The sequence below is a fragment of the Lithobates pipiens genome, unplaced genomic scaffold (genome assembly GCF_037356315.1).
Source record: "Lithobates pipiens isolate NorthernLeopardFrog02 unplaced genomic scaffold, aLitPip1_a1.2 Scaffold_23, whole genome shotgun sequence".
Taxonomy (NCBI): Eukaryota; Metazoa; Chordata; class Amphibia; order Anura; family Ranidae; genus Lithobates; species Lithobates pipiens.
In genome coordinates, this window is record NW_027507785.1 from 56,549,697 (window position 1) to 56,671,592 (window position 121,896).

The 121,896-nt window shown below is 45.2% G+C and overlaps 3 protein-coding genes across 4 annotated transcripts; 1 reads left to right on the forward strand and 2 right to left on the reverse strand.

The window, feature by feature from the left end:
* The first annotated feature begins 5,760 nt into the window (after window positions 1–5,760).
* Window positions 5,761–44,606, forward strand: DALRD3 (DALR anticodon binding domain containing 3). Its single transcript, XM_077451677.1, has 13 exons — window positions 5,761–6,026; window positions 9,161–9,468; window positions 9,894–10,186; window positions 15,342–15,400; window positions 16,973–17,089; window positions 23,868–23,938; window positions 25,424–25,482; window positions 27,570–27,652; window positions 31,532–31,655; window positions 31,807–31,865; window positions 34,530–34,643; window positions 37,134–37,202; window positions 39,217–44,606. The coding sequence occupies exons 1-13, from the start codon at window positions 5,844–5,846 to the stop codon at window positions 39,334–39,336; spliced, it is 1,659 nt and encodes a 552-aa protein (XP_077307803.1). The 5' UTR covers window positions 5,761–5,843; the 3' UTR covers window positions 39,337–44,606.
* A 5,434-nt stretch (window positions 44,607–50,040) lies between these two features.
* On the reverse strand, window positions 50,041–76,076 carry LOC143927546 (uncharacterized). Its single transcript, XM_077451678.1, has 3 exons — window positions 74,176–76,076; window positions 55,790–55,892; window positions 50,041–50,723 (listed from the first exon to the last, which is right to left on the reverse strand). Exons 1-3 carry the CDS (start codon window positions 74,398–74,400, stop codon window positions 50,209–50,211), a joined length of 843 nt encoding a protein of 280 aa, XP_077307804.1. The 5' UTR covers window positions 74,401–76,076; the 3' UTR covers window positions 50,041–50,208.
* Window positions 76,077–79,755: 3,679 nt separating this feature from the next.
* On the reverse strand, window positions 79,756–120,143 carry WDR6 (WD repeat domain 6). Of its 2 annotated transcripts, none has more exons than XM_077451680.1 (7): window positions 120,095–120,143; window positions 113,528–113,645; window positions 95,118–97,575; window positions 92,994–93,086; window positions 89,318–89,434; window positions 88,482–88,597; window positions 79,756–80,295 (listed from the first exon to the last, which is right to left on the reverse strand). In XM_077451680.1, the coding sequence occupies exons 2-7, from the start codon at window positions 113,592–113,594 to the stop codon at window positions 79,847–79,849; spliced, it is 3,300 nt and encodes a 1,099-aa protein (XP_077307806.1). In that variant the 5' UTR covers window positions 113,595–113,645; window positions 120,095–120,143; the 3' UTR covers window positions 79,756–79,846. The 2 variants fall into 2 exon arrangements, with proteins under 2 accessions (XP_077307806.1, XP_077307805.1); XM_077451679.1 differs by having other exon boundaries at window positions 119,983–120,099.
* Window positions 120,144–121,896: the final 1,753 nt, after the last annotated feature.

A 121,896-nucleotide genomic window follows, 5' to 3' on the forward strand; every position in this document is an offset into this window, starting at 1 on the left:
AGCTGTACACGGAGCCTTCACAATTAATAGTACATTCTGTCACACGCTCCTCCCACATGCTCCCGATGCTCGTGGGGGTGGATTTCTCAAATGGGCGGATCTTTGCGGTGCGGGTTTACACAACTGAAGGGTGGTTTTAGCAATGTTGATGGGCGGGTAAAGTATTGAAATTGCTTGCGTTATGTAACATTGAAGTACCCGCCCTTATCAGCTCTGGCCATCATTGTAAAACTCCTTCAGTTGCGCAATCAGCTCTGCCCATTCTGTAGGCACACCGCGTACTTGTACGAGCATCGGGAGCGCGCGGGAGGAGCGTGTGACAGAATGTACTATTAATTGCGAAGGCGCCGCGTAGAGCTCATGAACAGCTGTTGATTTTCGGAGACTTTTGGCGTCTCCTTTGTCCTCCGTACTGCGCAAGCGCAGTATAGGGCGGACACTATCCGATGGGGGACATTTCTCGACAGGACACTGGACGGTGGCCAACGGAAGTAGAAAATGTCCTGATGTCAGTGGGAGTAAACCATTCCACATCTTTAGTTGCTGTCAGTGGGAACAATAGTGCCCCATCATTGGTGTCAGTGGGAGGAATAATGCCCCATCATTGGTGTCAGTTGGAGGAATAGCGCCCTATCATTGGTGTCAGTGGGAGGAATAGCGCCCCATCATTGGTGTCAGTGGGAGGAATAGCGCCCCATCATTGGTGTCAGTGGGAGGAATAGCGCCCCATCATTGGTGTCAGTGGGAGGAATAGCGCCCCATCATTGGTGTCAGTGGGAGGAATAGTGCCCCATCATTGGTGTCAGTGGGAGGAATAGTGCCCCATCATTGGTGTCAGTGGGAGGAATAGTGCCCCATCATTGGTGTCAGTGGGAGGAATAGTGCCCCATCATTGGTGTCAGTGGGAGGAATAGTGCCCCATCATTGGTGTCAGTGGGAGGAATAGTGCCCCATCACTGGTGTCAGTGGAAGGAATAGCGCCCCATCACTGGTGTCAGTGGAAGGAATAGCGCCCCATCACTGGTGTCAGTGGAAGGAATAGCGCCCCATCACTGGTGTCAGTGGAAGGAATAGCGCCCCATCACTGGTGTCAGTGGAAGGAATAGCGCCCCATCACTGGTGTCAGTGGAAGGAATAGCGCCCCATCACTGGTGTCAGTGGAAGGAATAGCGCCCCATCACTGGTGTCAGTGGAAGGAATAGCGCCCCATCACTGGTGTCAGTGGAAGGAATAGCGCCCCATCATTGGTGTCAGTGGGAGGAATAGTGCCCCATCAATGGTGTCAGTGGGAGGAATAGTACCCCATCATTGGTGTCAGTGGAAGGAATAGTGCCCCATCACTGGTGTCAGTGGAAGGAATAGCGCCCCATCACTGGTGTCAGTGGAAGGAATAGCGCCCCATCACTGGTGTCAGTGGAAGGAATAGCGCCCCATCATTGGTGTCAGTGGAAGGAATAGTGCCCCATCACTGGTGTCAGTGGAAGGAATAGCGCCCCATCACTGGTGTCAGTGGGAGGAATAGTACCCCATCATTGGTGTCAGTGGAAGGAATAGCGCCCCATCACTGGTGTCAGTGGAAGGAATAGTACCCCATCATTGGTGTCAGTGAAAGGAATAGTGCCCCATCATTGGTGTCAGTGGAAGGAATATTGCCCCATTGATGATGTCAACGGGAAAAATATATCTTTTTTTTTTTTTATTACTATTGTTTTTTACATTTTTTCATTTGAGCAGAAAAATGCACAAATTGTGTCACTATTCCTCCATTCATTTCTTTGGGAATAAAAACACGTAAAAAAAACACTAAAATCTGCCCGATTTGAGCTACAAAAAAAAAGCTTGAATCAAGCTTTTCTCTCCTCCAGCGTCTTGGAGCTTCCAGCCTCGAGTGCTTAATGATTTTTATGCTATTTTACATAAAGTTTCTCGTATCACAAAAAAAAATTAAATTTATTTAAAAAAATGGCATTAACCAAATTATCTTCATACCAATCCAACAAACTAACAGCAAATGAGAATCCCACTGACCTGATGAATGGAGATTCCAGATGTTTTTTCATCTCCAGCTGAATAAAGGTCTTTAATTAACAATTTTGCCGACTGAGTGCCTGCTAATTACTGCTGGATAATTATAAGTGCCAAGCACTGAATAGATCCTTAGCATATGGCCACTGATATATAAAGGAGACTTGTACTGACCCCATCAGGTTCATTTCTATTCGCTAGAAAATAGCTTTTAACTCCTAAAAGCCTGTCTCTCCTGGGAGCAGTTGTGGCGCGTCGCGGCCCTATTCACTTGAAACGTGAGGAGGAATTTTGAGGAATTTTTGCCACTCGGAGCATTGTGACCCTTCTACGGCTGCCTATGCAGAACCTAAAGGGTTAATCCTCTGTATTGCGTAAAAAGGCTGTTTGATCCTGTCTTCTCTGATCCTCCCCTTCTTCCACTGTTCCCAATCCATCTCCTGATAGTACAGAGCCTTTGGAGTCACCCTGCACATGCTCGGTTTGGTGTGTATTGCTAGGAGAGTTTTGTTTTTTTCTTGGGAGGGTGCTTGTGATCAGCACAGGGCCAATCAGCACTGCCCAGACAGAGGGTCAGGGAGCCTCATAGGACAGTCGGAGCAGAATGAAAACTCCTCCTACAAGCTTTAACCACTTCCGGACCAGCCGCCGCAGTTTTACTGCAGCAGGTTGGCTCAGCTGGGCAAATCGACGTTACCTTACTTCGCTTTTTTCCAATGCGAGTGCCCGGCAGGCGTGATGACCGCGGGGCTCCCACGATCGCTTGTGACAGAGCGAGAACCAGGATCTGTGTGTGTAAACACACAAATCCCACTTCTTTCAGGGGAGTAGAGACAGATTTGTGTCCATACTAATCTCTCTCTCCTCCTAGACAGTCACCTCCCCCCTACAGTTAGAACACACCCAGGGAACACACTTTACACCTTGATCACCCCCTAGTGTTAACCCCTTCCCTACCTGTGACATTTATAAAGTAATCAGGGCATTTTTATAGCATGTATAATTGTCAGTCGTCCCAAAAATGTATCAAAAGTGTCCAATTTGTCCGCCGCAATATCGCAGTCCTGATAAAAAAAATAAAAAAAAATCGCAGGTCCACCGCCATTACTAGTAAAAAAAAAAAAAATAATAATACTAATAATAAAAATGCCATAAATCTATCCCCTATTTTGTAGTATAACTTTTGTGCAAACCAATCAATATACGGTTATTGCGATTTTTTTTTTAAACAAATATGTAGAAGAATACATATCGGCCTAAACTGAGGAAAAAAAAGTTTTTTTTTATATATTTTTGGAGGATATTTATTATAGCAAAAAGTAAAAATTATTGCGCTATTTTTTTGTTTATAGTGCAAAAAATTAAAACCGCAGAGGTGATCAAATACCACCAAAAGAAAGGAATTGTTTTAATAATACATATCGGCCTAAACTGAGGAAAAAAATATTTTTTTTGAAAAACAAACATGGGATATTTTATTATAGCAAAAAATTAAAAGATATTATGTTTTTTTCAAAATTGTCGCTCTTTTTTTGTTTACCACACAAAAAATAAAATCCGCAGAGGTGATCAAATTCCACCAAAATGAAGCTCTAATTGTAGGACAAAAAAAAGGACATCAATTTTGTTTTGGGTACAACGTCGCACGACTGCGCAATTGTTAGTTAAAGCGTCGCATCGCCGAAACGCAAAAAATGGCCTGGTCATTGAGCAGCCAAATCTTCCAGGGCTGAAGTGGTTAACCAGACACTGATAGAAGGCATAAGATCAGGGCTTTTTTTCCTCAGAGAATAGGTGCAGGAACTCCTCCTTTTTGAGTCACCCCTTTTCTCCACCTCTACCCACCTCCGAGCACCCTCTACCTACCTCCCATTACTACCCTTTTAGAGAATACAGAACCAAGTATAATTTTGTGGTGATAAGTAATTTGTATGGAATTTGTTAATGATAACAAGAAAATCAGTAAAACTAAGCCCCTATATCCAGCAACAATAAAGCCCCCTCTAGCAACAATAGATCCCCCCGTTAACAATGGACCACCCGAAACAAAATCCCCCGGCAGCAACAACAGATCTCCTCAAAGCCAGCATCAATAGACTCTCCAGCCGTAAGGATGAGCTCAGGCGTGTTCGCATGGTCCACGTGCTGAGCCCGCCAGGAAGTCGGCGCAGCGCTGCGCTAATCACAGGCAGTGAGACATTGCCCCGATGCGCGGCTGCAGAGATCGGCCAATGTCTCACTGCCTGTGATTAGCGCAGCGCTGTGCCGACTTCCTGGCGGGCTCAGCACGTGGACCGTACGAACACCCCTGAGTGCATCCCTATCCAGCAGCCAGCAACAATAGTCCCCTCCCTCAACAATAGATCCTCTCCCATCCATAACTGACCCCTCAGCAAAATAAGAACCACCCCCAGCAACAACAGGTCCCTTACCAGTAAGAATAGACCCCCCTGAAACAATAGATCCCCTCCAGGTAGAATAGATCCCCCAGTATCAATAGACCCTGCAGCACACCCCAGCACCCCTTACCACTACATACAGTCAGTACTGGAGGTGCCGGAACTGCGTTCCCCCACGTTCCCGCTGAAAAAAAGTCCTGCATAAGACTGCTATATACTGCTGATGGGAAAATGTATTTAGCAGTTTATATTTACTAAAGTGATTGCATTTCCATGTTCTGTGTACTGTGGGAGACCAGACATAATGAATGCAGGCTCCTGGGTTTAGTCTGGGTTCACACTTATGCAATGCGAATGGGTGCGATTCTCATGCAGATTTTTGCTGGAGTTCAGTGAATTTTGCATTGTGATTTGTGGTATTTGTGATATTGTAATGCGAATTGAATGCGTTTTTGGATGGCAGTAGTTGCACACAGCAGTAGTTGCACACAGCTGAACACAAGATGCGATTTCATGTCGGTTTCCATTGATGTCTATGGAGAGGAGAAATCGCACTGGAACGCAGTAAACGCCCACAGGACCAATCGCAACGCATAGATGTGAACGACCTTCAACAAAAACAAAACCAGTAAAAGACTGCTCGTTGTCTCTAGACGGGATGTATGAAATCTGGCAGTGGGGTGATTTGGTAGATTGTTTGTTACCAGCTGCAATGCCATGGCTACACATACCTCATGAAGCCTGACTGGAAAACTACCAGGACGTTCCTAAGAGACATCTAGCTGTTACTGTTCATCCTTTATCATTACAGCTCTCAAACACTGAGCTCAGAGCTACTGCATCCTGGGAGAGAAAGAGCATGTGAGGAATTTTCCAGTCAGGATTAATGAGGTACATCGTTTTCTAATAGGGGACGCTAAATCTGGTGACACCCTGGGATTCCCTCGCTTTGGAGAGGTTTCCTCTCACTTCCTGTTTTGGTTATAGGACAGGAGGTGAAGGGAAATTTACCCAAGGGGACAAATTGCAATCCTCCCTTATACTCTATCCAAAATTTAAAAAAAAATACGTTTGAATTGAGTTCCACTTTAGGAGTGGAGGATGGTTCCACATAGTCTGAAATGGATGCTGTGATTGTTTACTGGCCTGCCCTCTGGTTTCACTACTTTGCAAGTTTCTAACCACAGACATGCAGTTAAATAGCAGTGAAGACACAATGGGAGTGACAACCTCGTGTCAGCTCCATGTTTCTCCAATCACAGGTTCACTTTGAAATGTGCCAGCTCTTCCCACAACAAATATGGCTGCCTCTGGACTGTCACTACCTGACGAGCTCGTTGCCGCAATGCGTCCGCGCCTTGTTTCCTCCGGCAGGAAAATGTAAACACATTGCGAAGGTTCCGCCTGTGAACTACTGCTATGGAGACCGGGGACGGGGGGCCGCCGTGGGTGTCGGAGACTTTGCGGGTGCTTGCTGCTGCCCTGCGGGAGTGCGGGGCGCCCTCTGCCGCCTGGTTCAAGGAAAGCAGCCAGAAGAACCTGAGGAGCCGGGACTTCCTGGTGCCCCGCGGAGCGCTGAGGAATTCCTTCCCCGAGGGAGAGGTGCACATGGCATGGGAGGGGGGCAGGGAAACCTGACAACTTACTGCTATCTATGGCAATACAAGTCCCAACCTAACACTAGTGTTATCTATTGCACTACAAGTCCCAGCATGCACTGCCACCCCAGTGTTATCTATGGAACTACAAGTCCCAGAAATCACTGCCACCTAGTGTTGGCTATGGCACTACAAGTCCCAGCTTGCACTGCCACCCTAGTGACATCTATGGCACTACAAGTCACAGCAAGCACTGCCACCCTAGTGGTATCTATGGCACTACAAGTCCCAGCATGCACTGCCACCCTAGTGTTGGCTATGGCACTACAAATCCCGACAAGCACTGCCACCCTAGTGTTATCTATGGCACTACAAGTCACAGCATGCACTGCCACCCTAGTGTTATCTATGACACTACAAGTCCCAGCATGCACTGCCACCCTAGTGTTATCTATGGAACTACAAGTCCCAGAAATCACTGCCACCTAGTGTTGGCTATGGCATTACAAGTCCCAGCATGCACTGCCACCCTAGTGACATCTATGGCACTACAAGTCACAGCAAGCACTGCCACCCTTGTGGTATCTATGGCACTACAAATCCCAGCAAGCACTGCCACCCTAGTGTTGGCTATGGCACTACAAGTCTCAGCATGCACTGCCACCCTAGTGTTGGCTATGGCACTACAAATCCCGACAAGCACTGCCAACCTAGTGTTATCTATGGCACTACAAGTCTCAGCATGCACTGCCACCCTAGTGTTATCTATATCACTACAAGTCACAGCATGCACTGCCACCCTAGTGTTATCTATGGCACTACAAGCACTGCCACCCTAGTGTGATCCCAGAAAGCACTGCCACCCTATGGCACTACAAGCCTCAGCATGCACTGCCATCCTAGTGATATCTATAACACTACAAGTCCCAGCAAGCACTGCCACCCTAGTGTTATCTATGGCACTACAAGTCACAGCATGTACTGCCACCCTAGTGTTATCTATGGCACTACAAGTCCCACCAACCACTGCCATCCTAGCAACATATATGGCACTGCAAGTCCCACCAACCACTACCACCCTAATGTTATGGCACTTCAAGTCCCAGAAGGCACTGCCTTTCTAGAAACATATATGGCACTACAAGGCCCAGAATGCACTGCCACCCTAGTTTTAGCAATGCATTATAGGGGCCAACATTCATTGTTACCTGACAGTACAATATGTCCCAGCATGCACTGCCTTCCTAGATACATATATAGCACTACAAGTCCCAGCATGCACTGCCACCCTATGTCATGTATTGTATTACAAACACCCAGCATTTATTGCTACCTGATAGTACCACATGTCCCAGCATGCATTGTCACTGATGGCACTACAAGGACCCAGAATCCTTTGCCACCTTAGTGACATCTATGGCACTGCAAAGGCCCAGAATGCACTGCCACTCTAGTGTTATCTGTGGTACTACACATCCCAACATGCACTGCCTACCTAGTGTCATCTATGGCACTTCAAGTCTCGGCATACGTTGCTACACCAGCGACATCGATTGCACTAAAAGTGTTTTTTTTTAGGGCACTACAAGTTCCAGCATTCACTGCCTAGCTAGTGTCTTCTATGGTACTATAAATCCCAGCATGCATGCCCACCCTAGTGTCAAATATAGCACTGCAAGTCCCAGCATGCACTGCCACCCTAGCAACATCTTTTGGCACTAAAAGTTTTTTATGGCACTACAAGTTTCAGCATGCACTGCCATCCTAATAATATCTATCTAACCTTAATGACTTGGAGAGGATCTGCAGAGGATCTGGGACAAAATCCCTCCTGAGATGTGTGCAAACCTGGTGGCCGACTATAGGAAACATCTGACTTCTGTGATTGCCAACAAGGGTTTTGTCACCGAGTACCAAGTCATGTTTTGCGAAGAGATCAAATACTTAGTTCACTCATTAAAATGCGAATAAATTTATAACGGTTTTGAAAGGCGTTTTCCTGGATATTTTTGTTGTTTGCAAACGTACAAAATCAGCAGGGGATCACATGCTTTTTTTCCCTCACTGTAACCATGTCCTGAAATTAAAATTTTAAAGCGGTTCTTCAACCTAAAGGGGAAGTTCCGCTAATCTGATCCCTCCCCCCCTCCGGTGCCACAATTGGCACCTTTCAGGGGGGAGGGGGGTGCAGTTACCTGGATAATCCAGGTATCTGCACCCACTTCCGGGCAGACCCCCGCAGACGCCCCCCCCCCCCCCCCCCGTTGTGTTCTGGGAAACACACAGTTCCCAGGACACAGCGGGGACCAGAAGAGACGCGCAGCGCGACTCGCGCATGCGCAGTAGGGAACCGGGCAGTGAAGCCGCAATGCTTCACTTCCCGATTCCCTGACAGAGGATGGCGGCGGAGGCAGCAGAGAGATGAGCGATCGCTCGTCATCTGCCGCCGACATCGCTGGACCCTGGGACAGGTAAGTGTGATTTTATTAAAAGTCAGCAGCTGCAATATTAGTAGCTGCTGGCTTTTAATATTTTTTTTTTTTTAGGTGCAGAACCGCTTTAAATAGAAAAGAATATAACAATCTTCCAAAATTCGAATAGAATACATTTGAAACTAATAGAAAAGAATAAAAGGATAGAATAGAAAAATTTAATAGAATAGAAAAAACAATAGAATAGAATATAACCATCTTCCAAAATTCGAAATTTGAATAGAAAAGAAAAGAATAGAAATACCAATAGATCGGAAAGAAAATAATTTCCGTCTGAATTTAGAATTTCTAATGGAATAAATTTGAATAGAATAGAAAATAATAGAATAGAAAATAAAAGAATAGAAAAAAAAAAAAAAACAATAGAATGGAAGAGAGAGAGAATATAACCATCTTCCAAAATTAAACATTTTGAATAGAATAAATTAGAATTGGCATTCCATTAGAATTTTCTGAATTTGGTCGGATTGAGTTCAATACGACTGAATTTGGAAAATTCTAAATAAATTCTAATAAACCAAAAGAATTCTGAAAACAAAATGAACTAAGTTAACTAAGCGAATTTATGTAAATAACGTATTGAAACAAAACAAATTTTCGTTCTGCGAATGTCTATACTGGAATCTAAAGCGGTTTTGTTTTGCAGGTTCCGGAAGAGCTGATCCAGAAGCTGACGACTATAAAAGTCCCGGGAACTCTCCCTATAAAAAGATGTCTGCAGACAGAAACCGGCCTTGTCATCCAGCTGGACAGACCTGAAACATTCCATCGAATCCTGAGAGACTTCACACCGTATCTGAAGCCTGTGCCGCCATCCTCGCATGGTGTACAGACCGCATTCATCCTGAACTGCGTCCCCCTGCATGCCTCCTCCAGTCTGGACGCCTTCAAGCTCAGTCACCTTAGAGCGGTATTAGTAGCGGATCACCTGGCGGAGGTGCTCAGATTAAAAGGGTTAGTAGAATTATAAAGGACAGGGTTCGGTTAGAGCAATGGTCCCCAACCTTTTTTTGGCACCAAGAACCGGCTTCACAGCATCCAATTTTGCCCAGGGAACGGGGGGGGGGGGGGTTTGGCTGGTGGACGGGTCGGGGGATGGGAAATTCAAGGAGTCTGTCCTCAGCCTCCCCCCCTTTACAGCACAGTCCCCCCTTTATACCAGTGTCCTAAGTTCCCCTTCACATTACAGCCCCCCTTTTACTTTACAGTGCAGTCCCCGTTATATCTTATCTATATATCTTAGCCTTTATAATCACTTAAAGGGAAAACTGGAATTCAGCATTAAGCATATTTTTCTTTGAGTGTTATATAAAGTAGTCCAGTTTCTGAAGATGGTGCAGTAGATGTAGAGCTCTCCTTTTATGTTTATTTTTTTCTAGGGAACAAGTCCATCTTATTCCTCCAATCAGGAACCAGGAAGTTGGCGACTTTTTAAAGCAGCTGGGGATCACTTGGCCTTCGGATGTTAAGTCTCCGGACGTAGATCAGACCATTTCTAGGTACAAGCATTGCTTAAAGGAAGAACTTGGCAGCAGCAGTGTCGGTGTGGACTCTCACCCGCCAGCAGATGAGTCTTCCTTGTCCGTCCTCTTCGGAGTACATCTGAAATCCTGCGCACAGGGGCATGGTCTCTGCCTGGAGGGATATGACCCAAATATCGACCATTTCCTGGGTACGTCAGAGTTGTTACGTTTCATTCACAGTTTTTGGCTATATAGTTGCAGTTTCACTGCGTATATTTTGCTTTCCTTTGTCGCCCCCACCTCTTTCTCTGGAAAAGCTGTTTGCCTGGCTGTCATTCTGAGCCTTTTGATGATACTTTATATGCAGTACATGGATTCTTGCTTTTAGTTGACTTCTCTATCCAGGCCAGTGGCCGAAAAAGCCATAAAGGCGCATTGTCAGCACTGGGGAGGACTGGAAACTTTTGGCCTGGGGGGGGGGGGGGGGACAACCAACTGGCCCTTTCATGGTAGGAACAGTTTAATCCAGGGGTCTCCAAACTTTCTAAACAAAGGGCCAGTTTATGGCCCTTCAAACTTTAGGGGGCTGCACTGTGACAATTGGGAAATGCCCTGGGCTTGGTGGTCAGTGGAAGTAAAGAAATGACAAAGCGCTTGATGTCAGTAAGAGGAGGAAAAGTGCGCCATCATTGGTGTCGGGGGGCGGGGGGGGATAGTTCTGCCCCTTCATTGGTGTCAGTGGAGGGGGGGTAGTGCCCCTTCATTGGTGTTAGTGGGAGGGATAGTGCCCCATCATTGGTATCAGTGGGGGGATAGTGCTCTTTCATTGGTATCGGTGTGAGGCATAGTGCCCCTTCATTGGTATCAGTGGGAGGGATAGTGCCTCATCATTGGTATCAGTGGGAGGGATAATGCCCCATCATTGGTATGGGTATGTGTGGGAGGGATAGTGCCCCATTCATTGGTATCAGTGGGAGTGATAGTGCCCCATCATTGGTATGGGTATGTGTGGGAGAGATAGAGCCCCATTCATTGGTGTCAGTGGGAGGGATAGAGCCCCATCATTGGTGTCAGTGGGAGGGATATGCCCCCTTCATTGGTATCAGTGGGAGGAATAGTGCCCCTTTCATTGGTATCAGTGGGAGGAATAGTGCCCCATAATTGGTATCAATGAGAGGGATAGTGCCCCATAATTGGTATCAGTGGGAGGGATAGTGCCCCATCATTGGTATCAGTGGGAGGGATAGTGCCCCATCATAGTTATCAGTGGGAGGGATAGTGCCCCATCTTTTGTGTTAGTGAAGGGATAGTGCCCCTTCATTGATATCAGTGGGGGGAATAGTGCCCTTTCATTGATATCAGTGGGAGGAATAGTGCCCCTTCATTGGTATCAGTGGGAGGAATAATGCCCCATCTTTGGTGTCAGTGGGAGGGATAGTACCCCATCATTGGTGTCAGTGGAAGCAATAGTGCCCCATTGTTTGGTGTCAATAGAAGGAATAGTGCCCTAACTTTAATACAGATAGCAATGTATACAATAAGGATTAGCCTTATAGTGCCCCATATTTGGTATCAGTGGGAGGAATAGGGCCAATTTTTTGCTTTCAGGGATGTAGCACTTTGAATGACAATTGTGTGGTCATGCAGCACTGTAACCATACGAAATTTATATAATTTTTTGAGGTGGCTAAAGGTTTCTTTTGGTGGTATTTAATCACCACTGGGTTTTTTGCTAAACAAATGAAAAAAGACAGAAAGGATTGCCGGTTATTGCCTTTCCTTTCATCACACAGTGACAGAGCTGAGGAAAGGAAATGCTGATAACCGGCATTTGTTTACATGTGATGAGCTGTCATTGGACATAGCTGATCACATGGTAAAAAGCCTCTGTGATTGGCCCTTCGCCTCGATCACAGAGCACGCTGGAGTCGCACCCCAGGGGGCACACGAAGGACGTCAAGTGATGTCAGTGACTGATCCCGTCCCACTTTCTGCTGAGTGCTTCCGTCAGTAATATCTCTTCCTCCGGTCTGACCATCAGAGAGATCAGATATTATAGCTGCATTGTATACAAGGCTAGCCGACAATAGCTTGTATGAACCTTGAATGATTTATTGGACCAGGATACAGGCTTTTTATACACTTTTTAACACAGGGGGTTAGATAATGAGGAAGGGCTGACTCATGGCCCCCCCCCCAGCACCTACTTAGCTGACAATGATATAATTAACATGATAATTAAGGCAGCCCAGGTGAACAGACTGCCTGGTAACAAGGGTGAAGCTTATTAAACAGACAAAAAGTAGATATTGATAATACAGTACTAATACATGTGCCAACTGATTTCATCTCTACATGTTTCGCCTTGGTAATTGGCTTCTTCAGGAGATTTAATTGATATCAGGCACAGTGAGCACTAGTGGGCCGGATCTGGCACTAGTGCTCACTGTACCTGATATCATTTAAATCTCCTGAAGAAGCCAATTACCAAGGCGAAACATGTAGAGATGAAATCAGTCGGCACATGTATTTATTACTGTAATATCAATAGTTAATTTTTGTATGTTTGTTTTTATTGCTTTTAATAAACTTCTACTTTTTTTTATAAATGATCTTGTTCTCAGTAGCAGACTGTCCGGCTCCAGAGGCCAATGTGGCCAGCTCTTTCAATAAACATGTATAGTTCAGAATGAAAAAAAAAATAAGAATAGTCTTTTGGGCTAAGCCAAGAAAACAGTCTCTCAAAAATGTAACAAAAAGAGGAATATAACAAATAACAGGGTGAATGTGGGCAGAAAAGGTCCCGATCGTGCCATATTCCTATTACAAGGGATGTTTACATTCCTTGTAATAGGAATAAAAGTCATCAATTTTTTTTTTATTAATTTTTATTAATTTTTTGTGTCAAACTAAAAAAATAAAAATAAAATGAACAATAAAAAAAAAAATGTAAAGCGCCTCTGTCCCCCGTGAGCTCGCACACAGATGCGAACGCATACGTAAGTCCCGCCCACATATGAAAACGGTGTTCAAACCACACATGTGAAGTATCGCCGCGAACGTTAGAGCGAGAGCAATAATTCTAGCTCTAGACCTCCTCTGTAACCCAAAACATGTAACCAGTAAAAAAATTTAAAGCGTCGCCTATGGGGATTTTTAAATACCAAAGTTTGGCGCCATTCCACGAGCGCGTGCAATTTTGAAGTGTGACATGTTGGGTATCTATTTACTCGGCGTATCCTCTTTCACATTTTGCAAAAAAATTGGGCTAACTTTACAGTTTTTTTTTTGTTTTTTTTTAAGCATGAAACTGTTTTTTTTTCTGAAAAAAAACATGTTAGAAAAATTATGCAATGACCGCCATTGTATTCTCTAGGGTCTTTGCTAAAAAAAACATATATAATGTTTGGGGGTTCTATGTCATTTTCTAGCAAAAAAATTAGGAATTTTACATGTAGGAGAGAAATGTCAGAATTGGCCTGGGCGCGAAGTGGTTAAAGCAATAAAAACAAACATACAAAAAGTAGATATTGATATTACAGTACTAATACATGTGCTGACTGATTTCATCTCTTAATTTTTGCCTTGGTAATTGGCTTCTTCAGGAGATTTAATTGATATCAGCCACGTCCAGCCCACTAGTGCTCACTGTGCCTTATATCAAATCTCCTGAAGAAGCCCAGGTGAACAGACTGCCCGGTAACAAGGGTGAAGCTTATTAAACAGACAAAAAGTAGATATTGATATTACAGTACTAAATACATGTGCTGACTGATTTCATCTCTACATATTTCACCTTGGCAATTGGCTTCTTCAGGAGATTTAGTTGATATCAGGCACAGTGAGCACTAGTGGGCCGGATGTGGCACTAGTGCTCACTGTACCTATATCAATTAAATCTCCTGAAGAAGCCAATTACCAAGGCGAAACATGTAGAGATGATATCAGTCGGCACATGTATTTAGTACTGTAATATCAATAGTTAATTTTTGTATGTTTGTTTTTATTGCTTTAATAAACTTCTACTTTTTTTATAAATGATCTTGTTCTCAGTAGCAGACTGTCCAGCTCCAGAGGCCAATGTGGCCAGCTCTTTCAATAAACATGTATAGTTCAGAATGAAAAAAATAAGAATAGACTTTTGGGCTAAGCCAAGAAAACAGTCTCTCAAAAATGTAACAAAAAGAGGAATATAACAAATAACAGGGTGAATGTGGGCAGAAAAGCTCCCTGCAGCCAGTGTCTGCGACAGATGATGCCCTCCCAGAACTGGACGACCGCGCTGTAGCTGTCTATCGGCTATAGCGCATTCGGCAAGTGGTTAACTAGGAGAGAAGGTAAACTAAGTACTAAATAGATGTGCTGACTGATTTCATCTCTACATGTTTCACCTTGGTAATTGGCTTCTTCAGGAGGTTTAATTGATATCAGCCATGTCCAGCCCACTAGTGCTCACTGTGCCTTATATCAAATCTCCTGAAGAAGCCAATTACCAAGGTGAAACATGTAGAGATGAAATCAGTCAGCACATGTATTTAGTACTGTAATATCAATATCTACTTTTTGTCTGTTTAATAAGCTTCACCCTTGTTACCGGGCAGTCTGTTCACATGGGCTGCCTTAATTATCATGTTAATTATATCATTGTCAGCACATGTATTAGTACTGTATTATCAATATCTACTTTTTGTATGTTTTGTTTTTATTGCTTTTAATACATTTCTACTTTTTATAAATGATCTTGTTCTAATTTAGCACCTTAAACATCCCAGATACATCTTCAAATTTCTTGTTAACTAGGAAGTTCATCTGGGGAGCAAATGGTTCAAGAGAAACAAGATACAAGGTTGTCTAAGGAATTGGGCAGGGAGCTGTCCAGCATCTCAGGTGGCTTTGCAAGAAAAGATACTGCCAGACACAGCACAGGTTGCAGGTTCAGATCCGGGTCCTGACAGTTTTGACAATTGGTGTGAGAGGAGAATAACACCTTCCATCAATAAGAGGAATAGCGCCCCAAGGGCCTGATAAAGGCAAGCAAAGGGCCACGTCCAGCCCATGGGCTGCTGATTGGAGACCGCTGATCTAAGCTAATTAAAGTTCTCTACAAGAAGTGTGTGATGGTGCTGCAGTGATGGAGGGGCATAGTGACGGGTTCACTTTTAAGTGGAAATCCATTGAAAATGTGGTGGTATAGAAGTTGCTCACGGTTGGATGTCCAGGATTACAGGTGTAGAAGTCAAACCAAGCAAAACGTCGGCGGCAGACACATTACCAAACGACAGACAGCCTAAGTTGTGCTTGCTTGCTGCTTGATTCTGTTTGTCTTTTCTTACTGAATCTCATCTATGTGTTTTTGTCATTTAGTCCGCGAGGAAGACCTGAACCACGTGGCACGGCTGGAGAATTCTGTCAAGGTGTCTGTGGTGAGTACCTCCGAAGTTAGCTTCTTGTTATGAGAGCAGCCCACATTGCAGCCTGCTAAATGTCTGCTTCCTCTTCCCACGATCACACTTTCGCTTCAGAGATCGTTCTTTATTGGGGTCTAAATGGTGGAAGAAGGGCAGCACGGTGGTTTGGGCTAGCTCTTCTGCCTTGCAGTACGGGGGCCCTCAGTTTGACTCCCAAACCAGAACACTATCTATGTTGAGTTTGCATGTTCTCTCTATGCTTGTGTGGGTTTCCTCTGGGTACTTTGGTTTCCTCCCACATTCTAAACACATGCTGATAGGTTAATTGGCTCCTATCTGCATGGCCCCAGTATGTGTGTGTACATGTGAGATAGGGACTTTAGATTGTAGGTTACATGAGGCCAGGGACTGATGTGAATGTACCATATCTAATGTTCTGTGTAACAGGCCACATTCATGCCTGTGACTGTGCCCGACCAAGTTTTCATGCAAAAACCCCGGCTGGGCTTCCCAGCAATTAGCTGCGGGATACTGCCGGATGAAAGACAGGCTGCATCCAGGACTGCTCACTCGCAGGTGATCCCTGCATAACTGTTACATGTGAGCAGCCGTGATTAGCAGCAGCTTCCGATTGCTTTAAGCCGCAGGGGTCTCCAAACTTTCTAAGCAAAGGGCCGGTTTACTGTCCTTCAGACTTTAAGGGGGCCGGACTGTGGCCATTTGGAGTAGAAAACGTCCCAGCATCAGTGGGGAAAAATAATGCCCCATTATTGATGTCAGTGGGAGGATCTGTACCCCATCATTGGTGTTATTAGGCTCCTTTGTTGGCGCCATTGGGAGAACTTGTGCCCCATCATTGGGGGGAATTAAGCCCCGTTATTGGTATCGGTGGATTAAATAGTGCCCCAAGGGCCAGATAAAAGCAGGCAAAGGGCCGCAGTTTAGAGACCACTGCTTTAAGGCTTGGTTCACACCTATGCATTTTTTTTTATTATTAGGTTTTAGACAAACAAACAGAAAAACACAAACAACAACAAAATACAAAAAAAACAATAGTGCCAGACAGTCTGGTTGTACAGAGAGTATACAACTTTAGGCAGTATACTCAAACATAGGAAATTACACAGACATCAGTGCAAAACATTCAACATAGGCATAATGGTATAAAGTGCAAATATGCTACTGTGTCAGGGCAAGAGCATGTGACCAATTATTAGAAATCTTTGGGGCCCGACACATCAATGGACAACTGAGGGTGGTATAATCAGCTCTGGGATAGGGTCACCTATGGATTTTTTTGTGCTGTTTTGCATTTTGCACTACAGAACGTGTTCCTTAGGAAACCACGTTGAATGAACTGCAGTGCAAATCTGCAAAATGCAAAAAGCACTAAAAATGGCATAGGTGTGAACCGGGCCTTAATGGGGCCGCCTTCTGCAGCTAACCACCAGGAACCTCCGCTGGGGATCGTGCATGTAAGCGCTGTCGGGCACATTCACAAGTGTGAATTTCTTCTTCAATATATACATACCTGTAATAATAAATAATATATGTTCCATACTTATGATGTGTATATTTATTTACCAGAAGGGGGCGGTACCCTGTGCTGTTCTTCACATTGTGAGCCGCGAGGAGGAGTTCCACCAGCAGAAGCTGGACCTTCTCTGGAGGTTGCTGGAGCCTGGAGCAGCAGCTGTCACTCAGGTAATGAACACAGTCACCCAATACACCGACCTATTGAAAGAAGGCAGCACATGGAGTGGTGAAGATATGCCAGGAATCCTTCACGTATTAATAAAGTGTATCTCTAGGCAGAACTTTTTTTTTTTTTTTAGTTTTAGCCAACGCATCAAAAAGTGAGAGGAGCGTATAGTATTGTTTTATGCTAAAAAAATCGATAACCATTCATTGGAAAGCCCAAGCCTCGCCCACCACAGCCTTTTGGCTCACTACCATTAATCATGCTATACCGTTATACAAGTTGACATATAAAGCCAGAGGATGCCCAAAAAAATTCCTAAAGGTTTGGGGCTCTTGGGTCAGCTCTGACAGTACCATCCCAACTGATCTTTAAGGCCCTATTCACACTGGGGCGCTAAAAATAGTGCTTGTATAGCGCCTGAAAAAATCTGGCCCCTTTCACTCCAGTGTGAAGCCGCTAGCAGGACGGTGAAAAAAGTCCTGCTAGCTGCATCTTTGGAGTGGTGAAGGAGCGGTGTATTCACTGCTCCTAAACCACTCCTACCCATTGAGCGGCGCTTTGCGAGCAGTTTTAACCCTTTTTCGGCCGCTAGCGGGGGTTAAAACCACCCCGCTAGCGGCCGCATTCCGCTGTTAAAGCGCCGTTAAAAATAGTCAACCCGCCGACGCCGCTCCCGCCCCAATGTGAAAGGGGCCTAAAAGAACGAATGAAGCCTCTAACCACTAAATTGTCTCAATTGAGCAACATAGGGATATGATCTTAGGGTCGCTATGTATCCACTAAATGTATACCAGTTTACCATGTTTTGTAATGGATTGAGTGATGTTCGCTCCATATGCATGTATGTTTGTTTGTATGTTGTGTACTGAAAATAGATAAAGCATTTACCCTTTAAAAAAAACAAAAAGTGAGAGAAAATCCTTCTAAATGAAAGGGGTTGTAAACCTTTGTGTTTTGTTACCTTAATGCATCAACATCTGTCAGTGACCGCCCCTAGCCCCCCCCGTTTTACTTACCTGAACCCTTGAACTTGACCCACGGGGATGCGCTGTCCTCTGTCCGGGGTTCTTGGCTCTTGACTTGATAGATTGATAGCAGCGCAGCCATTGGCTCCCTCTGCTGTCAATCAAATCCAATGACACGAGCGCCGAGGGGACGGGCCGAGTCCTGCATTCGGCCTCTATGGACGCCGATTGCTGGACTCGGAAGCGTGCCCGCAAGGTAACCCCCCGTGACGCCACAACTGGGCACCCACAGTGACAATGCCGGTGTCACAGAGATGAGGAGGAGAGGAGCGGGGCTTCGTATGTCCACATTGCTGGACCATGGGACAGGTGAGTGTCTGATTATTAAAAGTCAGCAGCTACACTTTTTGTAGCTGCTAACTTTTATATGGGTGGAACTCCGCTTTAACCACTTCACCCCCGGAATGATTTACCCCCTTCGCCCCTCTTCCTTCCGGGGGGCCACGGACTCCGGCTCTGTGACTGGCTGGAGCCGAGTGACGTCACTCCCACGCATGTGCGCGGGAGCCGCCAGTCATGACACATGCTGGGGAGGAAACGGCACGGAGGGTGCTGTGTACATGAAATATTTCCTAATCGGTGCACGTTTAGGAGATATTTCCAGTACATATAGGTAAGCCTTATTATATGTAAAAATAGATCAAGGATGTTTACAACCACTTTAACCACTTCCCGACCAGCGCACGACGATGTACGTCGACAGAATGGCACGGGCAGGCATATTGGCGTACATGTACGTCCAATATTCGTTGCCGCCATGCCATCCCGCGGTCGGGACCCCCGTGAGTCCGGTCGCGGGACCCGCGGACTCGATCGCCGCGGGCATCCCCGCGATCGTCTCACGGAGCGGCCGAATGGAGGAAATGCTGTATAAACAACATTTTTCCATTCTGCCTAGCAACTAGTGACGCTGATCTCTGCTCCATGTGATTGGAGCAGAGATCAGTGTACACTAAATGAAAGCCCAACCCCCCCACAGTTAGTAACACACCCCTAGGAACACTTAACCCCTACACTGCCACCCACTGGTTAACCCTTTCACTGCCAGTGTCATTTACACAGGAATCACTGCATTTATATAGCAGTGATTACTGTATAAATGACAATGGTCCCAAAAATGTGTCAAAAATGTCCGATGGGTCCCCCACAATGTCGCAGTCACAATAAAAATCGCAGATCGCCGCCATTACTAGTAAAAAAAAAAATAATAAAAAATTATTAATAAAAATGCTATAAAACTATCCCTATTTTGTAAACGCTATAACTTTTGCGCAAACCAATCAATAATCGCTTATTGCGATTTTTTTTACCAAAAATATGTAGAAGAATACGTATCGGCCTAAACTGAGGGAAAAAAATGTTTTTTTATATATTTTTGGGGGATATTTATTATTACAAAAAGTAAAAAAGAATGCGTTTTTTTCAAAATTATCGCTCTATTTTTGTTTATAGCGCAAAAAATAAAAACCGCAGGGGTGATCAAATACCACCAAAAGAAAGCTCTATTTGTGGGAAAAAAAGGACGTTAATTTTGTTTGGGAGCCACGTCGCACGACCGCGCAATTGTCAGTTAAAGCGACGCAGTGCCGAATCGCAAAAAGTGGTCTGGTCTTTGACCAGCAAATTGGTCCGGTCTGAAAGTGGTTAATGTGTAATTCCAGTCAAAACCTAACTAATTTAAAATGTACTCCCACCCCCATTCTAAGCCTATTCTATGTAGTCTGTAAAAGGAAAGATCTGTATACTTGTCTATTTTGAAGTCGCTCAGGTCCAGTCACATGATCCCCCGTCCAGTGGTGTCTTCAGCATGGAGGACATAGCAGCGGCAACGGCTGCAAAGCCTGGGTAGTGACATCACCCAAAGGCTTACTATGGGGCACCCATTGTCAGCCGTTACTTTTCTATACTGAAGCTAGCGTTGGAACTCCATCATGTGACCAGATCGGAACGACTTACGAATAGGTAGGTATAGGCATCTTAACTTTTTTTTATAAGGTAGAAAGAATAGGCTAAGAATGGGGGTGGGGTAGATTTTAGCTCAGTTAGTTTAGGTTTTGACTGGAATTATACTTTAATACTGGGCTTCTGTAATCCTCTGGTACAGCAACACTCACAGTAGGAAAAATTAAGCTAACAGTCTGAGACAATCAGAACTGTATTTCTTTTGGATATAATTCAGTCCTGTGAACAAGCCTGCAGAGGAGGTGTGCACAGAGATGACCTCCTACTCCTTCATTGTCCAATCACAGGCTGAGGTGGGTCATGGATTGAGCTGTATTGGTTATTTGCAGCATAGTCTACAGTGAGGTCCAGGTACTGTCTCCAAGGAGCACCTAGATCACAAGACTGGCCAAACAAATTCTAAACACTTTGGCAGGTAAATATTTTACATATAGTTCTTTTAGTTGTATAGTTAGTCATTTGCCTGGAGTTCTCCTTTAAAAAAATAAATAAATTGGATTGGGTACTCACTAGGTTTCAGATTTTACAAAAAAAGTTAAAATTTCAGTTTTGTATTTGTATATTCTGCACAGACATCGCTGAGCTAGGCAAGTCTTTAGCATACAAGAGATGTATTGAATAAGCAGCTTTTGATTTTCCGAGATTGCCACGGGGCGCACGCAGGGTTAATACCGAGCAATGGAATGAGACTTCCTGCCGTTACTGATTCCACTCTGATACTGTCGTGTTTTCCTGTTCATGAAGATCATCAAGGCTTTGACTGCCTAACTGATATTTTTAGTAAATATGTCTTAGGTTACAATTTTGGGTGATTGTTATACTATTTAAAGGGTATCTAAACTCAAAAGAGCAAAAAGTTCCTGTATTGCAGCTTACCAGTCCTAAGATGTGGTGGCTGCATTCGTTTTTTTTTTTTTTTTTTGTTTTGTTTTTTTCATTTAGGCTAACAATAGTTTGAGTAAATACATTAAATACCCTCTTGTCAGAAATCCAGTTTACTTGTCTATTTCTGTGTACTGAACTGAATTCTTAAAGTGGTTGTATAGTCATTTTTTTAACTTTTACCTACAGGTAAGCCTATAATAAGGCTTACCTGTAGGTAAAAAAAAAATATCTCCTAAACCTGTAAGGTTTAGGAGATATTCCCCTCGCAATGCGCCGCTGACTGCAGCGATGCATGCACACAGGGGATTCTCGGCGGAAAGTCTGGCAGACGCCGGACCCTGCCGGAAAGAAATCTTTCGCGGGAGTGACGATATCGCGGCTCCGGCCACTCACAGCGCCGGAGCCGCGATACCCGGAAGACACGCAGAGGGAACATGTCAGCTCCCTCGGCGCGGATCGGGCCAGATGTCGAGGCCTCGTTCTAAGGTAAGTATTTCATAATAAGCTAGTATGCGGTGCATACTAGCTCATTATGCTTTTTCGTTTGCAGGTAAAAAAAAAAAAAACTTCAGTGGGTTTACTCCCGCTTTAAACAATGTTACTGGTCTTCCCAGCATTCTTTTGTGAACCACAGGAAACCTACCTTAGATGTGATGGATATGGTAAGGGGAGGGGGTGTATTTATAATTCAAATCTTGAGAGCAGGCTGGGGTGACAACAATGCCCCTCCATAGATGCAAAATACAGGGAGTGAGGGGTGTCACCCTAGGGCAGGAAGTGTGTTAATGGCAGCATTATCAGGTGGAAATAAAGAATTCAAATATGAGAAGTGACGCTAATGCAGCCATCACATCTATGTAAGCTACAATATGTAACATTTTTGTTTTTGACTTTATATATACTTTACAAGTAGACAGTAGGACTTGCGCTATATTAGCTGATCTATTGATCATGTGATAGGAATGGAGTCTGTTGTGTTTGGGAATAAAAGTAACCCTCCTTCTGTTTCCTTAAAGCAGAGGTCCACCCTAAAATGGACCTTCTGCTCATCGGAATCCTCCCCCCCTCCGGCGCCACAATTGGCACCTTTCAGGGGGGGGGGGGGGGTGCAGTTACCTGGATAATCCAGGTAACTGCACCCACTTCTGGGATAGCTCTCTGCGGAAAGGGGCGTAGATTACGCCCCTTTCCGCAAGTGCCCGCCCCCTTCCGCAAGTGCCCCGCTGCCTGCTGGGAAACACACAGATCCCAGAGGCAGCGGGGACCGTCCTTATTGCGCAGCGCGACTCACGCATGCGCAGTAGGGAACCTGGGAAATGAAGCCGAAAGGCTCCATTTCCCGATTCCCAAGATGGCGGCGACAGCACCCGAGTGACGATCTAGATTTCGACTTCGGGTGCCGACATCGCGGGCGCGCTGGACAGGTAAGTGTCACTATTTTAAAAGTCAGCAGCTGCAGTATTTGTAGCTGCTGGCTTTTAAAAAAAAAAAAAACGCGGAGTCCCGGCGGACTCCCGACGGACTCCCGCTTTAAAGCTGAACTCTAGGAATGCGGCCACTTTGTAAAATGTGCAGGCATACTATGTGTTAAGTCCAGTCAGGTGCATGCCACCACTTGGAGTTAAAGTGGTTGTAAACCCTTTACAACCACTTTTTGTTACAGGTAAGCCTATAATAAGGCTTACCTGTAACTACCCTGGATATCTCCTAAACCTGCACGGTTTAGGAGATATCCCCTGTATCTGCATGTGCCTATGTCATCGGTACATGTGCACTAAAGCAATGGCACGTACATGCCGTTGCTTCAGTGAGTGTGCCGTTACCGGCATCTCCAGCGTGCATGCACGGAAGTGACGTCATCGTGGCTCCGGCCAATCGCAGCGACGGAGCCTGTGATATGTGGAAGTAACTCCGGGAATTGATGTCGCCGACCGGAGCAGTGTACAAGGACCGCTGCGAGGCAGAGCTGCTGTGTGTGAGAACACCGCATCTCTCCTCTCAGATCCCCAGAGTGTAGCAATTGCTATGCTCCCAGAGCTCCATAAAACAGTCAAATGTACTGTAAATAAGAGATAAGTCCAGAAGGTGACATGCACTTCCTCAGACTTAACTCATAGTATGCCTGCATGGTTTACAAAGTGGCTGACTCCCTGGTTCTCCTAGTACCACTACCTCATAAAATGAAGCATGGCCAAAGATTTTTTGATCATACTTATTTTGTGGGTCACAGGAGTGCACTTGCTTTTGCTCTACTGTGACCCTGATTTAGGTAATAGCAGGCTAAAGCCCGCTGTCAGCTGACATCACAGACTCGCTCCAGGCGCTGAAAGGATCCTGATCATATTGTTGGGATCCACCCAGTATCTGATTGGCAGTTGGCTTCAGCTCTCAGCACTTGGCTGAGAGTCAAAACCAGCTGTGCCCGTTCCTTCGCCAGCCTGGTGCTCCAATGAGTGTTGAAGAGGGCAGAGTGGAGAGCAGAAGACCTAAGAGTTGAGCGATCAGCAGTGATGAGTATTGTTCATTTCTTGGACTAAGAGCTGGCTGGAGACAGCTGCTGGATCAGATTGATGCTGCAGCATTAGAGGTAAGTATGTGTGTTTGTTTTGTATACCCCATACATCTCCTCTAATCACCATATTCGTTTAAAAAAAAAAAAATCTAAAAGCCCCTTTACTTACCTAAATCTGTAGTCATGTGAAACACCGGGTCCCGTGTCTACTATCTTCTGGGCTGCAGAGAGGGAGGGACGTCTTCGAGGGTCCTTGTCATGGTAACGCTGAGACCCTCGATTTGTCTTTTTTTTCAGTAGAGGGGTCCTTGGGCTCCAAAACAGTGGATTAAGCCAGCACAGACTCTGCGTGTTACCTATAAATCTGAGTTTTTCCAATTTTTGTTTTCTTTCCAGAAGCATCTAATTTGTGGACCGGTGACAGTCCTCAGTCCACAGTTCCCGGTCAGCTGCGCTCAGTACTTTCAGTAAGTTATTTGTAAAGCTAAGTGCATGGTGTCTGTCATTGGAGTGTCACACATATAAAGTCAGTTCTCTGATATGATGAGGTGTATTAGAGGCTTGGAATATACATACAGTGAGGGGGAAAAAGTATTTGATGCCGTGCTGATTTTGTACGTTTGCCCACTGGCAAAGAAATGATCAGTCTAACATTTTTATAGTAGGTTTATTTTAACAGAAGAGAGACAGAATAACAACAAAAATATCCAGAAAAAACGCATTTCCCCCGCATCCAATTCGCACAGCAGGAGATTGTGACCGGCTCTCTATGGAGACGGTTCACGTATCTCCGCATCGACTCCGGTGCGAGTTGCACAGGAGTCCTGTGCGTCTTTTGGTCAATTTCTGGTCCAAATTCAGCAAAAAATTGGGGCAGAAATCGGACCTGAAACATTGAATGGAGATGCACCGGACTCCTGCTGTGAGCCGCTGTGTGTTCTAGTGTGAACCCAGTCCCCTATGTGATAGAAAAAAAAAACAAAAAAAGTTAAAGCAGAGTTCCAACCAAAAATTGAATTTCCGCGTGACCCCCTGACATGCCACATTTGGTATGTCATTTTTTGGGGGGAGAGCCGGGACCCTCTTTTCAGAGGGTCTGAGCTCCCACTTCCTCCCGGCGCACCACGGCACCGGAAAGGAGATCACTTCTCCCCCCTCCCTCTCGGCAATCATCTGGGACACGTCACAGGTCCCAGATGATTTCCCGGCCAGTCACGGCTCACGCATGCGCAGTGGGTGCTCGGCTAGGAAGCCACAGCCGGGTGCCCACAGTTACAATATCAACGCCACACAGGAGGGGGAGACGAGGGGGGGCTTCGTTCCCCCGCATCGCTGGACCCTGGGACAGGTAAGTGCCCGATCATTAAAAGTCAGCAGCTGCAGTATTTGTACCTGCTAACTTTTAATTTTTTTTTTTAAGCAGAACTCCGCTTTAAGTAAAAAAAAAAAAAAAAATAAGAAATCGTATAAAATTTTTAAGTTACACCTAAGCACATAAAATCCCACCCCTCCAAATTGAGGCCCCCTCACATATATTCATGTACAAACATAAACACATGTCGGGGCACCTAAACCTGAAAACAGGTCCATTTCAGGTCCGAATTTAGGCAAAAATTCGGGCTGAAATCGGACCTGGAACTGGGAGCGAGGACGCACCGGACTCCTACTGTGAGCCGCTGTGTGCTCATATGTGAACCCAGCAAAGAGATGACCTTATCAACATAGTGCTGCTCCTTCACTTTCAAATCACAAGCTGGGGGGGTGTGGGCTGATCCAGCTGTTTTACTTGCCTGCTACGTACATCTCCGCACTGGATGGACAAAAATACAAATCCTTTGCCAGATAAAGACGGCTCCTTCCTATGTATTCAATCTGTGTATTGAGCTGTTCCTTGGAGTTCAGCTTTAACATAACAGATCTGACGAACACGGCTTATTTTTCTTCTTTCACAGCTTACGGAAGTCCCAGATGCACAAAGCTTCCGTCATGAAGTACGGGGACTGCGTACAAGGTTATACTACTTTTCTGTGAATTACAGAGTCATGTCATGGTGTGCTGAGACTTGTAGTTATAAAAAAAAAACGAAATAACTGTTGTTTCATATGAGGCCCGGTTCACAGTGATGCGACAGTCGATCCGATTTTGGAGCAATTGTTGCATCAGAATTCGAGTCTCATTCTGTATAAATGAAACCATTGTGATCGGTGCGACTTGAGTCGCACCAACTGAGAAAAAGGTTAGAAGAATGGGGAAAAAGGGAAAAGCACCCACAGTGCCACATCCGTATATATCAAGGGGAACAAAAGGGAAGGATACCAAATAGGTACCAAGAGGTCGGACTTTTAAGGCATGGAAACAGATAAGGAGATCGCAAAAAAATATTGTTTATTAATGAAAAAAATAGATAATATCATAACAGTGTTCAAAATAGATTAAAAATCATATAAAATGATACATCTGTACATTGAGCCCTTGTGCGTCGATGCACAAGGGCTCAATGTACAGATGTATCATTTTATATGATTTTTTTATCTATTTTGAACACTGTTATGATATTATGTATTTTTTCATTAATAAACAATATTTTTTTCGCTATCTCCTCATCTGTTTCCATGCCTTAAAAGTCCGACCTGTTGGTACCTATTTAGTGTCCTACCCTTTTGTTCCCCTTGAGAAAAAGGTTCCTCCACTACTTTTGGTCCAACTTTGGGATGACTTGTATTGACTTCTATTACAGAAGTTGCATGCAAGTCGTTCCCAAGTCTCGCTGCGATCCGACTTCAAAGTGGGTGCAGTGTGAACCAGGCCTGAAACTCCAGTCTGGTGTTTTACTAAGTAAACGATATGCAGTACAGCCCCTGACGTTTAGTATTGTTCAGTCTTTAGCTCCCAATGGGATGTCCGTTTTGCAACCTCTGATCCGGTAGTCACCCTCATCATAAACAAGCCAATAGGGGTTGAGTTACTGAAACTGGAGAATGCTAAATCTGGTGCAGCTCTGCATAGAAGCCAATCGGCTTCCAGGTTTTACTTAATTGAACAAGCTGAAGTTAGAAGCTGATTGGCTACCATGCACAGCCGTACCAGATTCTGAGAGCTCCAGTTTTAGTAAATCTCCCCCAAAGACATCGCTAAGGCTGGGTTCACATTATTGTGACTTGGATGTGGATTTCTCTGCATCCAATTCGCATAGCAGGAGATTGTGACCGACTCTCTACGGAGACGGTTCACACATCTCCGCAGCAGCTCCGGTGCAAATTGCACAGGAGTCCTGTGCATATTTTGGTCCATTTCATTTCCATATTCAGCCAAATATTTGGGCTGAAATGGTGAATGGAGACGCACTGGACTCCTGCTGGGAGCCGCTGCGCTCTATAGTGTGAACCCAGCCTCAAGCAAGCCATAGATGATGACATTTTCTTTCCTACAACCATGGGTTGCAGAAAAGAATGTCGCTCGATTCCTCCATCAACATAGTGTTGATAGGGAAATCCCTCCTAAAGCACCATTGTGTTCTGCCCGTGGAACACAATGATCACTGCTAGCGGTTTTAGCTGCTGGCAGTAATCGCATGGAAAAAAAAATATCTGACAAGCTGGTTGTACTGAAGCCCATCGATGGATGGACTTCAATACAACCAGGCTACCCACTGATTGATTGAATCTCACTCGGTCCTTGCTGAACAAGTTGAGATTAGATCCATCTATGGCCGACTTTAGAAACCGTTTTTGGCTGCTGAAGCCTAATTGGTTTGTCCTGTATACATATTGGCTGCCGGTGTCTGATGGCCGATCTGTCTGTATACATATTGGCTGCCGGGGTCTGATGATTGGTCTGTTCTGTCTACATATTGGCTGCCAGTGTCTGATGATTGGTCTGTTCTGTATACATATTGGCTGCCAGTGTCTGATGATTGGTCTGTTCTGTCTACATATTGGCTGCCGGTGTCTGATGATTGGTCTATTCTGTATACATATTGGCTGCCGGTGTCTGATGATTGGACTGTTCTGTATACATATTGGCTGCCGGTGTCTGATGATTGGTCTGTTCTGTCTACATATTGGCTCGCGGTGTCTGATTGGTCTGTTCTGTATACAGGTGACAGCTGGGATGAAATTATTGACTCTCTCACTTCAGCTGCAATCAAGTTTGAGTTGATGGCAACACCTCATCGTACACAGGTATAAAAAAAAAATCAACTCGCCTTCAAATTAAATTTATTTTTTATCAGATTTTTATTGGGTATTACAATGTATAAAGTATACACATTTCAAGGTCAAGTGTTACATAGGGTGGTTGTAACCAATACAAAATAGTAAACAGGTATTATCAATCAAAAGGGTGTTCACTGCAGCATGAAAATAATATATGTAATAATTGATTAAAGTGGTTGTAAACCATACCTCCCAACTTTTTGAGATGTGAATGAGGGACACCTATCAGCAAAAGTATGCAGGAATAGGACATACCCCCCTTGCCACGCCCCCTTAAAGGAGAATTGTACAAAAAAAAAATACAAGATTGATTGAACCCACAAGTGCTTTTTTACCACTACTATTCCTTTATATTGGCTTTTGGAATTTACAAATGCAGCAATTTAGAAATCAGATGAAAGGTTTAGCACTAGAAAACACTTTTTGATAGATAAAAAGTACATTTTATATACAACTATATAGATCAGACAAAAATAAGGGACAAATGGGGAGGAATGAGGGACAGAGGGACATTGCTCTAAATCAGGGACAGTTAGGAGCTATTTGTAAACCTCAGACATTAAAGTGGAGGGCCACCCTGAAAAAAAAAAAATATTAAAAATTACAAAGAAATCTAAAAAAAAAAAAAAAATGAAAAAATTTTATTTTTATTTTTTTACTTACCAGAAGTGCCTGTTGCTAGGCACATAATCCTAATCTTCCTCTTCCACAGAGATCTTCTGTCTTCTCTCCTCCGTGCGGCGTCTTCTGGGTAATGGGTCGCGCTGTGTTCTGGGAACTGTGTGTTCCAGAACACAGCGCGTCCCATTCACAAAGCGCTGCGTGACTCGCGCTTGCGCAGTAGGAAAAGGGCAGTGAAGCCGTAAGGCTCCACTGCCTGTTTCCCTTACAAGGAATGGCGACGCCGGGACCCGAGAGCCGAGGGACGGGTCGGCCTCAGGCGGCCGACATCGCGGGCGCCCTGGACAGGTAAGTGGGCTGATTAAGTCAGCAGCTGCAGTGTTTGCAGCTGCTGACTTTTTTTTTTTTTTTTTTTAAACGGCCCTCCGATTTAAGTGTTATTAAACCCACAGCAGGAAATTCAGTCTGTATATGCAGCATAGCATGCTTGTTATGCTCACTGTGGATATTAAGTGGTTATTCCCCTGCATTGTGTAAAAAGGCTGTTTGATCCTGTATGCATAGATCCTACCCCTCCTGGACTGTCTATCTAGGCAAGGCCAGGCAACTTGCACATGCTCACTTGTGTCGTTTATGCTGGAGAGAACATGTACATGTTCTCAGAGCTAGCCAGGTGACATTCTATTGATATCACACATGTGGGTGTGTATACAGGCTGTAGTGGAAATCTCCTCCTACCTGAACTCTTAGCAGCACTGGAGAAACTGTGCAGTTTATCATGTAACCGTGTTATACAGATCATCCAAAAAGGTATACAGTGTCAATATTTGAATGTGAAAAGAAGATTTATAACCTGTGGGGGGGCGGATGAACTGTTTTCATATTACTGGGTTTAGTAACACCTTAACCACTTCAGCCCCGAAAGGATTTGCCCCCTAAATGGCCAGGCCATTTTTTGTGATACAGCACTGCGTCGCTTTAACTGACAATTGTGTGATCGTGCGACACTATACCCAAACAAAATTGACGTCCTTTTTTACTGATGATATATATTCTTCTACATATTTTTGGTTAAAAAAAATTACAATAGGCGTATATATATATATAGATTGGTTTGCACAAAAGTTACCGCGTCTACAAATTACGGGATAGATTTAGGGACTTTTTTTTAAATGATTGTTTTTACTGGTAATGCCAGCGATCTGCGATTCTTAGGGGCACTGCGACATTGCGGTGGACAAATCTGACCCCAAGTGACACTTTTTGGGGACCAGTGACATTATTAAATTGATCAGTGACTTAAAAATACAGTGATCAATCTATAAATGACACTTGCAGGGAAGGTGTTAACAATAGGGGGCTATCAAGGGGTTAACTGTGTTCCCTGGGTATGTTCTAACTGTAGGGGGGGGTGGGCTGCCAGGGACATGACAGAGATCGCTGTTCGTGATCTCTGGGAACAGTAGCTCTCTGTCATATCATTAGGCAGAACGGAGAATCGCCTTGTTTGCATAGGCAGTTCCCCCGTTCTGCTTCTGTACACCGCGATCGCAGATCGACATTGAGGCTGCGGGCGCGGTCGGCGCACGTCCGCTATTTTCCTTGCACAGACCGACGTACAGGTACATTGGTTCGTGCAGGAGAGCCGACCTAACGCGAGTATATCTGCGTGAGCTGGTCGCCAAAGTGGTTAAATATGAACAAACGGAGAGCGGCTATCCAACGGGGCACTCGTGAAGAGCAGGAGCCAGGAGCGCTATTGAGGGACCCCAGAAGAGGAGGATCAGGGCCACTCTGTGCAAGTTGAGAAGGCAAGTATAACATGTACCGTATGTATCGGCGTATAACACGTGGCGGCGTATAACACACACCCCAAGTTTAGGAGGGACGTTTAAGGAAAAAAACGTAGTTAAATGCCCGTCAATGCACCCTTGTCAGTGTCCATCTGCAGCCTTGTCAGTGTCCATCTGCAGCCTTGTCAGTGTCCATCTGCAGCCTTGTCAGTGTCCATTTGCAGCCTTGTCAGTGTCCATTTGCAGCCTTGTCCGTGTCATTTGCAGCCTTGCCGTTTAAAAATTGGCGCCGCCGAGATACAGAGCCGGTTTTCCAGTCTACCTCGGCGGCTCACACGGGACTGCGAGAGCGGCCGAAAGCCGTCGAGAGGCTCACAATCGGCGGGGGATCTGCGTATAACGCGCACTCACAATTTTCCCCTGATTTTAAGGGGGAAAAAGTGTGTGTTATACGCCGATTAAATACGGTGTGGTTTTTTTTTTTTTTTTTTTAAACGAACATTTACATATCGTTTAATGCAGATTGAAAAAAAAAAAAACATTTAGACTTTATTACTACTTGAAGGCTTGTTGGTTGCAAGGCAGTGTAGCGTAATGTAGACCTCGTTGTAATTGACCCGGTCTTGTGAAGCAACAGAGAAGTTTAGGGGGTTGATTTTTGGGGTACTTCATCCATTGGGAGGTGTCCCATGTACAGCCTCCTATCTATTCAGTTTTGTAATAAGTCTGTCTAAGGTAGTGAGGTGGGGGGAGGAAATGCTTCAACCGAGGGTTCCCATATTGTACCATCTCAGTGTGTGCCATCCATATTATTGTGAGAAGGGACTAAGCAGGGGTGGGCAAAACTGTGGCTCTCCAGTTGTTGAGGAATTACCAAGTCCCATCATGCCTCTGCCTCTGCGAGCCATGCTTGTGGCCATCAATCTTGTAATGCCTAATGGGACATGTAGTTCCACCGCGGGAGGGCCTCAGTTTGCCCACTCCTGAACTAAAGCCCTCTGTGCATGGCATAGTAAAGCCTTCTAAGTTCCTTCTGATCATAACCTGTATGGTCTAATTTGGGCCCCAAGCAATACTCCATAGAAGCCATGGTTTCTATATACTGCACTGATGATGCCCAAAAAGCCTGAAACAGCTGTATGCAGTTTGGCATAAGTGGCTCTATAACATTATGGTTATATTTGCGTTATACACCAGCAGTTCTTGATGTGAATCCGGCCAATGGGGTGTAAAGGAACACTTTACATGGCCCCTCCCACTATCCCAAAATGAGGGAATAATCTTCTTATTTTTGGGAGATGCGATGAAACGAGACATGGCAATGTCTTCTCTAAGAAGGCTTTACTCTGCTGCACTCATGTCATATTAATAAGGCCCGATCTTCTCATCTGACCCAATTAAAAGTCTTTTTATTTTTTATATTACATTCCAGGTAAACCTGAATTTAGAAGACACAAACATTACAACGAAAGGAACGAAAAGCGGGGCGTTTGTGATGTATAACTGTGCCCGGCTCTCCACGCTGTTTGACAGCTACAACAATGCCGTCAGCCAAGGTACAGAGTCCAGAGGGTTACATGCGGACAGATAGGTCAGCAGTGTGGGGGTGGGAGCGTAGTTCTGGGGTGGCAAGGGGGGCGGGGTAATGTAGGAGTGCTAAACGTAATTTGGGAGTGGTCACTTCATTGTCTCCTCCCTTTTTTTCAGGACTGTATCCAGAATTTTCACCAGCTGCTGATTTCAACTATTCCAGCCTGAGCGAGGAGGTGAGGATGTGGAGATTTCATCCCTGACCAGGCTTTAAAGCCATTGTAAATGTACATTCTTTTTTTTTTTTTTTTCCCTAAAATAAAAAAAAAAACACTTTATACTTGCCTGCTCTGTGCAATGGTTTTGCACAGAGCAGCCCGGATCCTCCTCTTCTGGGGTCTCCCACCAGAGTACCCCAATAACAAGCCACTTGCTATGGGGGCACACGTGTGGGCTCTCTCCCAAACTGGGCTGCGTGCGTGCGTCCATAGAAACACACAGTGTGGCTCGGACCCCCCCCCAGCTCCCTCCGCACAGGAATTGATTGACAGCAGCAGGAGCCAAAGGTTCCTGATGCTATCGGCAAAGCCTGTGAGATGAGGGAGAGGGGAGAAGAGCTGCTGCGGATTGGATAGTGTTGGATCGAGAGAAAACTCGGGTAAGTGGTTAAGGAGGATGCCGGGGGGGGGGGGGGGGGGGGGACTGCTATTGAAAGTTTTTTTTTTTTTTTTTATTACCCTAAGGCAGAGAATACATTAAAGGGGTTCTAAAGGCATAAGTTTATTTTTACCCTAATGCATTTTGTGCATTAGGGTAAAAAGAAAACTGCCACTGTCTGTGCCTCCCATCCCCCCTCCCCCCCCCCCCCCCTAGACCCTTACCTGACACCACTCTTGATCCAGTGCTGTCCCTTCTCAGCTCTTTCCCTGGATTTACAGACTTTACTGAGAGCACCAAGAGCCATTTGCTACTGCTGCTGTAAGTGAAATCCTTTGAGGAGGGAGCTGGGGGCAGGGCCAAGCCACACTGTGTGTGTGTCTATGGACGCACACAGCCCAGCTCAAGAGTGAGCCCATACAAGTGCCATGAGAGCAGACAAGTCTAACATGTTTATTTTAATTGTTAAACGCTTTACAATCACTTTAGGGTAAATAAAACCTTTAGAACCAAGTGAGCCAAAGGTTCTAACGGCAGAAGTTTTTTTTTTATCTTAATGCATTCTATGCATTAAGATAAAAAACCTTCAGTGTGCAGCAGCCCCCCAAATACTTACCTGAGCCCCATCTGGATCCAGCGGTGTTGCACGAGAACCTTAGCTGCCCGGGACTCTCCCTCCTGATTGGCTGAGACACAGCAGCGGGTGCCATTGGCTGCTGTCAATCAAAGGGACGGAACCCGGGACGGGTTCCTTGTCTGAATGGACACACAGAGCAGCCGCTCGGCTTGGGTGCCCCCATGGCAAGCTGCTTGTTGTGGGGGGCGCTAAGCAGGAGGGGAGTGGCTAGGAGCGCATACAAGGGATCTGAGAAGAGGAGGATCCGGGCTGCTCTGTGCAAAACCATTACACAGAGGAGGTACCGTTATTTATCGGCGTATAATACATGACGGCGTATAACACGCACCCCAAGTTTAGGAGGGAATGTTAAGGAAAAAAACTTTTAGGAGGGAAGTTTAAGCAAAAAAACTTGCGTTTGAATTCCCATCAATGCAGCCTTATCAGTGTCCATCTGCAGCCTTGTCCATCATTGCAGCCTTGTCAATGTCCATCTGCAGCCTTGTCCATCATTGCAGCCTTGTCAATGTCCATCTGCAGCCTTGTCAGTATCTATTTGCAACCTTGTCATTGCAACCTTGTCAGTGTAATTTGCAGACTTGTCAGTGTAGCCTTGCCATTTAAAAATGGCGCCGCCGAGATATACGATATACATCCGAGCGCCGCGGAGATACACAGGACATCTGGCTCTGTATCTCGGCGGCGCTCGGATGTTCTCGGTGGCTTTTGCCCGCTCTTGTAGTCCCACCAACTACAAGAGAGTGGCCAAAAGCCGCCGAGAACGCCCGAAAGCGGCCGAGAGGCTCACAATCGGCGGGGGATCGGCGTATACGATGCGATTTTTCCCCTGATTTTAAGGGGAAAATAGTGCATGTTATACGCCGATCAATACGGTAAGTATAACATGTTTGTTATTTTTAAATAATAATAATAAAAAAAAAACACGACTTTATAATATCACTTTCACTATTTTATGTCCAGAGATCATTGGAACTTAGTTGTCCAGGCCAACATTTGCACCATCAGTATGCGTTGGTGAACGGTACAATTGCTTTACAGCTGGCGATACACTATACAATCTGATTGTGCCATCCCACTTCCAATTACTATATAGTACAAAGGACAGCCTGAAGAGATACAGATTGAGTGGACTCATTAGGTGTTACATTTTTTTTTTAGTTGCTGAAATGCATTATTGATTCAGTGTATTCACCAAAACAACTGCCCAATAGATAAGCCAATCTACACTGCGAATAGGATGTAACCATTTATACGACTTTGATATACACATTTTTCTATGTACACCAAAACTTCTAAACAACAGGTTATACCAAAAATTATTAAAAATAAGTTGGTTGATGTAAATTAATTCTAAAATATATTTTCAAATGTGAAACAAAAAAAACGGTGAAATAAAAAAAATGACGTGTTTTTTCAAATCTTCAATACGGTATAGCGCTCAGTGGCTTTGCCATGCTTTGAATGTAGCTGCCTCTAGCACCATCTAGTGGCTTTACTTAGAAACTGCATGAGCCCTCTCTATAAATAGCTACCACTTTCTGCTTTGGATGGTCTCTTATTAAGGAGAACACATATGTCGCTCACGTCTCCTGTTTTTGTCACACAGGGAGAATGGCTCCTGCTCTTTAATTACATCCTAATGTTCCCAGAGGTCCTAAACGAGGCGGCACAGATCTCACTGACGTCCCCAGGCATCCGGCTCATAGCCAGCACCGAAGCGGTAAGAGCTCTCAGGGGGAAAGGTTCATTGTTTGCAGGTGAGGGGGAGGATCCCAAAATCCTGATACCTCTGTAGGTCATGTCCTCATTCTCCACTGAACTCTCACTGCAGACGTACCTGAGACAGGATAGCTTTGCATGTTTTTCACATATTACCTTAGAAAAAAAAAGACTTACAAAGGTAGCTAAAGTAATCAAGGATAAAATATTAAAAACTGAACCAACCATTTAAAGCAATATTAAACCCTAAAAAAACAAGAATGTAATATATTGCATCGTACCAATCATTAGATGTGGTGGCTGCATTCGTTTTCTTTTATTTATTTTTTTTTTAAGCTTTTCCCTCTCTGTTTTTCTCTGGTGATCTGGCTGGTAACACTATTCATGTATTAGAGCGCCCCTACTCCTGGATAAAGGCACACGGGGGGCACCTTTGGACATCAGCTTTGTCAGTCTGGTGGGAGTGCAGTGTTGGATATACTAGCAGATTTAGATACACTAACAAACTGAAGCCAAACGCCAGCGAGCTATAAAAATGCACTGATTACTGTAAAAATGCTAACACTAACAACTAAATGTAAGGCTAACACTAGGGGGACGATCAAGGGGTTAAATGTGTTCCCTCGTGTGTTCTAACTGAAGGGGGGATGGGATTCTCTAGGGGAGATGACAGATCGCTGTTCTTACTTTTAATGAACATACGATCAATCTTTTCTCCCCTCAGAGAACCCGGGATCTGTGTGTTTACACACACAGATCCCGGTTCTCGGTGTGTCACGAGCGATCGTGGGAGCCCGGCGGTCATCGCGCCCGCCGGGCACTTGCATCGGCTCCGGGGACGCACACGCCCCTAGTGGCCACAGGGCGAAGCGACGTAACATAACGTCATTTTGCCCAGCCGTGGCCATTCTGCCGCAGTAAAACTGAGGCGGCTGGTCGGCAAGTGGTTAGGCCAACCCATGGTTACCAAACCCAAAGGAATTTGTCGTGGGTGTCTGAAAGGATAGCTGTCAGCTTTTCATTTACCATAATATCATTCATACCATTTTTAACCACCTCAAAACTAAGTACAGGTGTCTTCCATGCCCTTGCTATAGTTAACTTTGGTTGCAGTAAAGAGATGTAGCGCTAGCTGACGCTCCGGGCGAAGCAATTCTGCAATCGGTTTGCAAAGAAGAGCTTCATAGGGGTCCCTTTTGAGATTGGTATGGAACATGTTGCGGAGAAGAGTGTAGACTCTGACCCATAATCTGCATACCTTCGGGCATGTCCACCAAATGTGCGCCATAGTGCCCTCCTGGGAACATCCTCGTAAAACAAAAAGGAGTGTAAGTAAACACCCCCCCCCCCCCCCCCCCTATCGTTTTCAGCCAAGGAAGCTGCCATCTTTGCCTCTGTTTAAAGTGGAGTTCCACCCTGAAATTATTTTTTTTTTTTTATCTGAATCTGAGGATTTTTTTTTTTTTTTATACTTACCCGAATCATCCTGTTGCTATGTAGTCCTCTTAATCTGCCACTTCCTGGTCTGCGGAGCTCCTCGTCACTTCCTCCCTCGCCTGTGCTCCTGGGAAATGATGTGTCATCATTTCCCAGGAGTCTGTGGGCAGTACTGTGAGAAAAAAATCGTGTTATTTCCTTACAGGAAATGACCCGATTTAAGGCGGATCACAGTGCAGAGATGTGTTTATCTATGTTGCCATAACAACGTGGGGCGGGACCTTCCTCCGTCGCTGCCCGTTGTTATGGCAACTTTAGAAACAATCGGCGCTATGCCGCCGGTGAATCGCGCATGAGCGAGATCGAGGGGTACCTAGGATGCACTTCTCCAAAGCTTATGCAGGAGACATCGATTGGGCTTTAAAAGTAATTTTCTAGATTAAAAAAAAATGTTGTTAACTTGTAAACAACAAATCTCAGAAAGAGGCTCGGTCCTTAAGTGGTTAAAACGCATTCTATACAAGATTTGCTCAGATGGGGGCGTACTTTTTGTTTCATTTTGAACTACCTTGTTGGATGTTTTGTCTTTTTTTTCCTTTTCACAGTTTTTATTTTAAATGATTATTCTTTGTGTTTGACCCCCCCCACCACCACTACTTCAGTGTTTTCTGGGTAATTCATCAAGATCATGTATCTAATCAGGAGTTCTAACTTCACTTTTGACTGTATACACAACCCAGGTTGGTGACTCCTCTAATACTGAAGCCCAGAGGGTCAGTATAACAGCACAGTCACTTGTTTCAACCAGGGGCAAGTGTGACAACGTATAAGCACAATTGAAAGATAGTTGTCACCCCGTAACAGGAAGTGCCTGAACAAGGACCCTCATGGCAGGATCATTCTTTAATGAAAGTCACAGATTTGAAATATTGTAAACAATGTTTGAATTGACATTAACACGTAAAAGCTTCTATGATATTTTAGCAGTTTGGCTTACACCTGTTTTAAATTGGACCAGGTTTCTTCTTTAATATGAATATTTGTTTGATTCTAGATATGCAAATTCCTTGTCAATCTCAGTATGGACTTCAGCTGCTATTATAACAGAGTGCATGTCCTGGGGGTAAGTGGCGCTCGATAAGTGAATCTCTTCAAGGATATCTAAACCCGAAAACAAAAATCAAATGTAATGCAGCTTACCATTTATTAGATGTGGTTGGCTGTATTTGTTTTATGCTTTTTAGGCTAAGAATATTTTCAGCAAGTACAGAAAATAGCAAAGGGAGAGCGGACGGGGACTCCAAAATTCTGTGTACCAATGATCTAATCCCCCACTGAGCAGCTATTTAAAAAATAAAAACTTCTTTGGGTTCTGTATGTTCAGTGAGGGCCGGGGGGACAGAAAGCGGACTATTTAACCCCTTATGGGTTTAGGCGGATTAATCTGCAGCAGCGCTCCACACAGTTACATTGAAGGTCGGCCTCTTCTATATCATTCACTATATCACTATGACTGGGGCCAGTCGGAAGCGCTTCTGCGGATTAATCCGCCTAAACCTGAAAGTGGTTAAATAGTCCCCTTTCTGTCCCTTGGCACTCACTGAACATGGGGGACCCAAAGGTTTATTTTTTATTTTTAAATAGCTGCACAGCGGAGGGATTAGCTCATTGGTACACAGAATTTTGGAGTTCCCGCCCGCTCTACCTCTGGCCCCCTCACTGAGTTACTCCTAACCCCAATTGCCCAGGAGGAAGGGACAGGACCAAATGTATCAGCAGTGCTCAGCTGGTCCCAGGCCCCCAGCACCAGAGGATTCACCTGCATGAGAAGATGCATCCCAACAATCCCAGCCCTCAACCCCTATCCTACCCCACCCTCAACTACCCTCCCCTCACTTACCCCCCTACCCCCCCCCCCTTTGCCCGCACCTACCCCCTACTCCCCCCCCCCCCCACACACACACACACACACCCTGTCCTCACGTGCCCCTTTACCCCCACCCTGCCCTTCACCAACTCCCTAATCCCCCACCACCTCCCAAACCACCCCTCTTCCTAGGCAATAGGTATCAGTGAGTACTTTAAAAAAAAAAAAAGGTATCGGTACTCCTACTTGGTATTACCAAAATAGTACCGGTGCATCCCTATAATGCAGCCACCACATCTAAGGACCAGGGAATTGCATTGTATTAAATGTTTGTCTATTGGGTTTAGATATGATTTAAATCTGTACTCTGGGAAAAGTTTTAAAAATCCACCTTCCAGTGATCCCCCCATGCTGCAATGGTTAAATGCTTATTTTTGTCTAGGGCAGTGGCCCTTTGCTTATCTTTATCCGACCCTTGAGGCACAATTCCTCCCCACTGACACCAACAATGGGGCAATAATGTGTCCACTGATACCAATGATGGGGCACTATTCCTCTCACTGATACCAATGATGGGGCACTATTCCTCTCACTGATACCAATGATGGGGCGCTATTCCTCCCTCTGATACCAACAATGGGGCACTATTCCTCACTGATACCAATGATGGGTGACTATTCCACCCACTGACACCAAAGATGGGGCACTATTCCCCCCACGGACAACAATGGGGCACTATTCTTCCCACTGACACCAACAATGGGGCACTATTCTTCCCACTGACACCAACAATGGGGCACTATTCTTCCCACTGACACCAACAATGGGGCACTATTCTTCCCACTGACACCAACAATGGGGCACTATTCCTCCCACTGACACCAACAATGAGGCACTATTCTTCTACTGACATCAACAATGGGGCACTATTCCTACCACTGATACCAACAATAGGGCACTCTCCCTACCTGTCCCTCAAAGCCTCTTCTTTTTGGCGTTCCATTCAGACGTAATGTGGTGCCGTCATGTACAATGCAGGACTAGCAGTCCTGCATTGTAAGTGAGGATGCCAAGGGCTCGCCCACCACCCAGGAGCGTCAGAGGGAAGAGGAGGGGGGTGGCTGCCAGAGGAGCGAGTAAAAATGCTTTTTAATGGTTCCCCTGGACAAAGACATGTACTGCAATAGTTCAGCTTTAAGTACCACTGTGATTTTTCTTCTTCTCCTCCACAAAATGATGCTGTGTTCTTGGGCTTCTGTTCCCCTTCCAGGAGCCGTTGCCTCACCTCTTTGGTTTGATGTTTGCTCGCCTGCAGCTGATGAACGCTATTAGAAGTCTGCTGCATTCCGCACTGTCTACATTCCATATACAACCTCCAGCCCAGATATGAGTGTTGTGGGCAAAAAACTCCATACCTGGCTTGGTAAAGACAACACTGAACAGGGGAGCTGCGGGGTTGTCTGAGCCGATGCAGAAAATGCACTATTACCTTGGACATTGACAGTACCCTGCGCTGGGTGTTCAGAGGATTTTGTGCACTGAGATATCAGAGTGGTGTGTCGAGGGAGACCAAAGAAGAGACTGGAAGAAGAAAGGAGCATTTATTGTGGATAACCAGAGGCAGAAGCATAGGCTGCCATTGCTTAAAGGAGAAGTTCACCTTTTGGAACATGTTACATGTTCTAGCTCCCTGTGATCATGAAAAAGCTTATAGCGGTGCTCAAAGCCAAGACTTGAGTGTCTCCCTGCCAGTATGCAGAAGAGCAGGCGTCTGGCTCACTAATCCAAGACTGTCATAGTATCGTGCATAGGACACCTCTCGGACCGACCCAGCGCTTGCAAAATGTGTGGCCTCAGCCATCACTGCTCAGGCCACACCCCCTGATACATTTCACCGCACCCATTGAGCCCCGACTAAGCCCTGATGGGTGGGGCAAAGCGCATCAGAGGCGCGGCCGGAGCAGCGCTGACTGAGGCCACATATTTTGCAAGCACCGGGTCGGTCTGAGCGGTGTCTTATGCACGATGTTCCAGCTCCTGCCACCAGTTATACCAATCTCCTTCAGTGTGACAGCAGGCAGGGCATCTTCTCCCTGCACAGTCTTTTTTTTTATTTTTATTTTTATTTTTTTGTCTTTATTAAGAAAATGTTTCATACATAATACACAAAACTTTATACATATTAAAATCTTCCATACATCATCTTATTTATAAACCCCCTTCTCCCCCCTTTTCCTTCCCTTCCCCCCCTCGCCCTATCACAATCTGTTATCCTCATTTCCTTTTCTACTTCTGTCTATTTCACGCATACCCTGCGCATATTTCTCTGATGTTTTGAAGACCCTCCATTTCTCCCAGTTGCTCTATAACTTTCCTCCCATCCCTGCTCTCCGCTGCATAGGTACTCCATGTTACAGAAATGGTCTACTCTTTGTAGACACTTTTTTATACTTGGTTTCCTTCTATACAACCATTTTTTTTTATTTTTTTTTTGGAATTTGTCCTTTTGCTGCATTGAGCAGGAACAGGGCCAACGTTTTCTTATATTGTTTTCTTGTTTTATTTGTCCCATGAAACAAACAATTCCAGGGGGTTTTGTGGAATCCTCTCCTCCGTTACCACCTCGATATATTCAAAAAATTTCCTGCCAGTAGTCTTTTATTTTTGGGCACTCCCAACCAGGGCTGGACTGGGGCAAAAATTTGGCCCTGGACTTCACCCAGACCAGCCCACTTTAATTTTGAAAACAAGCACAAAAACAGTATATAAAACTATACGTAATTCTGCAAAAAAAAACATAAGTAGCATAACATAAGGAGTCCTCACTAGCCTCTTTTATTATTTCACATATTCTCCTCTGTATTTTTCTCATCTTTCTCACATCACTGCGTGAAGTTGAGGGCAAGCTGTGCAGCCATTACTTTGTCACTGAAACTGGCCCACTGAGCCATCGGCCCACCGGGAAACTCCCTGTAGTCCCAATGGCCAGTACATGCCTGCTCCCAACATATGTTGTGTATCATTGTTCCTGTTTGTTTACAATTCCTCCAGCACTGAGAGGACTTGGGCCTCTTTCACACGGACGATCCATTGAGGTCCGCCTGTTCGTTTTTTAGGCGGACCTGAGCGGACGCTCCGTAGACCTCTATGGAGCGTCGGATGTCAGCGGTGACAAGTCTGGTGACATCCGACCCGCTCCGATCGGGTCGGATGTCGGTGTGACGGAGGAAAAACCTATTTTTCCATCCGTCTGATGATCAGATCGGGTGATGACGGACTCTACGTCCTCATCCGATCTCCCATAGGGGAGAGCGGCGCTCTGGCAGGTCCGTCCCTGCGCAGTGTGCAGAGACAGACCTCTCATCTTCCTGCTCAGCGGGGATCGACGGAGCGATCCCCCGCTGAGCAGATAGGGCTCCGTACACGTCCGCGGGAAAGAGCCCTTGCTTGCCTGAAATTTGTTAATTCTCTCTGGTGTCAAATGCCAATGTACCATACACTTATAATTTGCCTCTATCGTGGTTATGTCAGATCCATAATTGTGTACAGCTCCTATCCTATATTTGTGTTTCGTCTAATTTTATGCCGAAGTCTTGTTCCCATTTTTCTATAAAAGGTAGAGTCCCATGTCCTTCTACTTCGGTTAGTATTTCATATGTTTGAGATATTCCATGTTTTAGAGCCGTTTTTATATCGCAAAGCTTTTCAATTGCAGTGTTAACGTTTTCTCATCTCTAATTGGTTGAGGGATTGTGCATACTAAATGTTTTATTTGCAAATATTCCCATTCATTGACCTGGTGCCACCCCGCGAGTCATTATTAAGACCCCTTTCACACTGGGGCATTTTTCAGGCGCTTTAGCGTTAAAAAAAAAGCGCGTGTGAAACGCTTGAAAGAAGCCTCATCTGCAATCTCAATGTGAAAGCCCAAGTGCTTTAAGAGCCCTTTCACAATGTCAGTGCCCGAAAAACGCTCATAAAGCGCCGCTTAAACTAGCAGCGCTTTACCAGTGTTTTTAACCCCTGCCAGTGGCCAAATAAAGGGTTAAAAACGCCCACAAAACGCTTTTCAGGCGTTTTGCAGGTGCTTCCCATTGATTTCAATGGGAAGGGGCGCTTTAGGAGCGGTGTATTCACCGCTCCAAAAGCGCTGCAAAGAAGCTGCTTGCAGGACTTTTTTTTTGACGCGCAGCACCTCAGTGTGAAGGCACTCGGGGTTTTACATTGGGATTGCAGTTGCGGCTTCTTTCAGGCGCTTTTTTTAAAGCTAAAGAGCCTGTAAAACGCCCCAGTGTGAAAGGGATCTCAGTGTGAAAGCACTCGGGCTTTTACATTGGGATTGCAGATGCGGCTTCTTTCAAGCGCTTTTTTTAACGCTAAAGCGCCTGAAAAACATCCCAGTGTGAAAGGTGTCTAAATTTAGCTTTGTCCTAATTTTGCCTTGCATAATAATGTACTTTTAATTATGCAGTTCCCATTCGATTTCCCAACCGTGTCCCATTCCCTGGGGTATCAAAATTTGTGCCCATTAATGTCACTACTTGGCTGCACAGCGGGATGGTGTTTGGAGGACGTGGGAGGCCAGTCTCCCTCACTGTAACCGTCACACACTATTCATGCGCCTATGCCCCTACACAAAGTGGTAATTGGCTGGTATGCTCAGGGGGGGGATACTTCCCGCTGCAATCCGCTCACGGATCGGTCCGGTCTGGTCTCCTCTCCCGCCACTGGAAAAAGGACCCCGCAGCTCAGACACTCAAACACTCCTCCCTGCACAGTCTTCTAGCCACTGTCACTTTTTGAAAAGAGCAGGGCGGTGCGGGGCTCCACCCACACGGCTGCATCATTGATGAATGAATGAACTACAAGTACCGTCAGCCACTGCGGCTGCTGACTTGTAGTTCTGAATGACCTTCAAGGGCACTGATGAATTCTCCTGTAGTTCATTCACAAGCCCTGCAGCTTTTAACAGACAAGCCAATATAAAGGTACGGGTAGAAAAGTGCAGGGCTTGTCTGCAGAAGCCTGACATTGCACCTCTGATCAGGAGTGCAATGCTTTCCAGGCTCCTGCAGGGAAAAATTGTAAATGCGCATTTTTTTTTCCTCTGCTAAAATATGTGAAATTATTATAATTTTTTTTTTTTTCAGGAAAGGTGAGCTTATCCTTTTATTGTTTTTTGCCCCACATATTCAATACTTTTTGGGTCACTGACCTGGAATGAGTGTGCTGCGTGCATATTAGAGCTGCACATTTAATCGCTAAAAAATCGTGATCTCGATTCAACCCCCCTGACGATCTCTATTGCAGTGTTTGCTTTCATATTATAAGTGGAGAGACTTATCTGCTCACTCAGCTGTCAAAAGAAAACATCAGGGCAGTCTGCCAAGTTTTTTTTTTGTTGTTGTTAATGGCAACCGGTTTGGTATTGAACATGTGCCAACTTTACTTTAATTAATTAATAATATATAACAAAAAATGTTTTTTAAAAAGTTACAAAACTGAGGATCATTGTAGATTCTGCAGACCTAGATTCTTCTTCTTTTTGGTTTCATTGAATTTATTAATTGTTGCCGTTTTGTCTAAACGGTTTTACAAATTATTTTCTGTTTTGAAGAAACGTCCCCATATCCAATCAAGCAACCATTCCGGGAAGTTGTGAAATTCCTTACATATTGCCTTGTCCTCATTGAGGTTATTTCCTTCAGCTTATCTTTTAACTCCTCCATTTCGCTCTTCAATCCCTCTCGCTCCTTCCTTGCTACCTCAGTCTTAAGGTTTATTTTAAACAAAATAATACTCATAACAACCAATCACCGCAATGACTAAGAAAACACATTTAGATGATGTGTGTGGCTGTGGTTTTTAGGCGTTTATAACATTATAGGGAGTTTTTTTAATGGAAAAAAAAAACGCCCAAAAAGTGCAAGAACGCTAATGTAAAAAACGTAGCTAAAAGGTCCTGTGTGCATGTACCCTTAAAGTGGTTGTAAACCCTTACAAACCACTTTGACCTACAGGTAAGCCTAGATTAAGGCTTACCTGTAGGTCCAAGAAATATCTCCTAAACCGCACGAGTATGCCGCTGCTAACGTCGATATGCCGTTAGTGGCGGCTCCCGTGCGCATGCGCGGGAGTGACGTCATCGCTACTCTGGCGCTGTGAGTGGCTGGAGCATCGATACCCAGAAGAAGATGGACGCTCCGTGCTACAGGGGACAGCAGCTCCTGTGTCAGGTAAGTGACACATAATGGGCTACTATGCGATGCATAGTAGCCCATTATGTGTCACTTACCTGACACAGGAGCCACTATGCTTTACCTTTGCAGGGAGACAAAGAGGAAGTAAACCCATCAGGGTTTACTTCCTCTTTAAACTGACCTGAAATATGTTCAGCCTATCAGTTCATGAGGATCAGGCTGTGTTTTGGAGGTAAAAAGCACACAGCACCCCATGTCCCTTGGGGCACTGATCCCAATCTCTGTGCTTCTTGGCTAGTGAAGCTTCGGAATGACCACCTTTTGTGTGTCAGTCATAGATTCACCTTATTTCCAGTGTGAGCATGCATTCTTTTAATTTGGAAGTTCTTATTTATGAAAATGTTTTGTTATTTTTGTCATTAAAGTTTTAACAATAAAAATAATTTGTATAAGGAAATAATTGTCCTCATTTTATAAAGTGTGTCCTTCCTATACAATTTCAGGAAATGTCAAACTACAAGGGAGGAGAGTGCGATACTCATGTTACCTAAATAGTTTTTATTATGTATTTTGTTCTGATTTGCCCATAAGGACAAGCAATGGCAGCAGGACTGCAGAGTCTGACGGGTCCCCCTCCCTCTGTAGTCCTCTTGCCATTTCTTGTCTTGGGAAGGTGGTCACGGCTAAAAAGTTGCAGCTAATCGGCCGTCTCCTATATAGCTGTTGTCGGATTGCCACAGCAGGAGGGATGGGGGCTTCATACCTAAGATTAGAAAGCATTTACGGTTTAAAACATGGGATAAAGTACTGCATGCACTTCCTCCCATAGGGGGGCAGAACTGGTCATTAATAATTATAATGATAGATCCTTTTTAAAGCCTATTTCCAGCTTTCTATCACTTTAACCACTTGCCACGCGCCCACTGTCAAATGACGGAGGAGCTACGTGGCTCTCGTCCTGGGAGGATGTCATATGACCGCGCCCCAGAGCGACCACTCTCGTGCGCCCGCACCCTGTTCCTAGGACATGGCCCGATCTCTGTAAAAAGCCGATGACACGGCTCTTTTAACCATGTGATCGGCTGTGTAAATGCGGAAGTGACGCTAATCGGCTCTTTGACAGAGTGTGTGGGGAGGAGAGCCGATCGGCGGCATTCCCTCGAAGGGAAGACCTGGGCAGGTAATCAGTGCCCCGATTACAGTAAAGCCCCAGCAGTGCCCATCAGTGACACCAATCAGTACACATCAGTGCCCATTAGTGATGCCAGTCAGTGCTGCCTTTCAGTGCCTGCTCATCAGTGCTGCCTATCCATGCCACCTATCAGTGCGGCATATTAGTGCCTCCTCACCAGTGTGCCTGCCGCCTCATCAGCACACATCAATGAAGAAGAAAAATGCTAAGTTACAAAATTTACTGACGGAAACAAAGAAAACTTTTATTTTATTTTTTTGATCTTTTTTCCTTTTTCCTTTTTTTTTATATATATATATAAAACCCAGCAGTGGTTAAATACCACCAAAAGAAAGCTCTATTTATGTGAAGAAAATGATTAAAAATTCATTTTTTGTGCAGTGTTGCATTACTGCGCAATTGTCATTCAAAATGAAAGAAAACTACAGTTAGGCTTTAACCACTTGCCTACCAGGCACTTGCACCCCCTTCCTGCCCAGGCCATTTTTCAGCTTTCAGCGCTGTCACACTTTGAATGACAATTGCGCAGTCATGCTACACTGTACCCAAACAAATTTTTTAATCATTTTTTTCACACAAATAGAGCTTTCTTTTGGTGGTATTTAATCACTGCTGGGTTTTTTAGTTTTTAGTAAAAAAAAAAAAAAAGACCAAAACTTTTGGAAAAAAAATTAAGTTTTTAAACTTTTTTTTCTGTCAGTAAATTTTGCAACTAAGTCATTTTTTGCCTTCACTGATGTGCGCTGATGAGGCGGCACTGATAGGCTGAACTGGTTGGCATTGATGAAGCGGCACTGATGAGGAGGCTGCCACACTTATGGGCACTGGTAAGTGGCACTGATATATGACATTGATAGGCGGCACTGATGGACACTGATAGGCGGCACTGGTGGGCACGGATAGGTATTATGGATAGGCCGTACAGATGGGCAGCACTTGGCATTGATGGACAGCAGTGATGGGCAGCACTGATATGCCACACTGACTGGCATGGCTAAAGGCCACTGATTTGTGGCACTTGTGGGCAGTGATGGGCACTGATCGCTGTCACTGGTGGGCACTGATCGCCGGCATTGGTGGGCACTGCTTTGTGACACTTTTTTGCACTATTGTAATCAGGGCACTGATGATCAGTGTCCTAATTACATCCCTAGATGTCTCCCTGTGAGGAGATGCCGCTGATCGGCTCTCCTCTCCTCACACTCTGTCAGTGTGAGCTGAGGAGAGCCGATTACCGGCATCTCTTTGTTTACATGTGACCGGCTGTGATTGGACACAGCCGATCACATGGTTAAAGAGCCGCAGATTGGGGTCGCGATGTGTCGTAGCATCATGGCGCGCCGCGAGCGAGCAGCAGCTCTGGGCCGCCGTCATATGACAGTGGGCGGGTGGCAATAGGTTAAAGTGATTGTATTTTTTTTCTTTAACCACTTGCTGCCCGCCATATAGCAAAATGACGGCAGAAAAGTGGTTTTAATATCCTGATCGGACATCATATTACGTGATCAGGATATTAAGCCGCTGCGTTCCCCCGGGGGGCGCGCTTTGTGGCGATCGTTGTTGTGGGGTGTCAGTCTGACACTCCGCAACTATGATCTCGGTAAAGAGTCTCCAACGGAGTCTCTTTACCATGTGATCAGCCGTGTCCAATCACGGCTGATCACAGTGTATATAGTAAGAGCCGATGATCGGCTTTTCCTCACTTGCGTCTGTCAGACGCGAGTAGAGGAGAGCCGATCGGCTGCTCCTCTGACAGGGGGGGTCTGTGCTGATCGATTATCAGCACAGCCCCCCCCCCCCCCCCGAGGATGCCCACACTGGACCACCAGGGATGCCCAGAACCAGGTATGCCACGCTAGACCACCAGGGATGCCAGTCAGTGCCCACAATGGATGCCAATCAGTGCCCACAATGGATGCCAATCAGTGCCCACAATCGGCATCACTGATTGGCATGCATTGTTTGGCACTGATTGGCATCCATCAGTACAATATAATACAATGCCGCATATCAGTGCCCATCCGTGCCGCCTATCAGTGCCCATCCGTGCTCATTCATGCCCATCTGTACCGTCTATCCATGCCAATCCGTGCCAGCTATCAGTGCCAAATTGTGCTACCTATCAGTGCCCATCTGTGTCGCCTATCATTGCCCATCATTGCCGCCTATCAGTGCCCATCAATGCCACTTCATCAGTGCCACTTCATTGGTGCCACCTCATCAGTGCCACCTTAGTGCCCGTCAGTGCAGCCCCATCAGTGAAGGAGAAAACTTACTTATTTACAAAGTTTTTATACTGAAACAAAAAGAACATATTTTTCAAAATTTTCGATCTTTTTTGTTTTATTTGTTTAGCAAAAACTAAAAACCGTAGAGATGATCAAATACCACCAAAAGAAAGCTCTATTTGTGGGAAAAAAATTATAAAAATTTCCTTTGGGTACAGTGTAGCATGACTGCGCAATTGTCATTCAAAATGCGACAGCGCTGAAAGAAATTGGTCTGGGCAGGAAGGTGTTTAAGTGCCTGGTATTGAAGTGGTTAAATAATAAACATATTATACTTACCTGCTCTGTGTGATGTCTTTGCACAGAGCAGCCCCATTCCTCCTCTTCTGGGGTTCCCTGCTGGCGCTCCTGGCTCCTCCTGCCTTCTGTGTACCCCCCAGCAAACTGCTTGCTGGGGTGTACTCGTGCAGGCTCACTCCCAAGCAGAGCTGCTGATGAGGCAGTACAGCCAGTCCTGTGGAACCGGGCCCGACCCTATCAGCTCAACAGGGGGGGCCCGGCACCTTTTTAAAGTTTATTTCTGCAAAATAAAAAACAGGGCTTTCTAAAGCACGTTAGGAGCAGAAATCTCAGTACGATCAGATGCTTTGGAGTCTAGGAGAGATAAGGGGTCTAATAGACTGCAGATCTCTCCATAAAGAGGACCTGTCATGCTATTACATATTCAAAGCTGGGCCAGGGTGGGGTCAAAGGGGGCCCCAAATGGTAGGCTGCATGGGGCCCCATGATTTCTAACAGCAGCCCTGCTCCTGAGCCCCTCTGCATCGATAGACAAGGACAGCGGGGCTCTGCTAGCTTGTCATAGGATGTGATTGACAGCAGCAGGAGCCTATGGCTCCCACTGCTATCAATCTGCCCTGCTGTGAATAGGGAGATAGCGGAGAGAGCTTCTGATTTTGTGAACAACACTGAATCACAATTAGGCCTGGGCAAGTATAAGGGGGTCCTAGTAGATGATAGGCTCAGCAATGGTAAGCTGCTGCTAACAAATCAAACAGGCATGCATTAAAAAGGGGATTAACTGAAGAGATAAAGCGATACTTCTCCCACTCTACAAGACTCTGGTCCGGCCGCACCTGGAGTATACTGTCCAGTTCTGGGCACCAGTCCTCAGGAAAGATGTACTGGAAATGGAGCGACTACAAAGAAGGGCAACAAAGCTAATAAAGGGTCTGGAGGATATTAGTTATGAGGAAAGGTTGGGAGCACTGAACTTATTCTCTCTGGAGAAGAGACGCTTCAGAGGGGATATGATTTCAATTTACAAATACTGTACTGGTGACCCCACAATAGGGATAAACCGTTTCCGCGGAAGGGAGTTTAATAAGCCACATGGCCACTCATTAAGATTGGAAGAAAAGAGGTTTAACCTTAAACTACGTAGAGGGTTCTTTACTGTAAGAGCGGCAAGGATGTGGAATTCCCCTCCACAGGCGGTGGTCACATAGGGGGGCATCGTTAGTTTCAATAAACTATTAGATAAGCACCTGAACGACCGCTACATACAGGGATATACAATGTAATACTGACCTATAATCACACACATAGGTTGGACTGTGGTGGTGACTTTTTTCAACCTCACCTCCTGGGGGATCCATGACACAGAAGATTTTTTTTACCTTGGGGCTGCTTTCACACTGAAAGTGCCGGCTGTTAGCGGTAAAGAGCCGCTCATTTTAGCTGCATTTTTGGGACACTTTTTCGGCCGCTAGCGGGGAGCTTTTAACCCCAGAGAAGGGGTTAAAACTCCCGCCTTGCGGTGCTTCCGAAGCGCATTTTAGCTGCTTCAGAAGCACTTGCCCATTCATTGCAATAGGCAGGGGGCATTTTTAGGAGAACTGTATACAGCGCTCCTAAACCGCCCCAAAGATGCTGCTTTGCAGGACTTTTTCTAACATCCCGCAAGCGCGTCGCCCCAGTGTGAAAGCTCCCATTGCAATGAATGAGAGGCAGTTTTCAGGCGCTTTACAGGAGCGCTAAAATGCCTGAAAACTGCCCCAGTGTGAAAAGGGGTCTAATGCAGAAAATGCATTAACCTAAAAAAACAAAAACAAAGGCTTTAGAACCACTTTAAAGTCTCAACAAGAAGGGTTCCCGAATCCTCCAGAGACGGAGGAAGCCTGGCAGGCATTATGTGAGCCGGTGTCTTGTCATATAAGGTCCCCCATCCGATAGTGTCCGCTGTGTAATGCGCATGCGCAGTACACAGCAACACTGATTCCGAAAATTGCAGAGGATGAACGGCGCCTGCACCGTGAGTCCAGGTTCCATCCCCACTATCCAAGTGGACATAGAGTAGGAATATAAAAGAGCCGAGCGCAGCGTGGCGAGCTAAGCTCGCCCGCGAGGGGCCCTCTAATATTCACAACTCTATGTCCGCTTGGATGGTGGGGCTACCACCTCCACTCACGACGCAGGCGCCGTTCAACTTCGGAGATTTTCCGAAGCTTCGTCTGCTCCGTACTGCGCATGCGCAGGACGTGGCGGACGCTATATGATGGCCGGACACTATATGGCACAACACCGGCCCCGCTGAGCCCTTCTAAATCATCCCTGCTCTGCAAACTTGGGTGAATATCATTTTATTGGAGCTGCCTCATCAGCACATAGACGGTTTTCTGCCGCTGGAGCCAGTGCTGGGGGCTCAGGTGCTGAGGAAGCTCAAAGAAAGAGAAACTAAAGTTGCGGCTGAAGCTGAGCTCGGTCACCGCCGGGACCGGGGGCAGTTTGATGCTGTGGAACTTGTTGGCGGTCCTTCTCTTGGTGACGCCGGTCCTTGCCTTCTGCTTGGCTCTGTTGTGAGGTTTTTCTTTCGGGAGGTGTTCCTCGGGAGCCTGCGGCCCCCAGCTGACCTTGTTCACGGCATTTTTCGGAGCTCTCTGGCCGTGCCGCTGCTCAGCCGTGTTGTCGAGGGGTGTTGGCGGAGACGGGAGGATTTGCATTAGAGCGGTGAGGGAGCTCTCGGAGGGCGAGGCTTTCACCCACGGTGTCATGTCGCCGGAGGCAGTCGGCTCAGGTTTGAGCTTTCCTCTCTTCTGTGATTTCTTCTCCGGGTGAGAGAAGTCCGCGCTCTTGTTGGCGATTCCGGTTTTTGGAGCTGGAAAAAAATAAATAAATGAATATTTACCGCAGCGAAAGGTGCTGACATTTTAAGCAGAAACAGTAGTAATCGTGCATGAATATAGAAGATATTTTGTACTACAACGAAAGGTGGACACACACCACTAGATGCAAGGTAAAGCTCTATCATCCAAAGAAGAAGTCATATTATTATTATTATTATTCAGGATTTATATAGCGCCAGCAATTTACGCAGTGCTTTACAATATAAAAAGGAGACAATACAGTTACAATATAATAAAATACAAGAGTATTAAGAGGGCCCTGCTCAGAAGAGCTTACAATCTAATATCTGAACATGGTCCAGGAAACACCGCCATCTTCCCTGGGCCAAAGCTCATTTAACCACTTCAGCCCCGGAACGTCCCTCCCCCCCCCAGGGCTGGACTGGGAAAGAAATTTGGCCCTGGACTTCATCCAGACCGGCCCACTTACATTTTGAGTGTCCCATCAGCACCCCCTTACATCAGAGTGTCCCATCAGCGCCCCCTTACGTCAGAGTGTCCCATCAGCGCCCCCTTACATCAGAGTATCCCATCAGCACCCCCTTACATCAGAGTGTCTCATCAGCGCCCCCTTACATCAGAGTGTCCCATCAGAGTGTCCCATCAGCGCCCCCTTACATCAGAGTGTCCCATCAGCGCCCCCTTACGTCAGAGTGTCCCATCAGCGCCCCCTTACATCAGAGTGTCCAATCAGCGCCCCCTTACATCAGAGTGTCCCATCACCAGCCCCCTTACATCAGAGTGTCTTATTAGCAGCCCCCTTACATCAGAGTGTCACATCACCAGCCCCCTTGCATCAGAGTGGCCCACTGAGCCATCGGCCCACCGGGAAACTCCCTGTAGTCCCAATGGCCAGTACATGCCTGTCCCCCCCCCCCCCCCCTTCATGACCAGGCCATTTTTTGCAATACGGCACTACATTACTTTAACTGAAAATTGCCCGGTCGTGTGATGCTGTACCCATAAAAAAATAAAAAAAAATGTATGTTCTTTTTTTCTCAACAAATAGAGCCTTCTTTTGGTGCTATTTGATCACCTCTGCGTTTTTTTATTTTTTTATTTTGCGCTATAAATAAAAAAAAGACAATGTTGAAAAAAATATATATTTTTTTACTTTATGCTATAAAACATACCCAGTAACAAAATGTAAAAAATCTATTTTTTTTCCATCAATTTAGGCCAATATTTATTCTGCTACATATTTTTGGTTAAAAAAAAAAATCCCAATAGTATATTGGTTGGTTTGCACAAAAGTTATAGCGTCTAAAAACAATGGGATAGATTTATGGATTTTTTTTTTTTCACTAGTAATGGCAGCGATCATCAATTTTTAGCGGGAATGCGACGGACAAATCGGATGCCTAACCAACACTCTTGACACTTTATGGGAACCAGTGATCGGTGCTAAAAAAATATGCACTGTCACTGTACTAATGCCACTGGCAGGGAAAGGGTTAACATCAGGGGTGAGCAAAAAGTTAAATGTGTTACTAACTGTTGGGAGGTGCTTTGCGACTGGGGGAAGGTAAAGCTCTGTGCTCCTGCTTAGCAGAAACACTGGATCAGTACATTCCCCTCTCACAGAACGGCAGTCTGCCTTGTTTACATCGGCAGAACGCCGTTCTGCCTGTCTCCCGAACGACTGGCGGGCCCCCGGAAGACATTGTGTCCGCCGGACCCGCTGATTGGCTTCCGCTGTGTCCAATCACAGCGGGAGCGGGTCACCGGCGGAGCGTGCGCCCCAGACCCCGAAGTGTCAGAGTGATCATCAATTTTTTGTGGGACTGCGACATTGCGACAGACGAATCGGACACCTAACTGACACTCTTGATACTTTATGGGAACCAGTGAGACCAATACAGTGATCAGTGCTAAAAAAAAAAAAAAATTCACTGTCACTGTACTAATGACACTGGCTGGGAAGGGGTTAACATCAGGGGCGATCAAAGGGTTAAATGTGCTCCTAGGGAGTGCTTTCTAACTGGGTGGGGGAAGGCAGAGATCCGTGTTTCTGCTACATCTTCTCCTCTCACAGAACGGCGGTCTGCCTTGTTTACATAACCAGAACGGCCTTCTGTCTCTCCTGAGAACGATCGACAGGTCCCGGCGGATATCGGGTCCGCTGATTGGCTCCCGCTGTGTTCAATCACAGTGAAAGCGAGTCGCCAGCGGCACGCGCCCCAGTCCCAGTGCATGACATCACATACAGGTACTGCCGCAGTGGGGTGGTCCGTAAGTGGTTAAAATGGTCTGTTGCAAAGTTGAAAACTGTTTTGTGGTCAGACGTATTGAAATTCAACGTTCTTTTTGGCAACCATGAGCGCCGCGTCCTCCGGACTGAAGAGGAGAGGGACCTTTCCGGCTTGTTATAAGCTCTAGGCATTATTGAGTATGGAATGGGCAGCTTGTATATCTGGAAAGTCATCATCAATGCTGAATGATAGATCCAGGTTTTAGAGCAGTTTATACTCCCATCCAGACAACGTCTTTTTCAGGGAAGGCCTTGAATATTTCAGGAGGACAGCAATGGCCGCCTTCATATATCTGCCATGACAGGTTTGCTTTACTATGAGATCCCTTTAGCTGCCTATATTTGACCTCTACAAATACAGTCCAGTGAGAACACAAACATCGAAGAGTCCAAGGTTTTTAATATTAAAATCGATGCATAAGAGGAAAACCAATGCGATTCGAAGCCAAAAACACTCCCCCTTTATCAGGGCATAGGAATTTTGACTGTGATTAAACAGACTCAGGTAATCAGATACCGAATAGATCTGCACCGATGACTTACTTCTTGGAACAGTTTCAGGAGGGAAGGATAAGGCAGCATTAAAGAATGCAAGCCAGTAAATCACGTTGTCGAGCTATTTTGTTTCTGCTTACCAGAGTCCACTTAAAGCGGAGTTCCACCCACTTTTACAACTTGGTCTTATACCGGCCATACACGGTTCGAACTTCGAAAGAATTTTCTTTTTGAAACTCGTATCGAAGAATTTTCGTACGAATTTTGCACCATTAGTGGGCTGCAGCAACAGCTGATTTTCGTGCGGCCATCGAATTTGAGGAATCAGACTTGTTGAAAATTTTTTGAAAAACAAACGATTTTCTAATCAATGATGGGAGAATCGTGCGAGAAATGTAATAAGAAAAAAAATGCGCATGTGCAAGAAAAGAAAATATACGGAGAGAAAAGAAGATTCCCGGCCACAAAAATTCTTTTTTGTAGCAAGGTGAAATTGAAGGCTTGGTCAGCCGAATTTCGAAAATCAATGGTGGCATCATCGGATCACAAAAAAAAAAAAACTTCTGATTTTGAAAAGAAAATTTGTTCAAAATTCGACCGTGTATGGCCTGCTTTAAAGGAAAGACCACCCTTCCACCCCTCGTTTTTGGATAACTATTTTTTTTTTCTTATCTTTTCTGAAGTACCTTGTGTACTTCCATCCTAGCTCAGCTGCGGCCCATGGCGTCATTTCCTCCTTTTCCACCGCTACCTTCTGGGACCTGTGTGTGTCCCAGAAGATGAAGAGGCCAATCAGAAAGCATCACACCACTGGCGCATGTGCAGTAGGAAACCAGCTGTGAAGCCTGAAGGCTCCACTACCAGTTTCCCTTGGTTACAATGGCTGCGCCTGCACTGGATCCGATGGACGGATCGGCCTCGGGGCGGCCGACATTGTGGGTTCCCTGGACAGGTAAGTGTCCTTATTAAAAGTCAGCAGCTACAGTGTTTGTAGCTGCTGACTTTTAAAGAAAAAACGCTTTAAAGGGGCGTTCTGGCCAATACATTATTTTTTTTTTAAAGTCAGCAGCAAACACTGTAGCTGCTGACTTTTAATAAGGACACTTACCTGTCCAGCGATCCCGTGATATCGGCTGCCCCAAGGCCGATCCATCCATTGGATCGGCTGCCGGGAGCCTCCATCTTAACGAAGGGAAACGGGCAGTGGAGCCTTGCAGCTTCATTGCCCGTTTTCTACTGCGCATGTGCGAGTCGTGCAGCGCTTTTTGAATGGCCCCCGTTGTTTTCTGGGACACACACATGTCCCAGAAGGCAACGGGGCCGCTCACCGAAGAGGAGGAAGCGCCGTGGAATAGGAAGAGGCAGATTAGGAAGACTGCCTAGCAACAGCGGTTTCAGGTAAGTGAAAAACATTTTTTTTAAGATTATTAATGCATATTTTTTTTTTTTTTTTTTTTTGGGTGGCCCTCCACTTTAAGCACAGTCAAGATGCCTAAACCCCGACTGGGATGTCATTAAAGTTCATCTGTTTTTTAAGCGGAGTCCCCATTTTGTGGAGTGCTGCTGTACCGTGCCCACTGTGCCCATTGACCATTTCAGTGACCATTCTAAAATTCGAACCCAGGGGTTAGTTGTAGTTTTTGGTATATTTGATCAGTGTAAGTGAATTACAAGTGAGCCTGAACACCTTATGTGAACTCGGGCCGCGGCAGACGGTGTTTGTTCAATGGACTCATTGGGGTCTCTGATTTGATACGAGCAGATTAACCTGGCATCAGGTGGCACTGGCTTTCCTTTGTTGTGCACCGGCGTTGGGTGTTGCCTATTCACCTGTAATCAAAGAGCAGACGCAGGTAACGCCCGTGACATGTAATCCAAGGACCCCTGAGCAGCACCACGAGGTGAGGTAAGAGTAAGTGACAAGGGCGTGCGCGTGCCAAGTTCTACGAAAAAACAAAGCTTTGTAATTCAACGGACCTTTTCATCGCCTCCCCTTAACGTTCGCGGCTGTTGGCACTTCCAAAGCTTTCTACACATGGCAGGTGGGAGATTAGAATCCCTGGCACAGGCTCAAGAACCTACACATTGTCAGGGCATCTGGAACAACGCTTCAGAGGGCGGTGCCCCACTTGCCTCTCAAAGCGGCGCGTCGCCATGGTTCACTGGAGACGGTAAGACGCAGCAGACATCTGCACTCGGGTCACGCCATCTCCCTGCGGACGTATCACATAGACGGGCGGTGGGAGAAGAGACGGCCGGAAAGGCCCAGATGTTGCCAACGCCATGCCATACCTGCTGCCTGAGTCGCTCCTCTTCTGATTAACGGCAGAGTTGGTTGCGCTTCTCTTTGAGGTTGGCTGATTGGATCTTGGGAATTCCTGGTACTGGTGTCTACCTGAAACAAAACGATTAAATGAATAAAGTCATAAGAGTTCTATTTTCAGATAAGCTTCGAAAAAAAGTGGGAAATACCCAAAATTTCAACTTTTGAAGGGGCCACAGGTGTCAGTAAAACTTAAATCTGATCTCCACGTTGATACAATGGGTATAGAAAATAATCACCCCCCTTTAAAATAATCACATTTTGTTGCTTTGCAGCCTGAAATTAAGACAGACACAGTTTTTGTTTTATCCAGCATTATTTACTCAGTGCAACTTATAACATTCAAGGGAAGGATATAACACCAACATGTCGGGGGGAAAAAAATTAAAAAACTCAATCACTGAGTTGGAAAAAAGATCACCCCCCCCCCCCTTATGTTAGTATTTTGTTGTTCCACCTTTTGCTTTAATTCCAGCCTTTTTTAGTCTGTTGGGATTTGTCTCTAATAAACTTTGCACATCTAGACTTTGCAATATTTGCCCGCTCTTCTTTGCAGAATTGCTCAAGTTCAGTTAAATTTAAAAGGTGACCGTTTTGCTGTACACACCCGGTGCCAGGACGCTGGGAACCGATAAACGTGAGTGTAATCTCCTACTCGTTTTTACCCATTAAACTTATTATATACAATGTAATACTGACATATAATCACACATATAGGTTGGACTTGATAGACTTGTGTCTTTTTTCAACCCCACCTCCTATGTAACTTACAAACAATTTTACGCTATGAGGTTCTTCCTCTGTTATTTCTCTCTGTCCATGTGAGGTCTATCCAGTGCATGAGGTGCCAACTACGCATTTATCTAGGGGTCTCCCCACATGCCTAAGCGACCATACTAGAGATAGTTGGGCAACATCTAAGCTGGGAGTCCCGTCCATTGTGGGCGCATGTGCGCTGCCTCCCATATCCACCACCGCCACCCTCCCTATCCATGCGCCTGGCCCCTTTCAGGACGCCGGGTGCATGAATTCTTATGGCGGGGGTGTTTTATTTTGAAACACCTGATTTAGAGCCAGAGGCTCTAATAGGCTTCAAAATAGGGTGGGCTCGGGGCGCAGAACAATGCATCTGGAGCCCACCCAGGTGTGTTGCATCATTGAATAAATATTCGCTGTTGCAAAACTGATCATCCTCCCGACCAGTCGGGAAGCGGCTCTGATACCCATCACCCGACTGGCTGAAAGGACAGGCGATCCTATTGAACGCCTAGGAGGAGGGGAGGAGACACAAAAGTCACGGCACGATGCCCACCGCAGCCTGATGTCCGCTGATGCCCTGATTCCAGCCGCTGCCCGATGTGCCCGCTGCCTAGATAGGGTAAGTGCTGGTGGACCGGCAGACAGCGAGGAGGGGGGGTGGTTGTTTGCCACCCCCCCCCAAACAAAAGACCACCAGCCGCTACTGCATCTAAGGGTGATTGTAAATCCATGTGGGGCACCCAGTCTGAGCACAAGCCTATGGAGCACGGGTTGTTTTAGACTGAGCACGAGCACATATGAACACAACACATGTTAAGACTCCAAAGGCCTTTTTATATGTGGCCTGAATCCCCAAGCGCCCGAGTGCACAAAAGATATATATGCTGGCTGCCATGGGGTGGGGGGGACGGGTCAAGTGCCGGCGTTGTGTCGAATACTGTCCCCCATCGGATAGTGTCTGCCCTGTACTGAACTTGTGCAGCACAGAGGACAAGGAGAGGCTGAAGGTCTCCGAACATGACTGGCACCTGCGCACTGAGTCCAAGTTTAAGCCCCACCATCCAATTGGACATAGAGTTAGAATAAAAAATTGCAGATCGAACCGAGGCCGCGCCCGAAGCATGGCAAGCGGCCTTGTTACTAAGTGCTACTGTATGTCCACTTGCATGGTGGGGCTTGAACCTGGACTCAGGGCAGAAGATATGAGCAAGTGCGCAAGGGCTGTGCGTGCGCAGTACGGGGCAGACACTATCCGATGGGGGGACAGATTTTGGCAGAACACCGTACATACAAGAGAATTTTCTGTTTACACGGTGGCCTCTGTTAAAGGAAGTCCCGTCTCCTGTGCTGCCATTGGATGACTGTTCTGTCCATCATAGGGGGCAGGACTTTGTATTAAAGAGGCAGTCAAGAAAACAGATTCTCCTGTATGTAATGTGTTGGCGCTCGTCCCCCCCCCCCCCCCCCCCCCCCTCCCTGTTCCCTCTGAGGCTGCAGATGGGCATGAGTCAGGCTGCACTGATGAGTCTGCATTCCTGGCAATGGGGGTGCTGCATTATGAGCAATGATAAGGCTGAATTCATAGCAGTGGTGAGGCTGCAGATGGGCACTGATTAGGCTGCATTCATGGGCACTGACCCCTTATTTTGCGTTACAGTTCTTTATTTAAAATGTATTTTTGTTTCCTAAACCTTCCCTCTTAAAGTGAAGGTGCGTGTTATACACCGATAAATACGGAATATCCAAATAACACGCCCGAGCTCATCTCTTCACCACACACAGCCACACAGGCGTGAGAATTCTCATTGGGCCGTGTATTAGTGCTCGGACTAACACACTTAGATCAAACTCTAATGGTTCAAAGAATGTCAGGCAAAATGGTCGGCCCTCACGCATGGTTCAGTTCATCAAATCTGGCCATATTCGAAAAAAGTTTGGACACCCCTGGACTAGGCCGTGCAAGGACATTCACCTTTTTCTCTTTCGCCCACTGTGTGCTCATCATTGCTGTGTGCTTTGGGTCATTGTCATGTTGGAAGGTAAAACCTTCTTCTCATTGACAACTTTCTGGCAGAGGGCAGAATATTTTCCTCAAGCATTTGATGGTATTTTGCCCCATCCACTTTTCCTTCTATCCTGACAAGTGCTCCAGTCCCTGCTGCAGAGAAACCCCACCATACCAGGATATTACCCCCCCACCATACCAGGATATTACCACCACCCCCCCACCATACCAGGATATTACCACCCCCCACCATACCAGGATATTACCACCACCCCCCCACCATAACAGGACATTACCACCCCCCCACCATAACAGGACATTAACACCACCCCCACCCCCCCCCCCCCCCCCACCATAAGAGGATATTACCACCTCCATACTTCATTGAAGGAATGGTGTTATTTGGATGGTAAGCTGTATTGGATTTCCAGCAGACATATCGTTTGATGTTGAGGCCAAATAATTCCATTTTATTCTCATCTTTTGCAATTATTGCAAAGCCTAGATGTGCAAAGTGCAAAGTTAGTAGACACTTATCCCAACAGACTAAAGACTGCAAAAGGTGGTCCAACAAAATACTGATGGGGGTGATCCTTGATTATTTTCTATACCCTTTGTATACAGTAAATAAACACACATGAATGCAGTTCAAGTTCCTCCAGCCCAAACTCGCTCATCTATGTCTTTATGGACCTTGCTTTGTGCACTGATCCATATCATTTGGAGGGAGGATTATGGTGTGGGGGTTGTTTTTCAGGGGTTGGGATTGGCCCCTTAGTTCCAGTGAAAGGAACTCTTAAGACGTCAGCATACCAAGACATTCTGGACAATTTCATGCTCCCAACTTTGTGGGAACAGTTTGGGGATGACCCCTTCCTGTTCCAACATGATTGCGCACCAGTGCACAAAGCAAGGTCCATAAAGACATGGATAAGTGAGTTTGGGGTGGAGGAACTTGACTGGCCTGCACAGAGACCTGACCTCAACCTGATAGAACACCTTTGGGAAAAATTAGAGTGGAGACTGTGAGCCAGGCCTTCTCTGCCAACATCAGTGCCTGACCTCACAAATGCTCTTCTGGAACAATGGTCAAACATTCCTATAGACACACTCCTAAACCTTGTGGACAGCCTTCCCAGAAGAGTTGAAGTTGTTATTGCTGCAAAGGGTGGGCCAACTCAACATTGAACCCTACGGACTAAGACTGGGGTGCCATTAAAGTTCAAGTGTGTGTAAAGGCAAGTGTCCCAATACTTTTGACAATATAGCGTAGTTCTGATAGCAATGCGTTTGGATAACGACTAGGCTCATCTCTAAGCCCTTGTACACACGGTCGGACATTCCGACAACACAATCCGTCTGATTTTTTACGACGGATTTTGTCCGAAACTGGTGTTTGCATACACACGGTAGGACAAAGTTGTCGGAAAATCCGATTGTTCAGAACGTGATGATGTTCGTTGCGTACGACGGGACTATGTTCAGGCTAGTAGCCAATAGCTTTGGTCTCGTAATTTGATCTGAGCATGCTTGGCACTTTGTCCGATCGGAATTCTCTACAAACGATCGGAAAAAGTCTGATCGGATTTTGTTGTCGGAAAATTTTATATCCTGCTCTTAAACTCTGTTGGTCGGATTTTCCGACGGAAACAGTCCGATGGAGCCCACACGCGGTCGGATTATCCGATAACACGGTCCGATCGGACATTTTCCATTGGAATTTCCTACCATGTGTACAAGGGCTAACAGTTGCGAGTCACAGACACAGCTCCCAACCAGTGCTGGAAGCAGTGTTAATTCCCTTGACTAAAATATTTTCGTTGACTAAATGAATACTATTTTAGTTGACTAAAATATGACTAAAACTAAAACAATTCAGATGACTAAAATAGGACTAAAACTAAAATGTAATTTTAGTCAAAAGACTATGTCTAAAACTAAATTAAGTTTATATCACAACGGCTAAATCTGTGTCTGTAGTGCATGTTCAAACCTTAATACCATAAATAATAAGTATGTTATTTGATTTTTACTCCAGGATTATATAATGTTATAAATAATGCATTCAAATTTATAGGAGTTGTAAAGGCAGAAGGTTTTTTTTTAATGCATTAAAAATAAAAACCTTTTGTGTGTAGCAGCCACCCCAGCACCCCCCTAATTACTTAACTGAGCCCCATCTCTCTCCATCAATGTCTAAGCTGTCTGGGACACTCCTCCTGATTGGCTGAGACACAGCAGTGGAGCTATTAGCTCCCGCAGGTGTCAGTCAAAGTCAGTCAGCCAATCAGGGGAGAGGGGGGCCAGTCAGGGCTCTGTGCCTGAATGGACATACGGAGCTGTGACTCGGCTCCAGTGCCCCCCATAGGAAGCTGCTGACTGTGGGGGCACTTGATAGGAGGGAGGGGCCAGGAGCAGCAAAGACACCCGAGAAGAGGAGGATCGGAGGGGCTGCTCTGTGCAAAACCAGAGCAGGTAAGTATAACATGTTTATTATTTTAAAAAAAGAAAAAGAAGAGAGGCTTTACAATCACTTTAACTAAACCCATTCGATTTTAGTCGAGTAAAATACGACTAAAACAACTCAGATGACTAAAATACGACTAAAACTAAAATGGCCTTTTAGTCAAAAGACTATAACTAAAACTAAATCGAAATCTGATGTCAAAATTAACACTGGCTGTAAGAGGTCTTTATTTGACGTTAGCAAAAACTTCTGACAGGATGCCGATAGGAGGAGAGAGAGATGAGCTCATCACTGTGCTGCTTCTCCTTTCATTGTCCAGTCGCAGGCGGGGGATGGGTCCAGGGTGACCTGGGCTCAGAAAAAGTAGGTTAATTGATACAGACCATCAGACTGGAGACATCTACTGGCAGAAACACTTATGCCCTGTACACACGATCGCACATTCCGACAACAAAATCCAATGTTTTTTTATTTTTTTCGATGGATTTTGGCTCAAACTTGTCTTGCACACACGCGGTCACACAAATCTTGTCGGAAATTTCGATCGCCAAGAACGCGGTGACATACGACACGTACGACGAGCCGAGAAAGATGAAGTTCGACAGCCAGTGCTGCTCTTCTGCTTGAATCCGAGCATGCGTGGAACTTTTGTGCGTCGGAATTGTGTAAAGACGATCGGAAATTTCCGCCAACGGATTTTGTTGTCGGAAAATTTGAGATCCAGATCTCTTATTTTGTTTGTCGGAAATTCGGATGGAAAATGTCCGATGGAGCCTACACATGGTCGGAATTTCTGACAACGAGCTCCGATCGAACATTTCCCGTGAGAAAATCCGACTGTGTGTACGCGGCATTACTGGGGGGGGGGGGGGGGGGACAGCTTTGTATTACAGATGAATATTGCAGCACAGGCTGGTTCTGTTATTTTTGGTTGGAGCTCTGCTTTAAAGTAAGGCCTCTTTTATGCCCCATACACACAGTTGGACATTCCGACCACAAAATCCGGATTTTTTTTTCGACGGATTTTGGCCAAAACGTATCTTGCATACACACGGTTGCACAAAGTTGTCAGAAAATCCGATCGTTCTGAACGAGGTGACGTCGAACACATACGTCGGGACTATAAACGGGCCAGTAGCCAATAGCTTTCGTCTCTTAGTTTATTCTGAGCATGCGTGGCACTTTGTCCATCGGAATTGTCTACACGCGATCGGAATTTATGCGATCGGATTTTGCAAGTCGGAAAATTTTAGATCCTGCTCTCAAACTTTGTGCGTCGGAAAATCAGACGGAAAAAGTCAGATTGAGCCCACACACGGTTGGATTTTCCGACAACACGATCCGATCGCACATTTTCTGACGGAAAGTCCGACCGTGTGTACAGGGCATTACTGTGGGGGGGGGGGGGGACAGCTTTGTATTACAGATGAATATTGCAGCACAAGCTGGTTCTGTTATTTTTGTCTGGAGTCCTGCTTTAAAGTAAGGCCCCTTTTACACTGGCGGAGTCCGCCAGCGGATCCACCCACTCAGCAGGGGATCTCTCCGCCGATCCCTGCTGAGCATGCAGATGGCAGGTCCGTGTCTGCTCCGCGCTATGCAGAGCGGACACAGACACAGTCCGCTGCCCTCTATAGGCTGTCGAATGAAAACTGACTGCCTGTCCAATCCATTTCCATCCGACTGTCACCCGATGGATGGATGGGGAAAGGATTCCCATTTGTCTATTTTTTATTTTTAAACAATCAGGTTTTCTTTATTGAAGGATAAATCACGGAACAAAGAAAATGCGGGTGAAACAGCCGAATGTGACATAACAGGATCAAACATTTATACATTTATCAAAAATCAGCTTAGGGTACCAGACAGAGCGACGATAAAACGATGATAGAGAAAACCAGTGCATAATTAGGGCCATTCGTCTGTTTTTAGCGGACGGGATCAAATCAGATGTCGGCGGGTGTCAACGGACACGCGACATCCGGCCGCTCCATAGATGAATGGATGGTCTGATTGGCTCTGCCTGAAAAACTGACAGGTGGACCCGATTGGTCCGTCAGTGCGAAAGGGGTCAGTGTCCCTATTACGATCAATGTTTAACCACTTAAGGACCGCCTCGCGCCGATATACGTCGACAGAATGGCACGGCTGGGCACAATCACGTACAGGTACGTTGCACATTAAGAGCCCAGCTATGGGTCGCACACGCGCGCCCGCCAGCGCCGCACTTGCGACCCGGTCCTGAGCTCTGTGGCCGCGGGACCCGCGGACCCGATCGCCGCTGGTTCGGCACTGCGTCGCTTTACCTGATAATTGCGCGGTCATGCGACATGGCTCCCAAACAAAATTGGCGTCCTTTTTTTTTTGGTGGTATTTCATCACCAAAAGAGTGTCAATTAACCACTTAACAACCGCCCATTGCCGATTAACGGCTTCAGGGCGGTTGTTTAACTCTGAGAGGCCGTTAATTAACGGCCTCCCAGAATTCTGCTCTCGCGCGCCCCCTGGGGCGCGCACTCGAGAGCATCCGTGACCGCCGGGTCCACAGGACCCGGCGCATCACGAATCACGGTAAACGGCCGATCAGCGCGGCCGTTTACCACGTGATCGCTCCGTCAAATGACGGAGTGATCACTTGTAAACAAACCGGCGTCATGTTATGACGCCGGTTCCTCCCTCCCCCTCTCTGTACCGATCGGTACAGCGGAGGGGGAAGAGATCGGTGTCAGCAGCGATGTGGGCTGCATCTGCAGTGCCCACATCGCTGCGCACCGAAAATTAACCCCTCAATTCCCTGCCAACACTCTGCAATACCCTGCCATTACTCTGCATTACTCTGCAATACCCCCATTACTCTGCATTACCCTGCAACACTCTGCATTACCCTGCAACACTCTGCATTACCCTGCAGCACTCTGCATTACCCTGCAGCACTCTGCATTGCCCTGCAACACTCTGCATTGCCCTGCAACGCTCCGCAATACCCTGCAACGCTCCGCAACACCTTGCAACGCTCCGCAACACCTTGCAACACTCCGCAACACCTTGCAACACTCCGCAACACTCCGCAATACCCTGCAACACTCTGCAATACCCTGCAACACTCCGCAACACCTTGCAACACTCCGCAACACCTTGCAACACTCTGCAATACCCTGCAACACTCTGCAATACCCTGCAACACTCTGCAATACCCTGCAACACCTTGCAATACCCTGCAACACCTTGAAATACCCTGCAACGCTCTGCAATACCCTGCAACGCCCTGCAACACTCCGCAACGCCCTGCAACACTCCGCAACGCCCTGCAACACTCCGCAACGCCCTGCAACACTCCGCAATGCCCTGCAACACTCTGCAATGCCCTGCAACACTCTGCAATGCCCTGCAACACTCCGCAACACCTTGCAACACTCTGCAATACCCTGCAACACTCTGCAATACTCTGCAACACTCTGCAACGCTTTGCAATACCCTGCAACACTCTGCAATACCCTGCAACACTCTGCAATACCCTGCAACACCCGCCAATACCCTGCAACACTCTGCAATGCTCTGCAACACCCGCCAATACCCTGCAATGCTCTGCAACACCCGCCAATACCCTGCAACACTCTGCAATGCTCTGCAACACCCGCCAATACCCTGCAATGCAATACTCTGCAACGCCATACTCTGAGATACCCAGCCATAGTCGGTGATACCCTGCAATACCCAGCCATAGACATCCCCCCCCCTCCCGCCGCCCTCCGGTGCTTCTATCGAATCGCTAATACGATCAAAGACAGAATCTTTTTTTTTTTTTTTTTTTTCAGGCTTCCCAGCTTAGAGGTGAGATGTGGGGTCTCATTGACCCCACATCTCACTGTAAAGAGGACCTGTCATGCCATATTCCTATTACAAGGGATGTTTACATTCCTTGTAATAGGAATAAAAGTGATCAAAAAAATTATTTTTGGGGGAAAAAATGTCAAACTAAAATAAATAAAGTAAAATGAACAATAAAAAAAATGTTTTTTTTTAAAGCGCCCCTGTCCCCATGTGCTCGCATGCAGAAGCGAACGCATACGTAAGTCCCGCACACATATGAAAACGGTGTTCAAACCACACATGTGAGGTATCGCTGCGAACGTTGGAGCGAGAGCAATAATTCTAGCCCTAGACCTCCTCTGTAACTCAAAACATATAACCAGTAAAAAAAAAAAAAATTGTCGCCTATGGGGATTTTTAAGTAGCGACGTTTGGCGCCATTCCACGAGCGTGTGCAATTTTGAAGAGTCACATATTAGGTATCTATTTACTCAGCGTAACTTCATCTTTCACATTATGGAAAAATTGGGCTAACTTTACTGTTTTTTTTTTTTTTTTTTAAGCCCAAAACTGTTTTTTTTTTTTAAAAAAAGCATTCGAAAAATTACTGCGCAAATACCGTGCGAGATAAAAAGTTGCAAAGACCACCATTGTATTCTCCAGGGTGTTTGCTAAAAAAACATATATAATGTTTTGGAGTTCTATGTAATTTTCTAGCAAATAAATGATGATTTTTACATGTAGGAGAGAAATGTCAGAATTGTCCTGGGTGCTCCAGAACGCCTGATGGCGCTCCCTGCAAGTTGGGCCTCTGTATGTGGCCACACTGTGTAAAAGTCTCACACATGTGGTATCGCCATACTCGGGAGTAATAGCAGAATGTGTTTTGGGGTGTAATTTGTGGTATGCATATGCTGTGTGTGAGAAATAACCTGATAATATGACAATTTTGTGAAAAAAAAAAAAAAGTAAAAAAATTCTTGATTTTGCAAAGAATTGTGGGAAAAAATGACAACTTCAAAAAACTCATCATGCCTCTTACTAAATACCTTGGAATGTCTTCTTTCCAAAAAGGGGTAATTTGGGGGGTATTTGTACTTTTCTGGCATGTTAGGGTCTCAAGAATTGAAATAGGCCATCAGTACTTCAGGTGTGATCAATTTTCAGATATTGGCACCACAGCTTGTGGACTCTATAACTTTCACAAAGACCAAATAATATCCACCAATTTGTACTTATTTTTACCAAAGATATGTAGTAGTATAAATTTTGGCCAAAATTTATGAAGAAAAAATTACTAATCTGCTAAATTTTCTAACAGAAACAAAGAAAAATTCATTTTTTTACAGAATTTTCGGTATTTTTTCCTTTATAGCACAAAAAATAAAAAACCCAGCGGTGATTAAATACCACCAAAAGAAAGCTCTATTTGTGTGAAAAAAAGGACAAAAATTTCATATAGGTCCAGTGTTGCATGACTGAGTAATTGTCATTCAAAATGCGAGAGCACCGAAAGCTGAAAATTGGTCTGGTTATTAAGGGTGTTTAAGTGCCCAGTGGTCAAGTGGTTAAAAAAAAAAAAAAAAAAACACATTATTTTTTACATTTTGCTATAATAAATATCCCCCAAAAATATATAAAAAAAACATTTTTTTTCCTCAGTTTAGGCGGATACGTATTCTTCTACATATTTTTGGTTAAAAAAATAAATAAATCGCAATAAGCGTTTATTGATTGGTTTGCGCAAAAGATATAGCGTTTACAAAATAGGGGATAGTTTTATGGCATTTTTATTAATAATTTTTTTTTACTAGTAATGGCAGTGATCAGCGACATTATGACGGACACATCGGACATTATTGACACATTTGTGGGACCATTGGCATTTATACAGCAATCAGTGCTATACAAATGCACTGATTCCTGCGTAAATGACGCTGGCAGTGAAGGGGTTAATCACTAGGGGGCAGTGTAGAGGTTAAGTGTGTCCTGGGGAGTGACTCTAACTGTGGGGGGGGGTGGGGCGTGGCTAAGTGTGACACGTCACTGATCTCTGCTCCCGATCACAGGGAGCAGAGATCAGTGACACTGTCACTAGGCAGAACGGGGACATGCTTGTTTACATTAGCATCTCCCCATTCTTCCTCTCCGTGAGACGATCGCGGGTATCCCCGTGGCGATCGAGTCCGCGGGACATGCGACCTGACGCGTGGAGCTTACCGCCGGCGCGCGCGCCCACAGGCCGCATCTTAAAGGGCAACGTACAGATATGTTAGTCTGCCTGTACGAGCCCTTCTGCCGGCGTATATCGGCGTGAGGCCATCGGCAAGGTGTTAAAACATGAATGAGCAAAGCAATTCTGATTTTAGTTTTCACGCCTGCACTACATGCTCTTAGACAGCAGATGGCAGTCTTGCACTTTAGTCTCTCATACAAATTACATTCTTATAGGCAGATATGTTATTTGCATACAGTTGTTGTTATATGGCACAGACAAGCATGCATTTACATGCCAATACGACAATGTAGCAGGTCCGAGTTTCCACAAGCATTACTCTGAAATCTTGTTAGTGTGCCGAGTTATTTGCATACAACTACTAACATCAGTTATAAAGTTGCTTCTCCTCTTAATGTTACCAGTCACAGCCTGTTAATAAAAGGCTTAAAAAAAATTCCAGCGAGGCACTTGGAACAATAGTGATTAGTTATACAAAATTGCCAATCCAATTTTATTTGGTAAGGCACAATCGCCCTGATGAGGCTGCACTGGCCAAATAGTGTGTCCCTAACTGGGGTCCCTAGAGTGAAAATCCAAGCAGTAAGAAGTTGCAAAAAAGACTGCCATCCAAAGCGAGTCCAAGAAAATTTGTTTATCAGACGATTCAATAAAGTACCCAACGCGTTTCAGGGGTCTGAACAATTACCCTTCATCAGAGCTTGGATTTTAAATGTACAGTGCCTTAAAAAAGTATTCATACCCCCCTTGACATTTTGTCATGTTACAACCAAAAAACGTAAATGCATTTTATTGGGATTTTATGTGATGGACCAACACAAAGTGGCACATAATTGTGAAGTGGAAGGAAAACTAACACCGCACATCTCCCTGAATAGAGATGGCCTTGCTGTTCGCCCTGCGGTCGGTTCGCGGCGAATTTTACTTGTTCGCGATTCGCCAAACTGGCGGATTTCTGGCGCTGTTCGCGCGGCGGACATATGCGTTTACATTGTGAAGAACTTTGACCCATGATGACACATCCATCATGGGGTACAGGACAGCCAATTGAGACATTTCTGCACATTGACAATTGGACAATTGGACCCCCTAACTTATAAATAGACCTGATCTAGCGGCCATTTTACATTCTGTCTTTTGTCAGTGTAGGGACAGGACGCTGTGTGCAGCAGGGACAGTCAGTTTAATCACTAGCTATTACTATTAGGTCCACAAAAGTCCTTTTAAGGACTGGTATAGGTGTACAGTATATAAGGTGGGCACGTATAATATACTTTCTTTCAAATATTCAAAGTATATTATGGTGCACTGCTGACTGCTGTGCTGCTGAGTGCTGACCGATTCTACAGCTGTCTTTTATCAGTGTAGGGACTAAGGGACAGTTTGGTGTTTAGAGCAGGGACAGTCTGCAAATCACTAGCTACTAGGTCCACAAAAGTCCTTTTAAGGACTGGTATAGGTGTACAGTATATAGGGTTGTACACGTATAATATACTTTCTTTCAAATATAGAAAGCATATTATACTTGACTGCTGTGCTGCTGAGCTGAGTGCTAACCGATTCTGCAGCTGTCTTTTATCAGTGTAGGGACTGAGGGACAGTTTGGTGTTTCCCCTTCATAGCCTGGCCTGACCTTTCCTCTCCTCCATGGCCTTCATGTGCTCCTGAATTGTCAAAATTTCACAGATAAAAAAAGAATGCTTGTCGTTGTCGATCCCAGATTCACTTAATACTTTTGTTATGTCAGTGTCCATGTGGTGGGACTATGTGTGCACAGCTAGTAAGTATTTTGTAGCTGAAAATATGACCTGGAGGTTTTTAACCACTAGAGATCCGCTCTATAGCCAAATGACTGCTACAGCGCGGACCTCCTTTGCCGGGACTACGTCTATTGACGTCGTCCCGTGCACAAGCGGCCTGCGCGCCCCCTGAGGGGCGCGCACGGCGCGCTCTGTGATCAGCGAGTCTATGAGACTCGCCTGATCACGGATCCGAGCAAGGGGTCGATCCCGACCCCTTACCACGTGATCAGCTGTCAGCCAATGACAGCTGATCATGTGATACAACGGAGCTGGTAATCGGCTATTATTCCTCCTCGCGCTGACAGCGCAAGGAGAAAAAAAAAGAGCCCATCACCGGCGGCCGTGATCGGGACATCAGTCCCGATCACGGCCAGCCCTGCCAGTGCCCACCTGCCAGTGCCACCTCATTAATAAATAAGTGCCCCCACATCAGTGCCACCCAGCAGTGCCCATAGTGCCACCCAGCAGTGCCCACAATCTGCCTCAACAACGGTGCTGCACCCCAGTGCCACATATCCGTGCCCATCAGTGTCATCTACCAGTGCCCATCAGTGACGCCCATCAGTGCCACCTATCAGAGCCACCTATCAGTGCCCATCATTCCCATCTATCAGTGGTACCTATCAGTGCCCCTTAGTGCCACCCATCCGTGCCATCTTATCTGTGCCCATCTTTGCCCATCAGTGCCGCCTTATCTGTGCCCATCAGTACTGCCTTATCTGTGCCTATCGGTGCCACCTTATCTGTGCCTATTAGTGCTGCCTTAACTATGCCTATCAGTGCCCACCAGTGCAGCCTATCAGTGCCGCCTCATCAGCGCACTTCAATGAAGGAGAAAAATGCCCTTTTTTCAAAATTTTATAACAAACGATTAAACATGATTTTTTATTTTTTGTTATTTTGCATTTTTTTTTTGTTTGTTTAGCAATAAATAAAACTCAGAGCTGTAATTAAATGCCACCAAAATAAAGCTCTATTTGTGGGAAAAAAATGATAAAAATTTCATTTGGGTACAGTGTTGTATGACCGCGCAATTGTCATTCAAAGTGCATCAGCGCTGAAAGCTGAAAATTGGTCTGGGCAGGAGGGGGGTTTAAGTGCCCAGTTATCAAGTGGTTAAGGTTCGCCTGCCATTAAAGCAAACCTAGCGGTTCGCAAACGTCCCATCGGGAGTTCGTCCATCACTATCCCTGAACACACCATCCCCTCCGTGAAACATGGTGGTGGCAGCATAATGTTGGGGGATGCTTTTCTTCAGCAGGGACAGGGAAGCTGGTCAGAGTTGATGGGAAGATGGACAGAGCCAAATACAGGACAATCTTAGAAGAAAGACTCTAATGCCCCGTACACACGATCGGACTTTCCGCCAACAAAACCGTGGATTTTTGTTCGAAGGTTGTTGACTCAAACTTGTCTTGCATACACACAGTCACACAAATGTTGGCCAACAATTACGAACGTGGGAATGCGGTGACGTAGGACGAGCCGAGAAAAAGGAAGTTCAATAGCCAGTGCGGCTCTTCTGCTTGATTCCGAGCATGCGTGAACTTTTGTGCGACAGACTTGTGTACACACGATCAGACTTTCTGACAAGTTTTGTTGGCGGAAAAATTTAAGAACCTGCTAAGAAACCTTTGTTGGTGGAAAGTCCGACAGCAAATGCTGATGGAGCGTACACACGGTCGGACTTTCCGGCAACAAGCTCACGTCGAACATTTCCCGTCGGAAAGTCCGCTCATGTATACACGACATTAGAGTCTGCAAAAGACTTGAGACTGGGGCGGTGGTTCACCTTTCAGCAGGACAACGACCCTAAATATACAGCCAGAGCTACAATGGGATGGTTTAGATCAAAGCATATTCATGTGTTAGAATGGCCCAGTCACAGTCCAGACCTAAATCCAGTTGAGAATCTGTGGCAAGACCTGAAAATTGCTGCTCACAGACGCTCTCCATCCAATCTGACAGAGCTTGAGATATTTTACAAAGAAGAATGGGCAAAAATGTCCCTCTCTAGATGTGCAAAGCTGGTAGAGACATCCCCAAAAAGACTTGCAGCTGTAATTAAAGTGAACGGTGATTTGAGGAAAAGGGGTTTTTGGTTCGGAACTTTAAATGAAGCATCGGGCCATCTTGGGCTCTGTGCCTCCATTCCCCATTGCATTTGAATAAAAGGTGGTTTGGGACATTAAATGAGGTGCATGGCAAGTGGCTGGCAAATACTTTCACATAATTAAAAAGTATCCAATTAGACAGAAGGAATAATAATAAACATAATATATATAGAAAGTTAATACTGTAAAAAGCAAAAGCATTCAACTTTCTATATATATTGTTTATTATTCCTTCTAATTGGATTATACTGCAGAAGGTCGGCACAGCTGCGCAAACCACCATAGGTGTTCGATGGCTGGCTTTAAGAGCTATAGGCAGCGCAACGCCGTGGCCGATGCCCGTAGCCAGCACGATGTCCACTAGCAACCCACGATCACTCCTCAGAGAGGAAGGCTGGGGATCTGTCAATGTAAACATACAGATCCCCGTTCTGTCCGGAAAGTAGAGTGAGATCGTCTGTTCCTAGTGATCAGGAACAGCGATCTCTCTGTGTACTCCTAGTTAGACTCCCCCCCCCCCCCCAACAGTTAGAAACACCTCCCTAGGGAACACTTAACCCCTTCATTGCCCCCTAGTGTTAACCCCTTCCCTGCCCGTGACATTTATACAGTAATCAGTGGCTATTTTTTAGCTCTGATCACTGTATAAATGCCAATGGTCCCAAAAAAGTGTCTGATCTGCCTGCCGCAATACCACTAAAAATCGCTGACCATCGCCATTATTAGTTAAAAAAAATTTATAACAAAAATGCCCCCTATTTTGTAGATGCTATAACTTTTGCGCAAATCAATCAATATACACAATAATACTCGGAAAATCCGACCGCGTGTACGCTCCATCAGACAATTGCTGTCGCATTTTCCGCAGACAAATGTTGGATGGCAGGTTTTAAAATTTTCCGCGGACAAATTTGTGTTGCCGGATTTTCCGAGCGTGTGTACACAAGTCCGTTGGACAAAAGTCCAAAGTACAAACACGCGGAAAATTATGAAATGCAGCGCACAATTCTCTTCTTCTTTAATGGAATTATAATGAAGCTGCTTTGCTGGTGATACTGATGGAGTTATTAAAAACTAATTTTCAAAGGTTTTTTTTTTTTTCTACTAGTGATCAAGAATAATATTATTATGATTTATTTTTTATTTTTTTGGTCAAGTTACCAGAACACCATTATCCCGTATTTTTTAAGATCAAAGATACAACTATGTTGGAGTCCCTTGTCAATTTTACATTGTATTTTTTTTAAATGTAACTGCCTACTCCCAAACTATCATTTGCATTAAAACACACAGCCAAGTATTATTCTCCACAATTTTTTTATTGTGCATTAAAAAAATAAAACAAATAAATGTAGACATGTTATCTGCCAATAGAAATTAACCAAAAAGTGCATTCTATGCATCCAAATATATAGAAAATATACCAAATCAAATCATTATTCAACCAAGGTGCTTTGACTGCTTGAAGACATGGATCCGTGTTCCTGCTTCACAGAAACACAGGATCCATGTCTTCTGTACTCGAGGAATGACAGTCTGCCTTGTTTACATGGGCAGACTGTCATTGTGCCAGAGTACCGAACGATTGGCGAGTCCACGGAACCCACTGATTGACTCCTGCTGTGCAAAATCACAGCGGTATTCAGCTGCCGGTGGCGTGCGCTCACGTCCCGAAACCCAGAAGCGCAGAATCACGTAATATATATATATATATTAATATGTTATTCTGCGTAGAGCGGCTGCCCTGTAACAGTAAGTCTGCTATAGGGCGGTCGGGAAGCCGTTAAACCCAAAAGCAAACATTTATTATATTGCACCTTAACAATTCTTACATGTGATGGCTGCATCCGTCTTCTTTTTCACGCTTTCTTTTTTTCATCTGGTGATCTGGCCAATAGGTATGTTGTTTTTCAAAAGGGCAAGCTCTCTAGCAGAATGTATCAGCTACAGAGATGGGACAAACCATTTAACTCTAGCAGTGCTGCTTACAATGATTCGTTTTCATTTATGTAAAACCTTTAGCCCAAAAGGAAAAAAAAAAAACTGCTGTAACTGATTATAAAGTGTTAGCTAGAGTTAGGCTTCAATTAATGTATTTAAATATGCTAGTACATTAAACACTCCCCTCCCCCCCAAACTGGCAATGCTGCTTTCCAAAAATGCCTCACGTGCTCCTTCATCCAGAGTGTGGGCACTCTAATACAGTAGGCACGTTACTGGCTAGATCAACAGGTGAAAATGTGTGTGTGTGTGTGTGTGTGTGTGTGTGTGGGGGGGGGGGTAAAAATAAGTGATAACCTGCGATATATTACATTTATGGTTTTGGATTTAAAGTGGTTGTAAACCCTTACAGACCACTTTGACCTACAGGTAAGCCTAGATTAAAGGGGTTGTAAAGGTAAATGTTTTTTCACTTTAATGCATATTATGCATTAAGGTGAAAAAACATCTCACACTGCCGGCGCCCCCAGTCCCCCCGTTTTACTTACCTGACCCCTCGAAAGTCCCGCGCTCACCCCCGCCGTCCTCTTCGCTGCTCAGCCTGGCCGCTGATTGGCTGGAGTGGATGGATTGAAAGCAGCGCAGCCATTGACTCGCGCTGCTGTCAATCACATCCAATGACACAGCGCGCTGGGGCGGGGCCGTGTGATACAGAGAGCGGCTATATCACGGGAGCGCGCCCACAGGTGCTTCTCACCATGCGAGGGAGCTCCCATGAACGTGAGAAGTACTTGCGGGAGGAAGCAGAGACAGCCGCCGAGGGACCCCAGAAGAGCAGGTTCGGGGCCACTCTGTGCAAAACGAGCTGCACAGTGGAGGTAAGTATAATATGTTTGTTATTTTTAATGGCGATATGCTGCTAGTGGTGGCTCCCGTGCACATGCGCGGGAGTGACATCATCGCGGCTCCGGCCAATCACAGTGCCGGAGCCACGATACCCAGAAAGAAGATGGACGCTCAGTGGAAGAGGGGATAGCGGTGACATCGCTGGCTCCTGTGTCAGGTAAGTGACACATAATGGGGTAGTATGCGATGCATAGTAGTCCATTATGCTTTACCTTTGCAGGGAAACAAAGAGGAAGTAAACCCATCAGGGTTTACTTCCTCTTTAATATTGCTTTAATCTTATGATGAAGCGGCTGCAACTTTTTGTCTTCCTACCTTATACATGAACCTTTCATGGTGAGTCCTCCTGGGACTGTTCCAGTCCGGAAATTCCTCCAGTGCCAAAGACGCTGAGTTATTTGATCTACAGAGCCGTTGGGTGTCGGACGGTAACGTCTTGGTTCCAAGTGTACCATCAGTTGACGAATTCAGCACCGTGGTTGGTTTTCCGCCTACCTCCCGCATGGTTCTTCCTCTCTTGGGGGAGATGTTCCGATTCATGTTGGCCAGTAGTGAGATGGTGCTAGCAATGTGGCTTGCCCATAATGCTACCTCAACATGCAGGAGAGCAAGAACAGGAGGCTATCCCAAGGTCTACTTGTTGCTCCAAGTCCAACTTCCATCCAAGTTCACTGACCAAGTGTGACAGGTTCAGCTTGGATGCTCCTATAGAGAGCTCCGGAGATCAGGGATGAATTATTAACAAGACTCTTGGCTTGGGAGAGGATCAGCCTTTCAGGGTGACAAATACTCAATAATTCAGACAAGCGCTAGCAATGCGGATTTGTATTCATTATAAAAGCTGTCAACAGGGCGACAGGCAGTTAGCGGGGTCTCGAATGTCAATGTACAAAGAGGAGAAAAAAAAATATCCCCTGGGAGCTCCAGGTCATGAAGGTCATCTGTAGTGAAAGATGGGGAGATTGTCGTATTCAGCCATGTCCGTGCAAAAATCAGAAAAGGACAAATATTGGGGACCGGTAGGAATTGATTGGTTCCCGCATCCAAGCAGGAGATTTTGACCTGCTCTCTATGGAGCCGATTCACATATCTCCACAGCGGGTCTGGTGCGATTTGCGTCTTTTGGTCCGTTTCAGGTCCGAATTCAGCCCAACGTGTCAATATTTTGTGTGGCCACCATTATTTTCCAGCATTGCCTTAACCCTCTTGGGCATGGAGTTCACCAGAACTTCACAGGTTGCCACTGGAGTCCTCTTCCCCTCCTCCATGATGACATCACAGAGCTGGTGGATGTTGGAGACCTTGCGCTCCTCCACCTTCCGTTTGAGGATGCCCCACAGATACTCAATAGGGTTTAGGTCTGGAGACATGCTTGGCCAGTCTATCACCTTTACCCTCAGCTTCTGTAGCAAGGCAGCGGTCCTCTTGGAGGTATGTTTGGGGTCATTATGTTGGACTACTGCCCTGCGGCCCAGTCTCCGAAGGGAGGGGATCATGCTCTGCTTCAGTATGTCACAGTACATGTTGGCATTCATGGTTCCCTCAATGATCTGTAGCTCCCCAGTGCCGGTGTTCTGGCATATAGTGTCCTGCCATCGGAAACTGTCCACCCCATACTGCGCATGCTCAGTACGGAGCAGAAGAAGCTTCGGAAAATCTCCGAAGATGAACGGCGCCTGTGGCGTAAGTCGAGGTGGTAGCCCCACCATCCAAGCGGACATAGGGCTTGCAAAATTAGAGGGCCCCTCGGCGGGCTCGCTTCGCTCGCCACGCTTCACTCGCCACGCTTCAGGCTCAGCCTTGCTGCGCTCGGCTCTTTTTATTCCAACTCTATGTCCACTTGGATGGTGGGGCTAGAACCTGGACTCACGGCGCAGGCGCCGTTCATCTTCGGCTATTTTTGGAATCTGTGTGTGCTGTGTACTGCGCATGCGCAGTACACAGCGGACACTATCTGATGGGGGACTGTATATGATAGGACACCGGCAGCACTCATGCAGCCCCAGACCATGACACTCCCACCACCATGCTTGACTGTAGGCAAGACACACTTGTCTTTGTACTCCTCACCTGGTTGCCCCCACACACGCTTTACACCATCTGAACCAAATAAGTTTATCTTGGTCTCATCAGACCACAGGACACGGTTCCAGTAATCCATGTCCTTAGTCTGCTTGTCTTCAGTAAACTGCAGGCTTTCTTTTGCATCATCTTTAGAAGAGGCTTCCTTCTGGGACGGCAGCCATGCAGACCAATTTGATGCAGTGTGCGGTGTATGGTCTGAGCACTGACAGGCTGACCCCCCCCCCCCACCCCTTCGACCTTTGCAGCAATGCTGGCAGCACTCATACGTCTATTTCCCAAAGACATCCTCTGGATAAGACGCTAAATGCACTCAAATTCCTGGCCTGTTCTGAATGGAACCTGTCCTGTTAAACTGCGGTCTGGTCTTGGCCACTGTGCTGCAGCTCAGTTTCAGGGTCTTGACAATCTTCTTATAGCCTAGGCCATCTTTATGTAGAGCAACAATTCTTTTTCTCAGATCCTCAGAGAGTTCTTTGTCATGAGGTGCCATGTTGAACTTCCAGTGACCAGTATGAGAGAGTGAGAGCGATAACACCAAATTGGGAACACACCTGCTCCCCATTCACACCTGAGATCTTGTAACACTAAAAAGTCACATGACACTGGGGCGGCAATATGGGCCCAAATTGGAAATTTTCACTTAGGGGTGTACTCACTTTTGTTGCCAGCAGTTTAGACATTAATGGCTGTGTGTTGAGTTATTTTGAGGGGACAGCAAATTTACACTGTTATACAAGCTGTACACTCACTACTTTACATTGTAGACAAGTGTCATTTCTTCAGTGTTGTCACATGAAAAGAGAGAATAAAATATTTACAAAAATGTGAGGTACTGTATCTGCCCCAAACTTTTTTTTCAGTTTTGGGATGAAGGGCGGAAGGGTTAAACCCCCATTCTTTTTTTTATTCCTGTCTATGTCCCTATTGGAGGCATTTACCCTTTCCATTTGCCCTAATGATCATTGTCATCGGGACAAAAAGTGATTGGAAATCCAACGTTTAAGGCCCCGTTCACACCTGAACCACACTTGTTCAGGTGCCATTCATTTGCGGGTCCGATTCGCACAATACATCGCACTTCAGTCGTGGCATACCGCATTACGTGAAGTTTCTTGCTCAAAAAGGAGCAGTTGCTTCTTTTGGGCGACAAGCTTTGCGTAATTACGGTTTGCTGTGAATCGCACCCCCGTATAGGTGCTATTGAAAATGAATGGCACCTGAACAAGCGCAGTGAGATTTGTCAGTTTTGAATTGCATTTTGGGATCGCAGGCAGAATCACCATGCGATCGCAAAACGCCTAGGTGTGAACGGGGCCTTACAGCTGTCCACGCAATAGGAGCTAAGGGAAAATCTTCCAACGGGGACACCTATTCCAGTGACAGAAGGGGGGGGTTTTCCCTCTCTTTGGAGAGGGTTCACTTGGGTCTCCAGGACAGGAAGTGAGGGTAAATCTCTCCAGCTGGACACAGACATCAAGAATAAACATGTCAGAGGGTTTACAGCTGAGTTAGGGACCTTAGATTGTAAGCTCCTTGAAGGTAGGGACTGATGTGAATGCACAATGTATATGTAAAACGCTGCGTAAATTGACGGCGCTATATAAGTATCTTAAATAATAATTTCAGGAAAAGGAAAGATTATAAATAAAGGGGCCATATATTCTTCCTTAAATCTTGGTGTATTTCTTCCAGATCTGTGCAGTAATGCAGTATGAGACTTCCTGTAACAAAGACCGCTCACTGCTGCCCTCTCTTCTTGTGCAGGGTGACCAGTCTAGTCGCCGCCCCCCTCCTGTAGTGGGTGGAGCCTGCTGGGGCCCCACCCACAGCTTTGCTCAGTCTATATACAGCACGGTGATGATGTCACTGCTACTTTTACAAGGTAGTGTCTGTTTTTTTTTTCAAAGGCATTTGGTGCACACAAAGTGGATTTCACCATTACCAACTGTATCCAAAAAGAAAAGCTCCGGCTAGAGATATGCTTTAAGTTCCAAGGTGAAATTATAATCACAACAGATGCCGTCTTCTTCCCTTTCCATAACGTCGTTACAGAGTTGTCACCCTAATTAACTGCACCATCCATTTTTGTTTATTTTGCATTACACAAGGAGCATTAGATCAGGTTTCCGATGGGTGCGGAGGAGGGAGAATACTAATGGGCTTAATTGCTGTCATTCTACAGAGATAAGAAGCCAGCATGTGACTCAAACTCCCAGCAACCTCGGCCACAGAGCTCATCCTCTTTGTACATCCCTAACTGATTTATGTGATCTAATTAGAAGCAATTTGTTTTTCCTTTATGCTTTCCTTACAATGTGGAGAGAAGGATCCTGCGTGCATTCATTTATTCTTTATTTCTTTAAAAGAAAATGTTGAGGTTACCGATGATCGTTAAGTGAGGTTTAACGTTTATAAAAGATTCCCATTAATCCATTTCCATCAAAAAAAATATTTTTTTTTTTTTTATAAATGAATGAATCACATTAAGAAATAAAGTTTACTTGCCATTTTTTGTGTAATAAGAATGATATTATTTAGAACAGAAAAAAAAACTTCAGCAAAATCAAGCAAAGAAATTTCCCGTAAACTTGAGTCCCCATCAAAGTCCCCCTTGAATCCTAGTCCTCCCCTCTTACATCAGAGTCCTTATCAAAGTCCCCCTTACATCAGGGTCCCCATCAAAGCCCTCCTTACATCCTAGTCCCCCTTTACATCAGAGTCCACTTAAAAGTCCCCCTTGCATCCCTAGTCTCCCCTTACATCAGGGTCCCCATCAAAGTCCCCCTTACATCCCTAGTCCCCCTTTACATCAGAGTCCCTACCAAAGCCCCCCTACTTCAGCGTCCCCATCAAAGTTCCCCCTTACATCCTAGTCCCCCTTTACATCAGGGTGACAACAGAGTCCCCCCCTTACATTAAAGTCTCCATCAGAGCATCCCCTTACATCACGGTCCCCATCAGAGTCCCCTTATAGATCTGTGTCCCCCCTTACATCAGAATCAGCCCTTACATCAGAATCTCCCCCTCAGAGTCCTCGTTTAGATCAGTAGCCCCATCAGTGTCCCCTCTTACATCGGGGTTCACATCATAGTCCACCCCCCCCTTACATCAAAGTTTCCTTTACATCAGAGTCCCCATCAGTCTCCACATACATCAGGGTCCCCCCTTATATCAGGATCCCCTTGTGAGCCTCCTTAAATCCATCTCTATCAAAGCCACCCTTACTTCAGAGTCCCCTTTACATCATTCCCCAACAAAGCACCCCTTACATCGGTGCCCCCCCTTACATGAGAACACACACACACACACACACACACACACACACACACACACACACACACGGTTTTCCATCAGAAGGACAGATAAAATCTTGCAGTGCTCCAGATTTAACCTGTGGTCTGTAGTTTGGAAACCACTGCATTAGAGAATTACAATTTAGGAGATTCAATTAGAGAAGCACAGTGAGAAAGCAAGCATTGCTCATAGTGTGCATTTGTAAAAACAAACAAATTATATATATATATATATATATATATAATCTATGGATGAGAGAGAGATACACACCACACACATACAGTATATATAATAAAACATTATATTTAAAAATATATGAAACTTTATAGAAAAGACCAAAACCTTCATAGGCTCCCTTGCCTATGTTCAGATTGAATAGCGTATAAACCTAAAGCAATTAGCCTCATTCAAACATATGCTGTGTATTCAAACCCGGACTTCCAGTACACCGGCTGGTGCAGACACAGAGACTTGGGCAAAGCCACTTCATACAATGTATTGCCACTACACAGGTCCTCCAGCAGATAAAATCAGATTTATTATTTACGAATGCTGTGTAGATCTACTCCTACATATTATTTCTTATACACATGATCACAATGGAATGTCACGTTGAGCGTTTGCACACCACGATCTCCAGTCCTTGCCCACACAGCACACACCAATGTCCTTCATCCACGCTCGTCCAACAATCCAGCTCGGACACATCAGCCACGTGACAGAACCTGGTGGTGAGGTGCTGGAGGCCGTCTGCACTGAGGTTCCACAGGGTCAGGCGCTGGTCCACAGAGGCCGAGGCCAGGAGGTCATGCCGTAGGATGCGCAGGCCGGTGACGTGAGCAGCATGTGCAGAGGTGATGGAGAATGACTGCAGAAGACGAACCCCACCTGTCTGTCCATCCTCAGATTTACCATCCAGCTCCAGCTTACAAACATGGATGGAGTTGTCATCTCCTCCACTGGCCAGCAGGTATTGACCCTCCGCTGTGTTCCGTATGTGTAAGCTATTGATGCCACACTGGTGGACAGAGAGGGTGAAGCAGGCCGATCCCAGGTCTGTAAGGAAAATGATTTGTACGAATTATTGTCAGGAAAAGGAACTTTATTTTAAGAGTACCTGTACTGCAAAGTGTGGGGGAGGGGGTACCATACATCTTCCAGCAATGAAAGTTAGAGAATTCTTTGGATACATCATGTTTAAGGGCCTTTTCACACTGGTCCGACATGCAGCTCAAGTCGCATGACATGTCAAAATCAATGGTTCCCTACTAGAGCTGTTTTAACTGGTCCGGTCTGACTTTGAAAATGCCTCCTGTGCTACTTTGGTCTGATTTGGGCATGATTTCTGCCCATTGATTTGAATGGAAGTCAGGATCATCATCATCTTAACTGGTCTGACTTGTGGCATGCGACTTGTGCTCCACGGATCTTGAGGGTGAACCCCACGCCATTTATTTTATTTTTTTTCATTTTTAGCATGGGGTTCCCCCTCAAGATCCTCAGAGCAGGAGTCGTATGTCACAGGTCAGATCAGTCAAGATGATGACCCCAACTTCCATTCAAATCAATGGGCTGAAATCGTGCCCAAGTCAGACCAAATTAGTCCCCCCAGATCCATACCATAGATGAAAAGTATTTGAAATGTGAGATGTTAAATCTATCTTTTTAGAGCAAACTAACCCCCTGAAGAAGACCGCGACTGTATGGGTCGGAATGCGTTGGGGCTTCAATATAACAGACATTATGTAATGTGATGCTGTGCATTAATCTGTGTTTGCATTGCTGTACCGTGGAATATGCTCTGTGTCCCTCAACTAGAGCTCATAATTTAATTGTCACATGATATTGATTTTTATATACATATATACTCTTTTTTTTGCTTATTGCTGCTAAAAAAAAAAACTTCCCTGGGGAACCTTCCCATATTGTTGTTTTGGGGTGCACAGCCCATTATTTCTCCTATATGTGTCTTCCCTATGCCTCAGACCCACACCATGCCCTTTGAGACTGATATGGATTTTGGAGGGGAAAACCCACGCCAAAAAAAAAAAAAAGAAGACGACGTGGGGGATCCCCCCCCCAAATACCCTTATCCGAGCATTCAGCCTGGCAGGTCAGGAAAGCGGGGAGAGGGGACGAGCAAACACCCCCTCCCCGGACAATACAAGGCCACATGCCCTCAACATGGGGACAAGGGCCTCTTCCCAACAACCCTGGCTGGTGGTTTTGTGGGGCTGCGGGCTTATTGAAGTCTGGAAGCCCCCTTTAACAAGGGGGCCCCCCCTTCACTGCTTGTGTGATTGGCTCACTGATTTTCCCAGAAGTCTGCACTAAGATACAAGTCAGATTTGTTGCAGATCCCCTGCAACAAAAATTTCATTTTTGTGAGATATTGCCAATAGGGAAATCACGTCACTTTCCTTATTAAAGCCCTGCAGGCGCAGCAGCTGATTAATGATTATAAAATCACTCACATTCATCTTCACTTTCCACGTGGATACAGAAAAACAAACCACCTTTTCTCAACAGAAGTCGAGTTACTGTTCAATTTAGAACTAAGCTCTAACTAGATGACATTTTGTTGGCTCAAACATTGTTCTTTTCTTTTTTTTTATGTTCTTGCAAATAAGATAAAAAGCCTTTTTTTGTGCAGCAGCCCCCCTCATACTTACCCGAGGTCCTTCTAAATCCAGCAATGTTGTAGGAGTGTCTCGGCTGCCCGGAACTCCCCTCCATTGGCTCCCTCTGCTGTCAAAGTCAGTCAGCCAATAGGAAGAGAAAGGGGGTGGGGCTGCGGCTCTGTGTCTGTATGGACACAGCAAGCTGTGGCTCGGCTGGGGTGCCCCCATAGCAAGCTGCTTGCTGTGGGGGGCACGCACCAGGAGGGAGGGGCCAGGAGAGTCGAAGAGTGACCCAAGAAGAAGGAGGATTGGGCTGCTCTGTGCAAAATTATTACACAGAGCAGGCAAATATAACATGTCTTTTTTTTTATATATATATTAAAAATAACTGAGACTTCAGTATCACTTTAACCTTTTATAGCTTACATGAGCCCCAGGAAAAGCATTATAAAGAACTCTAAAGCAGCCCATAGATAATTGCATTTTCAATTCACCCATCAACACAGTGTTGCTGCTATTGTGCTCTGCTGAGGGGGAGGGGGGCAGTTCCTGGCTGGCAGAACACAATGATTACCGCTAGTGGTTATAGCCGCCAGCAGTATTCGCATGTAAAAAAAATCTGACAGGCTGGCTGTACCCAAATGGATGGATTGACTTGGGTACTATCAGCCTGCCCATAGATGGATCGAATCTCAGCTGGTCCCGGCCAAACTAGCCAAATTTCGTTCCATCAAGGGCTGGCTTAAAGCGGGAGTCCGCCGGGATTCCGCGTTTTTTTTTTTTTTTTTTAAAAGCCAGCAGCTACAAATACTGCAGCTGCTGACTTTTAAAATAGTGACACTTACCTGTCCAGTGCGCCCGCGATGTCGGCACCCGAAGCCGATATCTAGATTGTCTCTCGGGTGCTGCCGCCGCCATCTTGAGTATGGGAATCAGGAAGTGGAGCCTTTCGGCTTCATTTCCCGGTTCCCTACTGCGCATGCGCGAGTCGCGCTGAGCAATAAGGACGGTCCCCGCTGCCTCTGGGATCTGTGTGTTTCCCAGCAGGCAGCGGGGCACTTGCGGAAAGGGGCGGGCACTTGCGGAAAGGGGTGTAATCTACGCCCCTTTCCGCAGAGAGCTATCCCGGAAGTGGGTGCAGTTACCTGTACTGTACAGGTATCTGCACCCCCCTCCCCCCTGAAAGGTGCCAATTGTGGCGCCGGAGGGGGGGAGGGTTCCGATGAGCGGAAGATCCACTTTAGGGTGGACCTCCGCTTTAAGTCATATTTGGACCTATTACTTACCCAAAAATGTCTCCATGGGTCCTGATTTATATTCTTCACCAGGCACACTCTGATAAGATATCCTAAGGAGAAGCCACATAGAGATGCAAAGTGCAATGCTTTTTGTTTTGGTAGACAGGGAGCCGATTCCAAGTACAAGCCGTGACAGTTCTGAGGGCACAAAGGACTTCTGCCATTGGCATGGCCGAACGCTGACCGTCACGGTGTTCGGCTGGCGAGTAATGATGCGCACCATAACCCCCGGTGGCTGTATGTCCCAGATGTGTCCCAGATCGGATTCTCTCCATTGTCACAAGTCTGAGGAAATCACTCGGCACCTCATGAATGTGTAATGAGCCTCGTTGATGTGCCCGGATCACCTGAAGTGCTCGACAACCTCGCCAAACACGAGCCGCGGCCGCTAGTATTACAGCGTTTAGCGGCTAATCTCTCCTCTTCAGCTCACAATAGCAACCGCTCTGATGACCTCACTAATCCTCATATCCTACAACCAGTATTACTATAGTAGTATCTGCATAACTAAAACTCACTCCTTTACCACATCTGAAGAAATGAAGGAAAGGAACCAGGCCGGGTTCTGTCGGACCAGCTGCCATACAAAGCGGGCTGAATATCAGCCGGTTTTTATTGAACCGGCCGATTATGCCAATATTCGACCCACGCCATACGGGGCTTAAGAGAGGCCTTCCTCATAAGTTCAGGCTCTGCCGCCAGTTATGTGATACCCGTCCCTTCACATGCAGCAAGTTCACTTTAATGTCTCCTTCCTAGTTATACAGTGTCTTAAAAAAGTATTCATACCCCTTGAAATTTTCCACATTTTTTCATGTTACAACCAAAAACGTAAATTTATTTTATGGGGATTTGATGATGATGATTGGTGATAGACCAACACAAAGTGACACATAATTGTGAAGTGGAAGGAAAATGATAAATGGTTTTCAATTTTTTTTTTTACAAATAAATATGTGAAAAGTGGGGGAAACAATTTGTATGGCGCCCCCCGGAGTCAATACTTTGTAGAACCTCCTTTCACAGCAATTACAGTTGCAAGTCTTTTTGGGGATGTCTCTACCAGCTTTGCACATCTAGAGAGGGACATTTTTGCCCATTCTTCTTTGCAAAATATCTCAAGCTCTGTCAGATTGGATGGAGAGCGTCTGTGAACAGCAATTTTCAAGTCTTGCCACAGATTCTCAATTGGATTTAGGTCTGGACTGTGACTGGGCCATTGTCAGGTCACCTTGAGGCGAGGTGACAGGTGCACACCGTAGGGATCAGGAGTGCACCGCAAGGTTGTGGACCCTACGGCTGACTGCTGCAGACGGGAGACAGATCCCACCGGGGTTAGAGCGTAGGATTCCCTGGGGCGCGGAGTCTAAGAGCCAGCAGGTGTTCACCAGAGCCTCCAGTGGGGAGGATGGACTTGGCTGCAACTGGCTCCAGGTCGCGACCCCCAGCTCACACCCACAGTAGGCAACAGGGGGATAGGGATGGTGAGGGACAAAGCCAAGGTCAGGGCCACAAGCAGACAAAAATAGTCGGGTACACGCCAAAAGGTCAGGATCACAGGCAAACAGGGATAGTCAAGACACGCCAAAGCCGGTAACGGAAAACAGAAGCAGAGCACACGGCAGGAAACAGGAAGCTAACACACAAAGGAATACACAATGGTTGATCAGCACTGATGGCCTGCAGTGCACAGGTTAATATAGGGCTCCCTGATAGGGCCTGGGGTGGAGCCATGCTTAGAGGAGAGGTTATAAAAACCACCAGGTGGAAGTGGCTGGCCTCTTAGTCTGAAGACATGGGGGAAGGCAAGCAAACACAAGAAGATCACTGCATAACCATGACAGCCATTCTAACACATGAATATGCTTTGATCTAAACCATTCCATTGTAGCTCTGGCTGTATGTTTTGGGTCGTTGTCCTGCTGGAAGGTGAACCTCCGCCCCAGTCTCAAGTCTTTTGCAGACTCTAATGCCGCGTACACACGATCGGAATTCTCATCGGAAAAATCTTGAATGGTTTTTCCAACGGAATTCCACCCAAGCTTGGCTTGCATACACACGGTCACACAAAAGTTCACTGAACTTTAGAACGTCAAGATCCCGGTGACGTACAACACAAGGCGAGCCGAGAGCATGAAGTTCAATGCTTCTGAGAATGCGTCGAATTGTTTCCGAGCATGCATGTTGGAATTGGTACAGACAATCGGAATTTCCAATCTGAACTTTTTCCGACCGAAAAAAAAAAAATCGAGAACATGCTTTTCAGTCTTTTGTTGGTGGAAATTCGGCCAGCAAAAGTCAGATGGAGCATACACACGGTCGCATTTTCCATCGAAAAACTCTCAACGGTCTTTTGCTGGCTGAAAATTCCTATCGTGTGTACGGAACATAACAGGTTTTCTTCTAAGATTGTTCTGTATATGGATCCATCCATCTTCCCATCAACTCTGACCAGCTTCCCTGTCCCTGCTGAAGAAAAACATCCCCACAACATGATGCTGCCACCACCATGTTTCACAGTGGGGACGGTGTGTTCAGGGTGATGTGCAATGTTAGTTTTCCGTAACACATAGCATTTTACTTTAGGCCAAAAAGTTCAATTTTGGTCTCATCTGACCAGAGCACCTTCTTCCACATGTTTGCTGTGTCCCCCACATGGCTTCTCACAAACTGCAAATGGAACTTCTTATGGCTTTCTTCTTGTCACTCTTCCATAAAGGGCAGATTTGTGGAGAACATGACTAATAGTTGTCCTGTGGACAGATTCTCCCACCTGAGCTGTGGATCTCTGCAGCTCCTCCAGAGTTACCATGGACCTCTTGGCTGCTTCTCTGATGAATGCTCTCCTTGGATTAGGTGGACGGCCATGTCTTGGTAGGTTTGCAGTTGTTCCATACTCTTTCCATTTTCGGATGATGGATTGAACAGAGCTCCGTGAGATGTTCAAAGCTTGGGATATTTTTTTTTTTTATAACCCAACCCTGCTTTATACTTCTCCACAACTTTATCCCTGACCTGTCTGGTGTGTTCCTTGGCCTTCATGATGCCATTTGTCCACTAAGGTTCTCTAACAAACCTACGAGGGCTTCGCAGAACAGCTGTATTTATACTGAGATTACATTACACACAGGTGGACTCTATTTACCAAGTAGGTGACTTCTGAAGGCAATTGGTTCTGGTTAGTTAGGGGTATCAGAGTAAAAGGGGGCCGAATACAAATGCACGCCACACTTTTCACATATTTACTTGTAGAAAATTTGGAAAACCATTTATCGTTTTCTTTCTACTTCACGATTACGTGCCACTTTGTGTTGGTCTATCACATAAAATGTATTTACCTTTTTGGTTGCAACATGGCAAAATTTGAAAAATTCCAAGGGGGGTATGAATACTTTTTCAAGACTGTATATTCCCAATACCCCCCACTATTCCATTTAGCCCCCAGGAGCAAGTGAAGCAAGTCCTAAGGAACCCGTGAGCCATTCCAGTCAAGAGTCCTCTCCCATGTGACAATGCTGAGCCAATCACCAGAGGTGTCACATGAAAGGAAGGGAGCGCTGAGCCACATTCTCTCCAATACCTGGAAGCACCGGGTATTTTCTTCCCACCCGGAGGCTGAAGGCATCAGTGGGGGGGGGGGGAAGCAGAGAACAGATGAGCATGTGCAACATTGGCAAGGTGCATAAAGGAGAGCCTGTTGCTCAATTTCACAGAGTCTCAAAGCTGACAGCCAATGATATAATAGGACTAGGATTTACAAAGATCAGGTCCTTCCTGCAGGCTAATGACTGTGGAGAAACACAAACTAAAATAACTGTAGTAAACTGCTTTGGAGATAGTTACATAGTTAGTAAGGTTGAATAAAGACACCAGTCCATCCAGTTCAACCTGAGTGAGTGTCTACAATTGTCCCTACACCCTCAAGGAGCCCACAATCCAAGGTCCCCATTCAAACACTAGGGACAATTTTGCACATAAGCCAATTAACCTACCAGCATATCTTTGGAGTGTGGGAGGAAACCAGAGTACCCGGAGGAAACCCACGCAGGTACAGGGAGAACATGCAAACTCCATGCAGGTAGTGTCGTGGTTGGGATTTGAACCAACGACCCTTCTTTTTACTGCTAGGCAAGAGACCACTACACCACTGTGCCACCCTAACCCTTTAAGAAAAAAAAAAAAAAAGAGTTAACTCATTTGCCAAGAGGTAAGGCAATTTGGCACCCCCAGCTTAATTATTATTATTAAGGTACTTATATAGCGCTGTCAATTTACGCAGCGCTTTACATATACATTGTACATTCACATCGGTCCCTGCCCTCAAGGAGCTTACACTCTAATGTCCCTAACTCACATTCATATACATAGAAGGGCCAATTTACACAGAAGCCAATTAACCTCCCAGCATGTCTTTGGAGTATAATACACTCCAAGCCTCATCACTGTCACTTTCTGAATATGGGTGATACTACAAATAAACACAAAAACAAACAGGTAAAAAAATAGAATTGGATAAACGAGCACAGACAGCACACATTGCCATCCTTCCACCAAAAGCCAAACCTCTAGCGCGTTTCACCCATAGACCTCTATGATTAAGTCCAGCCGTTGGTGAAATGCCATTTGTCTCGTGGCTTTAGGCTAAAGCCTCGTACACACGATCGGATTATTGGCCAACAAAGCGTCGGACTTTTATCCAAAGGAGCGTGTGCCAGGATCTTGTCTTGCATACTAACGGTACACAATTGTCGGCCAACAAACACGAACGTAGTGAAGTACACGGAATTCCAGCTCTTGAGTGCCACCCTTTGGGCACCTTCTGCTAATGTCGTGTTTGGTGAGCACTGATTCCGAAGCATGTGTGTTTGTACTTTGGACTTTTGTGTGACGGACTTGTGTACGCGCGATAGGAAAATCTGACAACAGACCGTTGTCCGACGAAAATTTACCAGCCTGCCATCCAACATTTGATGGCGGAAAGTTGGACAACAATTGTCTGAAGGAGCGTACCGACGATCGGATTTTAGGCCAACAGACTGTCATCACGCATTTCCCAGTTGAAAATACGATCGTGTGTACGAGGCTTAACAGTGTGCTGTATGTGCTCATTTACTCAACAAAGTTAATTAAGAGACTTTGTTCGTGTGCGGACCGGTTTCTCTGAAATTGCTCATGGCACGGAGCGGGTCCTGGGCTCTGGCACCCAACTGGTCCATGGTATTTAGGATTTACATAGTAGCTGGGCATGGCGGGACATAACTGTCATTTATAGTAACTAAAAGTAAAATTATGAACAACATTGGGAAAGGTGGAGAGGACTCACCCCAAGGTTGGCCATCTGTGTATTCATTGTCCAGCAACTCGTGAGCGCACCCTACAGTGCTGGTTACATCCCAGAATGCAATGCGGCCATCAGTGGAGGCGCTGCACAGCATGACTCTGCAGTAGGAAAAAAAAAAAAAAAACATATTACTAAATCTATTAAAGTGGACCATCAGTAATTTTTTCATCTTTCCATCTATTAAATCTTCTGCCCTTGTTGTTGTTTTAACTTTGGATAGTAAAACATTTTTTTTCTGCCAGTAAATCCCTCATTACTAAAAAAAGGGATTGCAAAGGAAAAATATTGTAAAAAAAAAAAACAACAAAAAAAAAAAAACAACAACATTAACACACATTTTATACTTATCTGCTCTGTGCAGTGGTTTTGCAAAGCGCTCTGGGCCTCCCCCAACCTTGCCGAATGCCCCCCATAGCAGGCTGCTTGCTGTGGAGGCACTCGTGCATGCTCGCTCCCGAGTGTGCCACTCAGCCCCGCCCCCCGCTTCACTAGAGCCATTCTCAGCCAGTCAGGAGGGAGAGATCTGTTCTTGCTGGATCGAGATCGGGCTTAGGTAAGTATTGGGAGAGTGGCGGGGGTTTGGGGGAGTTGCACACTGATGGTACGTAAAAAACCTTCAGCCTTTACAACCACTTGAATAATGTTACTATGTAGCAGGCCCAATAGAAGTAGTGATGTTTACATTTTGTTTGTTTGGTGAAATGAAGGGTGTGGACACAAGAGGATCGAGCAACACAAATATGGCTTCTCCTCCGCCAGGCATGGATATGGAGGTCGGGGGCTCAGTCAATACTACAGTAACCTTCATGGATCGTCACCTGTCAGAGTCCGCAGATCGGTGGACAAAAGCCTCCACTTTCAGTACACATCTCTGGTGATAGAAGGTCTCCGCCACAAGAATCATCTTCCGCAAATCCTCACACATCATGAAAAACCTAAAAAAAATAAAAACAAACAAACAAACAAAAAAAAAACCCCAGAAATATAAAGCTAATATAAATGTTTTTAGAACTCACAGAGATTTGATAGCAAAAAAAGGCAGATGACCTTGCAAATGTATATATTACAAAAAGTACATGACCTTTAATGGCATCCCAGTCTTAGTCCGTAGGGTTGAATATTGAGTTGGCCCACCCTTTGCAGCTATAAGAGCTTCACCTCTTCTAGGAAGGCCGTCCACAAGGTTTAGGAGTGTGTCTATGGGAATGTTTGACCATTCTTCCAGAAGAGCATTTGTGAGGTCAGGCACTGATGTTGGACAAGAAGGTCTGGCTCACTGTCTCGGCTCTAATTCATCCCAAAAGTCTTCTATCAGGTTGAGGTCGGGACTCTGAGCAGGCCAGTCAAGTTCCTCCACCCAAAGCTCGCTCATCCATGTCTGTCTTTATGGACCTTGCTTTGTGCACTGGTCCAAATCATTTGGTGGAGGGAGGATTATGGTGTGAGGTTGTTTTTCAGGGGTTGGGTTTGGCCCTTTAGTTCCAGTGAAGGGAACTCTTAAGGCGTCAGCATACCAAGACATTTTGGACAATTTTATGTTCCCAACTTTGTGGAAACAGCCCCTTTCTGTTCCAACATGACTGCACACCAGTGCACAAAGCAAGCATGAGTATGTATGTATGTATGTATATATATTTATTTTTTATTTTATATATATATATATATATATATATATAAAATATAACACAGTTGTTTTCTTTTTGGTATAAAGGTTATACATAAATAAAATTTGATAATTGTAAGCACCCCTGTCAGTGTTAAATGGTTTGTCACATCCATGTAAACTGATCCATTCTGCTTGAGAGTGTGAGCTTTTTAAAAACAACAGACTTCCTGGATAGATCACCAGGTGAGAATAAGAGGAAAAAAAGAAAAGTAATGCAGCCATCTTCTAAGACAACCCCTTTCACACTGAAGCAGTTTTCAGGCATTTTAGTGCTAAAAATAGTGCCTGTAAACTGCCTCTCATGCCCCCCAGTGTGAAAGCCCAAGGACTTCCACACTGGGGGCGGTGCGCTTGCAGGAGGGGAAAAAAAAGCCCAGCAAGCAGCATTGGAATGAATGGGCCGCATCACAGGTGCTTTCAACCCCTTTTTAAGCCTTTCTTGGGGGTTAAAAGTGCCCCGCTACTGCCCGAAAAGCAACACCAAAGCACCGCTATAACAGCGATAAAGTGCCACTAAAACGAGCGTCGCTTTACCGCTGACGCCGGCACCGCCCCAGTGTGAAAGTAGCCTAAGAATTGGTAAGCTGCAATATAATGTTTGCTATTGTGTTTAACACTGCTTCAAGTTCAGGGGTAGAAGAATAATATGTAACACTTACCTCATTCCTCGCTCACTTATTCTCTCTCCAGCACTCTCTACTCCTCTGCAAAACCCCGGGCAGGCGCGGTCCGGATTTCACAAGGGTCCTGTGCATCTTCTGGTCCATTTCAGGCACAAATTCAGCCAAAATTTTGGACCTGATTCGCACCTGAAACTGTGAATAGACACGCCCCGGACCCCCAGGCCGCAGCTAGTGCGAACCCGACTTTAACAAGCATGTACCCCTTGTAGCGCAGCGATATAAACCCTACTGCAAGAACATTTTTTTTTCCTGGTGCCCAGAGCAGGGCTTTAAGGGCATGTTCACACAACATGCATTGGGCTGCATTGGTACCAACACTAGAACAAGACATAAAAGCATGCTTTGCTGTGCTCTGAATAGAAATGGGGTAGACAGCATTTTAATCGCACTGCATTGCACGCACAAGCACACTATAATGCCCTTGTACACACGGTGGGACATTCCGACCACAAAATCCGTCTGATTTTTTCAGACGGATTTTGGCCGAAACTGGTGTTGCATACACACGGGTCGGACAAAGTTGACAGAAAATCCGATCGTTCGGAACCAGATGGCATTCGTTGCGTACGACGGGACTACGTTCAGGCTAGTAGCCAATAGCTTTGGTCTCGTAATTTAATCTGAGCATGCGTGGCACTTTGTCCGTCGGAATTCTCTACAAACGATCGGAAAAAGTCAGATCGGATTTTGTTGTCGGAAAATTTTAGATCCTGCTCTCAAACGGAAAGAGTTCGATAGAGCCCACACACGATCGGATTTTCCAACAACATAATCCGTTAGACTTTTCTGTCAGAATTTCCGACAGTGTGTACAGGGCATAATACACGTGATCAGTGCATGACTATGCACCTGCACTTGTAGCAGTGTGAACCTACCTGAAGGCTGGGTTCACACTACTGTGAATTGGATGTGGATTTCCCAGAATCCAATTCGCACAGCAGAATATTGTGACCGGCTCTCCGGTTCACAAACCTCCACAGTGGCTCCGGTGTGATTTGCACAGGAGTCCTGTACATCTTTTGGTCCATTTCAGGTCCGAATTCAGCAAAAAATTTGGGCTGAAATCGGACCTGAAACGGTAAACGAGGACGCACCGGACTCCTGCTGTGAGCGGCTACGTTCTCATAGGTGAACCCAGCCTAAAGGTTAAAAAAAAAAATAATAATAATTACTAAGCTACACCGATCATGATGATTCTGATGGAAAATAATGGATTTAAAATACAGTGGTGCCTTGGTTTATGAGCATAATTCGTTCCAGAAGAATGCTTGTAATCCAAAGCACTTGTATATCAAAACGAGTTTCCCCATAGAAGTCAATGGAAACTCAGATAATTTGTTCCATAGTGACTTCTATTGTATGCAGTACCGCATGTGGCCAGAGCTGGGGGGGGGGGGGGGGGGGGCGGCTCCGAGTGTCACTGGCGCCCCCCGCACCTCTGGTCAAATGTGGTACTGCACACCCCAGAGGCTTGAATCCTGCTCGCATTGTGAGACAATGCTCCCAAACCGAGTCAGGATAAAAAAAAAAAAAAAATGATAGCTCGTATTGCGAAGCGTTTGTTAACCTCGTTACTCGCAATCCAAGGTATTACTGTACCAGTAAAAGGGAAGAAAATGACGTTTGTACATAGTACGTGTATTGTTGCTTAGTGAGTTCAGTAAGTCAGGAATAAAGAAGTGAGGGTTCCCCGATAATTTCCTGAACTGTACATGCAACCCACAAGCACAGCACTTTGGAGGCCATCTCTACAGCCGTTTTTGGTAAATATGGTTGTATTTTGGCAATACATGTGTCAATTTTACATATATATTGTTGTTCACATGTATGTTCTCTCTCATTATATTTTTTTTGTAGAGCTCATGTACTCCTCTTTCCCCCAGAAGAAGACCTCTACTAATAATGGTCGAAACGCGTCTGTGTTTTTTAGTATGATTATATATACCTATACCATACTCTATGTGTTTTATGTACATTTATGTCTGTATTACTATGATGTATATACAATGGATCCAGATACAGAGCTCATGTTTTAACAAAATGATAATTTTTCAATAAAATTTACTTTATCTACCTCTTCAATTTTTTGGCTGCAATACAAAACCACACGGGGAAACTTTTCCTTCTATATGTACATGTACCTACCTTACAGATCCGTCACTGCAGGCAGCTGCCAGGAAAAGACCAGAGGAGGATCGTCCCGGCACAACATCATCCAGGGCTCGGATACACATGTACCTGATACAAGGCAGTAAGGAAAAGTTACAGATAACTATCGATATTTCTCCGATCATTATTTACATTCAGATACAAATGTAATTCTGCAGTGTAGTTCCACTTTAAGGCCTGTTTCACACGGGCTTCAGCTTGTTTAAAGTGGTTGTAAACCCTTACAAACCACTTTGACCTACAGGTAAGCCTAGATTAAGGCTTACCTGTAGGTCCAAGAAACAATCTCCTAAACCTATACGGTTTAGGAGATATTTACAAAAAGACAGCGGCGCACTGGGCAGGCTGCAGATCGCGGCGATATGCCGCTCGCATGCGTGGGAGTGACGTCATCGCAGCTCCGGCGAATCACAGCGCCGGAGCAGCGAGACCCGGAAGTCACTCCGGGATACATGGCAGCGGCGAACATGAAGACGGAGGACCGCTTCGGGGGCTTCGTTCTCAGGTAATTTATTCATAATGAGCTAGTATGCTATGCATACTAGCTCATTATGCCTTTGCCTTGCAGGTTGCATTTTTTTTTTTTTTAAGTGCCTTTACTTCCTCTTTAAGGGCAGTGTGAACAGCAGGCTTTGCAAACCATTTGCAGAGCCTTCAGGAAGCTTATCAAGTACCATTCAGCTCCAGTCTGTAAATGTTGAGCACAGATCCTAATGGAATTGCTGATTGCCACTTTAAACAAGCTGCTTGCAGGCTTTCAACAAGCTTCAAGAAGAGTAGAGTAGAAAAGCCTGTCCCCTGTCAGCAGGCTGCACACAAGAGCCCCTGTTTTCTGAGAGTGGAAGCAGTGATCTCTCTGAAGAGGTCCTCCTGCTGAGTCAAACCTAGAACTCTCTAATCAGCAGGTAGCGCAGTTTTCTGATTGGAAACTTTAGGTTTGACCGAGCGGGGGGGGGGGGGGGGGGGGAATGGTATGTTGGTCCTCTGCAGAGAGACCACAGCTTCCACACAGAGAGCATGCTGACAGGCTATTCTACTCTGATGTGGTCACTTTCTAATAAAACTGATTTTAGTGTCTTGGCTGTCATACAAATCCAGTATCATCACTACTTTCTGAGGCACTGACCTGGAATAAGTATTCGGATCTGGAGTTTTGACTTTACTTTGACATTTCAGTGCCTCATAAGGGACTGGAGACAGAGAGGGCCAGGGAACTAGTATTCCTAATCATTAGCAATGGAAGCCATCCTCAGGTTTAACTAGGACCTTCAGGGCCCTGCTGCAAGAAACTGAAAGAAAGGGTTCCCCCCCTTATTCTCTGAGCCCGGTGGTGGAACTCCAGGGCCCGGACACAAGTGTGACCTTTGTGACCCTGGTAGTTCTGCCACTGGTGTCAGTTTTTTCATTTTACCTTTTTTTTTTTTTTTACGTTATTTATTTTAGGAGCCCCATTGGGGGGGGCTTTAGCAAAGTATCAGGGTTCTAAACAGACCTCTGATGTTTCAACATTGAGACGGAGAAAGAAGATTGAGGAAACAGCCCTCAACTTCCGTCTCTGCAGCACAGAATGGGGAGTAGCTCTGAATTCATTCACAATCCAAAGCATAGTAAACACAGTTTACTATGCTGCAGTTGTGAATTAGCAGAATCAGTGATTGGTACCGATCACTGACCTTGTCCCTTCAGAAAAAGAAGAGGCCAATAAATGGCATATTTACGGGCCCCGTTCCTGCTCTCCACCCTGGCACATCACCCACAGCAGCCATTGGTGGGGGGGGGGAGCCAGCAGAATGAGGGGGACCAGAAGAAAAAAGGGGAAACTGGAAAGGAGGGGTGGCATATAGAAGAACCGATCCCCTCCATTTTCCTCATGCAGCCACTGAATGACTACAGGAGGGAGAGAATTTCAGTGGCTGCAGGCAGAAAATGGAGGGGATTGGTGCCCCGCCACCTCTCCTATCCATGTGTACAGGTCAGTGGCATGGGCCCCCTGGAGCATGGGGCCGAGTTGCAATTGCGACCCCTGTAGCCCAGAAGCCACCATATTTTTGCCACTAGAGGCTTCCTTTCAAAAAGATAAATTCCACCATTTACAATCACCTGGTTTCTGGATCCACCTTAATCATTCGATGCTTATTCTTAATCTTGTCCCAGTGTTCGTCCAGCCTATGGGAGGCCAAGTGGATGACCTGGCATGTAACATGACCTACATCTTCCTGTGCTTGGACCAGAAGTCGGTAACACTCTATCTGTGCTCTACCGCCAGCAGTAAAGAGCACACAGGAAAGGATGCCATTCTCCAGTGACTGAGATTTGGTTTTGGCCAAAGCCAACGTCCTCACACTGGATAGGTGGTCGCTGATGGTTGAAAGCTGCCAAATCTCTCTGGAAACCTCATTAAAAGCTAAAACATTCACTGTGGTATCCTCACTGCTCGTAATCAGAATGTGGATGGGTTTCCCTTTGAGTTTCACATTTCCAGCATACTTAATGCAAGTCAATTCTCGGCCATGCAGCGGCTCCTTCAGCACACTTTGTAACGTTTCTAGCGGCTGGCTCCGGTAGGCAAATATATCGCCAGATTTGATGTAGGCAAAAACTTCTCTAGGACCTTTCTTCTTGTAGCTCCAAGATCTGTGTCCTCCTCCGCATGGGACGCAAAGAAGCTTCTCGTTGGTTTTGGCGCTCCAGACCACAAAGTCGGTGGAATGGAAGCCGAGGATCTGTAAGTTGCCATCCCGCATAAACGATAGACGTTCAATCCATTCCATGCCCTTGCAAGACTTCATTTTGCGCAGTATGATCAACTGGTCTCCTTCGATCTTCAGCTGACGGTAGAGTCCGTCACGGCCGGTGCTATACACAAAGCCATCATGGTAGGTGACTGAGGTGACCCCTAATTTACCATGAATTCCATAAAGAACAAAAACAGGATCTTCTATTTGTTCTGGTGGATTGAACACAATAGGAAACAAGCATCCCTCCAGAGCAACTGAATCTACTGAGGAACCAGTAGATGGTGGACAACCACTTGTTGAAGGTGTACCCGTTATGTTTTTACCTTGACATATCCCAGCAACCTTCATTGATAACAGCATTAGGGACCCTCTGCGGTCACCACAAACTATTACATTTTCTGTAGGCACAAAGGCTATGCTTGTGTGCCACCTTTGCTTGCAGGTTGGCAAACTGAAACACCCCTTCTTCGAGATGGAGCTGATGCTGCCTGAAATACATGTGACTTCCAGCCAGTTCATAACTCCGTTGGGACCTGAAGTGAAGAGATGACACCTGTCTGGCGACAAGCATGGTGATGGAACCCAGGTCAAGCTGTGGACTTTACCATCATAAAGCTTAAGCTCTGGGCAACTACCACTGAAAGGCACGGAGAAGATCTTAACACCCCCTGCTATATTGCCTATGGCACACAGAATGTTCATTGAAGATTTGAACATGTCCAGTAGACTATATGAGCGATAGGTCTCATCCGCCAGGACAAAAGTCCATTGATTGCTTATAAGGTCATTCATGTATATGGAACCCACGTCTGTCATTACAAGAAGACAGCTTGTATCTATCATTACAATTGCCTTTGGCACTCCAATTCTTTCAGGGGAATAAAAATTTAAGTTTACAAGCCCATTAGATGAAGGCGCTCTGCCTTTTATTTGCCAAACCCTAATACCAGAGTCTGCTCCACCCGTGGCCACCCAACCAAACTGGTCTTGGACAGCGACTGCCCTGATACCGCGACCCTTGTGGCCTTTAAAGTTTTGAACAATATCACCAGTATAGTTCCAGATGATACAGGCCGAGTCTTCTCCAATGCTGACGATGTTTTCTTGGAGAAGCCTGACAGACCACACCCGAGACTGGTGTCCATACAACACAAGAAGGCACTGGATGTCCGATTCAGAGTCTGCAAGATCTCCAGCCTTCCACACCCTGAGGCTACGGTCATCAGAAGCCGAAGCCAGCATCCCTTTAACTTTTTCATAGAAGATGCTAAATATCACACCTTTATGGCCACTTATCCTTCTTCGTGGCTCCACTCTTGCTTCACCGTTTGTCTGGTCGCACATCCCCCAAATAACCAGTTGGTTGAAAACCGTCCCAGAGATCAGAGTAAGCTCCTCCCAGGTTTTGCCCACAAAATGGGCAGAATACAAGATGCATTTCTCAGCGCAGTGTACTTCCTTCAAGACCCTCCCACTCTTATAGTCATAAAGAGCCACTGAATTGTGGCCCAAGGCTAAGCCCAAATAGGCCGCTGCTTGTGGACCTTCATGAAGCCACTGGACATCCCATATCCAATCGTGGAGGCAGCGAAGGCAACAGACTTGAGACAGGTTTACATGTTGATCAGTGATGCTGAACTCCAGAACAGTCAGCCCTTTGCTCCCGAACACACAAAGTTGGCATACATCTTGTGCCCGGCATGATGTGGAAGTAGGCTTTATGCCGTGTATGGTGTAACCTCCCAGCACATTTTGCTGAATTCTGGGTCGCGTGGAACCGTTGGCTTTTATACTGTAGACGGTAAGGTTGGGCCCTTCACCTAGAACACAAGAAGAATCTCATGAAAGAATGAGCAATAAACAAGAACTTTTTTTATTTTTTATAAATTGGTATTGTACATTAAGCATTAGTCTGCTGTTTGAAAATATATATTATCTGAATCATTGGAGTAAAACTCACATTTTTTGGAGGGGTCTTCCACCTGGCTTCCTCCATGGCCCAGCGCTGACAATTCTCTTCATGGCTAAATGACAGTAAAGTAATTCTGCCCATTTTCTGTGAGCCCAGCCTCTACCAAATCACTGCTGGGCCATGGCCTCCTTTTTCCAGACCTCCTTCTAGACCCCCTATCCTCCCCCAGTGTCTCCTAGCACCCATAGTGCCACCAAGGGCCCCCCTAGGAGCCCCCAGCCACCACAGTGCCTGAGAACCTCCCACTGCTCTAGAAGAATATCAGCCCCTCTGATGCCAGTAAAAGACTGCAGAAAAAAGGTCTGTATAGGTTTTTTGAAATATAGAATAGAGTGGGAGGCAATTGGCGGGAGGGGAGGCAAATCCTGATGGTTTGCTTTAAGTTTCCTAAGGATTCCCTTCTCTTGTTACAAACTCATTGGCGCTGGTGCTTCCAAGTATTTATTGCTGCCTGTGTACTCATTAGGGAGATTTACCCTTTCTTCCTGTCCTGGTGACAATTAGAAGATGCAGTTGCCACCAGGACAGGAAAGCACAGGAGATGATAAAAACTTGAGAGATGTTTCACTCATCTAGTTAAATATGCGTTTACTGCTGTTGCAGTCCTTTTCACTGAGATATCCCATCATCTGCACTTGTGGCACCGTGACAGGAAGTGGTCAAATCTCTTCAGTGGGGACACAGACTGCTAAAAAGCCTGAAAAATATTTGAACTTCTAAGCAGCCCACAGATGATTTTTTTTTTTTTTTTTTTTTTTGTTCAACCAGAGTGTTGGAAAAAAAAAAAAAAAAAAAAAAAAAGACTCAATTCCCCCATCCACACATTCAAGATGAATGGGGGAATCCTCCCCAATGTGCCTCTGTATTCTGACTGTGGGCAAACTTCCCCTCTGTCAGAATACGCCGATCACCACTGTGGTTATATATTGCCCTTTTTTTTTTTTTATACCAAAAATATGTAGAAGAATACGTATCGGCCTAAACTGAGAGAATTTTTTTTTTATATATTTTCTGGGGATATTTATTATAGCAAATAGTAAAAAATATTGCTTTTTTTTTTTCCATAGCGCAAAAAATAAAAAAACTGCAGAAGTGATCAAATACCACCAAAAGAATGCTCTATTTGTGGGGGAAAAAAAGGACATCAATTTTGTTTGGGACCCACGTCGCACGACCGCGCAATTGTCAGTTAAAGCGACGCAGTACGGAATTGCAAAAATGTGCTCTGGTCTTTGGCCAGCAAAATCCTCCGGGGCTGAAGTGGTTGATGAGCTTCTCCCCAAAAAAATGATTGTTTTTTTTATCCAATTCTATTTTTATTTTCAATTATTATAAAGCATTACACATAATTAAACAATTTTCGAACATATATATTACATACATAATAATCACATTTATTATTTTATTTCCTCTTCCCTCCCTCCCAAAAAAAAAAAAAAAAAAAAAAAAAAAAACAGAGAGGAGGAAAGGGGGAAAATGTACATCTAACCTCTCCCCCTCCCCCACTTCTCTCTCCTCTCTCCTCCACAGATCCCTCCCTCCCCTTTTTTCCCCTCCTAGTTCCTTAATTTTTTACCAATTTCCTATGTTGTCTCCAGGGAGTCCAGACCAGGAAGCACCTTTCATATGTATCTGATTCTTGTGCTAAGAGTATCTCCATTCTCTCTATATTATCCATTTCTAAAGCCCATTCATTTATCGTAGGAGACTGGGTTGATCGCCAGTGCCGCGGTATCACAGTTCTTGCCGCCGTCAACCAGTATCCTAAAAGATTCTTTTTAACATTTTTATAAGTTCTTGGTAACATAGAGATAAGGGTGATTTGTGGTGTATTTGGGATTACCTCCCCAGTGACTGTTGTGTATAATTGCATAAGCTTTTCCCAAAATCTAAAAAATTAGGGGGCATTCCCACCAGATGTGAAGCAATGTGCCCTTATTTCTATGGCACCGCCAGCATATATCTGATTTTTCTGGGTATATGCGGTGGAGTGTCACTGGACTCCAGTACCATCTTGAGAGCAATTTGTAATTCGTCTCTTGTGCTTTGATCGACGGTGATAAACAGTGAGAGAAATTAAATGCCTTCTCCCATTCCCCAACCTCAATTTGAGCGTTGATCTCATTAGCCCATTTATTTATATATTCTGGGGGCTCCGGATGATTTTTAATACCGTATATACTCGAGTATAAGCCGAGATTTTCAGCCTCTTTTTTGAGGCTGAAAGTGCCCCCCTCGGCTTATACTCGAGTCATCGCTGTCTGCCTGCTCGATCAGCGTGTCGAGCAGACAGACAGCGGACATTCTAAAATTCAAAAGCCGCGCCTCCGCCTCCGCCTGTGATAGGCGGAACACTGAATTTCCCAGCAGTCAGTGTTCCGCCTATCACGGACATCCGCTCATCCTCGTACTACGGACGAGGATGAGACGATGTCCGTGATAGGCGGAACACAGGCTGCTGGGAAATTCAGTGTTCCGCCTATCACAGGCGAAGGCGGAGGCGCGGCTTTCGAATTTTAGAATGGCCGCCGAGGCGCCGACGAAGAGCGGCGATCCTGGCAAGGCACGGCACGGGACGGAGGCAAGGCACGACACGGGACGGAGGCAAGGAGGCAAGGCACGGCACGGGACGGAGGCAAGGAGGCAAGGCACGGCACGGCACGGAGGCAAGGCACGGGACGGAGGCTCGGGACACAGGCTCGGGACACAGGTAGGCTGGACACACACACACACACACACGGACACACACACACAGGGATGGATGGATGGAGACACACACACACAGGGATGGATGGATACACACACACACAGGGATGGATGGATGGAGACACACACACACAGGGATGGATGGATGGAGACACACACACACAGGGATGGATGGATGGAGACACACACACACACAGGGATGGATGGATGGATGGAGACACACACACACAGGGATGGATGGATGGACACACACACACACAGGGATGGATGGATGGATGGATGGACACACACACACACAGGGATGGATGGATGGATGGACACACACACAGGGATGGACGGACACACAGGGATGGACGGACACACACAGGGATGGACAGGCATGTCTCACCCTCGGCTTATACACGAGTCAATAAGTTTGCCAGTTTTTTTGGGGGTAAATTGGGGGCCTCGGCTTATATTCGGGTCGGCCTATACTCGAGTATATACGGTAATAAACATCTTATACAGTACGGGCCGGTTCACACTGCAGGCGATGCGAGGCGACACCGACTTGCCTCGCCGTGACCTGCCGCGACCTCAGCGGCAACTTGCAGATGACTTCTGTATAGAAGTCAATGCAAGTCGCCCCGAAAGTAGTACAGGAACCTTTTTTCTGAGTCGGAGCGGCTCGAGTCGCTCCTCTCAGAACGGTTCCATTGTACAGAACGGGGGCGACTTGTCAGATCGAGGCGAGGCAAGTCGTGTCGCCTCGCATCGCCCGCAGTGTGAACCGGCTCTACTGATATAACATGATTTGGTTTTTGATCTTGTGTCAGAATAGTTTCAAGTTGTGTTAAATCTCTACCCAGAGACTTACTTGAATGAATTGTACACCAAAATGACCGCAACTGCCAAAACTCCAACATTTGCATAAGTGATGGGCGCTGTGTAGGGAATATATTTAGTAAAGACGGAATTGTCCCCTGGCATAAAATATTACTCAGTCTATAATGGGATTCCCTATTCCATATAAGAAAACGTGTCCTATTTAGTGCCGGTGGAAATAAAGGGTTGCCAAATAAAGGCGTCATAGGTCCTTCATAGGAAGAAAGTTCCAGTTTTATAGCTGTTTTGCCCCATATATTCAATACATGAGATGTGAGAGAAGGCATGGATTCTAACAACTCTCGATTTAAATTACTACCAGACAGATCTAACCATGGCAACACCTTTAAGTCCAATTGATTCAACCCTTGCTCTATTTTTACCCATTGTTTGGTTTGCGAACAATAGAACCAGTCCACCAGTCTAGTCAAAACAGCCGAGACGTAATAATAATAATATAGATCAGGTGCTCCTGCACCTCCTTTCGTTTTTGGTAATGATAATAATTTCTTTTGTAGTCTTGGTTTTTTATGTCCCCAAATAAATTTTGTAAAAGCCGATTGTAAAGTGGAAAAAAAAAATTATCTGGGGACACCAATTGGGATAGTTTGAAAAAAATATATAAAAACCGCGGTATTATATCCATTTTTAATATATTAATCCTCCCAAACCATGAGTATTGCTTAACATCATATTTTTTTAGATCTTGTAGAGTACGTTGCAGAAGAGGAACATAGTTCATTGAGTATAAATGATTTGAATCCGGGGTGATTTTAACACCTAAGTATTTTACAGCTGCAGAGCAAATCCTAAACTTAAAATTAGCTCTCAACATTGCAACCTGTTCGGGTACGAGCGTCACATTAAGGATTTCTGATTTTGATACATTTACTTTAAAATTACTTAGTTTCCCAAACCGCTGGAACTCAGATAACACAGAGGGAATTGCAATGTGGGGATTAGTGATATAAAGTAATAGATCATCAGCAAACAAAGCCATTTTTATTTCCCTCTGTTTTATCTGTATACCAGAAATAGAAGAATTCAGTCTAATAGCCGTCGCTAAATATTCCATTACTATAACATAGAGTAAAGGGGATAACGGGCATCCCTGATGGGTACCATTTTGTATATTAAAAACTTGTTGTCAATGAACCATTAATTTTTATTCTAGCTACCGGTTTAGTATATAGTGCCATGATCTTATGGAATATGTTTGACCCCAGTCCTATTTGCCTTAAAGCGGGAGTCCACCGGGACTCCGCGTTTTTTTTTTTTTTTAAAAGCCAGCAGCTACAAATACTGCAGCTGCTGACTTTTAAAATAGTGACACTTACCTGTCCAGCGCGCCCGCGATGTCGGCACCCGAAGCCGATCTCTAGGTCGCCTGTCGGGTCCTGCCGCCGCCATCTTGGGTATGGGAATCAGGAAATGGAGCCTTTCGGCTTCATTTCCCGGTTCCCTACTGCGCATGAGCGAATCGCGCTGCGCAATAAGGACGCTCCCCGCTGCCTCTGGGATCTGTGTGTTTCCCAGCAGGCAGCGGGGGCACTTGCGGGAAGGGGTGGGCACTTGCGGAAAGGGGCGTACGTTACGCCCCATTCCGCAGAGAGCTATCCCGGATTATCCAGGTAACTGCACCCCCCTCCCCCCTGAAAGGTGCCGATTGTGGCACCGGAGGGGGGGAGGGTTCCGATGAGCGGAGGTCCACTTTAGGGTGGACCTCCGCTTTAAAGAATGTTTAAGGAAAGGCCATCCCACCCGATCAAATGCCTTTTCTGCATCGACTGAAAGAAGGCATACTGGAATTTTAGCCCTTTGTGCATAATTCATCAACAAAAAAGTTTTAATCGTGTTGTCGCGTGCTTCTCTACTTTGAATGAATCCTACCCGATCTGTATGTATTAAGCTTGGAAGAAGTGGTTGAAGACGAAGTGCAATCAGTTTAGCATATATCTTTAAATCTATCCCAATCAACGATATGGGTCGATAACTAGAGCAAAGTGTTAAATCCTTTTCAGGTTTGGGAATTAAAGTGATATGAGATTCCAAAGTCTGTGATGGAAATTGGTTCGTAGAAGAGATAGAATTAAACACTTGAAGCATAAAAGGGGGCTAAATGTTCTTTGAACGTCTTATAAAATTTTGATGTAAACCCGTCGGGACCTGGACTCTTATTTGTTGGAGTATTGGCAATTACTTCTAGTAGTTCTTCAAACGAAAATGGAGAATCCAAAGATTCCCCAGTAACACTATCTATTGTCGGAATAGCATTTTCCCCTACATATTCCCCAATAATATTGTCTCCAACTCCCTCATCCTCCAATGCTGATGATGGAGTCAAATTATAGAGGGCTGAGAAATATTCCCTAAAAAGTTTGTTGAAGCTCACGTGGATCAGATGTCAATTCTCCTGATGATTTTTTTTATGCTTGGTATAAAAGTCTGTGATTGACGTGGGTGTAACATATCAGCCAACATTTTCCCACACTTATTCTCAAATATATATCTCCCCACTGCTCGTCTTTGTCGATATGAGCTCTGAGATGATTTGAATAACTGTAATAAAGATATCCTTGTAGAGAAAATATTGGCTGATATATCTGGAGAACAGTGGGCTTTATGTCGAGTTTCCAAAGAATGAAGTTTTAATAACGTATTTTCGATAATTTTTGATTTTTCTTTTTTAAGACGAGAACCATGTTGAATAAACACCCCTCGTATTACTGCCTTTAAGGCCTCCCATTTCAAGGGTAAAGCAGTTTCATCCTGTTCATGGTCGGAGATAAAATTATCAATCGCCTCCGCAATTGCTTTATGACAGATTTGATCTTGCATAAGTGTGTCATTCAAACGCCACGGCCAATTGGTACCCTGAGTCTGGGGGGGTGCTATTGTTAAGAATACTGGTGAATGGTCGGACCAAATGAATGATCCGATTTCTATAGAAGGGTTCCATTCCAGTAACTTAGGACCAGTTAAGAAAAAAGTCTATTCTGCTATACGTTTTATGTGCTAAAGAAAAGTATGTATAGTTACGATCTTTAGGGTTTAGGGTCCGCCAGAGATCCATCAACCTATGTTCAAAAAGTTTATTTTTGAGTGCCCTCAAACGAGAATATGAAATATTTGATCGTTGAGCTGACGTATCTAGTGAAGGGTCCAAAACTAGGTTAAAATCTCCTCCCACGATAACCGTACCTTCTGCAAAATCCGCTAAAAGGCCAAGATAACTCACGATTGTCTTAGTTTGATCATACCGTATATACTCGAGTATAGGCCGACCCGAATATAAGCCGAGGTCCCCAATTTACCCCCAAAAAACTGGAAAAAATTATTGACTCGTGTATAAGCCGAGGGTGAGACATGCCTGTCCATCCCTGTGTGTCGTCCATCCCTGTGTGTGTCCATGCATCCGTGTGTGTGTGTGTCCATGCATCCGTGTGTGTGTGTGTGTGTGTCCATGCATCCGTGTGTGTGTGTGTCCATGCATCCGTGTGTGTGTGTGTCCATCCATCCCTGTGTGTGTGCATGCATCCGTGTGTGTGTGTGTGTGTGTGTGTGTGTGTGTCCATGCATCCGTGTGTGTCCATCCATCCCTGTGTGTGCATGCATCCGTGTGTGTGTGTGTGTGTGTGTGTGTGTGTGTGTGTGTGTGTGTGTGTGTCCGTGCAGCCTACCTGTGTCCAGCCTGCCTGTGTCCGTCCAGCCTGTGTCCGTCCAGCCTGTGTCCGTCCCGGCCTGCGTCCCGTCCCGGCCTGCGTCCCGTCCCGGCCTGCGTCCCGTCCCGGCCTGCGTCCCGGCCTGCGTCCCGTCCCGGCCTGCGTCCCGGCCCGTCCCGCAGCTCTTCGTCGGTGGCCATTCTAGGATTCAAAAGCCGCGCCTCCGTCGGTGATAGGCGGAACACTCAATTTCCCACTGACTGCTGGGAAATTGAGTGTTCCGCCTATCGGATGTCCGTGATAGGCGGAACACTCAATTTCCCAGCAGTCAGTGGTCCGCCTATCATGGACGTCCGCTCATCCTCATACTACGGACGAGGATGAGAGGACGTCCGTGATAGGCGGAACACAGACTGCTGGGAAATTCAGTGTTCCGCCTATCACAGGCGAAGGCGGAGACGGAGGCGCGGCCTTTGAATCCTAGAATGGCCGCTGTCTGTCTGCTCGACACGCTGATCGGGCAGACAGACAGCGATGACTCGAGTATAAGCCGAGGGGGGCACTTTCAGCCTCAAAAAAGAGGCTGAAAATCTCGGCTTATACTCGAGTATATACGGTAATTTGGAATATAAAAGTTTGCAATTGTGAAAATTTTATCCCACAGTCGGATTTTAAGAAACAGATATCTTCCGTTTAAATCGGCTCTATATTCCAAATTCTGAACTGGTAAGCGCTTGTGAAAAGCAATAGAAACCCCTCTTGATTTTGAGCTCGACATAGTACTATGGAACCATTGCGAATAGTGTTTACGAGAACACACAGGAATATTATCACTTCGAAAGTGGGTCTCTTGAAAGAGTATAATATCTACCTTAGCTTTATGTAGACTATATAAAATCTGACCTCTTTAATTTATTATTAAGACCTTTAATATTGTAGGTACATAATTTCAGTGACACTGGCGAGGAAAAAAAAAAAAAAAAAAAAAATCGATGCCATATCAATTTATAAGTGAACTAAAGAAAACGGAAGAGAGAGGGAAAAAGAAACAGGAGAGGAAAAAAAAAAAAAAAAAAAAACCCACACCCCCGGCACAACAATTACAGAGTTGTGCTTTCTAAAATTGGAGAAGTTCCTTCTCCCCGATCCCCAAGTAACCCAGGGAAACGTTAACTAATTACCCAGGGAAAAAAAAAAAGGGGGGGGGGGGGAGAAAAAAAATAAAAAAAAAGGGGAAACCCCCACCCAATATGGAATCTATCCCAAAAAAAAACACCAAACCCTACCCGAGGGACAGTGATTCCTATAAGGGGAAAGAGTTGAGGAGCACTTAGGGAGGCTCTATGCAGTGACAATGGACATCCATAAACAAACATAATAATAATAATCCGAGAAAAGGTCATTCTTAATTCATTATTAAATTAAATAACTACTACTCCAATTACTCTTGAAATCGCCAGCTGTTTTACTCTGCCTGATTAAATTTTGGATTTTCTGATTGATTGTTTCTATTGTCCTCCCGAGGTTCCGATCTTCTAAACTGTGTATAAGTCTTGAGCCAAGTTATTAATGGAAGATCGTGCAAACCTAGGGCAGATTGTATAGCGGGAATATCAGAGGGATCACGTAAATTTAGCCACCTGCCATCTTTCTTAATCTGCAGCTGAAAAGGGAAATTCCACCTATATACAATGTTACGATCTTGCAGCATTTTTAATAAAGGCCTTAGCGCCTTCCTCTTCTCCAGAGTAAATTGACATAGATCTTGTAACAATTGTATATTTGCTCCATTAACATTAATTCGTCCCCTCTCTCTTGCCCTTCTCATAATCTCCTCCTTATTCTTATAGAAATGTACTCGACATATTATGTCTCTTGGTTTATCTGGATCTAATTTACGTGGTCCCACTGTCCGATGTACTCTATCAAGTTCAAATTTGATTCCTCAGGTTTCCCCAACAGTGAGGTAAAAATTTGGTTAACTGTTATAACAAGCTCTTCATTTCTAACTGATTCTGGCAGTCCCCTAATCCTAATATTATTTCTTCTATTACGGTTGTCTTGGTCCTCCTATAATTGAAATAATGTATGAATATGAGAATCTTGGGCGTCTATACGCTGTTCCTGAGATTGTACACGATCCCCTAATATGTCTACAGAACGTTCGACTTTTGATATTTTCTTCCCAGTTGCCTGTAGTTCTTTATGTACAGATTGGATCTCCTTGTGGAAACCATGTTCTAGACGCTGAATAAAAGCTTCCATTTCGTGGCGAGTAGGCAATGCTCTTAAATAAGTCCGTACATCCCCCACTTCTGGTCCCAACTCTTCACCAGTTGTGTCAACTTTTGAGTTCCCATCTATATTCTCGCTATCCATTATATTCACTGGATTATATCCCCCTGACAACGGGGGAGATGGGGTTGAGTATTAAGGGCCATCCTCGAGTCCTCCCACATTTATATGCATATCTAGTGCGCCTATATCTGATGTATTAGACACTTTGTTTATAACTACGGACTCTACAAACTCAATCGGTTCTTGTAACTCCAAAGCCGATTCCCACATGTTTTTTATGGCATCTGCACTATCCATTTTTGCTATCTGTGCGTCTTTTACTGCCCCAATGCCTAAAGAGCCCAACGGCCTTACAGATGGCACTGATGGTTTTATCATTGATACTACTGGTGTTAATATAGTTTTTTCCGCTTGTAATGATTGTATATGTGTATCCTGCATAACAACAGAAGCTGACATTCCCCTGTTGCTATCTGTTGTTGTCTTCGATGTACGTGATCGTGTCCGACCGCCTACCGGAAAAAACTCTGCTATCCCTTGTTGAGCGTTAGAGGAGACTATTAATGGACGATTAGATGTATTACCTAATGTCCCTTTGTTGCACAACACCGGACTCGCCGGTTTACATACTGTACTATACTCTCCTCTCCCTCCGTCCCATGGGTATTCCCAGTGGTCACTGCTTTAAAGTCCTATTAAAAGATAGCTTATCCACGCAATCTACCTTCTAGTACAATCAGTTTTATCCAGTGTAAACCTCCCAGTGTTAATAACTTATGATCACTTCTATTGTCAAAACAGGAATATCAATAGTTTCGACATTACCCGCTAAATCTATGATATTCTTATCTGAAATGTCAACAATATCAACAGTTGTAGCGATATCAGCAGTTTGGCACCAACAAAAAATTTGTAGTATCTAAATTTCAGTGATAACAGCACCTGTCAATATCAACAATATCGATAATTTAGCAGCATAAATTATTTTTCATCCATAGCACTTCAGCAGCATCACTAACTAAACTGCGTCAACAGTTAGCAACGTCAACAAGTTAGCATCATCAACGATTTAACGATAGCCACTAGTGCTATCAATAATTTAGCGGTATCAGCAATTGAGCATAGACAGCAGTTGAACTATATTGACAGTTTGAACAATGTCAGCAGTTGAGTGTTATCAACAGTAAAACGATGTCTGTCATTAAACGATTTCAACAGTTGAGCAACGTCAGCCGTTTGAGCACCGTCAGCAGTTGAGCACCGTCAGCAGTTGAGCACCGTCAGCAGTTGAGCACCGTCAGCAGTTGAGCACCGTCAGCAGTTGAGCACCGTCAGAGGTTGAACACCGTCAGAGGTTGAACACCGTCAGAGGTTGAACACCGTCAGAGGTTGAACACCGTCAGAGGTTGAACACCGTCAGAGGTTGAACACCGTCAGCAATTAAGCACCGTCAGCAGCTGAACACTGTTAGTAGTTGTGCACTGTCAGTAGTTGAGCACTGACAGCAATAAAACACCACCATCAGTTTACAAAGTTCAGTGGTTGGACACCGTCAGCAGTTGGACACCGTCAGCAGTTGGACACCGTCAGCAGTTGGACCCTGACAGCAGTTGGACCCTGACAGCAGTTGGACCCTGACAGCAGTTGAGCACTGTCAGCAACTAAGCAAGTGATGTCAGCAATTAAGCGATTTCACTAATTGAACGATGTCTATAATTGAACAATTTCAGTAGTTTGAGCAATGTCTGTAGTTCACTGATTTCAAAAGTTAAACAATTTTTAACAATTAAGCAATTTCAACAATTAAACAATTTCAGCGGTTAAGCGATTTCAGCAATTAAGCTATTTTAGCAGTCGACCAGTTTCAGCAATTGAGCGATTCCTACAGTCAAGTGATTTCAGCAATTGAGCAATTTCAGCAGTTGAGCCATTGCAGCAGTTGAGCCATTGCAGCAGTTGAGCCATTGCAGCAGTTGAGCCATTGCAGCAGTTGAGCCATTGCAGCAGTTGAGCCATTGCAGCAGTTGAGCCATTGCAGCAGTTGAGCCATTGCAGCAGTTGAGCCATTGCAGCAGTTGAGCCATTGCAGCAGTTGAGCCATTTCAGCAGTTGAGCCATTTCAGCAGTTGAGCCATTTCAGCAGTTGAGCCATTTCAGCAGTTGAGCCATTTCAGCAATTATGCTATTTCAGCAATTATGCTATTTCAGCAGTTGAGCGATTGCAGCAGTTGAGCGATTGCAGCAGTTGAGCGATTGCAGCAGTTGAGCGATTGCAGCAGTTGAGCGATTGCAGCAGTTGAGCCATTTCAGCAGTTGAGCCATTTCAGCAATTATGCTATTGCAGCAGTTGAGCGATTTCAGCAGTTGAGCCATTTCAGCAGTTGAGCCATTTCAGCAGTTGAGCCATTTCAGCAGTTGAGCCATTTCAGCAGTTGAACGATTGCAGCAGTTGAACGATTGCAGCAGTTGAACGATTGCAGCAGTTGAACGATTGCAGCAGTTGAACGATTGCAGCAGTTGAACGATTGCAGCAGTTGAACGATTGCAGCAGTTGAACGATTGCAGCAGTTGAGCCATTTCAGCAATTATGCGATTGCAGCAGTTGAGCCATTTCAGCAGTTGAACGATTGCAGCAGTTGAACGATTGCAGCAGTTGAACGATTGCAGCAGTTGAACGATTGCAGCAGTTGAACGATTGCAGCAGTTGAACGATTGCAGCAGTTGAACGATTGCAGCAGTTGAACGATTGCAGCAGTTGAGCCATTTCAGCAGTTGAGCCATTTCAGCAATTATGCGATTGCAGCAGTTGAGCCATTTCAGCAGTTGAGCCATTGCAGCAGTTGAGCCATTGCAGCAGTTGAGCCATTGCAGCAGTTGAGCCATTGCAGCAGTTGAGCCATTGCAGCAGTTGAGCCATTGCAGCAGTTGAGCCATTGCAGCAGTTGAGCCATTTCAGCAATTATGCGATTGCAGCAGTTGAGCCATTGCAGCAGTTGAGCCATTGCAGCAGTTGAGCCATTGCAGCAGTTGAGCCATTGCAGCAGTTGAGCCATTGCAGCAGTTGAGCCATTGCAGCAGTTGAGCCATTGCAGCAGTTGAGCCATTGCAGCAGTTGAACGATTGCAGTTGCAGCAGTTGAACGATTGCAGCAGTTGAGCCATTGCAGCAGTTGAGCCATTGCAGCAGTTGAGCCATTGCAGCAGTTGAGCCATTGCAGCAGTTGAGCCATTGCAGCAGTTGAGCCATTGCAGCAGTTGAGCCATTGCAGCAGTTGAACGATTGCAGCAGTTGAACGATTGCAGTTGCAGCAGTTGAACGATTGCAGCAGTTGAGCCATTGCAGCAGTTGAGCCATTGCAGCAGTTGAGCCATTGCAGCAGTTGAGCCATTGCAGCAGTTGAGCCATTGCAGCAGTTGAGCCATTGCAGCAGTTGAGCCATTGCAGCAGTTGAACGATTGCAGCAGTTGAACGATTGCAGCAGTTGAACGATTGCAGTTGCAGCAGTTGAACGATTGCAGCAGTTGAGCCATTGCAGCAGTTGAGCCATTGCAGCAGTTGAGCCATTGCAGCAGTTGAGCCATTGCAGCAGTTGAGCCATTGCAGCAGTTGAACGATTGCAGCAGTTGAACGATTGCAGCAGTTGAACGATTGCAGCAGTTGAACGATTGCAGCAGTTGAACGATTGCAGCAGTTGAACGATTGCAGCAGTTGAACGATTGCAGCAGTTGAGCCATTTCAGCAGTTGAGCCATTTCAGCAGTTGAGCCATTTCAGCAGTTGAGCCATTTCAGCAGTTGAGCCATTTCAGCAGTTGAGCCATTTCAGCAGTTGAGCCATTTCAGCAGTTGAGCCATTTCAGCAGTTGAGCCATTTCAGCAGTTGAGCCATTTCAGCAGTTGAGCCATTTCAGCAGTTGAGCCATTTCAGCAGTTGAGCCATTGCAGCAGTTGAGCCATTTCAGCAGTTGAGCCATTGCAGCAGTTGAGCCATTGCAGCAGTTGAGCCATTGCAGCAGTTGAGCCATTGCAGCAGTTGAGCCATTTCAGCAGTTGAGCCATTTCAGCAATTATGCTATTGCAGCAGTTGAGCGATTGCAGCAGTTGAGCGATTGCAGCAGTTGAGCGATTGCAGCAGTTGAGCGATTGCAGCAGTTGAGCCATTTCAGCAGTTGAGCCATTTCAGCAGTTGAGCCATTTCAGCAATTATGCTATTGCAGCAGTTGAGCGATTGCAGCAGTTGAACGATTGCAGCAGTTGAACGATTGCAGCAATTATGCTATTTCAGCAGTTGAGCCATTGCAGCAGTTGAGCCATTGCAGCAGTTGAGCCATTGCAGCAGTTGAGCCATTGCAGCAGTTGAGCCATTGCAGCAGTTGAGCCATTGCAGCAGTTGAGCCATTGCAGCAGTTGAGCCATTGCAGCAGTTGAGCCATTGCAGCAGTTGAGCCATTGCAGCAGTTGAGCCATTGCAGCAGTTGAGCCATTGCAGCAGTTGAGCCATTGCAGCAGTTGAACGATTTCAGCAGTTGAACGATTTCAGCAGTTGAACGATTTCAGCAGTTGAGCCATTTCAGCAGTTGAGCCATTTCAGCAGTTGAGCCATTTCAGCAGTTGAGCCATTTCAGCAATTATGCTATTGCAGCAATTATGCTATTGCAGCAGTTGAGCGATTGCAGCAGTTGAACGATTGCAGCAGTTGAACGATTGCAGCAGTTGAGCCATTTCAGCAGTTGAGCCATTTCAGCAGTTGAGCCATTTCAGCAGTTGAGCCATTTCAGCAGTTGAGCCATTTCAGCAGTTGAGCCATTTCAGCAGTTGAGCCATTTCAGCAGTTGAGCCATTTCAGCAGTTGAGCCATTTCAGCAGTTGAGCCATTTCAGCAGTTGAGCCATTTCAGCAGTTGAGCCATTTCAGCAGTTGAGCGATTGCAGCAGTTGAGCGATTGCAGCAGTTGAGCGATTGCAGCAATTATGCTATTTCAGCAGTTGAGCGATTGCAGCAGTTGAGCGATTGCAGCAGTTGAGCGATTACAGCAGTTGAGCGATTGCAGCAGTTGAGCGATTGCAGCAGTTGAACGATTGCAGCAGTTGAACGATTGCAGCAGTTGAACGATTGCAGCAGTTGAACGATTGCAGCAATTATGCTATTTCAGCAGTTGAGCGATTGCAGCAGTTGAGCGATTGCAGCAGTTGAGCGATTGCAGCAGTTGAGCGATTGCAGCAATTTAAACGGCTGTTGAGCAATTTCAGCAATAAAGCGATTTCAGCAGTTAAGCGATTTCAGCAATTAAGCGATTTCAGCAATTAAGCGATTTCAGCAATTAAGCGATTTCAACAATTAAGCAATGTCAGCGTTTGTGCCATATCAACAGTTGAACCATATCAGTGGATCGAACCTCATCCGCAGTTGAGCCAGTTCAGCAGTTGAGCCAGGTCAGCAATTAGACAATGTCAGCAGCTGAATAATGACAGTAGTTGAGCAATATCAATAGCCAATAACACTATCAGCCCAGCAACACTGTCAGTGTACTATCTTGGAGTATCGAAATCATCAGCAGGGATCACTTCCAGTAACTACAGCAACTCCAGTCTCACCAGTTTAATAGCTCAAGTCCGAAAAAAAGAGAAAAAAAAAATAAAAAAAAATACCACAAGGCCATCCACACCAACAGAGCTTACAAGCCCGACAGACAGGGCAGCCGTCACTCACCACCCGCCGAACGTCCAGCGTTCTCAGACCATGCACTCCCTGCCGAATCTCCACAGGACCTCCAGAGGGTCCCTCAGCCACCTCAGCCACCGCATCTGGAAATCACGAAAGTCTTCAACTCCGATAGTGTCAAGGGCCAACAGGGGCCGACGAGGGCCGGCGGGGGGCCAGCGGTAGCCGGCCGGCAACGGTGAGGCAGCGGCAGTGAGGTAGCGGCAGTAGCGGTAATAGTAGCGGTAATAGCGGCAGCAGCGGCGGTAGCAGTATCAACAGGCTACAACAGCGGCAGTGGTATCGGTATGGATATCGGTAGCACTAACAGCGGTGGCAGTGACGGGCAGTGACGGAGATGGCCCCAGTAGCAGCAGCGATATCAATAAGTCCAGCCCAGGTCACTGCAAGAGCTCGGAGCACGTCTAGCACGCTTCCTCCTCCTCCATGCTCAGCCTCCTCCCAGACTGCCTTTTAAAACTGCTTTTCCATGGTCTCCTTTGATTCGCTTTTGATAGTCACCCCCACCCGTTCCCAACTCTGCTATTACAGGTTAAAAAAACAAATCTTACCAGAAAGAAGATGGTCGCCTATAAACTCCAGTGCAGTAATTGGAGCCACCAGCAGGACAGACTCCATCTCAGGCTTCGAAGCTCAGCTCCACACACATCGATCAGCTCTCCAATCAACCTACAAATAAGAGACGTCTGTAATAAAAATTGCTTTATTAACCACTTGACCACTGGGCACTTAAACACCCTTAATAACCAGACCAATTTTCAGCTTTCGGTGCTCTCACATTTTGAATGACAATTACTCAGTCATGCAACACTGGACCTATATGAAATTTTTGTCCTTTTTTTCACACAAATGGAGCTTTCTTTTGGTGGTATTTAATCACCGCTGGGTTTTTTATTTTTTGTGCTATAAAAGAAAAAATACAGAAAATTCTGTAAAAAAATGAATTTTTCTTCATTTCTGTTATAAAATTTAGCAGATTAGTAATTTTTTCTTCATAAATTTTGGCCAAAATTTATACCACTACATATCTTTGGTAAAAATAAGTACAAATTGGTGGATATTATTTGGTCTTTGTGAAAGTTAGAGAGTCCACAAGCTATGGTGCCAATATCTGAAAATTGATCACACCTGAAGTACTGACGGCCTATTTCAATTCTTGAGACCTTAACATGCCAGAAAAGTACAAATACCCCCCAAATGACCCCTTTTTGGAAAGAAGACATTCCAAGGTATTTAGTAAGAGGCATGATGAGTTTTTTGAAGTTGTCAATTTTTCCCACAATTCTTTGCAAAATCAAGATTTTTATTACTTTTTTTTTTTTTTTTTTCACAAAATTGTCATATTATCAGGTTATTTCTCACACACAGCATATGCATACCACAAATTACACCCCAAAACACATTCTGCTATTACTCCCGTGTACGGCGATACCACATGTGTGAGACTTTTACACAGCGTGGCCACATACAGAGGCCCAACATGTGGGGAGCGCCATCAGGCGTTCTGGAGCACCCAGGACAATTCTGACATTTCTCTCCTACATGTAAAAATCATCATTTATTTGCTAGAAAATTACATCGAATCCCAAAACATTATATATGTTTTTTTAGCAAACACCCTGGAGAATACAATGGTGGTCGTTGCAACTTTTTATCTCGCACGGTATTTGCGCAGCAATTTTTCGAATGCTTTTTTTTTGAAAAAAAACTGTTTTGTGCTTAAAAAAAAAAAAAAAACACAGTAAAGTTAGCCCAATTTTTACATAATGTGAAAGATGAAGTTACACCGAGTAAATCGATACCTAACATGTCACTCTTCAAAATTGCACAGGCTCGTGGAATGGCGCCAAACGTCGCTACTTAAAAATCCCATAGGCGACGATTTACATTTTTTTTTTACTGGTTACATGTTTTGAGTTACAGAGGAGGTCTAGGGCTAGAATTATTGCTCTCGCTCCAACGTACGCAGCGATACCTCACATGTGTGGTTTGAACACCGTTTTCATATGTGGGCGGGACTTACGTATGCGTTCGCTTCTGCATGCGAGCACATGTGGACAGGGGCGCTTTAAAAAAATAAATAAAAATGTATTGTTCATTTTACTTTATTTATTTTAGTTTGACATTTTTTTCCCCAAAAATAAATTTTTTGATCACTTTTATTCCTATTACAAGGAATGTAAACATCTCTTGTAATAGGAATATGGCATGACAGGTCCTCTTTACAGTGAGATATGGGGTCAATAAGACCCCACATCTCACCTCTAAGCTGGGAAGCCTGAAAAAAAAAAAAAAAAAAAAAAAGATTCTGGATTTGATAGTATTGGCGAGTCGGTAGAAGCACCGGAGGGCGGCGGGAGGGGGGGGGGGGGGGGGTGTCTATGGCTGGGTATTGCAGGGTATCACCGACTATGGCTGGGTATATCAGTGTATGGCTGGGTATCTCAGAGTATGGCGTTGCAGAGTATTGCGTTGCAGAGCATTGCAGGATATTGGAGGGTGTTGCAGAGTGTTGCACGGTATTGGCGGGTGTTGCAGAGCATTGCAGAGTGTTGCAGGGTATTGGTGGGTGTTGCAGAGCATTGCAGAGTGTTGCAGAGCATTGCAGAGTGTTGCAGGGTATTGGCGGGTGTTGCAGAGCATTGCAGGATATTGGAGGGTGTTGCAGAGCATTGCAGAGTGTTGCACGGTATTGGCGGGTGTTGCAGAGCATTGCAGAGTGTTGCAGGGTATTGGTGGGTGTTGCAGAGCATTGCAGAGTGTTGCAGAGCATTGCAGGGTATTGCAGAGTAATGCAGAGTAATGGCAGGGTATTGCAGAGTATTGCAGTGTAATGCAGACTATTGCAGAGTATTGCAGGGTAATGCAGGGTAATGCAGAGTAATGCAGGGTATTGCAGGGTATTGCAGAGTAATGCAGAGTAATGGCAGGGTATTGCAGAGTATGCACTGGTATTGCAGAGTATTTGCAGGGAATTGAGGGGTTAATTTTCGGTGAGCAGCGATGTGGGCACTGCAGATGCAGCCCACATCGCTGCTGACACCGATCTCCTCCCCCTCCGCTGTTCCGATCGGTACAGAGAGGGGGAGGGAGGAACCGGCGTCATAACATGTTTACATTTTCACATCATTTGACGGAGCGATCACGTGGTAAACGGCCGCGACGAGCGGCCGTTTACCGTGATCCGTGATGCGCCGGGTCCTATGGACCCGGCGGTCACGGATGCTCTCGAGTGCGCGCCCCCAGGGGGCGCGCGAGAGCGGAATTCTGGGAGGACGTCATATGACGGCCTCCCACAGTTAAGAAACCGCCCTAAAGCCGTCATTCGGCTATAGGGCGGTTATTAAGTGGTTAAGGTGTCACCCCGCCCATTTCCTCTTAGCTCAGGTCCTGACTTGTCCACAGCCTGAAAGGAGAAGCAGCCCAGCGATGAACTCATCTCTCTGTCACTCTGCTTCCTCCTCCTATCAGCGTGCTTCTTGTCAGCTGCTGCTTCTTCCTGTCGCACTCCAGCTAGGGTTGCCACTTTTCCGGGATTCACCCGGACAGTTCGGGTTTGGAATCGGGCGTCCGGGTTTCAGACCACCTGCAACCCGGACACATTATTCAGACCGGACTATGGCTTCCCAGCTGGGTTGCTGGCTGCATTTGTGTAAGCCGAGAGTGTCTGTTACACACTGCCCAAAGCCAGCACTAACAATTACCCCCCCCCCCCCCCACACACACACACATACAGATGGGAGAGGAGAGAGGGCTTGATCTGCTCCTCTTCCTCCCGCCCCTACCCCTCTTTGTCTACCCACACCCCAATCCCTGATGCTGTGTGTCAGAAAAGGAAAGTGGGGGCTAGAAATTTGAAGTCCAGCGGCCTCAGATACATCTGGATGAGAGGTACTGACTGCCAAGAGGTGAGTGAGCTCACCATCCATGCCGGTCTGTGACTGAAGTCTCCCCCCTTCTCTCTCGTGCCTCTGAAATGTACATTTATTGGGATATTGATGATGAAAGAGCTGCATACATTGTGTGTTTAACATGCACCTTTCACGAGGCTTTTTCTTATGTCATCTAATCGTGGCATTTGTAGGAATCCGTGTGCAAGAGGCCTAAGGGCCCCCCATTCACACCTGCATGGCTTTTTGTTTTCGTTTTTTTTTTTGCACAACAGTATAGGGAAGCCCATTCACATGAACGGTCTGCTCTACGCATGACAAAGGCGCCAAAAGAACTCTCCCGCACCTTTTCGGGTGGCGAGTTTTGGCACACTTCTCCCTAGGGTTGCCACCTTTTCTTCAAGCCAAACCTGAACACTTTGGGTGCCCCAAGGAGAGTAGTAATGGGGTGCACATCGCGTGCTGCAGCAACATGTGGGTGTGGCCAAATCACTTTTGTCGACATCATCAGTGATACCGAACCTGCCCCCCCCCCCCCCCCCCCGGCAGTTGCCCGTAGCTCCTCCATAACAACAGATTTGTGTGTGACTATCTCGGGTTACTTGGAAAGCCACGGCCCGCTCTGATTAAATGTGTCCGGGTTTCAGTCCGCCTGAAATCCGGACACACGTTTCAAAACCCGGACTTTCCGGGTGAATCCCGGACAGGTGGCAACTCTACTTCTCCCACATTTTGCAGTTCATGGCAGGCAGATGCTGGCAAACAATATTCTAATGCAGGTAGACAGTGACGTACCTTAGAGCGGGGTTCGATGTATTCCAGGCGCCTGGGCTGCCACACACCCTGCGTGCCCCCGCACCCACTATGTTTCCCCAAGCGCTGCTTGCCTATCTGCGGGCACAGGACTGGAATAGCAGGAGCCACTGGGTAGAGGGGAGGAAGAAGAGCGGACACACGTCCTCTCTCCCCTCCCCTTCTTGTTGCTGACTGGAAGTGACATGCATGACGTGACTTCTGGGTCCCGGTTGACAGTTTCCCCGCCCATCAAGGCCAGGAAAGAATGTAATGCAGTGTGATGTGCATTCCATTCAGCGGAGCACAGGGGAGACATTGGGGGTCTTTTAGACCCTGCATGTCTCATTAAAGAGAACCTGTCACCAAAAAAAAAATAAAAAATCATCACATGAGATTTTTAGGCTGGGCTCACGCTTATGCGAATTGGATGTGGATTTTACACGCATCCAATTTGCATAGCAGGAGATTGTGACTGGCTCTCTATGTAGCCGGTTCAGATATCTCCGCAACGGCTCAGATATCTCTGCAACGGTACGAATTGCACAGGAATCCTGTACGTCTTTTGGTCCATTTCAGGTCCAAATTCAGCCCAAAATTCGGATTGAAATCGGACCTGAAATGGTGAATGGAGACGCACCGGACCCCCCGCTGTGAGCCGCTGTGTGTTCTAGTGTGAACCCAGCCTTAGTCACCTATGTGATAAAAAAATTGTTAAAGGGGTGTTCCAGCCTTAAAAAAAAAAAAAAAATATGTAAAAGTCAGCAGCTACAAACACTGTAGCTGCTGACTTTTAATAAGGACACTTACCTGTCCAGGGCGCCTGCGATGTCGGACCCCCCCCCCCCCAAGGCCGATACGTCCCTCGTATAGTGTCCCGACACCGCCATCCTCACTAAGGGAAACAGGCAGTGGAGCTTTGCAGCTTCACTGCCCGTTTTCTACTGAGCATGTGCGATTAGCGTGGCGCTTTGTGAATGGGGCGCGCTGTGTTCTGGGACACACACATAGAAGAAAGAGGCAGATTAGGAAGACTGCCTAGCAACAGGGGTTTCTGGTAAGTTTAAAAAAAAAAAAAATTCAAACGTTTTAATTTTTAATTTTTTTTAAAGAATATTAATGCTATTTTTATTTTTAGGGTGGCCCTCCACATTAAGTAAAAAAATAAATAAAAAAATAAAAATAAAATTTGTAAAAAAATTAAAGTTACACCCAAGCACATAACCCCCCCCCCCCAAAAAAAATAAAAGTTGAGGCCCCCTCACATATATGCATGTAAAAACATAAACACACGTCGGGGGCACCTACACCTGAAAACATTGATACTCATGTTACATATCTGTGTGCATGCTGGAATGAGAGCAATAATTCTAGCACCAGACCTCCTTCTTAACATTTAACCGATGACCTATAAAGAGTCCCCTATGGAAAATATTGGGTACTGAAGTTTGTCACCAATGCACGGGGGGGCACACGTAGATTTAAGTTTTGACATGTTGGGTATCTATTCACACCACATGCCGTCCAGTGAGTTTTAGCCTTCTATGGTTTCCAATGGCATAGTTCACACCGGGGCTTGTAGTTCCAGAAAAAAAGAAGTAGAACATGCTGCATTCTTCCTGCACTGGATGGTACTGGTGGAACGCATCAAAAACGCACTGAAAGAAACCCACATCCAAATCACAGAAGTGTGAGATCCAGCCTAAAGTGGGGGCAGGGGCAGACTGACCATTGGGGCACTGCCCGAGGGCCCCATCAGGGTTACCCGCCTCAATAAAACCAGGGACAGTATGTGTCTGTGTGTGTTTACTGTATGTGTGTGTGTGTGTACTGTGTGGCCCCATAATCTCCTATTGCCCGGGGGCCCCATGAGTTGTCAGTCCGCCCCTAGTGGGGGTGTCCATATAAGAGAACCCTGATCTAAAGGGGTGGGGGTTACTCTAAGGGGGAGGAGATTTATTTATTTTTGCCATGCGTCGATAAAGTGTTCACATTTGAATTAAAGAACAGGTGGCAACTTTACGCGTCTGTCACATGTATTTAAAGCCCAATGCAATTATTACAGTGCAGGTAGACAGCCCCAGCGTGTAAGGATTATACAGAGACCCTCTAATGCTACATATGTCACACCTGTGTGTCGTGCTAACGTGCGTTTTTTGCAGAACAGACAATGCACATGTGTGACTGGGGCCTTAGAGGATCTCTGTGTAATCCTTCCACGCTGGGGCTGTCTACCTGCACTGTAATAATACTTCCCAGCATTCCCTGCCATGGCTGAGACTAGTAGTGCCATACGTGAAAAAAAAAGCATGCGTGCGTCTAACCTGAGGAAAACACACAATACATATCCCTCCTACAGACACCGGGCTCCGGCTGCGCTAACAGCACTGAGAAAGTGTTTCTATTTCCCCCATTTGCCAGTTCCTCCATACTCACACATGGCCCACGGCGCCACTTCCGCCCGGCTCCGGCACGTGCTTCCTCTCCCATCCTCCTTCCAATCACAGTACAGGACACGCCCACGGCCGCTGAAACGTGTTTGTTATAGGCTGGTCCAATGAGTGGCATGAAACAAGCTCCGTTGATAGGCGACGTGACACCGCCCACTGTGGTCACATGATCTTTGAATGACATTTTTAGGAGGCATCAATGGAGCAAATAACCCTGATAAGTTATTTGTTATTAGTAATTAAATGAGTAAATAAATGAATAAATATTAAATATAATATTTACGAATATATTTACTATTATAATACGTATAATTTCTAATATATTTACTATTATAATATCTATAATTACTAATATATTTACTAATATAATACTAATAATTACTAATATATTTACTATTATAATATCTATAATTACTAATATATTTACTAATATAATACTAATAATTACTAATATATTTACTATTATAATACCTATAATTACCAATATATTTACTACTATAATACTAATAATTACTAATATATTTACTAATATAATACTAATAATTACTAATATATTTACTAATATAATACTAATAATTACTAATATATTTACTAATATAATACTAATAATTACTACTATATTTACTATTATAACTATAATAATAATAATAATTACTAATATTTACTATTATAATACTAATAATTACTAATATATTTAGTATTATAATACTAATAATTACTAATATATTTAGTATTATAATGCTAATAATTACTAATATATTTACTATTATAATACCTATAATTACTAATATATGTACTATTATAATACTAATAATTACTAATATATTTACTATTATAATACTAATAATTACTAATATATTTAGTATTATAATGCCAATAATTACTAATATATTTACTATTATAATACCTATAATTACTAATATATGTACTATTATAATACTAATAATTACTAATATATTTACTATTATAATACTAATAATTTAATAATATATTTAGTATTATAATACCTATAATTACTAATATATGTACTATTATAATACTAATAATTACTAATATATTTACTATTATAATACTAATAATTACTAATATATTTAGTATTATAATGCCAATAATTACTAATATATTTACTATTATAATACCTATAATTACTAATATATGTACTATTATAATACTAATAATTACTAATATATTTACTATTATAATACTAATAATTTAATAATATATTTAGTATTATAATGCTAATAATTACTAATATATTTACTATTATAATACCTATAATTACTAATATATTTACAAATTTAATACTGATAATTACTACTATATTTACTACTATAATAGTAATAATTACTACTATATTTACTACTATAATACTAATAATTACTAATATATTCACTATTATAATACTAATAATTACTAATATAATACTAATATTTACTAATATATTTACTATTATAATACTAATAATTACTACTATATTTACTATTCTAACTATTATAATACTAATAATTACTAATATTTACTATTATAATACTAATAATTACTAATATATTTACTATTACAATACTAATAATTACTAATATTACTATGTATACTAATATTTATACATTTTTTACTATTATAATTCTAATATCTAATAATATAATACTAATAATTAATACTATATATTAGTATTATAATATTAATAATTACTAATATTTACTCATTTATTTACTATTATAATACTAATAATTACTAATATATTTACTAATATAATACTAAAGATTACTAATATATTTACGATTATTATAC

Coding starts and splice junctions, on each gene's coding strand:
- DALRD3 (XM_077451677.1), top strand. CDS start 5,844: ATGGAGACCGGGGACGGGGGGCCGCCGTGGGTGTCGGAGACTTTGCGG. Junction 15,401..16,972: donor ATTCTGTCAAGGTGTCTGTG/GTGAGTACCTCC, acceptor TTTATTTACCAG/AAGGGGGCGGTACCCTGTGC. Junction 31,866..34,529: donor ATTCCAGCCTGAGCGAGGAG/GTGAGGATGTGG, acceptor TTTGTCACACAG/GGAGAATGGCTCCTGCTCTT.
- LOC143927546 (XM_077451678.1), bottom strand. CDS start 74,400: ATGAATCGGAACATCTCCCCCAAGAGAGGAAGAACCATGCGGGAGGTA. Junction 55,893..74,175: donor ATGAAAGGTTCATGTATAAG/GTAGGAAGACAA, acceptor GTTTTGTTTCAG/GTAGACACCAGTACCAGGAA. Junction 50,724..55,789: donor AGGAGCGACTCAGGCAGCAG/GTATGGCATGGC, acceptor ATTTTTTTCCAG/CTCCAAAAACCGGAATCGCC.
- WDR6 (XM_077451680.1), bottom strand. CDS start 113,594: ATGGAGTCTGTCCTGCTGGTGGCTCCAATTACTGCACTGGAGTTTATA. Junction 93,087..95,117: donor AAGGTGGATCCAGAAACCAG/GTGATTGTAAAT, acceptor GCCTTGTATCAG/GTACATGTGTATCCGAGCCC. Junction 88,598..89,317: donor CGATCTGCGGACTCTGACAG/GTGACGATCCAT, acceptor TTCCTACTGCAG/AGTCATGCTGTGCAGCGCCT.